The following is a 136,269-nucleotide window of genomic DNA, read 5'->3' as shown; positions in this document are numbered from 1 at the left end:
CAGATTGGTGGGTTCCTTTGGCAAGAACTAAATCACCGACATTTGTACATGAGGTAATTGAGATATATTGACAGAATACATTTTTGCTTCCGACATTAACGTTTGTATATATGTATGTCGTACGTTATGTTACCTTTTTTCTGGAAACATAATTTACATTTTTAGGAAAACCAAACCTTACCATGAATAATATGCATGTTTCGCAGTCGTAATAAATACAACAAATTATTTGAAATATTTCACATGGATTAAAACCACCATGTGGGTGGTCTGCGTGATTGTTGTTGACCGTGCACAGGGCTTGCTCTCCGTTACTGCTCTACAAGCACATGTGTCATGTGTGTTTAGTTGAGTCAATTCTCATTCCTCGCATTAAGTGCAATGCAGCGTGGTGTAAATATATGTGATAAGGATTAAATCCCTTGAGTGACATTAGCTTTTTTCAATATCTCTGACAACGAATGTTACGCCGTGAGTCACAAAGTGAATAGTGACTCCTTTGTACCCTATATGGTTGAGTGAAGGTATTAAAAAACTAGAAAGATATATTTAAAATATTTAACAGTCAATCAAGCTTTATTACCAAAATACTGACAGGCCATACGCCTACAGTACATATCCTTGTGGATAATGGGTGGACATATTGATTTCCACTTGCTTAGGTCACTCCTCTTATCATTTCTAAAATTCATTACATGGAATATATACGCAGTCAAAGGCTTCAGCACATTAATATTTATAGAAGACATTAATTCCTTAACTTTAATATATTTGGAAATTGATACATTGATGGGTGTAGGTACCAGTTCATAAATTCTCATAAAATGGACAAATGAGAAGAAAATGGTTCTCATTCTCTATCAGCTGTAAATTACAATTCTACATGATCAAGTTTTCTTTCAGATTTTGGAATATCTTCCCGTTTCAATATTTAATTCACGTGAAGAGCATCTGAATCTAGAACATGCGATTCTATATTTGTACAAGATTCGTTTCAAAAGACATTCTGGAGTTATACAATGTGTTTTAAGCAAAGTAAAGTGCTGACAATTTGACGATGAAGGCAACAAACAATTCTTTATCAAGGTTGTTTCGATGAATCAATTAATCATTCATTAACTCTAGCTTACAAAACATGACATTAAAATGAAATACTATCCACTTCATAAAAATGGACTAGCATCTTCGTGCTGAGAAAGATCCTCCAAAATGGATGTGACAAAGGTAGGCTATGATCACTGAGTGAATATTCCATTCGTGTTCAAAGAATAATCCGCTTAGCTGTACCACGCACAGTAAAACATACCAGACAACACCGTCCACAAATACCGAGCAAGTTGACCATCCGCAATGTAAAAGAGGACCCCGAGAACCATTCATCTATTCATACGTGTTAGTACCATGTATTTATTTTGTCGCTTACAGATTGGTGGGTTCCTATGGCAAGAACTAAATCACCGACATTTGTACATGAGGTAATTGAGATATATTAACAGAATACTTTTTGCTTCCGACATTAACGTTTGTATATATGTATGTCGTACGTTACGTTCCTTTTTTTCTGGAAACATAATTTACATTTTTAGTAAAACAAAACCTTACCATGAATGACATGTATGTTTCGCAGTCGTAATAACTACAACAAATTATTTGAAATATTTCTATAGGTGTTAAAAAATCGCAAAAAGTCGTCTGTTTAAAAACGTAAGTGTTTTGTAATTTTAGACTTGATTAAATGATAACACTGAATCTTGTTTCCTTGTTTTCGAGAGTCTCCGATGGTAACTTTCTCCATGACCCTGTGCGATGTCGCGAAGAGCACAATTTATCACCGATGCAGAATTCAGAATCTTTGAAAATTGGCAATTTCCGAAGTTGGATTGAGATAGTTTTGAATGGAGAAATTTCATTACTTCGTTAAACGCAATCTCATGTCCCTTCGATTTCCAGGGAGCGTTTTGCAGCATCCGGACACTTATCCTCATGCATGAACGTTCCGCTAAGATCAACCGTCCATTCATCCTGTGTACGGCATTAAAGATAACAGCGTTTCGATATATATGAATATGTCTTTATGTCATAAACCGTTAAATTCGTCTGTCAGCGGATCTAAAACAATAAATATTCAAAGTCCGTTTCTCTTCAGGTTTAAAGTTTGACAGTCGACTATCGATTTTAGGTGAACGAGTTGGGCCTTGGCGCCATGGCAATAGCGTAGCTACATCGTTATTGACCTGTCTGGGTATACACCCCCACTTCCGGTCTAAAACATCTGCCCCCATATCCGGTCCTTGCATCTTCACCGAGAAAATTAACAAGCCTAGGCAGCTTGACTTCATTATCATCACTTCTAACTATAGACCTTTAAATCATATTGGGATATTCCTGTTATTGTAAGATGCATTTCTAAATTGGGTTAAACTTGCACGCACGTCCAACAATACAGGAGTGTCATTGAAACAACATTGAGCTTTGGGTAACGAGGTATGAAATGTAATATCATTTTGACGATCGTATATGTAAATTTAAAACGTCAACGCAAGAGAATAATATCATCAGTCTTGAATTTCTGCCGGAACAGATTCCCCTTGGCGTAAAAGGCACAATAGAGGTGAAGATTTTGTGAATACAAGGGCTGGTCAAAGTCAAAAAGTTTTACGCCTGACTAGCTTTCAACTATGGGCCATAACAAAGTGGACTAGTCAGTGTGGCACATTATTTGAGTAGTTCGTTGCAAGTATATTTGGTCTTTTGAGGCCGTTTCTATATTAGTCAGAGTCGGTCGAACGTGATAGGGGTCCAAATGGACACAGACATTGAAAAGAACGAGCAGTCATCAAGTTTTTGACTTTAGAGAATAGTACTTCCCCAGAAATTCATGACCGCATGTCGCAAGTGTATGGGGATAAGTGCCCTAGCTTCTCAACTGTGAAATGTTGGCCGCTATGTTTTAGGATGGCACCATTCCACTTCTCCGGCAACAAAGAAATTCAACACGTCTGGAGTCAAAAGACGATTACCGGTGCCTACAATGCTGATATGCTTCAACGCCCGAGAGATTCTATCAAAGAAAACCGGCGATTAATGCTGACTGCTGGAGTTCTACATTTTCATGTCAATGACTCTTCTCACACCTCTCTACTTGCAAAGGCTGCTGTGCGACAATGTGGCTTCGAATAGCTTCCCCACCCTCCATACTCGCTAGACCTGGCACAAGTGATTTCCCCCTGATTCCTAAACTGAAAGAACACCTTCGTGGAAAGCACCATATCGACAAGGATGACCTCAAAGCTGTCCTGAATGGGTATTTGAGGGTGACCTCAGAAAACTTCTTCCTGACCGAAATTGAAAAACCTCACTACTGATATGAGAAGTGAATTGAAAAAATGGAGATTATGTTGAAAATACAATCAAAACCACTTTCACAATTGTTGGTGTTTTTTTACCAGCCCTCGTAGAAAGCTGAAAAATTTTTTAGTCTAAAACAGATCACACTGTTACAGATTACAACATGATCGAGGTAACGTTGGTATTTCTGTTACTCCTAAATAGCTCATATTGTTACAGATTAGAACATAATCGCCATAACGTTGGTATGTCTGTTAATCTTGTTACTCCTAAATAGATCACCCTGTTACAGATTAGAACATGATCGCCATAACGTTGGTATGTCTATTACTCCTGTTACTCCTAAATAAATCACCCTGTTACAGATTAGAACATGATCGCCATAATGTTGGTATGTCTGTTACTCCTGTTACTCCTAAATACATCACCCTGTAACAGATTAGAACATGATCGCGGTAATGTTGGTATGTCTGTTACTCCTGTAACTCCTAAATACATCACCCTGTAACAGATTAGAACATGATCGCGGTAACGTTGGTATGTCTGTTACTCCTGTAACTCCTAAATAGATCATCCTGTTACAGATTAGAACATGATCGCGGTAACGTTGGTATGTCTGTTACTCCTGTTACTCCTAAATACATCACCCTGTAACAGATTAGAACATGATCGCGGTAATGTTGGTATGTCTGTTACTCCTGTAACTCTCTAAATAGATCATCCTGTTACAGATTAAAACATGATCGCGGTAACGTTGGTATGTCTGTTACTCCTGTAACTCCTAAATAGATCATCCTGTTACAGATTAGAACATGATCGAGGTAACGTTGGTATGTCTCTTACTCCTGTAACTCCTAAATAGATCAACCTGTTACAGATTAGAACATGATCGCGGTAACGTTGGTATGTCTGTTACTCCTGTAACTCCTAAATAGATCATCCTGTTACAGATTAGAACATGATCGAGGTAACGTTGGTATGTCTCTTACTCCTGTAACTCCTAAATAGATCAACCTGTTACAGATTAGAACATGATCGCGGTAACGTTGGTATGTCTGTTACTCCTGTTACTCCTAAATAGATCACCCTGTAACAGATTAGAACATGATCGCGGTAACGTTGGTATTTCTCTTACTCCTGTAACTCCTAAATAGATCAACCTGTTACAGATTAGAACATGATAGCGGTAACGTTGGTTTCTCTCCCTCGTGTCATATTTTCATACACCTACTACGCACGATAATATGAAAGGGAGGTCCTGACAGATCTCCCACAACTCCTTGCCCAGTACAGATGCACGCGAAGCCGCCTACACATTACACCCGTGTGCCGACCAAATATTCCACCCCCACATAATGACAGAAAAAATACTTCTACAATAGGTAGTTTACCCCTAGGTATTTAACCTTATTAAAAGTACTCCGACCAAGGCATAATACAGGCTAGTGACATCGATTTTTTGTCATCATGTTGATTGCTGTCGAATCTGTAATGGCCGCCCCTTCGTTCGTAAAGGGCAGCGCGTTTCAATGCGCCTTAATCCAATTTAATATTATACATTTTCGCTCAATTTGACCAAATTACTTGTCCGTCCCCTCCAAGTCCTCCAGATCTTAACTTGAATAAAGGGTTCTAGATTACAGTCATGTGATCTGTTTGATTCGACCGTGCTGATTGGACACAGGCAAGTTTCTCCTTTACGGTATCTGGTATCGAGGCTACGTGGAATGCACACATTGTGCAACACGCACACCAGAAATCAAATCAGGATGTGGGGCTCCGCACAACGACCACTGTCGTCGGCACACATTCGACAGGATTTCACATGCATACAAAAATAGAAGGTTTTGAAATAAGAACTTTATATGGCGGGACGAATCCCTGCGTGATTCACCCACCTCCCACTCACATCAAGTCACGTGACGTGAATGTTAAATACTCTCCGTCTCCGATGCTATGCGGTCAATATGTTTAAGCAATAAAATATTCTAGAGAAACTAAGCTTACTTAAAATTTTACATTTTTTGCTAGTTATGGCCAGCGGCAATACCAAGTGATTTTATCTAGACTTAGGCTAGGTTGTAGTGATTTAAAATCACATTTATTTGACAGATTTCTGATTGATAATCCCATTTGTCCATGTGGCCTAAACAGAGAAGATGCTTTCCACTTTTTTTCTATCTTGTCCACGCTATGCCAAGTTTAGAATTATTAAATACTTTTTTGTTAACCAGCTCAGCATACATACTACACTCCACGGCAATGAAGATTCATTTCCCTCAGACAATGAACACATTATAAAATCAGTTCACAATTACATCATTGAAACAAACCGCTTTACGTAAGTTATGTGTCAACTTAAGAATATAAAATGCATTTGGTATCTTGCTATCCATTTTATTTCATTTTGTGTTACTCATTAATGTCTGCTCTATAGACTTCATTACAATCTACATGTATGATGTACAATATTAGGAGAAGCATTAATATAGGCCTTTTTGGCCTGTTTGCTAATCCTTTTTCCATTTTGTAACGTTATGTAATGTAAAATCTGAACATTAATGGAAATAAAATACTGTTTAAATCATTGGTTTTATAGACGTTCCTGTTCAGTTTTAAACGCACGTCTTTCAACAAATCAATGTTTCCATCCTCTGTAAGTTATTTGCTGCGCGCATGCTATCTGTTTGACTATGTTCCTTATTGTCGCGTGTTGTAGATCTACAGGAAATGTAACAAATAACATAACTTACTATCTCTTAAACTATGAGTGCCGTGCTACTCATTTCGTTGTACTGGGTTGCATCCCTTATCCGCATCAGGATCCGATTTTCATGAGTGCGAAACATTGCAAATTTATCCGAAAATGATATGCGATATAAACTTGAACCTCCCTACGACTGGATCCGTGAAGATCCGGGGTAGAATAGGTCATCAGCAGCCCATGCTTGCCGTAAAAGTTGACTATGCTTGTCGTAAAAGGCGACTAACGGGATCGGGTGGTCAGGCTTACTGACTTGGTTGATGCATGTCATCGATCATCATATAGCTGGAATATTGCTGAGTGCGGCGTTAAACAACAAACCAACAACCAACAACAACCCTACGACTGACATGCTTCGAAACAATGAAATACTGTTCAAGGCTGCGTTAAACGAAACAAACCTCTACAATGAAGTATCGAACAAACAGTTGCGACATGATGTCTACATGACCCCATGTGGATATCGGGTAGAATGTGTCATGGTCGTAAGAGGCGAATAAATGGATCGGGTGGTCAGGCTCGGTGACTTGGTTGATGGATGGTAACGGATCCAGATGGCGTGGATCTTTTCTCACACTATCAATCACCGGATAGTCTGGTCCGTCGTATACACTGCTGAGTGTGTTACCCCCACACAGCTACCCCCCCCCCCCCCCCCCCCCCCCACGTCAACAGTGGTGTGTGAATTACGTTAACAATGATGCCTGCATTACGTCTACAAAGATGACGTCAACATATGTCAAACCATGTGGATACCTTTGCCCATTTTTATATAATTACCCCCATCTCTATAAAATACATGTAAATGGGTGAGTGAGTATGGTTTCACGCCACTTTTAGCAATATTTCAGCAATATCACGGCGAGGGACACCAGAGACGGGCTTCACACATTGTACCCATGTCGGGAATCAAATCCGGGTCTTCGGCGTGACGAGCTAACGCTTTTACCACTAGGCTACCCGACCGCCCCTACCTTGGGCTGACACACCCCTGTGTACCCTTGTCGGTATTCATCATCGCCCCATAAATACGGCCATATATTTTAAGGTTATCCGATGCTATAAAATATCCCATACAATACAAAGCTGATGATTTTCATTTTTTCTGGTCGCTGGTCTATTCCCTGTTACGCTTAACAACCGTGCAGAATCAACATTATTCATATCTGAGTGTTCCTTGCACAGCAGGCAAATAGGCATTATGGGTGAAATATTGTGTCTCGCCGAAACAGTAATTTGCCCTAATTTTGTACTTAACCCTCTCGCTAAGAAATTTAGTTTATAGTACATCGTGGTTTGGTAAAAGGCATCAAGTAGCCGAATCGACGTACTGAAATGTGAATAACATTAAGTTACTTAAATGTAGACACAGACAAGTCTGGTGCAAGAGCTAGCGGGATAAAGGGCACAGCACTACTAACAACGCCTAATCCATGAAACCAGAAGACTCAGAAACAACAGCACCAGCAGCATCAGATAGACAACCCAACACAAGCACCAGAAGCATCACCAGCACAAGCAACATCAGATAGACACCCTAACACCACAAGCAGCAACATAACCAGCAGCAGCAACATCAGATAGACACCCCAACACCAGCAGCAGCAACATCACATAGAAACCCGGACACCAGCAGCAGCACCATCACCAGCAGCAGCAACATCAGATAGACACCCCAACACCAGCTGCAGCACCATCACCAGCAGCAGCAACATCACATAGAAACCCGGACACCATCAGCAGCAACATCACCAGCACCAGCAACATCAGATAGAAACCTCAACACAAGCAGCAGCAACATCAGATAGACACCCAAAACCAGCAGCAGCAACATCAGCAGCAGCAGCAACATCAGATAGACATCCCAACACCAGCAGCAACATCAGATAGACACCCCAACACCAGTACCAGAAGCATCAGCAGCAGCAACATCACATAGACACATCAACACCAGCACCAGAGGCATCACCAGCAGCAGCAACATCAGATAGACACCCAACACCAGCAGCAGCAGCAACATCAGCAGCAGCAGCAACATCAGATAGACACCCCAACACCAGCATCAGAAGCATCACCAGCAGCAGCAACATCAGATAGACACCCCAACACCAGCAGCAGCAACATCAGATAGACACCCCAACACCAGCAGCAACATCAGCAGCAGCAGCAACATCAGATAGACACCCCAACACCAGCAGCAGCAACATCACATAGACACCCAAACACCAGCACCAGAAGCATCATCAGCACCAGCAACATCAGATAGACACCCCAGCACCTGCAGCAGCAACATCATCAGCAGCAGCAGCATCGCATAGACACCCGGACACCATCAGCAGCAACATCACAAGCAGCAGCGACATCAGATAGACACCCCAACACCAGCACCAAAAGCATCACCAGCAGCAGCAGCACCGGCATTGGCACCAGAACCAGAACCAGAAACCACTAAATACTGACAACGACAACGACAACGACATCGACACCAACAACACCAACACCGACTCCAAACACTTAGTCTACCAAGACCAACACCACTAACGCTGACACCGACACCGACTCCAAACACTACCAACAACATCAACGCCGACACCGATATCAACACCAACACCAACACCGACCATCAACATCAACATCATCATCATCATCATCATCATCATCATCATCATCATCATCATCATCATCATCATCAACACCAACACAAACGTCAAGACCAATGCCAACACCATCCGACGCTCTATCAGACAGACACTCCGACACCAACATCATCATCAGCAGCAGCACCGGCATCAACACGACAATCCATGCACTTTAAAAGTCAATCACCGCATAAGGTTCATCGACCTTCCACGCAATAAAGAAGCAAACGACTTTATATCGGCTGTGCGATAATAGCTATACATATTTCCCCCTCGAAATTGGGGAATGAAAAGTGCCTACAATACCGACTCAACGCAGCGCAGCTGCCGGTGTAGTGGGGGTTGGGGGGTGTTGGCGTGATGAGGCGAGCATCAATAACAGGCTTTTAAGTCTTATTCCTCCGAAAGAAAATACTTTGACCTTTAAGACATCAACGATTCGCAAAATGTCAATAGTTTGGGTCCACTTAATAATGTGACAACGTATCGGGATCAATCAAATGCTGAACGAAGGCATCTATTTCCCGTCATCTCACACTCCATTATAAATCAAATGCACCTTTCTGTTATATTGTTGATATCAGACTGGATGTTTTGGCAGTGTTTAGGGTGCTACCATGTTTAGTTCTTGGTGGCCCAGTCGTCTAAGGCGCCGCGATACGCTGTGCAGAGTTGCGTACCTTGGGCACGCCACAAACCTATGATTGTGGGTTCGAATCCCGGTTCGACCCAATTATGTTTCTAGGTTTGTCAGCACCATACCCGTTCTCGTGGGTTTCACCGAAGTGGTAAACGTCTGAGACCTGCATCACTTCGGGCTTTCCTCCCACATTAAGCTGACACGCCGTGATGTAACTGGAATACTGTTAAAAGTGGCGTTAAACCCAACTCACTCACTCACTCATTTAGACGAGAATTGGATTTTGTTTATTTCAACACTTGCATGTTTTGGATGTAAGAAACAAAAAAGTATATTTATGAGTCATTTTTCTGATTGTTCTCATTACCTTTTTTTCAAATGTATCCGTGAATTTCCTTGTTTAACAATTCTAGTGAGCCAACTAGGCCAGGCAACTATTCCAACTTATCTTCTTGCACATCAATCGATGGAAAATACTTTTCAAATCCGGCTAATATCAGTGAACGGACTATAAACCAAGTTAGCAATCAAATGCATCGACCGCGCAATCACACTATATTTGAAAGGTCAGTAGTTAACTGTGGTTTGACCCGTGAAGATCTGATGTAGAAAAGTTCTTCAGCAACTCATGCTTGCCATAACACGCGACTTTTCTAACAGTAAGAGGCGACTAACGGGATCGGACTTGGTTGATGCATGTCGTAATCCAATTGTGTGGATCGATGCTTATGGTGTCACTCACTGGATTGTCTGGTCCAGACTCGATTATTTACAGACCGCTGTTATATAGCTGGAATATTGCTGACTGCGGCGTTAAACAACAAACAAATAAACAAACGATGTAATTTATCAATACCAAGTCAAAGAGATCATCCCTTCCTCCTCAGAATGCTTCCTTACAACTACGAGGCCCGTGATTGACATCATGAGCATCGATCATACTTCATTGTAGAGGTTTGTTTCGTTTAACGAAGCCTTGAACAGTATGTCATTGTTTCGAAGCATGTCAGTCGTAGGGTTGTTGTTGGTTGTTGGTTTGTTGTTTAACGCCGCACTCAGCAATATTCCAGCTATATGATGATCGATGACATGCATCAACCAAATCAGCGAGTCTGATCACCCGATCCCATTATTCGCCTCTTACAGCAAGCATGGGTTGCTGAGATCGAGTCTAACCCGAATCTTCGCAAGGTCCTACATAGACTGCTTACATGTATGTGTTGGGATATGTGTTCTGGACAGCGATGTGAAGGGTTGACGAGTAACTGTTTTGTATCTGCAAAGGTTCAAACCCGCACCATATGTGAACATGGTAACCATTGTCATGAGTCATCTTCTTTGAAGGATTATTCACACGAACAGTGACCAGTTATACCAATGTAGTGTTTATTATGTAATAATTATGTAATGTTATATATCAGTTAAGTCTCTGTTCTATGTCAGTTATGTCTCTGTTATATCTCAATATACATCAGATATGTATCAGTTATATGTCAGTTATATATCTGATCGCCTATATTTCACTGCATTCCGACTCCATGACCATGTGGCAGTCATATCTCAATATACATCAGATATGTATCAGTTATATGTCAGTTATATCTCTGATCGCCTATATTTCACTGCATTCCGACTCCATGACCATGTCGCAGTCATATCTCAATATACATCAGATATGTATCAGTTATATGTCAGTTATATCTCTGATCGCCTATATTTCACTGCATTCCGACTCCATGACCATGTCGCTGTGATATCTCAATATACATCAGATATGTATCAGTTATATGTCAGTTATATCTCTGATCGCCTATATTTCACTGCATTCCGGCTCCATGACCATGTCGCTGTGATATCTCAATATGTAGCTTATTCTGTTTAGTTCAGGTCTTGGGTATACTTGTGTCTACCAAGATGTTGGATGTATAACTATGTTTTAGCCAATATAAATTTTATGTACAGCCAATAATGGACCAGCATATTATCATCTAGTACTAAATATGAATATTATACACTTTTTAAGATAACCCGAGAAGCAGAGAAATGTTGAATAGATTCGACTTTGTGTACATTTGTTACCGAATTTGCTCGTGTTCCAGTGGGATGTACATGGCGTAATATTGATATCGGAGATACCATAAAATTCAAAATTCTGAAAGATTATGAACGTATTGTAATCTAAACAATATCAAAGATCTGTATCATTTCATCTGAACATGTCCATCCATTAAAATATATTCGAAAGCAATACATACCAATTAAATATGTAATTCGACCATCAATCCAAACATTTATTCGACCCGTGAAGATCCGGGGTAGGATAGGTCTTCAGCAACCCATGCTTGCCGTAAAAGGCGACTATGCTTGTCGTAAAAGGCGACTAACGGGATCGGGTGGTCAGGCTCGCTGACCTGGTTGATGCACGGTCATCGATTGTAAATGCGTGGATCGATGCTCATGATGTCAATCACTGGACTGTCTGGTCCAGACTCGATTATTTACAGACCGCCGTCATATAGCTGGATAATATTGCTATAAGTGTGGCGTTAAACAACAAACAAACAAACAAACAAACAAACATTTATTCGCCTTATGGCAACCTCAAATTATAAATATTTAAAATTTGTTGACTTATAAAATTTTATTTCAAATATAAGATATAAATATAAGATAACAAAATGTACAGAAATGAAACATGTGATTCCCTTGTTAAGTTATCCTATACTGTATCCACTACATGTATTGGGGCCTTTGGCCTATCATAAATAAACATTTGATTTGCAATATACATCTTAGCCATATCAAAGATAAATGTTAGTTATGTATCTCAGAGACTCAGATAAGACTCTGTTATCTCTCCATTAAGAAATGGTGATGGTGACTTAGTCTCACTGGCTCTTTTGGCTATCTGACCTTGCGCATACTGTTTCTTCTTTGTGAAAATGTGTCTTCGACAGCAAGAAATAAATTTTCAGATTGGTATAGTGTCATCTAATGTAAATCAGAGAAGCTCTTGTATTAGTAGTGGAAGATCCACTGGTCATGGGTTCGAATCCAAGTTACCCCCTTTTAGGATCATTTTTCTGTCATCACAACATTTTGGTACTTTGGTCTTACGTCTAATACATTCTTGTCTTTCATTCATTCTACATTGAGCTGCCACATCGTGACATAAAACAGCCGCTGTTAAAAGGTGTGAAACCTCTCACATTGCGGCGTATCCACTACCTCTGCCCTGGTTACAGTAACATAACAAACTCTGAATAGTAAACTACATAACACACCCCCACACAGGAAGAACGATATCGACCTCTCGTCACCTTCACATGGACAGCAGCATGGCCATGTGATTCTTTTCGAATACGAATATTTTATAGCGATGCCTCATTCAAAAACCTCGTGTGGGAAAATATCGTGATGAATTGGAATCTGGAGTTTGTTGGAGGAATGCGTGGGAGTGTGGCCAAGTGGGGCGACATGGAGCTGCCCTCCGCTCCAGAATCCCTTTGGTTACTTTGACGACTCTCAAAGGGATATCCTCAGGGTTTACGTTTGGTAGGTTTTTGCAACATGGACAGAGATATCACAATATTAAAAAATATTTTTGTAGATGAAATTCTATGATTGGGGATAACTATTTGCTTTTAACATGAATTACCCTTCTTGTTTCTAGTGATATCTTTGCATGTGGTGTTAAACCTAACATCTGTTGTTGGTGATTACTCACAGCACTGCATCAATATCCTAATTATGTTCATATTTACGTGTTTACTCTGACAAAACACATGTAATCTGCTTGCGAATCAACATCTACAATTCCACATGTCTTCAACCCCGGAATATGATACCTTGACGTAAATTCAATACAACCAACACAATCAACCTTGTTTAAAGGATTATTCATACGAACAGAGACCATTTATACCAATGTACGTGTTATATGTCGATAATGTAATGTTATATATCAGTTCTATGTAAGTTAAGTATCTGTTATATCTCAATATATATATATAAGATATATATCAGTAATATGCAGTCGTATCTCGTATCCCCTATATTTCACTGAGGGGGCGCGGGTGGCCCAGTCGTCAGAGGCGCCGCGATTCGCTGTGCAGAGAAATCTTGAGATTGTGGGTTCGAATCCCGGTTCGCCCCGATTATGTTTCTAGGTTTGTCAGCACCCTACTCGTGCTCGTGGGTTTCACCGAAGTGGTAAATGTCTTAGACCTGTATCACTTCGGGCTTTCAACTCCAGAATATTATACAACTGACATACATTCAACCCCAGAATATGATACCTTGATATACATTCAACTCCAGAATAGTATACCACTGCTAAACATTCAACCCCAGAATACTTAGCCACTGACATACATTCAACCCCAGAATATGATACCTGGATATACCTTCAACTCCATGAATATTATACCCCTGACATACATTCAACCCCAGAATATGATACCTTGATAAACCTTCAATTCCATGAATAGTATACCACTGACATACATTCAACTCCAGAATATGATACCACTGATAAACATTCAACCCCAGAATACTAAGCCACTGACACACCCTCAACCCCAGAATATGATACCTTGACACACATTCAACCCAAGAATATGATACCTTGACATGCATTCAACCATAGAATAGTATACCTTGACATACCTTCAACAACAGAATATTATACCTTGATATACATTCAACTCCAGAATCCTGGAACATGATACCATGACATTCCTACAAAAAAATCGGATTTGATATTATAGAATCCTTATAACCGCAGACGCTTACGTCATGGCAAACCTGTTCCTTCAGAATATGATCCATCATCTCCCACAGTTGCTGAAGATTCGTCTTAATATGCAACTATGTTCAACAAACATTTGGCCGCTTCTTGCAAAACCATCACAAGCCTACTTCAGAATCCGTTATCAGCCTGAACAGTTTCATTCGGATAATAGGGCTAATTCAACAATCAACTTAATTTCCATTTTCATTTAAATGCTACGTAAGAAACCAATTCTGAAATGTTGAAAACGTATTTTATAAATTAGGATTTATGCAAAAACAGAAGTTTGCATTAACTTTGTCTTTCCTTTTTGTCGAAGAGAACCTGCAACGAAACCACGTTTCAAAGGGTTTAAAACGTTTGAATTTTAAAAAAAAAGTAGCATCTCTGTATGCTCCTAAGTAATTGGCTATGGGCACGCAAAGTCCAACTGAACATTTTATTCAAAGCCGTAAATAATGAAGGAATACACTATGGCGGTTACGAGGCTAAGCTGATATTGTCTGAATAGAGACGTGGTTGATCGCTCTGGCGCCATGCACGGCGATGGCTTACAGCTCATCGTGGCTCGGGAACCTAAGTGCTATCGGGTCCCTCATCGAGGATTTCTCAACGTCTGTTTTTTTTATGAATGGATTCGGCAAAATGGGAGCAGCATTCATCCAGTAGATCGATTGACCGGGCAGTGTATGGTAATTGGTAACCTCAAAGGAAACATATTGTATTGTAACGGATAAAACGGATAAAAAGAACCTATTGTTTTACCCTTTCATATAGATGTTTTAACATATGGTGTCCTCAAGCAATATAAAGAAACATGTTCAACATACACTGTAAGCAAAAAGAACGCTGTATCGAACATAATTTTAGATATATGTATAACTGCACGATATGGGAGGAGCTCTTATGGGTCTAGTTCTTAGCAATATTCTCTACATATAATCCTAGGAAAACCAGAAATTGGTTACATAGAGTCGGGAATCGAACTCGCGTTTTCGACATCAATGGCTACCACTTTTACCTCTAGCCTTTCCATTGTCCCTCGGGGGATTAGTGAAATCAGAACTCTTTTTAATGTGTTTATGCACTTGAGACAGTGAGTGAGTGAATATAGGTTTCGCCGCTTTTAGCAATATGGCAGCAATATCACGTCGGGGGACACCAGAAATAGGCTTCACACATTGTACCCATATGGGGAATCGAACCCAGGTCTTCGGTCTTAACCACGAAGCTACCCTTGAGACAGATTGTCTGTCAGGATTGTTAATTCATATACGACAACTAACATGCACTTGCATTTAACGGCTTATTCAAATGTTGAGCTGAGTTGATGTAGGCTTACCCGGCTGATGAAGAAGAAAAATATTTCACGAAGGCTTATTTATGTAGATGGGTTGGATTATGAATGTTCTGTCTCAAGAAAAAACGTACGTCCTCTTTATCACCAGCCATATATGTTATGATCAATAAAAGCGACAAAACCATAAATCTACATAAATCACAAGATGTCACCGCTGAACGCAGAGTCAATTCTTCAATTCCAACTATAATCAGAATGTGTTTCTGAAACATTGTCAAACAGTGATAATACCATCATTACCAACATTTCCAACATTACCAACATTACCAACGTTATCAACATTACCAATTCCACCTACACCCCCAACATTACCAAAATCACCAACAATACCAACATTACTAACACCACCAACATCACCAAGCGCATCAACATTACCAACGTTACCAACATCATCAACATTACCTACACCCCCAACATTACCAACATTACCAACACCACCGTCATTATCAGCACTACCAACGTTACCAACACCATCAACATCACCAACACCACCAATACCACCAACATTACCAACGTTACCAACATCATCAACATTACCAACACCACCAACATTACCAACATTACCTACACCACAAACATCTCCAACACAACCAACACCACCAACATCTCCAACATTACCAACACCCCCAACACCTCCAACATTACCAACACCACCAACATTACCAACACCACCAACATTACTAACACCACCAACATTACCAACACCACCAACATTACCAACGTTACCAACAACCCTAACATTACCAACATTATCTACACCACAAACATCTCCAACACCACCAACATTACCAACACCACCAACACCCCAAACATTACCAACACCACCAACATCTCCAACACCACCAACAACATAACCAACACCACCAACACCACCAACTTCTCCAACACCACCAACATTACCAACCTTACCTACACCTTCAACATTACCAACACCACCAACACCACCAACTTCTCCAACACCACCAACATTACCAACATTACCAACGTTACCTACTACCCCAACATTACCTACACCCCCAACATTACCAACATTACCTACACCACCAACATTACCAACATTACCTACACCCCCAACATCTCCAACACCACAAACATTACCAACATTAACTACACCCCCAACATTACCAACATCAGCAACACCACCAACATTACCAACACCACCAACAACACCAACATTACTAACACTCCCAACATTACCAACACCAGCAACACCACCAACATCCCCAACATTACCAACATTACCAACACCACCAACATTACCAACACCACCAACACCAGCAACACCACCAACATCCCCAACACCACCAAAACCACCAACATTACCAACACCACCAACACCAGAAACACCACCAACATTACCAACATTACCAACATTACCAACACCACCAACACCACCAACATCCCCAACACCACCAACATTACCAACACCACCAACACCACCAACATTACCAACATTACCAACACCACCAACATTACCAACACCACCAACACCACCAACATTATCAACATTACCAACACCACCAACACCACCAACGTTACCAACATTACCAACACCACCAACACCACCAAAACCACCAACATTGCCAACACCATCTACACCACCAACGTTACCAACATTACCAACACCACCAACATTACACCAACATTACCAACATCATCAGCATTACCAACACATCCAACAGCAATTACATACCAACACCACCAACATTACCAACATTACCAATACCAACAACACCAAGAACATTACCAACACCACCAACACCACCAACATTACCAACATTACCAACAAACCAACATTACCAATACCATCACCAACACAATTACCAACACAACCAACACCACTTACATACCAACACCACCAACACAACCAACACAACCAATACCAACAACAACACCAGTACCAACAACACCAAGAGCATCACCAGCACCACCCACATTACCAACATTACCAACTCCACCATCACTACGCACACCATCAACACCACCAACACAACCAACACCATCAACACAACCAACACCACCAATACCAACAACACCACCAATACCACCAACACCACCAATACCACCAACATTACCAACACCATCAAGACCATCAAGACCACAAACACAACCAACACCACCAACACCTCCAACACAACCAACACAACCATCACCAACGCTACCACCGAGCTTGGCTTCAGAACAGTACTAATAATTTACATGTGTTTGTTTGTGTGTTGTTTAACGCCACACTCAGCAATATTCTAACCACATGGCGGCGGCCTGTATACAGTCCAGTCTGGACCCCATATCCAGTGAGTAATATTGGGAACAACGATCCACTCCGTCGGGGTATGGTGTCAGTATAAACATTATCTGCTGTTTTATTATTCCACATAGGTGACTCATGGAGATCTAGGTGAGAATTCATCTTAAACAAGCAATGCTTGTCGTTAGGTACTACAATGCTTATCGTAAGTTGTTTTTTTTCTTTGTTTTCTTTGTTGCTCAATGTCGCACTCAGCAATATTCCATCTTTATGACGGCGCTCTGTACATAGTCGAGTCTGGACCAGACAATCCAGTGATTGACATCATGACCATCGATCTCCGCAATTGGGATACGGTGACCAAGTCAGGAAGCCTGACCACCCTATCCTGTTAGTCACAAGGATCAAAAAGGATCAACGTTAGTCGACAATTCTGAACCCGGATTTTTACGAGTTCCGCGTGGAGCCGGATAAAACGCTAAATGAATCTACATAAACACTCTCAACAGTCCCCCCCCAGGACTGTAGATCAGCTTAACGGGCTTGACTGCACTCTCAACCGTCACACACAGCGACGCATAGCCAATGGCGTCATTCCGACACAAGCCGAATGCACACGGAAAGGGACGAGTGGTGACGAATGTAGCGTCCCGATTCCAGGACAGATCCTGGCGTGTGGGCGGAAGGCGGTCGAGCGAACACATCGTATAGATCACTATTTATATCTTCAAAGTATGAATCAAAGCTTAAGATCACTGACATTCAATGCCTTATGGCTATATAGTTCCCTGACAGTAATGTTAATTGTCCAATCGTGTATGCACAGACGCAGTAACAGTGCCCTTCATCTTATGGAGCAATCCTTTGACATTTTACAAAATCACAGAGATAAATACGCCCGTCGTAAGATAAGAAGTTCTTAAGTCATGCAGGTGCGTGGACGTTTGTGCTTAATATTCTAACGATACACATAACTTAATTATAGTCTGAGTTCACAAATAAAACATATTGAGGCACGGAGACTAATTATTATTTTTTTAACCGGGAAAAGTATTATTTCCCACTTGCCTGGAAACACTGATTCAAATATTTTAATAATTGGTTTTCAGATGGTTCAATATGCCATTGACATGATGTGTTCTCTTGCTGTTATAAAATGGCAAATTCCTGTGTAGTATATAGAATTGGAACATGGCGGGGATATTTGTGTTAGTTGGTAACGGTTTGGCAACATTGCATTTTATCAGTTTTTCGTCGAAAGTTTTATTGAACAGCGAACGTTTCAAAGAAATCATTAAACGCGTTGACGTGTTGCTGGATTTGCGGGTCCACTAAACCTGGATTACCTGGCCAAGACTTAGTTTACAGGCCGCCGTGGTATATGGCAGGAGTACTTGCGACGTTCAGCAAGAAACAATCCCATCTTATGAATGGCAGTGCTACGGGCATCTTCCCTAGGAAAGGGAGTTACCTGACTATTAAAATCCAGTTTCCACCCTTTCCGAACTAGGCTAGAATTTCGTGGCTCCATCGGAGCGACAAGTGGTGCTCACGAGTTATGTCCCTTCTATGTCCCTCATATTGACCAATCAGATTCCATCTATCATATTACTTGCATTTGCTTCAAACAAAATGGCGGTGCCCTGTCAAGACGACCTGATTGATATTCAAGACTTATATTGTGATAGAATGGGTTTGACACCGCTAGGTGCATCAAATCATTTGAACACCTTGATTAAAAACATGGAACAATTTGGAAAATATCTGTCAACGCCGAGTTGACGATACTCATGTTTTGCAAATCCTGCAATCGACCGAAATCTGCACGGCAGTTTACGAACTATATGTCGAGGTCATACCGCGATTGTGATTCGACTATGCATAGACTCGTTAGTCCAGGCAAAATATAACTCCAAAATTCCAGCCTAGTTCAGTAAAGGTGAAAAATGGACCATTAACGTCTCCCTTGCCTCGAGAAGAATTCACTGTTGAGTTTATTTAGTTTTAATTAGATGTTCTCTACAGTCTACCCAAACACTGTTATCTGTAACAATCACAATCAAGCACTGTAACCAAAACCAATCACAATCAAGCACTGGTATCTATAACAATCACAATCAAGCACTGATATATATAACAATCACAAGCAAACACTGTAACCAAAACCAATCACAATCAAGCACTGTAACCTAGGCCAATAACAATCAAACACTGGTATCTATAACAATCACAATCAAGTACTGATATCTATAACAATCACAATCAAACACTGTAACCAAAACCAATCACAATCAAGCACTGTAACCTATACCAATAACAATCAAGCACTGATATTTATAACAATCACAATCAAGCACTGTTACCAAAACCAATCACAATCAAGCACTGGTATCTATAACAATCACAATCAAGCACTGTTACCAAACCCAATCACAATCAAGCACTGTAACCTATACCAATAACAATCAAGCACTGAGATCTATAACAATCACAATCAAAGCACTGTTATCGATTGCAATAAGAATCAAGATCTGTTATCGATATCAATCACAATCAAGAACTGTAACCTATACCAATAACAATCAAGCACTGTTATCTATATCCATCACAATCAGGGACAGTCATCTGTAACCATCACAATTAACGACTGTTATCTATAACAATCACATTCAAGCACTGTTATCTATAACAATCACAATCAAGCATTATTATCTATAACAATCACAGTGAAGCACTATTATCTTTAACAATCACAATTCAAGGCATATTATGTTTAACACGTTGAATTACGTCGTTCAAAAAAAATATCTTTGTCTGAGAAATATCGGCAAAACATATATACCCCTCCAGGCATACGTGTACGAGTGATGACCCGTTAACCAGTTAAAAAAAGAAAGAAAGAAAGAAACGAACAAACAAAAAACACATCAAAACCTGTTACCGGACAAAGGTGTCTTTATGATTTACACGTGGACAACCAGCAGATATCGTAGGTAACAATATATACGGTAGATGTAGTACTACAGTAAACTACGGTTATAACGAACACGCTTATAACGAACTGGCGGATACAACGAACTTACTTTTTGGTCCCGACTACTTGCTGTAGTCATGCTGTATATGTACTTATAACGAACTACGGTTATAACGAACTAAAATTAGTAGTCCCTTTGAGTTCTCTATAACCGTAGTTTACTGAGTCGTCGACGGACCCGCACTCTCCAATTCAGAGTAGAGTATCCCGTGCGTGCCAAAGTCCTGTGATTGCGGGTTCGACTTTCAGGTTCGCCCCAGTCCGCCTCCGTGGTCTAGTAGTAGAGTGTCCGCCCGGAGAACGGAAGGTCCGGGGTTCGATCCCCGGCCGCGTCATACCAAAAGACGTTAAAAGATGGTACTTGTTGTTACCCTGTCTGGCACTCGGCATTAAGGGGCTAAAACAAGGACTGGTCGGCTCGGAGTCAGTATACTGTGTCTGAGTGGGGTATTCATGTTAAACTGCGGCATGGTATCTCAGTGAGCTAGCACTATAAATCGGCACCAGTCCGGACTAGTACAAGCAGCCACACAAACACACACCCGTACATGCACATCGCTATATAAGTGCAATAATCTTGGACGCGACGTTCAACCCCATTTCACCTCACCTCACCTCAGATTTGCCCCAACAATGATATTTGATTTTTCTGCACCATACATGTGCTCGTGAGCTTCTATGACCTGAAACACATCGGAGGTCTCTAAATAAATTACTCAGTCTGTAATACAATCAAAACCCGTGAATAAAGCGACAAAACCCTTTCCATATCCAACAGAAATCTCTGTATAAAGTAGAGTCGACTGAACGATTCCGACTACATCACGAGCATGTGTTTATGAATCACTATCAGGTAGTGATGATACCAGGTGTTCGCAAAAAAGGGCGGGCCTAACCTTCCCCAAGGGTGGCACCCATCACAAACACATGCAAGGGCAAGTCTCACTCACTCATTGTCCAAAACAAGAAGCTGACTGAGTTATAATTCTGTAGAAAATCGTGAAAATCTTCAGACGGCACTTGTTACATCACAAATTTCAAAATTGTCAGAGTAAAGGGGACAGTTGAACACACGTGTGTGTGATACTGCTGTATCAATCACACTTCACTCTATCTCCGGCCCTCTTGAAATATATATAATACAACAATCCCTTTATATGATGGAAACTAGATATTGATGCCCTCGTGGATACATTGTGGGTTGTCCTAACCTTTCATCCTTTTCGTTAAAATATAACGTCATCGCCAGGGATTAACAGGTTTCACTGCAAATGAAAAATAGCGGTGAAAATGATATGACTTCATTGCTGAATATCAGTGATATTTCAGAGATGATATTACAAGCCTATATCCCTAAGGACAGGTTTCCTTTAAACAAGTTGTTGATAGCAAAGGTCAGGTTCACAGCGGAGTTTCGCCAGAGTGCTAAAACCATCCTTGATCGTCCAGGGTATTATATCTCCCTTCTACCCTGGACACATTCGCCACCATAGCTGTGTTTAGTGTTCAATCCAAAATAGGCGATGCTAAAGATAGCAGTTCACTTAAACTTCATAGGAACGAGAGAAAGAAATGTGGAGTTGGGGACGTCGCTTCCTTGACGAAACTATAGTGAGTGAGTTGGGTTTAACGCCGCTTTTAAAAGTATTCCAGTTATATAACGGCATGTCAGCTTAATATGGGAGGAAAGCCCGAAGTGATGCAGGTCTCAGACGTTTACCACTTCGACGAAACCCACGAGCACGGGTATAGTGCTGACAAACCTAGAAACATAATCGGGGCGAACCGGGATTCGAGCCCACAATCATAGGTTTCTGGCGTGCCCAAGGGACGCAACTCTGCACAACGAATCGCGGCGCTTTAGACGACTGGGCCACCCGTGCCCCCTAACGAAACTATAGTGATGAACGGTTCGGCGGCCTTAAAAGATAATACATTGGGTAGAAATGGGTGAGTAGTGTGGTTGTTTGTTTGTTTAACGCCGCACGCAGCAATATTCCAGCTATATGACGGCGGTCTGTAAAATAATTGAGTCTGGACCAGACAATCCAGTGATTGACATCAGGAGCATCGATCAGGATCATTGTGTCAGGTTTGGCACACGATGACATGCGTCAACCAAATCAGCGCGCCTGACCACCCGATCCCGTTATCTTCGCCCAGAAATGGGTGTGACAGAAACAGATCATCTTCACGAGATACGCCACTTTTACAGGCCTAACCATTTGTCTGGCTCGACTCGCTCGCTCGCTGCAGTATATAAACGTATTGAATTCTCAACTACATATATATATATAAAACATAGACTGAGATCTGAACGTAATTTCTGTCTTTCCGGCGAGATCGGTTTGTTCCAAATGTGCTTAGTATTGAAAGTGCATTAGTGCATTTACATCTAGTCCTTGACTGGTATTGAAAGTGCATTAGTGCATTTACATCTAGTCCTTGACTAATAGAATATCATTACTGGAAGTAACCGGCCCAATGCCAAGGTCAAAACCTTTCAGTCATGCTTAAATTTGATTCTGGCCTGCACAGGTTAAAGGTTAATCCCAAGCTCGTGATCCCTCCGCCTGAACCGGCTATCTTGCGTCAGAGAACGTCCGTCTCCGTGAGGAGAGAAGTTGATATAGGCCTGCCTGGCTCCCCCCCGGCGATGCTCTCATAGATGACCTTTATTCACTAAACAGATCAATCGTGTTTTACGTCACCGTGTGAATTGTGACGTCATTAAGAAAAGAAAACTCCCTGTAGAGGGTGGGCCAAAAATCCCCGTATCCGCATTTTCCCTGTGGCGGTTAAGGTCATCTTGTAAGCTGGATTAGAGGATAGCTCTGTTTTCTTTGCAACTTATTGTAGGGTTTTTAGAATAGTAAGTTGGCGGTCCCGCCCGCTGCTTCTGCCATTGTCCATTCCGGAAGCAGTTCTCAGGTGTCGCTGTCAATGAGTTACGCAGTGAATGCTAAAGGTCACAGGTCAAACACAACAAAGTACCGTCACACCAAATTAACACGGATAAAAGGCTTTGCTTGTTTACAGTGGAAACAATATCGTTATGTATATAGCGAGGTGTACATGTACGTTACGGACCTCGAGGCCTTAATGTTTATCATCTCATATTTTCGTTCGTGTGTCTTGAGAATTCTGACGAGCCAAACGTTAGTGGGGTGTGAAATCCCGATGTTCAATATTGAACCAGAATAAAAAGATGAGTCAGTAAGCGAAACTTGCTTTATGCCCATGATCAGAGACCATACATCATTATGATATTATTGCATCTGTCAAAACTAAAATCTAAAAATCATAAAAATAAATATTTGGAATAATTTGTTAGGTTTTATAAGGAAGTAGAGTATACACGTAATGCCAAGATCAGACAAAATAGTTCAATAGATATTTTTCAAAATTATTTTAAAACGTTTAATTAAACGATCTAATATTTAACGAGAAATAATTGTTTTTTAAAGAAACAAATAATACATTGACAAGTATAACAATGCATTAAATGGAAACGAGTCGCGCATGATACACGGTCGTCAATGTCGTATCCGTCCATGAATGACATTAAAGACGTTAGAAATTTGGTGAAAGCAACAAGAACGAGTATATTGCAGACACGCCTCAAAACATATGCATAGCGAACTTGGATTCGAACCCTCAACATAGGTTTCTGGGACGCGTACATGACGCAACTATGCACAGCGAACTCCAGCCCCCGAACAGCCACGTACACACACGCTCTCATGAACTACGTGGCCAGTGATATTAATCATATGGTGACACAGTACTTTGAAACATAAGCTATCGTCTTCTGTTCCGCCTAGTGATGGTGAGGTCGACAACCTCGCGACTACCACGTACATGTCCCCGTGTCAACTCATCGTTCACGACGTTATTGCATGGAAATTCTTTGAATACCTCCCATTAAGTCCTGTACAGTTTTCAGCCCCATGAACTAATGCTATTGTTGTTGTTGGGCGTGGTCCGGCACGGTGTTTGACACGGGGACACCCCAGTAATTATCAGGGGTGGAGATGCTATACCTGCGTGTGTGGTATACTTGCCGGTGACCCGTGTTGTCAAATTTCAAAGAACCTCTTACAGTTTATGAAACATAGTGTAAATATTTTGATAACAATGGTGCACACAAAGCCCATATCCAAACCGAACGAACATGAAATGTCTTAAGTGGTTTGAAAACGTGAAGTGACTTTAAAGCAATTGCAGTTCATGTATCTCAGAGGATTTTGGTACAAAATTCGCAAAAAAAAACCCACCAATACGTTTGAAATCAGCGTTGTATGTTAACCGTACACGAAGATCTGGAATGCTCGGTTATTGTATTTCCAGTTTCTATTAATACTTTGATGGCATCATGCAAACCATTGTCCCATCCATTATCACTTAGTGTGTGTGTGTGTGTGTGTGTGTGTGTGTGTGTGTGTGTGTGTGTGTTTGTGTGTGTGTGTGTGTGTGTGTGTGTGTGTGTGTGTGTGTGTGTGTGTGTGTGTGTGTGTGTGTGTGTGTGTGTGTGTGTGTGTGATATTTCTTGTACTAGTCCGGACTAATGTCGTTTTTTTACTGCTAGCCCACTGAAATATCGTGACGTAGTTTACCATGGTTACCCCTTTCAGACAGAGCATACAGTCTATAACCCGACCAGGGGGCACGGGTGGCCCACTCGTCTAAGGCGCCGCGATTCGCTGTGCAGAGTTGCGTCCCTTGGGAACGCCAGAAACCTATGATTGTGGGTTCGAATCCCGGTTCGCCCCGATTATGTTTCTAGGTTTGTCAGCACCATACCCGTGCTCGTGGGTTTCACCGAAGTGGTAAACGTCTGAGCCCTACATCATTTCGGGCTTTTCTCCCATATTAAGCTGACACGCCGTGATATAACTTGAATACTGTTAAAAGCGGCGTTAAACCCAACTCACTCACTATAACCCAACCAGCCCTTGTTTTATATCCATAATGCCAAGCGTCAGGCAGGGTAATAACAAGTACCATCTTTTAACGTATGTTGGTATGACGCGACGGGGGTTCGAACCCCGGATCTTCCGCTCTCCAGGCGGACGCTCTGCTACTGGACCACGGAGCGGATCCAATAATAAAGGGCAAGTCGTGGTATTGAACTCATATATATTTTATAGTCAATTTATTTGCTCAACGGAAACCCTTCGATTTTCTTGATCTTTTCTGCGTTAATCAGAAATGTGTGCAGTAAACGTCTTCCATCGTTGGAAAACGTCACAGAATTCTAAACATTTCTTTTTGAATGATCTGATTAAGAAACCAAAACGAAGGTATGTCATTGATAAATAAATATACTTAGAAAACACAATTTCCAGTGAAATGAAAGTGCATGTTTTAAATTTAATTTCGCAACATTTAATTTTGTTAATGATTTTATTAAACTTGTACGTGTACAAGTGTCTTAAATTTAAAACGTCAAATCCAGAGAATAATCAGTCTCAAATATCTCAAAAAGATCCCATCGGACGTAAAAAGGCAAACTAGCGGTGACGGTTATATGAATGTGTTATTCAAGTTCAGCAAGGACGCCAGGTGTTCGCGAAAAGGTTAATCTTATGTAAAATATCCAGCTGTAAAACCATCATAACAAATTGCTACCAGTGTACCATTCCGACTCTATGAATCACAATCAAAAAGTGATGACACCAGGTGTAAACGAATATTTGGCCTCAGCCCGATACATCATGCTTTATTGTGAGGTCGATATTTGTGAGGTGAGGTGAAATGGGGTTTAACGTCGCGGTCAAGATTATTGCACATATATAGCGATGAGCATGTACGTGTGTGTGTTTGTGTGGCTGCTTGTACTAGTCCGGACTGATGCCGATTTATAGTGCTAGCTCACTGAGATACCATGCCGCAGTTTAACATGAATATCCCACCCAGACACAGTATACTAACTCCGAGCCGACCAGTCCTTGTTTTAGCCCCTTAATGCCGAGCGCCGGACAGGGTAACAAAAAGTACCATCTTTTAACGTCTTTTGGTATGACACGGCCGGGGTTTGAACCCCGGACCTTCTGCTCTCCAGGCGGACGCTCTACCACTAGACCACGGAGGCGGTCCAGCTCGATATCTGTACTTTAGTAAACGCTACCGTTGCCCCTTCTTCGAATGCTTCTATCATGTAAAGATATGCAATGAAACGTAATGGAGTAATTGAAAGCGCTCCATGCGGGGGTGTTGTCTGTACATTAATTTCCAGACACAAACGTTATATTGCCTCGTACGATATTAAAGGTTTCCATTTGCAAGATTTATAATTTTGGATATCGAATGCCATGAATTTCCATGGTAAGATCAAAGTCTGAAACTAATAAAATTTAGTTGTTTCTTTGATTTCAAATTGACCAATTCTGAAGAATAATTCATGGATATGGAATGCGCCATCTGTATACATATGGTGGGAGGTGAAAATATTTTTTTTTTCCGAGATAAGGTCTCTTTGATAATTTGTCGACTGTGGTTGATTTCTGACTATGCACAAACGAAAAGACAGGCACCACATGGCTTACATCTGACCCATGGTGTCTTGTCGAAATATTTGATATTTTGTCCCGACCTTCGTTTAAAAGTGTGCACTATCATCAGGCTTCAGTAACAGTGGATTTCATCTTTCACTTTCAACCTTTCTCCCACATAAAGCCGAAGCGCCGAGCTCGGTTCGACATAAAACTGATCCGCCGTGTTGGTTCGACATAACTCTGACCCGCCGTACTTGGTTCGACATGAAACTTACACGACGTGTTGGTTTGCCATAAAGCTTACACGAGGTGTTGTTTCGCCATAAAATAGATACGTCGTGCTTGGTTCGACATAAAGCTGACACGCTGTGTTGGTTCGCCATAAAACAGACAAGTCGTGCTTGGTTCGACATAAATCTGACCCGCCGGGATAGTTCGACATAAAGCTGACATGCTGTGCTGGTTCGCCATAAAACAGACACGCCGTGTTGGTTCGCCATAAAACAGACACGCCGTGTTGGTTCGCCATAAAACAGACACGCCGTGATTGGTTCGCTCTAAAACAGACACGCTGTGTTGGTTCGCCATAAAACATACACGCCGTGTTGGTTCGCCATAAAACAGACACGCCGTGATTGGTTCGACATAAATCTGACCCGCCGGGATAGTTCGACATAAAGCTAACACGCTGTGTTGGTTCGCCATAAAACAGACACGCCGTGTTGGTTCACCAGAAAACAGACACGCCGTGATTGGTTCGACATAAAGCTGATACGCTGTGTGTGGTTGTTTGTTGGTTATCGAGGTACTCATCATTATCCCAACTACATGACGCTGTGCATATATAATCGAGTCTGGAGACCAGACATACATATCGGTAATTGTCACAATTAACAGTGCCCGAAGCCGTCGGGTGTGATGACACGCCGGAAAGTCAACGAGCCTGATCATGCGACGTCCGACATCCATATTGTCGACCCTCACGACCTGCATTGGTTACCGGGAACCTGTTAAAACTCTGAAATACTTATCAAAGCGGTGTAAAACTCAACTCTTTCAGCATTTGAGTTTGAATAGAGAAACTGCTCAGCCTCTGAATTGTTATTCTTCAGCTTAACACAAGGCGTAAAAAAGTCGTGCAGGAAATAGAAATAATTGTGTTTCTCAAATTGACGATGGCATCCTCGTAACAGCTTTGTACATTAATCACAACTTGCATAAACATATGAGTATGTGTGCGTGCGTGCGTGCGTGCGTGCGTGCGTGCGTGCGTGCGTGTATTGTTATGTGGACGTGTAATATATTGATAAACAATTATTGTAACTGTATTCCATTGTTTCTGTTGAGATTCAGGAGAATTTCATTGCATTGTATTTGGACAATGATTAGTTGTTAGGAATATAATACTATTTAATGTAAGCAGTTTTGAGGAAGTTATCATATCTAGATGCTCGAATTATCTGTAAACCTGCAAATTATGGAAATATGTAAGTATTCTGTCATGTTCAAGTGACACTGGATTGGTTTTGCACTGTGTAGAAAGTGCTTGAAGCTGGTCAGACATTTCATCCGTCATTACATCAAGGCCAGGTTTCATGTGAGGATCATCTTCAACCAGGTGTTAACTCTAGGCCTATCTCGGAAGCCTGACCCCTGTTGTTAATTTTGTAATACAATTGTTGAATGTGTACCATTTGTTGGTTATTTGTTGGATTTTACATACACATTCCTGGGCTAATGCATTGTTTCAATTTGGGAATAGACACGTGACAGGATTAACTCAGTACGTGTACTCAGTATGTTCACTGCTAGTGAGGGGAAAGCAGGTGTCCTCAAATGTCATTTCAAAGAAAAAAGAAGTATGTTTTCATGTTCTTGCAACCTCTAAATGCCTATCAAGGATATGGTTGTGGTAAATCATACTCCTCCGCATATGTTTTCTTCCACATACTTCTCAATCATATTTCAACTATCTGCAGCCGGAAGACTTCAAATCCGAGTGTTTCGTCTCAACCCCTCAAAGCGGTGGAGCGATATTATATGCGTAATATATATTATTATGTGTCAGCTTAATGTGGGAGGAAAGCCCGAAGTGATGTAGGTCTGGGTAGGGTGCAGGCCACGGCAACACACGGTTCCGTACTATTCGGGCTGTATGGGATCTGGAGTCTGGAGTTGTCATGCTGATAAAGGATACCACGTGGTAGATGTTGAAGTAATGGTAGGACAAACGGACGAAGAATGTCATCTATGTAACGCTGAGCTGCCAGATTTCCGTTTTTCGATGACCGGTGGTGTTCTTTCCTGCCCACAAACTCCTTCTCACACCAGAAGACCCCCTCGGTAAGACCCCGTAAAACGCGATATGCCGTCGTTTGTTCTCCCTTTCGGTGGTAAACACGCTGTCTTCCATCATACTCTGAACAGACAGAACCGGCTTTTATCAATGAAGACGACCCTCTGCCAGTCACATCGCTGCCTATGACGTACAGCCCGGGCTCAGTCCTCTGCAAGGCCTGTTAGCCCTAATTCCCTGAGCCCTGAGGCGCCTGACCACTGTGTGTCGACTAACCATATGCCCTTAGGCATTTGTCGCTGATGATGTCACAGTCAGGAATCGATTCCGAAGATGCAAAGTACGCAAATACCGGTCTTCATTGGGCGTAGTTACCCTTGGCGAGCCTGTCCTTGTCCTGGCTGATGTCTGCCCGGTTTGTCTGTAACTTTGCATCAGGATAGTTTCAGCAAATCATAGCAACCAAAAGTTCAAGCAATGTGGGTATGGGTGGCTCCAATCTGTTTCATACCCAGGTCCTGCTCGCGTTATTCGGGTGTGAGTTGTGGCATTTCTGTGGTTGTTTGTTATCAGTGTGAGTGTCTGACAAGCCGTCCGTATTATTTGTATACCCTTTTCGCAAAACAAAACATGCCGTAGACGTGTATCACTTTCTGCAGAGAGCATTGTTGTGTTTGGACGATGCTTTTTGTATTGATTTAGTTTGAACTTTTGTTTTTAATATTTTTGGCAAATTCATTTTGTTGTACAGTTTCTTTTGGTCGTCAGTTTATATTTAAAATTAACACTAATTATAGACAGAGTGATGAATATGTTTGTATTGGCTTCCAAAGATCCAAACACCAAATCTCTGTCTCAAAGATGAACCATATTTCTTAATACGATCAAGGACGGACGTTCATATTCGCAGAAAGTATTTAAGACTAGCGGAATTACCGTGTACATTCTCAAAATCTCAAATGATTTGCTTGAATGTTTGCAATTTCATAAAAAAAACTAAATCAAATATGTCAAAACAATTAAGTTTTCAGCACATATATTTCACCTGAAGGAACAATTCTTTGATCCATGAGGCAATAAGCACCAAACGTAGTGGCAATATGAATATTTACAGTTATAATTCGCTTTGCCGAAGACCCGGGGTCTATTTCCCACACTGGTACAAAGTCTGAAGCTCATTTCTGGTTTCTGGTGCCCCCGACGTGATATATGCCGGAATATTGCTAAAGGCGGCGTAAAACCACTCACTCACTCACTCACTCACTCACTCACTCACTCTATCATCAAATGTTCAGGACAATAATGAAAGCAAACGTCATCTGAGAGGTTAACTGGGACAAGAATATTTAAAATGCTGGACATTCTCTTTGATAACACCTGTTATGAACATAGGGCAGTATTCTTCCAACTTGTTAGACAGTAGTGCACATATTCGCCGCCTGGGTTATATTACTTTAATGCCACACTATGTCGAATAATGTGGAATGATAAGAAAACCTTTTTCATTTTCGTTTGAATCATATTAGCCAAGGCTGACTTGTTCCTTGTACGACAAATTGATATTATATGTGCGCTTCATTGAACCCTCATTCCTTGGGATTTTAAGCAAAATGTATAAATATATTATATCACGAAAAAATGTACGGAGAAGGGTGAATAACAATGTTTGTTTCGCCATCCATGAAAACACCATTTTGAAACATCCCTTGCTTCTCAACTGAAAAAGAGGAGTGATACGTAGGGTGTTGGCCGTTCATTGTGTAACCGGACGACGTACAAGAAGGATGTTTTTTCATCCACACTAAAAAAGAAACACTGATTGTCCCATTCAGGAGATAAATATACTGTGTTTTTAATGTAGAGCTAGGTAACCTGTAGATTAAACCGCGTTAACCTGATTTTGGTGACAGAACGCTCAACGTGAGGTTTCAAATGTTAAATCTAGCGCGGTTACAGATAACAGTATCTTTATCTCAATTCTACCATGGCTAAATAAAACGCGAACTCTTTGGTGTCAGCAAGTATATTGAATGAGTGAGTGAGTGAGTGAGTGAGTGAGTTGAGTTTAACGCCGCTTTTAACATTATTCCAGTTATATCGCGGCGTGTCAGCTTAATGTTGGGAGGAAAGCCCGAAGTGATGTAGGTCTCAGACGTTTACCACTTCGGTGAAACCCAAGAACACGGGTATGGTGCTGACAAATCTAGAAACATAATCGGGGCGAACCGGGATTCGAACCCACAATCATAGGTTTCTGGCGTGCCCAAGGGACGCAATTTTGCACAGCGAATCGCGGCGCCTTAAACGAATGGGCCACCCGTGCCCCCTTATATTGAATGAAGCGGCATGGGTTGAGTCCAGTGTTTTGAAAGGGTTGTCGATTAGAATTTATGGAAACACCGACAATAGCCTTTAACAAAATATGGCGCTCTATATGGCCAGCTGTTTGTGTACACCGTAATCCTTCACACGTACTTATGACAGGCACTGAAAGCATGTAGCACGGAAACTTCTTTAGCTGACTTGAGGTGGGCACCCCTAAAGAAAAATAAGCACGCCTTGCAAAGGTTTCGTTCTGCACCGCGCGTGACTATTATGACGTCATATCGCTCAAAGTGACACAAGAAATGACGTCACAGTCGAATATAAAAAAAATCACCAAAATGTCCTCAAAACTTGAATATATTCACTTTGTAGATTTTTATCGTATTTTCTGAAGGAAATATATTGCCTCACATACTTTGAATATTGTAGTGACCGCAACTTTGTAATTATACATACAATTATTTAAAAAAAGCCTACCGACAATGATTGTACAAGAAGTACTATTTAAAAAAATTTATTAGTTATATTAGCAATGCCGCCGTCAAACGGGCTGTTTTAGTCATTGGGGTTTTATTGTGATTTGATACCTCTGATTGGCCAATCAAAATCGAGCATTCATGTTTGAATTAATGATAACTGAAAACTGAAAACTGTGATGTCCACGAATAGCATATGTTGATGGTCTGTTCTTGAAATGTAAGTTATTATTTTTTAGACAACTCATTCAGATAAACAGGTCTTCCTTTCCGACGAGGGCGAAACATGTTTGATAAAAAATGTAGTGTGAAATGGAAGATGTATGAAGATATGAAATGTCAACGTCAGAGAATAATCAGTCTCGATTATCTGTCGAAACAGATTGCATTGGACGTAAACAGCAATTATATGAATGGATCACTCAAAATCAGTGATGACATCAGGTGTTATCAAAATGTGTAAACTAAACAGAGCCACTGAAGGAAATGATCATTTGAACAAACAAAATAGAACAAACAATGAATCAATTTAATTAAATTTAAGTTTATGTCATTTGAAAACCATCATAATCCACTTTAAAATGAAACCACAAAAACCCTAGTTGATTTAAGGACAGAGGTGTGTTGTCTTAAATACATAACATTCAAGGGATATGAACGATGCACCTTTAGGTGCAAGGGAGGTAACCCTGAAGGGCATAATGAACATTTCCGAAATAGCCATTTCTTCCGCTTGACATTATGAGGAGAATTCAGGCGAAATACATGTTCGATTCTCGCATGGTACTTGTAGATTGACATGGTTTCAGGCAACGTTTAAGAATACAAATGAAATGCCTGATGCAGATGGATTGTTTAAATAGTGAAGTAAAAAGGATTAAATATTGCATTTAGGGTTATGATAATTTTATAAACATTTTTTCAAAACGTGTGTTTCCTCAATATACATATAATAACTAAAATTCATATGCTAGTAATTAAAAGATCAGGTCCTACAGGAAATATCATCATCCCCTAAAATGTGTTAGTTCATTCCGTATTGCTGGTTGTGGCGTACTAGTCATAAGTGAGTGAGTGAGTGGGTGAGTGGGTGAGTGAGTGAGTGAGTGGGTGAGTGAGTGAGTGAGTGAGTGAGTGAGTGAGTGTGTTGGTTGGTAAGTGATTAAGAGGATGGGTGGGTGGTTGAGTCTGATAATTGCAGTTTAATTATATTTTATTCATATTTCGACCAACGACCAAAGGTTTTGAGAAAACAACTATGTCAACCAACTGTTTATGTCAACCAACAGAATGTTCTGCACCACGTTGACAAATCTAATATTGAGAAGTAAGAAATCAAATTAAGAGGATTCACAGTCAATGTGAAGAAGATCTCGCCTAAATGGGTTTCTCTAAACTATCATTTCTCAGGAGATGTATCTTGTGTTGTGATTCCAATCATGGCGAGATAATGATGCTCTTATCTAACGCCTCATCTCCTTGACATGGTTTAGACGTATTTAGGAGGCAATAAGAATCATTTGCGGTCTTGCTGCCAATTTCCAGTTCCTTTGCCCTTTTTAATTGGTTTCGGTGGATAATCTAGACTGGCTATTCTCTTGCATTGACAATTTATATTTAACCGCATCAGACGCTAAAAGATGGAACTTGTTGTTACCCGTCCTGGAGCTCGGCATTAAGGGGCTTAAACAAGGATTGGTCGGTTCGGATTCAGTATGCTGTGTCTAAGTAGGGTATTCATGTTAGACGACGGCATGGTATCTCAGAGGACTGGCACTATAAAAACGACATCAGTCTGGACTAGTACAAGCAGCCACACACACACACACACACACACACACACACACACACACACACACACACACACACACGTGCTTGCACGTCTACATGTAATTGCAAATTTTTTTGACACGACGTTAAACCCCATTTCACCTCATTTCACTGGATCTGGAGTGATACGCACATGCTTCGACGCTTATCGGCAAATACACATCTTACACCATGGGGCAACTAAAGGGTGCAGGCAGTGTAACAACAAGTATCATGCTTATCGCCAATACACAGCTTACACCATGGGGCAACGAAAGGGCGCAGGAATGGTAACAACAAGTATCACGCCTATCGACCAATACACAGCTTACACCATGGGGCAACTAAAGGCCGCAGGCAGGGTAACAACAAGTATGACGCATATAGGCCAATACACAGCTTACACCATGGGGCACCTAAAGGGCGCAGGCATGGTAACAACAAGTATCACACTTATCGGCCAATACACAGCTTACACCATGGGGCAACTAAAGGCCGCAGGCAGGGTAACAACAAGTATGACGCATATAGGCCAATACACAGCTTACACCATGGGGCACCTAAAGGGCGCAGGCATGGTAACAACAAGTATCACGCTTATCTGCCAATACACAGCTTACACCATGGGGCAACGAAAGGGCGCAGGCAGGATAACAACAAGTATCACGCGTATCGGGCAATACACAGCTTACAGCATGGGGTAACTAAAGGGCGCAGGCAGGATAACAACAAGTATCACACTTATCGGCCAATACACAGCTTACAGCATGGGGTAACTAAAGGGCGCAGGCAGGATAACAACAAGTATCACACTTATCGGCCAATACACAGCTTACAGCATGGGGTAACTAAAGGGCGCAGGCAGGATAACAACAAGTATCACGCGTATCAGGCAATACACAGCTTACACCATGGGGTAACTAAAGGGCGCAGGCAGGATAACAACAAGTATCACACTTATCGGCCAATACACAGCTTACAGCATGGGGTAACTAAAGGGCGCAGGCAGGATAACAACAAGTATCACGCGTATCGACCAATACACAGCTTACATCATGGGGCAACGAAAGGGCGCAGGCAGGATAACAACAAGTATCACGCTTATCGGCCAATACACACCATGGGGCAACTAAAGACCATTTCTGTTGTCCCCCGCCGTGATATTGCTGGAATATTGCTAAAAGCGGCGTAAAACCATCTTCACTCACTCACTCACTCGTTTATGTCCCACAGTACATTCTTATGGCGTTTTTTTTTTTAAATTATCATTGAAAAAATCGAGAGTACTTTGTTACTGAAAGTCGATATTTATAATAATATGCACATGATAACATGTTTACCTTTCCCTTGTTTAAAAGAAGGCCTAACACAACCAGTGTCCTGTTTGGTGACTTTAAAGGGGTTGAATAGCTCGTATTCACCCAAGTATAACGATGGGTTCTCTGTCTGCCTTTAGTGTCACAGTTGTAATACAGCACGTACCGTATGTGTATCCATTAACTTTTAAGCAACCTCCACTATGTCGGAAACAGTTTCTGGTTCTAACAAGTTCAGGTAAGATGTTTGACATATGAAAAGGATATATTTGACCATAGTTCGCAGGTTTTACTTCATTACTGGCCTGACATTTAGCAGCAAAGGAAATGCGGAGCTGGAAACCCAATATATCACATACGAGCTACTACCCGTCTAGAACATAACGCCGACATTCATAGTTTAAATGTACCTACACCATCATCATCATTATCATCATCATCATAGTCATCATCATAGTCATAACAATAATCATCATCATACGCAAAAAACATCATCATCATCATAAACATCAGCAGCATAATCATCGCTACCTTCTTAATTTCATCACACCAAATTTCAGTTTATCTCATTTGAAAACCATCATAATCCACTTTAAAATGAAAAAAACAAAACCCTAGTTGATTTAAGGTCAGAGGTGTGTTGTCTTAAATGCATAACATTCAAGGGATAGGAACGATGTACAATGTACCTTTAGGTGCAAGGGAGGTAACCCTGAAGGGCATAATGAACATTTCCGAAATAGCCATTTTTTCCGCTTGACATTAGGAGGAGAATTCAGGCGAAATACATGTTCGATTCTCGCATGGTACTTGTAGATCGGCATGGTTTCAGGCAACGTTTAAGAATACAAATGAAATTGTTGATGCTGATGGATTGTTTATTGAGTATATTAACTGCATTACCAATACGCATAAATAGTGAAGTAAAAAGGTTTAAATATTGCATTTAGGGTTATGATAGTTTTATATACATTACATTACAGTGAGTGAGTGAGTGGGTGGGTGGGTGGGTCGGTTGGTGAGTGAGTGAGTGTCTGTATATGGGTGCTGGGTGAGTGAGTGAGTGAGCGAGTGAGTGAGTATGGGTGGCTGGGTTGGTAGGTGAGTGGCGCAGTGAGTGAGTGAGTGAGTGAGTGAGTAAGTGAGTGAGTGAGTGAGTGTCTGTGTATGGGTGGCTGGGTTGGTAGGTGAGTGGGGCGGTGAGTGGGTGAGTGAGTGAGTGAGTGTCTGTGTATGGGTGCTGGGTGAGTGAGTGAGTGAGTGAGAGAGTGAGTGAGTATGGGTGGCTGGGTTGGTAGGTGAGTGGCGCAGTGAGTGAGTGAGTGAGTGAGTGAGTAAGTGAGTGAGTGAGTGAGTGAGTGTCTGTGTATGGGTGGCTTGGTTGGTAGGTGAGTTGGGCGGTGAATGAGTGAGTGAGTGAGTGAGTGTCTTATCGGCCAATACACAGCTTACAGCATGGGGCAATTAAAGGGCGCAGGCAGGATAACAACAAGTATCACGCTTATCGGCCAATACACACCATGGGGCAACTAAAGACCATTTCTGTTGTCCCCCGCCGTGATATTGCTGGAATATTGCTAAAAGCGGCGTAAAACCATCTTCACTCACTCACTCACTCGTTTATGTCCCACAGTACATTCTTATGGCGTTTTTTTTTTTAAATTATCATTGAAAAAATCGAGAGTACTTTGTTACTGAAAGTCGATATTTATAATAATATGCACATGATAACATGTTTGCCTTTCCCTTGTTTAAAAGAAGGCCTAACACAACCAGTGTCCTGTTTGGTGACTTTAAAGGGGTTGAATAGCTCGTATTCACCCAAGTATAACGATGGGTTCTCTGTCTGCCTTTAGTGTCACAGTTGTAATACAGCACGTACCGTATGTGTATCCATTAACTTTTAAGCAACCTCCACTATATCGGAAACAGTTTCTGGTTCTAACAAGTTCAGGTGAGATGTTTGACATATGAAAAGGATATATTTGACCATAGTTCGCAGGTTTTACTTCATTACCGGCCTGACATTTAGCAGCAAAGGAAATGCGGAGCTGGAAACCCAATATATCACATACGAGCTACTACCCCTCTAGAACATAACGCAGACATTCATAGTTTAAATGTACCTACATCATCATCATCATCATCATCACCATCATCGTCGTCGTCGTCGTCGTCGTCGGTGTCGTCATCATCATCTACATCATCATCATCAGAAACATCAGTAGCAGCAAGAGCAGCAGCAGAATTTGCCCATTGTTACAATTACCGGCGTCTTCGTCAACATCATCATCACAATAAGCATCAAAATGAAAAGCACCGGCGTCACTAGCAGCATAATCATCGCTACCTACTTAATCATCAAGAATTCTACTTAATTAGCATTATCATTACCGTCGTCGCGGTCGTCATTTTCACTTTCACTATCATCATCATCATTATTATCACGTTCCCATCCTCCATCAGCAGCAGTAGCATCAATGTTGGTTTTGGTTCAAAAGCATCTTGAAGTATAACTTTACTATCAGTCTCCGTCAGTTCATTTCGACTTTCTACCAATTCTGTGACTTTTCAGTTCTCTTCCTCAGAAGGACAGACAAATAAAGAAATTTTGCATAAATTGACATCCGAGAGTCTAATGTCATATATGCAGCATCTAGGAAGCCGCCCTGCTCCCTCCATGTCGATCTAGACCACCGAGGATATGACTCAGGCATCGACCACCGAACGACCTTCACCTTTCACGGTAGACATCTTTGATTAGCTTCTCCGCTGCTATGCATATATGTAAGCAAGCTCTGTGACCTGCGGGAGACTACATTTGATGGATTACAAACTCACAACGATTGGCGAAACCTTTACGGGCAACGACAAGAAGAACGGGATGTGAGAAGAGCTTCAATCACAAACAACAAACAATGAGGCTCTCTACGCGAGTGTGTGTGTCAGTTTTGACAATTTGATAATCAGGATATTTTGATCCCGGTACTTTGATCGTGGTTTGATCCTGATAATTTGGTACGGTGACCGTGGAACTTTAGCCTAAAACTTTGCGTGTGATGATTTAAGAATGAAGTGATCATAATGTTATAACGAGTGAATGAGTTTGGGCTCAAAAAAGCTTTGAACGTTATGTAAATGATATCAGGGCGTGTCAGGTTGATGTGGGAGGAACCCCGAAGTGATGCGGGTCTGAGATGGTTACCACTTTGGTGAGTGAGTGAGTGAGTGAGTTGGGTTTAACGCCACTTTTAACAGTATTCCAGTTACATCACGGCGTGTCAGCTCAATGTGGGAGGAAAGCCCAAAGTGATGCAGGTCTCAGACGTTTACCACTTCGGTGAAACCCACGAGCACGGGTATGGTGCTGACAAACCTAGAAATATAATTGGGGTGAACCGGCATTCGAACCCACAATCATAGGTTTCTGGCGTGCCCAAGGGACGCAACTCTGCACAGCAAATTGCGGCGCCTTAGACGACTGGGCCACCCGTGCCCCCCTACTTTGGTGAAACCAACGAGCATGTGTACGGTACTGAAAAACATGATCACAATCTAGGAATCAAACCCAATTGCTATTTTAATTTTAATTTTCACTACTAGTTTGCCTTTCAATGGAATGTGTATGGGCGGATAATCGAGACTGATTATACATCAACGGTACAATGAAAACTCTCAGGGCTGGACCCAGTCCCTCCAAACACCGTGCTAGTTTGGCGGTTACTGTTAGAACGTACATATCTGAATACAAGGGCATGAGTAGAAAGATAGAAATTCCCACAAATCTATAAATCCGGACATTGTAACTAAAAAACGGCGACGTCATAATTCTCGAGATTTCATTCCGACGAATATTAATTATTGAAATAAAGTTTTAACATGAACACACAATACCATTTAGAAAGTGATCAAATGTAACAAGTGTTATATTTGGGATAACACTTTCTTTGTAAAGTACAGGTTCCGTACTTTTGTGGGTTAAGTCACAAAAGATTCGAACCGACACTGTCACAGTGAGGCACCTAATCGCCAGCACACAAAGTCAGCGATCTAACCCACTCACCCACCGAGGCTTCCATAAAATGAAAGTCCGACAACTGGTAGTCTAGATCACGTTCTTTGAGTACCCCTCTGACAATATTAAATAGGCACGGCTCCCATGGCCGAAAGCTATGAACACACAATGTGTGTGCTGGCGATTAGGTGCCTCGCTCTGGCAGTGCGGGTTCGAATCCCGGACGGGACTCAACCCCCCAAAAGTACGAGAATCTGTACTTTACAAAGAAAGTGTTATCCCAAATATAACACTTGTCATAAGTTTGCACATGTCTATTACTTTCACACTCTCTTGCCAATACAAGGCGACACTAACAACGACCTAAGCACATTCATTCAATGGCGTCAAGAGGGGTAGCCTTATGGTTAACCGTTCGTTCGTCGCCCCAAAGTCACGTGTTCGTTTCCCCACATGGGTCGATGTGTGAAGCCAATTGCTGGTGTCTTCCGTCGTGATAGTGTTGGAAAATTGCTAAAAGCGGCGTAAAAACATATTCACTCACTGAATGAAAGTCCTGTATGTTTGACGTCACAGAAGCACTAGACTGAGAGAAAGCGTGTTCACGACGTGTTCACAACGTGTTCACGACGTGTTCACGACGTCTCCCATGAGATCAGATGACGCTGTAGGATTGATTATGGAACGCTTCTTCTAAATCATTCTTAACGAGTTGTTGCGAAAAGACAAAGGTGAATACACATGTACACTATTACAGTGTTTTGTTTCTCCTGTTGGACCACGATACCTGTCTGGTAACTTCTCTCTCAATAATGGCTTTCCTAAATTAAAAATAAACAAACTTTCAGTTTGCTTTTGAAAATTCTTCGGAGTCGGGTGATTATAGAAGCATTTGAAGAAGATAAAGACGATACTTAACGATGCTTTGAAAATGTATTTCAGTTTTATCACGAATCGGGGTCCTTGTCCCCTCAACACTCAGCCCGGACAGTGAATGGGAATTCTCCCTGGAAGCGCTGCCAAGTCAAACCCACTGAAAACTTTTCGGACTCTCCAACACTGCAGCCTTCTGTATTCCTGGTACCAAACTCGGGTACTCTCCCAATGTCATTAAACAGTTCGGATTTACCAAACCTAAGGCACCGAGAACAATGGGGAGTCTAACAACTCGGTACCTGGGATGCAAGCGTGACATTTCGAAAACGAGGTCCGCATATTTGTCATGTTTATTTCTGAATTTTAGTGTCAAAAGGGACAGAAAATTCAATGATGTAAACGCTTTCATTGGAATTATCAAAAAGGACAAGATCAGGTTTGTTGGCCTGGATAGATCTGAGACTGTGCTACGGGCCTATTCCAAAGAAGAATGTATGTCAGTCAACAGATTGGGAGGTACGAAACCTAAGGCACCGAGAACAATGGGGAGTCGGACAACTTGGTACTTGGGATGCAAGCGTAACATTTCGAAAGCGAGATCCGCATATTTGCAATGTTTTTTCCTGAATCTTGTCAATGACATTGGTGTCAAAAGGGACAAAAAATATTATTATAACTATTATTATCATTTCTAAATTTGTTTAAACGGCTGGAAGCTCTGTCACTTGTGTTATACATCTATATGTAGCGTAATATGGTGCATACATTGGATGAATGTCATATGCTTTTGAAATATTAAAACATTGAATATTACATAACATTTCATTATTGGCATCTAACTTATTACTGACCGTTTCGCTTTGTTCTTATCAAATGTTGAAACAATTCGTGTTACAATCAGCATTGAGATCACGGCGTGCCGCGGCAAAAATGTTGTGACACTTTGCACTTGGAATATTCACGTTCATTTTAACTTTATAGACTTAGAGATATAAGTCAGAAATGCTTCTCGTCCATTTGAACCTGATAACCCCTGAACAAGACCTATCTCGAAATCAAAGCACTCATCCTAATTTCCTCTTCCGCCTTCATGTTATGCTATACACTGTATATTCAGGCGCAATTAAACACTTGATGATTCCTTGCACGTAAAATAACATTTATACCATTTAAACCGTGTTGAGCCCCATATGATTGCAAGGTATAGCTTCATGTCTGAATGTCCAAAAGCCGACTATATATGATAGATAAAGTTGTAACCAGAGTGGTGGCTGACTCACCGCAGGGCCCTGAGGCCAGTCCACTGGCGGGACAAACGTAAATCGAAAGTAGAGTGAGACGGAGAGGCCGCCACGTCACGCTGCAAAGAGGCAATATATTAACTATTCTGCTGAGATTGACTTTTCAAGGCCGATTGAGTCTAGTGCCAGAGCTCGCATTATCACAGAAGCAGAAACGATTTTAGTGCGTCTCTCAGGGCTCACCACGTGCAGTTTTGATGATTTAGCTTGTAATATCCGTGTACAAGGCGATTGCTTCAGACTTTTTAGATGTGTCTCAGGAAATATCTATCGAGTGTAATCATATTTACAACGATAGGATTTGGCTGCGGAACCTCACAAGAGGTTCGATATGACGATTCCCTAGGTACACCACACGTAGTCTTTAATGGGACTTTCCTTTGGGGTAAACCGCCGTGGTCTAGAGGTAGAGCGTCCGCCCGGAGAGCGGAAGGTCCGGGGTTCGATCCTCGGCCGCGTCATACCAAAAGACGTTAAAAGATGGTACTTGTTGCTACCCTGTCTGGCGCTCGGCATTAAGGGGCTAAAACAAGGACTGGTCGGCTTGGAGTCAGTATACTGTGTCTGAGTGGGGTATTCATGTTAAACTGCAGCATGGTATCTCAGTGTGCTAGCACTATATATCGGCATCAGTCCGGACTAGTACAAGCAGCCACACACACACGTGCATGCACGTCGCTATATGAGTGCAATAATCTTGGACGCGACGTTAAACCCAATTTAACCTCACCTCCTTTGGGGTATTTGTTGTTTTTTCCATTACCCAATGGAGGGTTGGTGGGTAAGGTGTAAGATTGTATGGGTCGACTTACAAAATGTTATTGTGTGAGTGATGATGCGAGTGATGGTTGGGGTGAAGAGGCGAGTGACATTGTCCATTCATAGTGAGTGAGTGAGTTGGGTTTAACGCCGCTTTTAACAGTATTCCAGTAATATCGCGGCGTGTCAGCTTAATGTGGGAGGAAAGCCCGAAGTGATGCACGTCTCAGACGTTTACCACTTCGGTGAAACCCACGAGCACGGGTATGGTGCTGACATACCTAGAAACATAATCGGGGCGAACCGGGATTCGAACCCACAATCATAGGTTTCTGGCGTGCCCAAGGGACGCAACTCTGCAGAGCGAATCGCGGCGCCTTAGACGACTGGGCCACCCGTGCCCCCGTCCATTCATAGATAAGGCGAACTCTTAACAAGAGGCCCATGCGGATCCAGGGTAAAACATGTCTTCAGCAAACCATGCTTGGGATGAAAGGCGACTATGCTTGTCGTAAGAGGCGGGATAGGACGGTCAGACTTGCTGACTTAGTATCCCAATTGCGTGGATCGATGCTCATGATATCAATGACTGGGTTGTCTGGTCCTGCCTCGATTATTTACAGACCGCCGTCATACAGCTGGGATATTGCTGAGTGCGGCGTTAAACAACAAAGAAAGAAAGAAATCAAAACAACAGGGTTACCATGACGACATTACACATCATTAGTGCCTCCAAATTGAAGTAGAATGCGTAACTAGTGGACGACAGATACGAGGGTTGATTGTGACGCTCGGAACCTCACATTGCGAATCTGCTTGTCGTAAGAGGCGACTAACGGTATCGGGTGGTCAGGCTTGCTGACCTGGTTGATGCATGCCATCGTATCCCAGTTGCGTGGATCGATGCTCATGATATCAATGACTGGATTGTCTGGTTCTGCCTCGATCATTTACAGAACGCCGTCATACAGCTGGAATATTTCTGAGTGCGGCGTTAAACAACAAACAAACAAACAAACAAACAAATAAATCACCTACATGAAGAAGGAATGTGTGTTACTGTAATAGCGGGATCTCTTGTTGCGGACATTGCATGATAAGAAAGAAGTATAACCACAAACGCTTGAGTCAACTGAGCAAACGGTTTCGCCGTAATAGGTCGGCGAAACAAACAGGAGAGTGTGACCTTTTGAGTGAGCTTTTAGAAATACTCCAGCAATATCACGGCGGGGGACATCAGAAATGGGCTTCACACATTGTACCCATGTCGGGAATCGAACCCGGGGTTTCGGCGAGACAAACGAACGCTTTAACCACTAGACTACCCGACCGCCCCGAATGATAATGACTGAGTGAGTGAGTTGAGTTTTACGCCGTTTTTAACAATATTCCAATTATATCACGGCGCTCTTTGGAAAATGGATGCCCCTGAGAATGGTAGAGTGAACAAAGGACTTGTAGAAAAAAAGGTTAAAAACAAAAGACTTCCATGAAGATAACAGTACATAACTGGGGACGAATGCCTTTTCCTCAGTCACCCGTAAAGAGGTAAGCTGCAGAGTTTAGGCGTGGCAGGGAGAGTTTTGAAGACGACCCCCATCCTAGAAGGCCTGTGACGTCATCAACACCAGAAATGATCCAGAGACTCCTCGATAGGGTGATGACCGGCCGACGAATGATTGACCGCCATATTTCGAGTTCAGTAGGCACTTTCCCAGGATAGAACCCTAGCCGGAACTGGTTTCGATTCGAACGATGACGTCATAGCCTCTGTGGGGAACTATTTGGAAAGCCAAAAGTAAGACTTAGGAAACTGGGATAAATACCTTCGTATATTATATCACGGCGTTAGATTATTGTGAGACGAAAGACAAGGGTTCCCCAGTTCGTGGACGTTTGCCGCTTTAGTGAAACACGGGCGCGGTTATGTCGGAGACAGACTATTATAATAAACCCACAATCCTGCCACGACTAAGGGACGCAACTCTTGACCACTGGGGTAAAGATTAAACATTCCGATATGGAGTAATATTATAAGTTGTACCCTCTGTGTTAGTTTATGTTCCCCGAGCCTGAACGACTGATATGTGAACCAGCCCATCATTCGACCCCCCTACACCCCCCCCCCCCGCCCCCCCTTCCCCAAAAAAAGAGAAAAAAAATGCGCCCCCTCCCCTATCCCTCCGCAACGATCCCGGGTAATCACTAACTTACGTGCGTCTAACCACATTACGGTGACAGCCGAAAGTGTCGATTACACGTATCCACGAGTGGACAAATGCCTTGCATCATAAATGTGTAACCGATCCAGTAGGAATGGTGTTGTTTGAACGATTTTCCTGAAATACTGTATTATAATCTTAAGTTTCAGATTAAACCTATATTCGCCAAAGCCTTTGGGTGTAATTTGTAACCAGCTTTTACTTGTTGCAATATGCACTATAATCCTCGTTATTTGTATGCTACACAGGCCTAGGGCCATAATACGTATGACCGTACAAACGACACATAAAGACGTGAACTCTTTGAATTTCATTGGTCTATCAACATCACGGGATGAAACAAAAATTCCAATGCTGACCTCACAATAGAATACTGACCCGAAAAGGTTTAGTTGAGTCACGTGACTGACAGACAATGACCTCGAATTTATTCGTCACATGATCGCTGTTGACCTGTCACGTGATCAATATTGACCTCGTTCTAGAAATCAACATGGCGCCCATGAGTGGAAGTACTACGTTCGCCGATCTTTCTGAAGAATATTCTTCTTTAAATGCTACATACCAAGGACAGTGAAGGACATCAAACAGTGAAAATAAACACTTCATAACTTAACTTCGACATGAAAACAATTATTTACTCTTGGCGATGTTATTATCGGTGGTCTGACCCATCTTTCCTGTGGACATATTAGACACAATTAGAATATATTGGCCCATTACGATTGCAAAAAACTTAAGTATAACATGGACATACAGGAATCATCGCAATTCCCAAGCTATCTGGTAATCTGAAACCAGAGATAGGAAAAAGTGTGATTTGATTCATCAAGAAACATTACCTAGCTTACCCTTTTCCAGCAGATTCTTGTCCCGATCCATGGTCTGTTACCTGTACGTCAAGGTTCTCGACTATTAAACTGACCGACATTTAGTCTTTAAGAGTGTCATTTCTCTCACAACAGACACTGAGCAATTATAATGAAACCTTTTTACGTGAAATGAAATCCCATGTAACACTTGTTACTGTAAGTGTGTTCAATGTCATTCTGCGCTAGTCCAGATTAACCCTCTGGATATGTTTTGGCTCGTTTGACTGGACATAATTTAGCACTGTATGTCTGTGTCAGGTTGTTGTGTATCGTGTTGTGTACTTCTGTTTAAGCCAGTCAGATGGCTCCACGGTATCTTGAGACTATGTATCTGTGACTTGACCTTGACTGATGAAGTTATCATAGCATCTACTGGCTCAAGACGCACTCTTATAAAGGTTACGTCGTCTAGCCTGCTGACCTTGACCGATTATACAAGGTTATAGAGTTGGTACTTCCTGTTTTGGCTAATGAGTGAGTGAGTGAACTTAGATTACTTATAAGCAGCATAATCATTTCATCGTTATCAGTTTCGACAAAATCAGTAAATGCGCTGTCGTGTCACTGGATTGTCTGGTCCTCCACTTGATTGTCTGGTCAAAACTCAATTGTGTACAATACGCCGTCGCATGGCACGAGTACTGCTGTATGGCGCCAGGCAAACAAGAAACAATTACCAACAAATTGTTGAGTGGCGGATGCTTCCGGTAGAGCAGGACAAATGTAGAATATTCGCAAACACCTGGGCCATCACCGATTTTCAGTGATCAAGTCATATTATTTTCACCACTGTTTTGCCTTTAACCCCCCCAAAAAAATATGGTTCTGGGGATAATCGAGACTGAATATTCTCCGGCGAAAATATTTAAAGTAGTCTTGATCAGATTTCTTTTAACGCGGCATGCCAGCTTCATGATGGTAGGAGCAAAGTGAGGCAGATCTTATCATGTTACAATAAATGTTGAAAAGACAAAAGAGAATGGAAAGGGATTTGTGGCCTATATTTACATGAACCAAGTCGATTTGTCTGCTAGAGGTCATTGTGACACAGAGACACAATGTCATACAAAACCTTTTACATTTGATTTTGAACAGAAATGCTTCTATCGGTTCTATTTAACAAGACACTTACCACATTGAGGAAACTCATGATCACGAAAATGGTGCTGACAAAACATGAAACAAGAATCTGGGACTCGAACCAACGACAGAATAATGGACGCAACTGTGCACAGCGGATTGCGGCGTCTGACAAACGACAGGAATGAGTTCCACTCGCACACAATGCCTGTGTTGTAAAACATAGGGGACGATCGGGTAGCCTAGTGGTTAAGGTGTTCGCTCGTCACGCCGAAGACCCGGGTTCGATGCCCAACATGGGTCATGTGGCCCCCGCCGTTATATTGCGGGAATATTGCTAAAAGCGGCGTAAACCCACACTCACTCACTCACTCACTCACTCACCCAATCACCCACTCACTCACTCACTCACTGTAAAACACAAACTATTTTGCATTTTGTGTGCTCTGTTTACGCACACAATAAAGTGACAAGAGAGAGATCATGTAGTGATACTGAGTATCAGTACTATACATAGGAGAAAACATGAAATTTACATTTCAAATCAGGATTCGGACTACATCACGAGCATGTGTGTATGAATCACTTAAATAAGTGATGATACCAGGTGTTCGCGAAAAGGTGAGCATGTCCTCCCCCACCGATGGCACCGTCACAAACATATTTATTATTTGCCTAATACAACACGGGAATATACGGTGCAAGACCCTGTTCAAGTAACTTTGAAAATCTTCGCAGAAACACCCTGCTCGACTGTAACGTAAAATATGTGAAATGAAGACAGACAGTCAAGACAGGAGCTACTGGAGTATTGCTCGACATAAAGGGAGCGTTGGACTATTGCAAAGTTGAAGTCATCCCTCTTGTCATACAGTCTTGTGGAGAGTGTTTTGTCCCTCTGAATCTTTATGCAATTTAAAATGATCCCTTTTAATTGTTAGTTTGTTTTTTCTTGTTCACATTTAAAACCTAACCTCACATTTTGATCATTTACAACACATGTACCTTCCTGTATGAATATATCAGGAAAACACGGGCATGACATTTGTCTTAAACATTGTTGCATATCAGCATAGATTATCCATAAAATCTGTACTCCACAATAGGATAACCATCAACATCTGTAATCCACAATAGGATAACCATCAACATCTGTACTCCACAATAGGATAACCATCAACATCTGTACTCCACAATAGGACAACCATCAACATCTGTACTCCACAATAGGACAACCATCAACATCTGTACTTCACAATAGGACAACCATCAACATCTGTACTCTACAATAGGACAACCATCAACATCTGTACTCCACAATGCAGGATAACCATCAACATCTGTACTCCACAATAGGACAATCATCAACATCTGTACACCACAATAGGACAACCATCAACATCTGTACTCTACAATGCAGGATAACCATCAACATCCGTACTCCACAATAGGACAACCATCAACCTCTGTACTCCACAATAGGACAACCATCAACATCTGTACTCCACAATAGGACAACCATCAACATATGTATTCCACAATAGGACAACCATCAACATCTGTACTCCACAATAGGACAACCATCAACATCTGTACTCCACAATAGGATAACCATCAACATCTGTACTCCACATCAGGACAGCCATCAACATCTGTACTCCACATCAGGACAACCATCAACACCTGTACTCCACAATAGGACAACCATCAACATCTGTACTCCACAATAGGACAACCATCAACATCTGTACTCCACAATAGGACAACCATCAACATCTGTACTCCACATCAGGACAGCCATCAACATCTGTACTCCACAATAGGACAACCATCAACATCTGTACTCTACAATAGGATAACCACCAACACCTGTACTCCACAATAGGATTATCATCAACATCTGTACCGAACAATAATATTATCATCAACATCTGTACCCCACAATATAAGTATCATCAACATCTGTTCCGCACAATAAGATTATCATCAAAGTATGTACTCCATAATAAAATTATCATCAACATCTGTATCATCTTAACGGTGATGAATTGTCATTTATTCTTTTTAGCATCAGATTACTTTTGCATTAATAATCAACTATGCTATCTGGGTACTGTGTTCCTCTATCAAATAAAACCACAATACATAGAAATGATATGCAGTTTACATAACCCTTGTAAATACATTACCGCAACTTATCCGTTACCGCAAGCTTATAAAGATATAAATGATCAGTATGTAGCAGTACCCCAGCAACGGCCGTGCGATGTGATTTAGTGACGTATACGTAAAGTAGCACTTCATGTTTGCAGATGTGTTATCGATGAATTCTGCTTTAAGCAGAGCTTTCTTATGTGTCAGTTGCATTTACTGGCTTACCTCAAAACACAGTAAGATATTAGAACCTATTGAATGTTGAAATAACTAATCCTTTCATATTTACACGTATAAACTGGGATGTCATGGGAAATGAAACACTTCTTTCTTTGTAGTTTTTACTCGCTTGACTGGTATTTCCTCAGTATTTCCTGTAGTAATTGCCCTGGGCCCGACCCTTAACATTGTACTTCTCCGATTGTCATTAACATGCATACCTCAGTAAGACTGACATGTGCAGTTGTACCTCTCAATATGATATTCACCATCACTAGTGTTTTGTCAGTATGATATTCACCAACACTTGGACCTCACTGTATGATATTCACCAACACTTCGAGCTCTCAATATGATAGTCACCATCACTAGTGTTTCACAGTATGATATTCACCAACACTTGTACCTCTCAATATGATATTCACCAACACTTCGAGCTCTCAATATGATATTCACCAACACTTGGACCTCACAATATGATATTCACCATCACTAGTGTTTCACAATATGATATTCACCAACACTTGTACCTCTCAGTTTGATATTCACCAACACTTGTACCTCTGAATATGATATTCACCAACACTTGTACCTCTCAGTATGATATTCACCAACACTTGTACCTCTCAATATGATATTCGCCAACATTTGTACCTCTCAATATGATATTCACCAACACTTGTACCTCTCAGTATGATATTCACCAACACTTGTACCTCTCAATATGATATTCAGCAACACTTGTACCTCTCAGTATGATATTCAGCAACACTTGTACCTCTCAATATGATATTCACCAACACTTGGACCTCACAGTATGATATTCACCAACACGTCGACTTCTCAGTATGATATTCACCAACACTTGTACCTCTCAAAAGGATATTCAGCAACATTTGTACCTCTCAGTATGATATTCACCAACACTTGTATGATAAGCATCTGTACCCCAGAGTACCAGTATCACTGATACCGAACACACATGGGAGCGATTGGGTAGTCTTAGGATTAAACCGTTTGCTCGTAACGCCGAGTTCTATTCCAAACAGGGCTGCCATGTATGAAGCCCATTTCTGTTGTCCCTTTTCTTCTATATTAATGAGGCGTGGGGTAGGCTGATGGTTAAGGCGTTCGCTTGTCACGCCGAAGTCCACGGTTCGCTCTTCACTCACTCCTTCACTCACTTATTAATGACCCAGGCTCTGTTCCCAACATGGTGGCACTGTTTGAAGCCCTTGTGGTGCCGCCGTGCAGTAAATTTAGGAAATACGGCATATACCGTGTGACCGAGATCATTCACGTTCAATGAGACTACACCATGGGAGATTACCAAGCCGTTTCTGGCGATTAGTCATTTACAATGGTGGGACACGGCTGGTAGGACTTCAGTATCAGCTACTCGGCGGTACGTCTGTCAGTGTGTAGCAAGGTTCGTTAGCGCTGTGAAGAGCACTCCTCACTAACATATCGTTAACAAGGATATCTGACATCCCTGTTGTAATGACGAATCATGTATCTCTGAGACAATTCACGGGAATGACCTGCTGCATGATCTGATATTGTAAGGTCATCACATAGGGTGTATGTCTGGAAGATATTGCGTGACCTCCAGACCCCCGCTGTCTATATGTACATACGTATAGATATACAACAACACGTGGAGCTCTGATATAAAACAAAGTAGCAATATCTTAAGAAGTAGGCTTACGAAGTATCATGCAAAGAGAGACTATGGGTTCCGGTCTGAATCAATGTTACTAAGGATTTATTGTTGGAATATTTGTATTTATTTCACATTAGACTTTGTGGTAAAATATTTATTTCTCCTTTGGGCTTAGCAACAATTTTTTTTTCTAAAGAAGTAATTAATTCATACCTCAAACTTGCAGGTGTGAAGTAAATGTTTCGCTTTCAGAAAGGATAATACATTTTTCTTGTAAGAAATATAATATCAGTTATTTAAATGCCGACCAGTCAAAACCATACTTGTGACGTGTGCTCACATAAAATACATATAACAAGTAAGTGAGTGTGGTTTTACGACGCTTTGAGCAATAATCCGGCAATATCACGACCGGGGATACATGAAATGGGCTTCACACATTGGACCCAAGTGGAGAATCGAACCCGGGACGAGCGAACGCTTTAACCACTAGGCTAATGGCCCGACCCCAATCAGCAGGATGCGGGAGAACAGCACATCTCTGACGTTTACGACATTGGTGAAATGACGATACTCTGCACAGAAAATTGCAGCACCACAAACGGCTGGGTCACTCGTGTCCATGCAATACAATGAAATGGATAACAATATTTAGTGTGAAAACCCTGTAGCTACTCATATGCCATGTTAGTACAGTAAACTACGGTTATAACGAACTCAGCGGGACCATTAATTTTAGTTCGTTATAACCGTAGTTCGTTATAAGCATATATACAACATAACCACAGCAAATGGTCGGGATACAAAGGTAAGTTCGTTATGTCCGTCAGTTCGTTATAAGCTTGTTCGTTATAAACGTAGTTTACGGTAATATTATAGTCTTATCTTGCAACCTAGTACAGACTGTCTATATGTTAATTTCCACACTTTAATGTATTCAAAGCTACCGTCGTGAATCCTTCAAGGACACGTTTTCACGAAAATATAAAGAGAGTAAACAAAAATGAGATCAGCAATTGTGCTCTGTTCTATGCATGCTAACATCAATCGTGTTGCGGCGATGTTGATATGTACCCGAAGAAAACTATATGCTAACGCATAATGTATACTACGTTTATAACTGAATCAAAGGGACTTATAATTTAAGTTCGTTATAACCGAAATTCGTTATAAGGATGTATACAACATATATACAGCAAATGGCCGGGACATAATATACAGTTCGTTATATCCGTCAGTTTGTTATAAGTGTGTTCGTTTTAAGCGTAGTTATATGCTCTCGGAGAGAGACTAAAACACTACTTCGATTTAAAGGTTTTAAGGTGTCCGTTGTATCCCCGGGCTCTCTGTTTCTTTTAGGTTAGGCTTTCAGATTACAACTACTATATATAGTAGTAAATTAATGTCGAGCAACTGACACAACACAACATACATTAAACAACGTTTATAACGAACACGCTTATAACGAACTGACGGATATAACGAACTGTCCATTTTCTGCATGTATGTTGCACATATCCTTATAACGAACTACGGTTATATAAATTTAAAATTTGTGGTCCCTTTTGAGGTCGTTTTAAACGTAGTTTACTGTATATATAATATAAATTACCAAGTGAAGATTAAGGGACGTATTTCGGAGTCATCAAGTTAACACGTCAACACTTATCTGAAATATCAACAGACATATGACCTACATTATTGTCTGACCTCATTTGGCTATGCTCGTATCAAGGCGTACAACATTATCGCTGAAGCACCTGTCAGCCTAAACAGTGTAGTGTTACCTAAACATTCAAACATGTAAATCCGGATACTGGTGAATGTCGTTGCCAGCAGCAGGACCAAGAGTGTCTTATAACGACTGAAGTAGGCGGTGAAGTGAGGTGAAATGGTGTTTTAATGTCGCGTCCAAGATTATTGCACTTGTATAGCCAAGTGCATGCACGTGTGTGCGTGGCTGCTTGTACAAGTCCGGAGTGATGCTGATTTTATAGTGCTAGCACACTGAGATACAATGTCGCAGTTTAACATGAATACCCCACTCAGACACAGTGTACTGACCCGAGCCAAAGAGTCCTTGTTTTAGCCCCTTAATGCCAGACAGGGTAACAACAAGTACCATATTTTAACGTCTCTTGGTATGACGCGTCCGGGGATCGAACCACGGACCGCCCGCTCTCCGGGCGACGCTCTACCACAAGACAACAGAAGCCGTCACTAATTTGGGATAAAGATGCAGAGATGTAAGTATGCAAAACAACATATTTGTGTACTGAGGTTGTTAACAGCATCAATGCCCTCAGTCACTGACATCGCTCATCATTTGTTTACGTTTTGCTTTTTGTTTAACGCGGCACTGAAAATAATCGAGTCTGGACCAGACCATCCTCTGATTGACATCATGAGAATCTGATAGCACCACATGCTATCCATAGTGCACTTACACGTCTATAAACATATATATATACAGAGCACCTTCACCTCTATAAACTATAGATACAGTGCACTTACACCTCTATAAACTATATATTCAGTGTGCTTACACGTCTATAAACTCGAGATACAGTGCCCTTATACGTCTATAAACTAAACATACAGTGCGCTTATACGTCTATAAACTATATATTCAGTGTACTTACACGTCTATAAACTATATATTGAGTGCGCTTACACGTCTATAAACTCTAGATACATTGTACTTACACATCTATAAACTATATATTCAGTTTGCTTACACGTCTATAAACTCGAGATACAGTGCCCTTATACGTCTATAAACTAAACATACAGTGCGCTTACACGTCTATAAACTATATATTCAGTGTACTTACACGTCTATAAACTATATATTGAGTGCGCTTACACGTCTATAAACTCTAGATACATTGTACTTACACATCTATAAACTATATATTCAGTGTGCTTACACGTCTATAAACTCGAGATACAGTGCCCTTATACGTCTATAAACTCTAGATACTGTGCACTTACACGTCTATAAACTATATATTCAGTGCGCTTACACGTCTATAAACTCAAGATACATTGCACTTATACGTAAATAAACTCTGGATACAGTGCACTTAGACGTCTGCAAACTCTAGATACAGTGCACTAACACATCTTAAAACTATACATTCAACGCACGTATATGTCCATAAACTTTATGTACATTGCATGTACATGTCTATAAACTATACCTTGCAACATTGTTCAAAAACTAAATGCATTGTGTTTCTATCTTCACATCTTTCCTGTTCTTCAAAACATTACCCGGTTGTTTTGAATAGGAGATCCATGTACGATATTTCTATTTTCATTCCGGCGTTCATGTGTAACACTATGTAAATCTACATGAGCTGCTGCATAATTGGTGATGGCGACCAAAGCTGGACCAACATCCCGCCACTTTAAGGTCGTGTTTAACGACGTCACCAGCAACTTTTCCAAAGAAGTTTGATACGATCTCATCGTTTTCCCTCCAAATCCTGCATATCCCTACTACCTTAACACAGTCTACCACCGATACACAAGTTAAACACAGAGATCAAGCATTATCCGTAAACTCGGGATGTTATAAGGAGAAAAAGTCGTATCATTTTCTTTGCGAGACTAATATTCAGATGCTAATGACTTATATTCACAACCTCGTATCCTGTTTTGCAGTTGCTGTCTTGATATGAACATAAATCACCACACCAGAATAAAGGGAAGCCCTGGTTTATAGCGATGATGTCCCCTGTTTCCTTTAGATAGAAAAAAAAGTGGCAATTTAAGCGACTGATGGTCAAAGGTCAATGGGAAAGAAGGCATGTTTATTGAAAGTCGCGTCAAGTTTATAATGTTTTAATAACCATTGCATAACGGCGATAACATTCACTGAGTTCACTCACGCTGAAAGCATGGAGAAAGAGGCATTTTTTCTTTAAGCGTAATTGTGCACCGTGCACCCTCAACCAACAGAGAATAGTGACCTGTCTTACAATCCGGAGACCTCCTCACTTGTATAAAGCTGGGGGAGCTATATCACAGTAGCGTCATGCGAGCGGCCCTTATCGTTTCATCTTTTAAACTTTAACCTTCTATAAAAAGCAGGGGTATTCAAAACATTTTCATTATTCTTTAAAGCTCTTTTTATTTCTATCAAACTGTGCGAGGGGTATAATGACTGCAAAAACACGCCCTCAAGATGAAGAAATGGCCACATAAAGACTTGTTTTCGTTTCACTGCCAATACAAAGTGCTTGTTGTAAACGCCTAGGTCTGTGTCTATAAAAGCATGCTTCCAAACCGCTTCTTGTTCCTGTGCAGTGCAGGGAAACCTGGTTTGCTATAAAACCCGAACTTCATTTACTCGATATACAACGCTAATGACGCCACGATCACCCATGGAGGCTATGTAGTCTGATGTCGATCTTATGGCTGCTTCGAAGCACGGATAAGCCGAGGTCCCAGGGTTCATGTTACTGATTGCAGTAGTAACGGAGTGAAACCTACAGGCAAAGTGGAACAACCATACCGACAAGGACATGAGTAGATAGAGCTGTTACGAGAAAGTATATATATATATATATATATATATATATATATATATATATATATATATATATATATATATATAAGATAGATAGAAAGTTGATAGACAGAGCGGGAAGATAAGTAGAAAGAGAAGATAGATGGGGAGGGCAGATAGGTTGAGAAAGAAAAGATAGATGGGGAGGGAAGATAGGTAGAGAAAGAGAAGATAGATGGGGAGGGAAGATAGGTAGAGAAAGAGAACATAGACGGGGAGGGCAGATAGGTTGAGAAAGAGAACATAGACGGGGAGGGCAGATAGGTTGAGAAAGAGAAGATAGATAGGGAGGGAAGATAGGTAGATAGAGAAGATAGATGGGGAGGCAGATAGGTAGAGAAAGAGAAGATAGATGGGGAGGCAGATAGGTAGATAGAGAGACGATAGATGGGGAGGGGCAGATAGGTAGAGAAAGAGAAGGTAGATGAGGAGGGAAGATAGCTAGAGAAAGAGAAGGTAGACGGGGAGGGCAGATAGGTAGATAGAGAGACGATAGATGGGGAGGGGCAGATAGGTTGAGAAAGAGAAGATAGACGGGGAGGGCAGATAGGTAGAGAAAGAGAAGATAGATGGAGAGGGGCAGATAGCTAGAGAACGAGAAGATAGATGGGGAGGGAAGATAGGTAGAGAAAGAGAAGATAGACGGGGAGGGCAGATAGGTAGAGAAAGAGAAGGTAGATGAGGAGGGAAGATAGGTAGAGAAAGAGAAGGTAGACGGGGAGGGCAGATAGGTAGATAGAGAGACGATAGATGGGGAGGGGCAGATAGCTAGAGAAAGAGAAGGTAGATGAGGAGGGAAGATAGGTAGAGAAAGAGAAGATAGACGGGGAGGGCAGATAGGTAGAGAAAGAGAAGATAGACGGGGAGGGAAGATAGGTAGAGAAAGAGAAGATAGATGGGGAGGGCAGATAGGTAGAGAAAGAGAAGATAGACGGGGAGGGCAGATAGGTAGAGAAAGAGAAGATAGATGGGGAGGGAAGATAGGTAGAGAAAGAGAAGATAGACGGGGAGGGCAGATAGGTAGAGAAAGAGAAGATAGATGGGGAGGGAAGATAGGTAGAGAAAGAGAAGATAGACGGGGAGGGCAGATAGGTATAGAAAGAGAAGGTAGATGAGGAGGGAAGATAGGTAGAGAAAGAGAAGATAGACGGGGAAGGCAGAAAGGTAGAGAAAGAGAAGGTAGATGAGGAGGGGATACGTAGAGAAAGAGAAGATAGACGGGGAGGGGCAGATAGGTAGAGAAAGAGAAGGTAGATGAGGAGGGAAGATAGGTAGAGAAAGAGAAGATAGACGGGGAGGGAAGATAGGTAGAGAAAGAGAAGATAGATGAGGAGGGAAGATAGGTAGAGAAAGAGAAGGTAGATGAGGAGGGAAGATAGGTAGAGAAAGAGAAGATAGACGGGGAGGGAAGATAGGTAGAGAAAGAGAAGATAGACGGAGAGGGCAGAAAGGTAGAGAAAGAGAAGGTAGATGAGGAGGGGATAGGTAGAGAAAGAGAAGATAGACGGGGAGGGGCAGATAGGTAGAGAAAGAGAAGATAGATGGGGAGGGAAGATAGGTAGAGAAAGAGAAGATAGACGGAGAGGGAAGATAGGTAGATAGAGAAGATAGACGGGGAGGGAAGATAGGTAGAGAAAGAGAAGATAGATGGGGAGGGAAGATAGGTAGAGAAAGAGAAGATAGATAGGGAGGGAAGATAGGTAGATAGAGAAGATAGATGGGGAGGCAGATAGGTAGAGAAAGAGAAGATAGATGGGGAGGCAGATAGGTAGATAGAGAGACGATAGATGGGGAGGGGCAGATAGGTAGAGAAAGAGAAGGTAGATGAGGAGGGAAGATAGCTAGAGAAAGAGAAGGTAGACGGGGAGGGCAGATAGGTAGATAGAGAGACGATAGATGGGGAGGGGCAGATAGGTTGAGAAAGAGAAGATAGACGGGGAGGGCAGATAGGTAGAGAAAGAGAAGATAGATGGAGAGGGGCAGATAGCTAGAGAACGAGAAGATAGATGGGGAGGGAAGATAGGTAGAGAAAGAGAAGATAGACGGGGAGGGCAGATAGGTAGAGAAAGAGAAGATAGATGAGGAGGGAAGATAGGTAGAGAAAGAGAAGGTAGACGGGGAGGGCAGATAGGTAGATAGAGAGACGATAGATGGGGAGGGGCAGATAGCTAGAGAAAGAGAAGGTAGATGAGGAGGGAAGATAGGTAGAGAAAGAGAAGATAGACGGGGAGGGCAGATAGGTAGAGAAAGAGAAGATAGACGGGGAGGGAAGATAGGTAGAGAAAGAGAAGATAGATGGGGAGGGCAGATAGGTAGAGAAAGAGAAGATAGACGGGGAGGGAAGATAGGTAGAGAAAGAGAAGATAGATGGGGAGGGAAGATAGGTAGAGAAAGAGAAGATAGACGGGGAGGGCAGATAGGTAGAGAAAGAGAAGATAGATGGGGAGGGAAGATAGGTAGAGAAAGAGAAGATAGACGGGGAGGGCAGATAGGTATAGAAAGAGAAGGTAGATGAGGAGGGAAGATAGGTAGAGAAAGAGAAGATAGACGGGGAAGGCAGAAAGGTAGAGAAAGAGAAGGTAGATGAGGAGGGGATACGTAGAGAAAGAGAAGATAGACGGGGAGGGGCAGATAGGTAGAGAAAGAGAAGGTAGATGAGGAGGGAAGATAGGTAGAGAAAGAGAAGATAGACGGGGAGGGAAGATAGGTAGAGAAAGAGAAGATAGATGAGGAGGGAAGATAGGTAGAGAAAGAGAAGGTAGATGAGGAGGGAAGATAGGTAGAGAAAGAGAAGATAGACGGGGAGGGAAGATAGGTAGAGAAAGAGAAGATAGACGGAGAGGGCAGAAAGGTAGAGAAAGAGAAGGTAGATGAGGAGGGGATAGGTAGAGAAAGAGAAGATAGACGGGGAGGGGCAGATAGGTAGAGAAAGAGAAGATAGATGGGGAGGGAAGATAGGTAGAGAAAGAGAAGATAGACGGAGAGGGAAGATAGGTAGATAGAGAAGATAGACGGGGAGGGAAGATAGGTAGAGAAAGAGAAGATAGATGGGGAGGGAAGATAGGTAGAGAAAGAGAAGATAGATGGGAGGGAAGATAGGTAGATAGAGAAGATAGATGGGGAGGGAAGATAGGTAGATAGAGAAGATAGATGGGGAGGGAAGATAGGTAGAGAAAGAAAAGATAGATGGGGAGGGAAGATAGGTAGATAGAGAAGATAGACGGGGAGGCAGACAGGTAGAGAAAGAGAAGATAGATGGGGAAGGCAGATAGGAAGTCAGAGATACGGACGGATACACAGACAGACAGATAAACAGACAGACAGACAACAGAGTGAGAGAGGCAGTATGTAGGTACACACAGTGACAATACATAGTGAATATATGTATAGTCTATAAAGGCACACTATCCACCTATTAAACTGTGTAATGCATTTCTCAAACATCGTTGACTATATGACTGTGTGTCACATCATGCAGATCTCGCAAAGCGGAGGTAAGCAACTGATCAACATGTGTGTACACACGGATTCTAACAGCATACACGGAAGCCTACATGGGCCCAGGCCACAACTCTATAAAGTCGACGGAGCGAACATGGGTAACAATCGACTTATCATTTGACTGTCGAATACTTCATAAACACGCCCAAAAACACGCTGTCAATGTCTTATATGCACAAAAAGTGTCAACACCATTTAGAGGCAAATAGAGCGTGTTCAGGACACATTCTACAAGTCTGTAGATCAATACTGTATTTGTATTCATATCATCTGAAAAAGACGATAATTTAATTAACGCCTGCACGCTCATTGACCTGCTGCGAGATGCGAGTGCCATAAACGCCGGCTACGTTTATAGTTTATATAGGTATTTGATTTGTTCAATAAGCCACTTACCTTATAGTCAGTATTGGAGTGTGGAGCCAAGTAGTTCAATACAGGGTGGCTCGCGAGGCTGTGATAGACGCCCGGACACACGAGTTGGAACTCTGATCGGAACGCTGTTAGCTACGCTCTCGACTGTATCCCTTGCCTTCTCTCTACCAATCACTAGAGATCCTGTGGGCTGCAACCACTTTAACATGTTTCTGGACAATTTACATACTCTATATGAATATGAATAAAAAACACTTGTTCAACCATAGTTAATGATGCTATACATGCACTGGTCCTAATGATTTATACGTCTGTGGGAGAAGGAACCTAACCTATCTACCTTGTAATAACGCGCCGATGTGAATCTATCTTTATGGAATGGTCCTGCGCTTTGTTTAAGGTATTGTGAGCTTGCATGGTCTACTGATGACGCTTGTCACCCTCATATTAAGTATACAGTTAGCAACTTTTTTTTTTGCTAGAAAAACACACGATACAGCCTAGGGTTTCAGAAGCACATTTTTTGTGTCCTCTTCTTAACCTCAAGACGATTTCTGCACTACGTGGGCCTGTCACGTTTTTTTGCAGCTTTTGAAACATTTTTAGAATGCGTAATGCAGGGGTGATTCAACTTTGTTTTTTTCCAAAATAATGACGCATTTAGCAACCCGAGAAGTGATTCTTTACTATCCTTCTTTTTACAAGTACCCGTGATAAATTTATTCAGTAGGATATATATCTTGGGCCGTGATAATAATCTCGACATTTTTTCGTGTGATTTTCAAAGATATGAGAGTGCAAAAACATCGTAGACCTGTATATGTCTCATAATGTACTTGATTGAATATTTTGAAGTGTAAACATTTGTAGCTTAAGAGTATTTACAATGCCTACATATATCAATTTCATAAAAAAGTCCAGATGACTTTCTGATAAACGCCATTCATTGTCATACGCATTTAATCATTCGCAGCAGCAACATTTTGTAACGAAAGGTGTCCAGATTGTCCAGAATGTCCAGAGTGTGCAATTGGCAATGAAGTCAGGATAACAAGAGCGTTTAATCGCCCATGACGCAATCAGTATAGAAAAGGAAGGCTAGTCCTGCGGTAGAGGCCGCCTCACAAAGAGCAATGTATGTCTACAGAACTTAAGAGGCTGGTACACCAAAGGAAAAAAATCACATGCTTTGTCATGTGGAAAATCTTGGAGTGAGACATGATTATTTCCTGTTAACACAAACAACAATTTATCTACTCGACCCTCTGTCGTGTCTACAGCCAGAACAGTTTCCAGTTACATGGTGGCACCAAAGGTCACGTCTTAATTCATATTTCAAAGGCAGTTATCCGCCCTTGGCTAATTCACAGTCGCCATTTTGGATAAACGTGTTAAATGTATGGCTGTTGTACGCTCAGACGACCTATAAGCCAACGTAGGACAAAGGGGGGGATTAGTGTCGCCAGTAAAAGGGGGAACCAGACCCCAGTCTTAGGGGGATTTGTCCCAAAGACTGGGTCTAGTGAACGTTATAAAAGGCGCGAAGGGTGAAATGCATACAATTACTAAAGCGAAACTGTCTTCATTATATAGATGTGGTGTAAACGTAGCACATCACAGGGTGTACAACAGAGAACTCCGCAAGCCTGCGAAGGTATAAGTTTTCCGGGGTGGCGACTTCAATGGAAATTTTCGAAAACAAGACAACTCAAAGGAATACGAGATAAATCCTACCTTACACTGGAATGCAAAGCTCCCGACAAGACGTCATACACTTAGCCTCTGAAGGAACAGGCGATGCCTCGTTGTAGGTGATCTCGTTTATACTCACTGCAACTTTTATAGCTTCAGATTTCCAATTATGTTCGAGCAGAGCCGAACCCCGTGGTCCCGAACGTCTTGGGACCAGAGAAAAGATACATTTTGACCTTGTCGTCAGACAATGGAGAGTAAACGTACCACGTGCATGTTATGTAAATTACTTTTATAAAGTGATATTTTTTAAAAGTGAAGTTTACACGATAAACGGCCTTTCCGTTGGAAGAGAGGCTGGTCACAAGACCGCAAATGACGTTCCTAAGCGTATGAACGACACAATTTGATGATTTGATGATGACACAATCACGAAAATGTGTCTTGAAATGACGTAAACACTGACCGACTACTGACACATTCCTGAGGAAGCTCTGGAAATCCCCAAGCACGAATACATACAAAGTGCTTTCTAATCATTTAGACCCATTTATCTTGAACTCAGCGTTTTGGCAAACATTGAGAAACGTCTAGACCTACATCCTCATAGGTAAAAGAATAGGGCTATAAAAAAATATAAGAATTGACTTTTACTTTGTTTGAGGCCATTGGAGTAAGAACCATCGTAAGGTAAATATAAGGGCCGAGAATTGTATGAGCGTCGTCGCAACTTCCGACGTTTATACAGTTTGGCCCCTCATACTATGAAGGCCCATGCTCCAATGAACTCACACAAAGTGAAAATCAATTCTGAAATTCTGAAATCTACATTTATGCATTTATTTATGGATCTAATTCAGGATGAATGAGTTTGTAAATGGCACGAGGTGTAAACAAGGCTCTGAAATTCGTTGTACAGTGTTACTTCCCTTTAATCTGCATGGATCTGCTGATCCCCGGTTCACCACAGTTATGAACCTGGTTCTGTTTGGGTTTTTTAGAAGATCCATGAAAGAAACTGTCCATTTTGAACTCAGCTGACACGCCTGGTTGTAATTAACATAGTGTTCAAATTATTTAGCAGTTGTTGCATTGCATATTCCGTAATGAGTCCACAGGCCAATTAAGCAGGTATACCTATATCTGACAGAGAGCACCGAAATACACTGACGTCAAAAGAAACTTTACCATAGTTTTAATTCACTCCAGATTAAAAACCGCAAGCGACGGATGCATGAAGTTAAATGTACCAAAATCTCTTTGAAATCAACATTTGATATAACAGTTATACAGCATCCGATATTGGCATGACAGTTGCCCGAATTGAGTCGGAGTAGCAAAACCAAGCTTCACCGTAATGGACTAAGGGCACATATCTAATATCGCTCAAGTTGGATGACACGTCACGTTATTAGCGTGTATGACCACCCCTTGCTACAAGGCACGGAAAAAGTCTCCGCGCACGGAAAAAGTCAATCGTCTGATGACGTCAAGTGGGGTACGTCGCCATTCTTCTTGGGGGGCGTGGATCAGTTCTTGTCGGTTGGCTGGAGGATGTAGTGGCTGTTGTAACTGCATTTTAGGGTTAACTGAACCCTTCTACAGTTACCTTATTTATTGTCGTTCCATGTCGTCATAGACAAGGTAAGCCATGACTTAGCAACTCGCTGGGTCAGAATCGGGTCATCTTAGTCAAGGAGTGATTGGTCTATCGACGCTTACTCGATCTGAACTGTCTCTATCAACATTCATGTACCGGCCCTTGCAGTGACCAGGAGTAAACACAAGACAGAGGTTATACTCACATACTTTTAATAACGCTCCAGTCCATCTTCAAATACAACTTCTACAGAAGACAGGCTAGATTCATCATAGACTGGACAAACAGTGATATCGATCAGTCACTGCCAGAACCACACACCACTGCTAGTGCTGAACGTATCTTTTAAAAGGGGTCGAGTCTGACCTTTCTACGTCACATGTAACGATGCCTCAGTTTGATTCGTTAAAAGTTAGATCTGACCATGAATTCATGTGTGTCGTAATCGGAAAACTATCGAAACCCACGTGACCAATTAACCATTTTTCTATTGATTTTGTGACTCACTCCGGATTCTACAAATGAAAAGTATCTTATCTCTCTGCTGATTCGTTAACTAATCGACGATAATGTGGATACAATCCTACGATAGATACTAAATGTCCGGAAACATTCTAATGATAAATGTGATATGTCAATTCTCAATTAATTCTATCCTAGCTAATAGTTCTGTCACGAACTTTGTATACCTAAAGCAACTCATCATTGCAGTTATGAACAGTTGAATTTGTTACAATTTTGTTACCATTTTGTAATGTTTTTGAGACGCATGTTAACCTTATAACACTGTCGAACATGGCGATCCATGATATCTCAGAGGTATTCTATGGGGGACATGTCAGGGGAGCTCTCTCTCTCTCTCTCTCTCTCTCTCTCTCTCTCTCTCTCTCTCTCTCTCTCTCTCTCTCTCTCTCTCTCTCTCTCTCTCTCTCTCCAAACACACATCACCATCCTTTACTCCACACCACTCACGTCACTCAATGTCCCGATACAGTACTTGCCGATACGTCACTGTCCATTACTTACATCACCTAGCTAATGTTATGTTTCGATACACTTCATTATCATTAGGGGCGGTCGGGTAGCATAGTGGTTAAAGCGTTAGCTCGTCACGTCGAAGACCCGGGTTCGATTCCCGTCATGGGTACAATGTGTGAAGCCCATTTCTAGTGTCCCCCGCCGTGATATTGCTGGAATATTTCTAAAAGCGGCGTAAAACCATACTCACTCACTCATTATCATTCGGGGCGGTCGGCTAGCCTACTGGTTAAATCATTCCTTTGTCACGCCGAAAACCCGGGTTCGATTCCCGACATGGGTACAATGTGTGAAGCCCATTCCTGATGTCCCCCGCCGTGATATTTCTGGAATATTTCTAAAAGCGGTGTAAAACCACACTCACTCACTCACTCAACGCCTCATTATTATTAAAGGGATGAGTATTGTGTCAAACACGACTATATGCCAACACGTACCAAAAACGTCTGAGTATGTTGTCCATGTGATTCACAATTTAAGTACAAGTTGTGTGTGTCACACGGATTGGAAGCTTCAGTGGGAAGGTGTACAAAGACGAAAACCCTCAGTTGAAAAGTGCAAAAAATAAAACCTTCGTAGCTGAGTTGGATAGATCGCAAACTTTGTGTGCTAGCGATTAAGTGCCTCACACTGGCAGTGTGGGTTCGAATCCCGGACCGGAATCAACCCAAAAAAGTACTGAACTGTATTTTACAAAGAAAGTGTTATCCCAAATATTGCATTTGTTACTTTTTACCAATTTCTAAATTTAATTGTGTATTATGCAAGAATGAATGAAATAATCTACCTCAAAGGCAGGCCTAAACGCAACCAGTGATTTAGTACATGCATATGCAATACATGACATAATGAATGACAGTAAATGATGGTATAAAATGATTCATTCCCAAAGCAAATGAACTGCACACTTAGAAGTTGAAATTACGACGTTTTAATTCTTATTGTATGCGTGATCCTAAATAACGACGCTAAGTATACACCTCATAAAATCATCCTGAATGATATGCCTTTTATGTATTTTGATTCATAACGCTCGCAAGAAAAAGATGAAAAGTGGAAGTATGACGCTTTCGAAATTGATACTAAGCAGGAACTTAAGAACTACGGTAAAACAGCATTACTCTGAAACAACATCAACGGGAATCAATAAAACCACAAAGAGATATAGTAGGTATAACATGCACTTTAATACGAATGCCATATCTGTCCCATATTCATACATGCATATTGGGACAACGGCTGCACTACACCTACTGCATATGCACACTTACACTCATACATGAACATTGTTGGAACGCTTGCAAAGTCGACAGTTACAATTGCCGCTTGATGTTTTCCCCCAAATTATCGCTCATGAATACAAAGTTAGGAACCAACCCGATTAAGTTGGATAACGAAAAGAGTTTACAGTTTTGTTATATCCACAAAAGTTTGAAATATCGACATGAGATGAGATTTATTGCATGTAAGATGTCTAGATAAACTGACATTATGACTTAACTCTTGTATTTCTCATCTCGGCAAGAATACTATGGCGTCTTACATAAACAACGCTGCGTGCCATGCTCTTGAAATGTATGATGACGTCAGCGATATCGGCGGAGATGCCGACGAAAAGGTCAGGGGGCCAGTGGGTCAGGGAAACAATAGCGTTAGACAAGACGTCAAACAGAGATATGATGGGCCAAAAGCTTCAAATTCATTTACTATCAACATAACTACGTGAGATTGGCGAGATATTGAACATGGGCCGTCTGAATTACTTCCCTTGGGAAATATGATTAAGGACGAAACTACCCAAGAACCTGATTTTATTGGAGAGAAGCAAAGGTTGTAACGCGGCAGACAACAGTGTATACACAAGTAGGCCAGTGTGTCAGTCGGGTGAAGACGATGAGTAAGAAAAACAAATGGTAACCGCAGAGAAGTACGACTTGTGGCCATGTTAATGTCATGTACTTGTTAGGATCAGGAGGGGATTGGGGGAGATTTCGTCGCACAGCAATGGGTCATCATTTGCAGTAAGCAGACTTTGGAACGGCATTGCGTGCTGTGTTCGGACTTTAACAACATGAAACAGCGTGACGGATAACAAGACAATTAGCCGTGGTCCCAAACTGCAGAATATTGACTGTTGGATGTCTTTGCATGTTAGGTAATACCAGCGTGGCAGAGTTGCTCGCAGATATGCCGATGCATTGCGTGTTGTGCTGTCACTACACGTTGTTCTTTTCCGTTTCCAAAATGAAAATAGATATGCTTTATTCCCTCCAAGGTCATGTTTACAACATACGTTCTGTGAATACAGTGGCCAGATTGGCAGGATTACATGTTTTCCCCTCTTGATAAAGTGACGGGGTAAGATAGCTCCCTTCCTGTGTAAAGTAAGTACGTGGGCAAGATCTTGAAGTCCATTGTCTAATTGAAGGGAATACGCATATATTTGCAAAAAGAAATTGTTGTCTGAAATTATGCGTCGCCTGGTGTTTGTCTCCAGGGTCAACTCGGGGGTGGGGTGTGTGTGTGTGTGGGGGGGGGGGGGGGGGGGGGGGGCGGTGGCGTGGGGGGAAGGTATGATACGGAGGGTGGTAGGGTTGGGGGAGGGAGGTGTGTGTTTGGTGGGAGGATGGGGGTGAGGGTGTGGGTATCATATCAGTGATCGGTGATCTAATTCAATATTTAGCAATATTCCAGCAATATCACGGCGGGGGACACCAGAAATGGGCTTCACACATTGTACCCATGTCGGTAATCGAACCCGGGTCTTCGGCGTGACGAGCGAACGCTTTAACCACTAGGTTACCCGACCGCCCCTAATTCAATATTAGAAGCACATGCTTAATTATGTACAGTCGGACTCGTTGAAAGGAACGTTTTGATTATAAAAGTAGTTTTGCCTATTATGGTCCATGTGAAGCTCAGACTGGCGCTGTACATATACATGCTGTCCAAACAATCATCATAGTTTTGGAACTCAAACCCTGACCAGCGGATCCTGGCACGGCGAGGGAAGTAACTTGCGGAGCTTGAGTACCTTGTAGAACAATCGCTAACAGACCCTTAATCACTGTTATCTAAATCGGCGTCACCTCAGTGGTATTTCTTCAATCTCTGTTACTTAAATCTCTGTTATATCAATCTGTTACTTCAACCTCTTATCACTTCAATCTCTGTTACTTCAATCATTATTACTTCAATCTCTTTTACTTCAATATCTATTACTTCAATCATTATTACGTCAATCTCTGTTACTTTAATATCTATTAATTCAATCTCTGTTACTCCAATCTTTGTTACTTCAATATCAATGACTTCAATATCAATGACTTCAATCTCTGTTAATTCAATCAATATTACTCAATCTCTGTTACTTCCATATCTATTACTTCAATCTCTGTTACTTCAATCACTATTGCTGCAATCTCTGTTACTTCAATCTCTGTTACTTCAATATCTGCTACTTCAATCTCTGTTATTGTAACCTCTGTTACTTCAATCTCTATTACTTCAATATCTTTTACTTCAATCTCTGTTACTTCAATCACTATTACTTTAATATCTGCTTCTTCAACCTCTATTACTTCAATATATATTTCTTCAATCTCTGTCCTTTAAACCACTCTTACTTCAATCTCTGTTACTTCAACATCTGCTTTTTCAATCTGTTACTTCAACCCCTATTACTGCAATCTCTGTTACTTCATTCTATGTTACTCCAACTCTGTTACTTCAATCTATGTTACTCCAACTCTGTTAATTCAATCTCTGATACTTCAATCTATGTTACTTCAATACCTACTTATTCAATCTCTGTTACTTCAATATCTACTTATTCCATCTCTGTTACTGAAATCTATGTTACTCCAACTCTGTTACTTCAATCTATGTTACCCCAACTCTGTTACTTCAATCTATGTTACTTCAATCTCTGTTACTTCAATCTCTGTTACTTCATTCTATATTATTCCAACTCTTTAACTTCAATCTATGTTACGCCAACTCTTTTACTTCAATCTCTGTTAATTCAATCTATGTTACTTCAATTGCTGTTACTTCACTATCTATTTCTTCAATCTATGTTACTTCAACTCTGTTACTTCAATCTATGTTACTTCAATCTCTGTTACTTTTTTCTATGTTACTCCAACTCTGTTACTTCAATCTATGTTACTCAAACTCTGTTACTTAAATCTTCTTTACTTCAATCTCTGTTACTTCAATCTCTGTTACTTCATTCTATGTTACTCCAACTCTGTTACTTCAATCTCTGTTACTTCAATCGCTGTTACTATAATATCTATTTCTTCAATCTATGTTACGTCAACTCTGTTACTTCAACCTCTGTTTCGTCAATCACTATTATCTTTCAACATGTACGAAGATGTTTTCACCTGTTGGTTTGTATGTTCAAATTATCACTTTTATAACAGTAACCAACAATCTGATCTGATGACCGATGAAACACAAACAGGGAAGATCATTCTATTCACGTATATTGATTTTTGTACAGAGAAAACTAACTTAAAACTCAAATCTCCATAATCTCATCAATCCCTCTTAATTTCGGCATACGGGGAACTGTTTCAGATTCGTATCGCGTTTGGATTTGTGTATTGATTTTTATTATGCATAAAAAAATCAAATAAGTTCCATATATGTAAATAAATTTGTTTCTTTGGGATTTGTGTTTGTTGCTCAACGCAGCACTCAGCAATATTCCAGCTATTAGACAGCGTTCTGTTAATAATCGTCTGGATCAGACAGTCCAATGTCTGGCATCATGAGCATCGATCCACGCAATTGGGAAACGATGATATACATCAACCAAGTCAGCGAGCCTGACCATCCGATCCCGTTAGTCGCCTCTTACGACAAGCATAGTCGCCTTTTACGGCAAGCATGGGTTGCTGAAGGCGAACCCTTACCCGACATGTACGTTCCTCGCCGGCGTCAGTGTTGTCATGGAACACATGAACGTGGTTGAACAATCGAGGACAATTCCATTATCATATCACCAGGGGAGATGTTGAAATATGTGGAACAACGTCTATGGACGATTGGAAACACGGAATGGAGAATAGACGCGGTATTAAATATTTTTCCCTGAGCGCCATCTCGTGCCTTTGACATCAGTACCAACAGTACCGTACGTCACGTCAATGACTCTGTGTTTTAACGCCTGTTTCGGAGACTGTTGACTGTTTTTGAAAACGTTTGTAATTTTGAGATTAAATCCAATTTTCAGGTATGTACTTTCTTTGACTCGGTGGTTTGCATGACCGTGGCCTGTAAATAATCCTGTTCGTAACAGACAATCCGGTGATTGACAATGTGAACAATCATCCGAGGAAACGATGACACGTCATCAACCAAGTCACCGAGCCTGATTACCCGAACTGTTTGGTGGCCTCTTACGACCGGGAAAGGTTGCTGGGGATCAATTCTAACCCATAATCCACACAGGGTAATGGAGACGGTGCTTTCATCACCGCTTGTCAATAATCCATTCATAGAATATTCATCGCTATTTTTTACGACCAAAATTTGTTTCGGTCGATAATCGAGACGGGTTGCACTCTGGCGTTTACGTTTTATATTTCCTCCACGTGGATGAAAGATTTTTCATGACAGCGTTATCATGGGTGACCTGCACGTGTACTTCATGCTTGAGGATCTCATGACATAGTTTCATCCTGTCCCGGGGCGGTCGGGCAGCCTAGTGGTTTAAGCGTTAGGTCGTCACGCCGAAGACCCGGGTTCGATTCCGGACAATGGGCACAATGTGTGAAGCCCATACCTGGTGTCCCCCGCCGTGATATTGCTGGAATATTGCTAAAAGTGGCATAAAACCATACTCACTCACTCACTCATCCTGTCCCCATGGCGCTTGTCGGGGGGCCTTTATGACCGATTGGTCAGAAGCTGTGCTATTGCTGTAGTATTTCTAACTCACTAAAACAGCATTCACTCACGAGTATATATGTGGGAACACACGTTATTCAAGTGAATAGTGGTCCAGTAATAAGGGATGTTGGCAGTCACGTTTTCAGAACGCTCCAACCTCTCCAAGATGGAGTATGGAGTCTATGGGTAAAGATATAGACGTGTCTTGAAGAACGGAAGAGAATGATATAAAAAAACAACACTTTATCACGCTCTTAGTGAAGATACAGGTGGTAAGATACTAAATCTGACGTCATACGTGTGTCGTACAAGGTTGTCCTCGTTTGATTCGTTTTGATTGGATAACCGTGGCCTCTGTCACACCGGAACTACTTTTTTCATTCATAAACATATCACGAGACGTCATTCACGTTTACAACTACAAGGCCGAACTGAAGGAATCTCATGAAAGCGAGAGACATTTACGCTCATTTTATTAAACCAAACAAGATCGTCACACGCATCAAAATCGCTTTGCATTATATATTTATTATACATAGAGCTACTACAGAAATCATATAATCGTACTATATCCATATGCAATGTACAACTACTGATAGATCTTCTATCGAGTAAGGGCGGTCGGGTAGACTAGCGGTTAAAGCGTTCGCTCGTCACGCCGAAGACCCGGGTTCGATTCCCGACATGGGTACAATGTGTGAAGCCCATTTTTGGTGTCCCTCGCCGTCATATTGCTGGAATATTGCTAAAAGCGGCGTAAAATCAAACTCACTCACACACACACTATCGAGGGTTTCTATGAGCGTGACGCACTCAAGGTGACCAGTTCCGATATAAGTCATTCGAAAACATAAAAAAGTGTGCTGAATTCTGTTTTTGTGGCCCAAAACATCCCAAATGTGAACAATTAGATTCCTTATTGATCTCTAGCGTAAAACGCTGTGAGTGGATCACGGTTGTCTCTTCTTATTCCGAGGGTGACCTTGCCCTTCGTTCGAAGCTGCTACTGTGTCATTTAAGCAGACTTGAGTTTGTCTTCACGTCTTCAGTATGGGGTCGTACAGTTAACATAAACGTCTTTGGCGTGCACTCTGATTTCCCTCTTCCAAAATGATACGGACAGGATATATATTCAGCTGATAGATCAAGGAAACCGAACCATTTTGATTGCACAGTCGGGACCCCGTCGGACTGCGTGTTGGCCCGAGATTCAAAGCGCGGCGATAATTGTCTTTTTAAGTTTTCTTACAGTTGTCCTGCGTACCAGCAACAATGCGCTTGAATTACCATAAGTTGAAGAAATTCTTTCAAAAGAATCATGGGCTTTAGTGCTATCAAGTATGCACACTCAACAGCAGGAACATGTTGTTAATGAGAATGCACAGAAATGTCAACAATGCCCATATTTGGGCATATATCAATATTAAATCGCAACCAGATTTGCAACCGGTTTCAGTTTGGTCTTTTAACGATGGAAATTTGTTATGTATTTACAGAAATACATATTTAACGTGGTGATAAAAGATACCACACTCATTCTCGTTTGATACCATTTTTACGAAACTAGTACGCTTTCTATGGTATTTGCTACGCTTTCGCTCAGTCAGAGAAAGTTCACTCGCTTCGTAAAAATGGTATCTAACGAGAATGAGTGTAGAATTTTCTATATATATTGTGCATCATCTGCGTCACACCTGCAGGTCTAACCGACGACGTTGGACAGGATCACGTTGGCCCCAAACACCTGCGTCACACCTGTCACACCTGCAGGTCTAACCGCCGAGGAAGGGGAGGATCACATTGGCCCTAAGCAACTGTGACAGTCTCCATCGACCTTCACGTTGGGTGGTGTTGCACACAACTTCCTATTGGTCACGTCGCTTACATTTATAGATGCATGTGACTGATACAATTCAAAAAAGGTTTCAATAGCATTTGCTCCCACGTCAAGGGCACACGCAGTTACAGATCTCATGTACTGCTGACGGCTCTAAAAAACTTCATCACTTACATCCAGTGATTGCGGGTATCTTTAATTTGAAAATGCAAAAATAATCTCACATTTTCATTGAATACAAATTAAAACCAAATACAATGTCTCATACACAATGGTATGAAAAGCATCATCTTCGATGATCCAGGGAATCATATCTCCGTTCTATTATGAGAAATACCATGGTCTTATTTGCAAGTTCGTTTTGTAAGTGACGTTACTATCACCATCTCTGATTAAATCGTTTTGTAAGTGACGTTACCATCACCATCTACGATTAAATCGTTTTGTAAGTGACGTTACCATCACTATCTCCGAATAAATCGTTTTGTAAGTGACGTTACCATCACCATCTCCGATTAAATCCTTTGTAAGTGACGTTACCATCACCATCTCCGATTAAATCGTTTTGTAAGTGGCGGTACCATCACCATCTCCGATTAAATCGTTTTGTAAGTGGCGTTACCATCACCATCTCCGATTAAATCGTTTTGTAAGTGACGTTACCATCACCATCTCTGATTAAATCGTTTTGTAAGTGACGTTACCATCACCATCTCTAATTAAATCTATAGCAGGATCTAACTTGCTCACATGTTTAATTTGAATGGACGCTTATCCGGTTTCCGAATAAGTCTGAAAACGAAGCTATGGTAGCGAGTGATCCTTGGTAGTGGTTATCATAAAATTTAAATATACAGTAAACAACGGTTATAACGAACTCAAGGGGATTACTAATTTTAGTTCGTTATAACCGCAGTTCGTTATAAGTATATATACAGCATAACTACAGCAAATAGTCGGGGCCAAAAAAGTAAGTTCGTTATATCCGTCAGTTCGTTATAAGCGTGTTCGTTATAAGCGTAGTTTACTGTAATACATTGTATTATCGCGCATTTGTGATTCGGGTCACGGAATGTATCGACACAAGCGGAGTGCATCGAAATATCCAAATCTTACATGACCACACATGACACTAGCTGTATGGTATGTTCTCATATCTTCCAGAATGAAGCATCTTTTACCAGAAAATAATCATAATTATAAAAAAAGAAACGCAACGGTGGTATGGAAAGAGGCAATTTCGACATTTTTTCTCTAATTGCGCGGTCTCCAGTTCCTTTTTTCAGAAACTGTGCTACATTGTAACAGTTAAATAAACTTCACAATGAGACTATCAGTTGTCGGGGTAATAACATCGTCAGTAGTGTTTCAAAAGATTGTCATGACATATCATTACCGTCATACCACAAATGCATATTCTGTTACACCTGTACCAAACTAAGTCATTAGGTTCCCAACCGCAGTAGGTGTCAGAATGAATGGAATGAGATCTGTTTCAGCAGCCATTATACAGTGGGACCACTTGGATGCAAGGTGACATCACATCACAGAGAGATGCCACCCATCGCTCCAGCCTGGGCTGCCCGGGTTGTGGATGCAGGTGATACCTTCAAACAGACTCCAACGACTGGGTTGCTGCGGGCATATCATTATAGGCTTAGTGGGCTTAACGCGCTCATCTGGAGTCACTTGGTTGCGTATATCAATAACAAATGTAATCTCTTGCGGCCCTGGGGTGATGCCTATTGTAGGAATTACTGGATGTACGTGCGTCTTGTCAGCGTGATGCCTCAAAGTGAGTGACTGAGTGAGTGAGTGGATTATTGGGTGAGTGAGTGAGTGAGTGAGTGGATTATTGGGTGAGTGAGTGAGTGAGTGAGTGGATTATTGAGTGAGTGAGTGAGTGAGTGGATTATTGGGTGAGTGAGTGAGTGGATTATTGGGTGAGTGAGTGAGTGAGTGAGTGGGTGAGTGAGTGAGTGAGTGGGTGGGTGAGTGAGGAGTGAGTGAGTGAGTGAGTGAGTGAGTGAGTGAGTGGGTCTTGGTGAGTGAGTGAGTGAGTGAGTGAGTAAGCTTTAACTTCATTTAAAGTCGCCTGACGTGGAGGAAAGTCCGAAGTCAAAATGATCTTAACGCAGGAGAATCGTAACTGTCATTGTTCGTGCAACATACATGTAGTTACGGCTAAGGTCGCTTTGTGAAACCCGACCTAGGTTCTAGATATGTATCGCTTTGGTTAAATCTCCACGGTATAGCGGTGAAGTATTATAAAAGTATTATAAAACTTGGATTCGAACCGAAGGTCAGTGGATCATGTGACGCATAAGTGACACAAGTCTGCAAAGCAAATTCGGTGCCTCAGAAGACAGGGCCTCCACACACAGTCAAAATAAATATTCAATCTTATTGCTTATGTACATGCCACTTATTTAACATGCGTCGGAAAATGTTTTTCTTGTGATACATGTACATTGTAGGTTTGCTTGTTTTATTCACAACAATGAATGATTTGATGTCCTTATTCAGTCTTGTCTTCGAGTAACGGTAAATCCAATACGAGGGCTTGAGCTGGATTAACGTCTGTTTGAACAGTACTTCACTTATATCAAGGTAGGTCTGCTTCTATGTGGGAGGAAAGCCCCAAGTCTTTCAGATTTTAGCTACTTTGGTGAAACCCACGAGCACGGGTATGTTGCTGAAATGTCCAAACAAATAATCACATCGAACCAGGATTCGAATCCATTCATCGTCATCGTCGTCGTAATAATACTCATCATCGTCATCATCATGGGGGCACGGCAGGCCCAGTCGTCTAAGGCGCCGCGATTCGCTGTGCAGGGATGCGTCCCTTGGGCGTGTCAGAAACCTATGATTGTGGGTTCGAATCCCGGTTCGCCCCGATTATGTTTCTAGGTTTGTCAGCACCATACCCGTGTTCTTGGGTTTCACCGAAGTGGTAAACGACTGAGACGTGCATCACTTCGGGCTTTCCTCCCACATTAAGCTGTCACGCCGTGACATGACTGGAATAATGTTAAAAGCGGCGTTAAACCCGACTCACTCACACACTCATCATCATCAATATAATCATCATCATTATCATTATCATCAACAATAAAAATCACGACAAGCATGTAGCAAGTTTCACAGATCGTGAATTCATAAGTAGAAGCTAATCTAGTGATTGACATCATGAGCATCGATCCACACAATTGGGATTCGATGACATGCATCAACCAAGTCAGCGAGCCTGACCACCCGATCCCGTTAGTCGCCTCTTACGACAAACAAAGTCGCCTCTTACGACAAGCATAGTCGGCTTTTACGGCAAGTATGGGTTGCTGAAGACCTATTCTACCCCATTGTTTTGCTTGTGCTCTCATTTACTGTTGAATCCAAGGAATTAAACGTTGTCGGGAAAAACACAAATCAGAGTGCTCTCAGGCCAGATCTCATATCACCCCGCCCCAGCCAGCCCACCCCGCCCCAACACGCTCCACCACATGTACATCTCGTATAACCTCGTGGGACGTAACACCAGGGCAAAACAAACATGGTACATGTTAGATTTTACGTACGCACCTCATATCACCGATTCTACTTCTGACGCTGACGGCAAATCGATCTTTGAGCACGCCGATTCGACATATATCGCGGTGGCCGTATATTGACCTGAGCTAGTCTGAGGATTGAGGAGTTCAGCTGTGGCCGATGTAGTGTAATATCTGACCCACACAACGTGGATCAGTTGATCGCCTGGCCTGTGCCATATTTCCTACGGTGAGTGAGTGAGTGAGTGAGTGAGTGAGTGACTTGCGTTTCAGTCAGTGTCCTTGGAAATTGGAAACAGGAACCAGTGTTATTTGCCAATATGAATAAAAAAACAGAGCCATTGGACAATATGAAAGAAGAACAACTATCTTTGGACAATATGGAATAGGAACAAGTGTCCTTTGACAATATGAAATAGGAACCAGTGAACTTTGACAATATGAAAAAAACCAGTGTCCTAGGAAAATAAGAAAGAAGAACCAGTGTCCTTGAACAATATGAAATAGGAACCAGTGTCATAGGAAAATATGAAATAGGAACCACTGTCTTTGGACAATATAAAACACTAATCACTGTCCTTAGACAATATGACATTGGGCCAATTGTCCTTGAACAATAATGAAATAGGAGCCAGGGTGATTGGACAATATAAAACACTAACCACTGTCCTTAGACAATATGACATTGGGCCCATTGTCCTTAAACAATAATGAACTAGGAACCAGTGTCCTTGGACAATATAAAACAATAACCGCTGAGTTTAGACAATATGACATGGAACCCATTGTCCTTGAACAATAAGGAAATAGGGACCACTGTCCTTGGACAATATAAAACAATAACCACTGTCCTTAAACAATATGACATGGGACCCATTGTCCTTGAAAAATAAGGAAACAGGAACCAGTGTCCATTGACAAATATGAAATGAAAACAGTGTACTGGAACAATATGAAATAGGAACAAGTGTCCAAGAAAAAACATAAAATAAGAAGAAGTGTCCTTGGAAAGTTTAAAATAGACACCAGTGCTTGGACAATATGAAATAGAAACCACTGTCCTTGGACAATATGAAAAAAGAAACCCATGATTTTGGACAATTATGAAATAGGAACAAGTGTCCTTGGACCATTTGAAATAGGAACCAGTGTCCTTGGACAATACGAAACAAAAACCGGTGTCCTTGGACAATACGAAACAAAAACCGGTGTCCTTGGACAATATGCAATTATAGGAACAAGTGTGCTCGGACAATATGAAATAGGTACCAGTGTCTTCGGACAATATGAAATTGGAACCAGTGTCCTTGGACAATACGAAACAAAAAAACAGCTGCAGTGTCCTTGGACAATATGACATAGAAACCAGTCCTCTTGGACAATTTGAAATAAAAACCAGTGTCCTCTAATAAGTCGAACTAGATACCTGTGTTCTTGGACGGTGCTCCCTCCTCATCCACTCTTTCCTCACTCATTCACCCATTGTCACAGATTTCAATGCTGGGCGTGAAGCATACCTAAAATCTCCTATCATGTCTTAACAGTGAAATAATGCGTTCTCCCTATTTGTCAAAGTAGGAATGCACGCTACAGGCCCAACATATGGAATTACAAAGACATGATATATCTGTATTCCAATGAAGATACGTCATTACTTAAGTACAATACATAATATGGATTCGAAGGATTTCTCGACCATCCTGCTGCAACAAGCCTTTAACTCTGAGAGTTTCCTTTGTATCAATACAACCCAGATCAAGACGGCAAACCAGTCCCATGGCCACTGGCTGCCCAGGCAAGAATTGCCAGCACTTTAATACTTGTCGTATGAAGCGACTAACTAAGACCGACTGGGCAGGCTCTGTGCCTTCATTGCGTGCTAGCGTACCCCTCAGTATGGATGTTGTCAACACAATAAAACACTGGTTTGTCTTGTCTCTTGCACGACAATTTTCAGTCTGCTGCTACAGTTAGGATATCACTGACTGCAGTTATGAAACAACAATCATACTGTAAACCGCGCCGTTTTGTGTTAGCCCTTTCTCAACGTCATCCAGACCCATCCCACGATCACACAGACCCATCTCACGATCACACAGACCCATCTCATTATAACCCAGTTCACCCTATCACCAAGCACAGATTCACTTTCACACAGCCCAACTCATTATCCTCCAACCTCACCAGCCGCATCTATCAACCAACCAACCAACCAACCAACCAACCAACCAACCAACCAATCAATCAATCAATCAATCAATCAATCAATCAGGAGACCCCGGGACTATAGTACATGTGACATGTTGCACACAATTTTAACTGTTATTTAGAAATTTGGTTCTATATAACAGTGCGTGCAATATATACAAGGCTAAGTTTTGTATTATTAATTTATGTTTAACAATTTCGGAATTTCACAATATTTGGATCATTAAAGTAGCATACAGGAATATATTTTTTTTTCTCACAGTGGAGTACAATGGACATACAAGTAAAAAAAGATATTCATCCTCTATATGTTGCCTATTATACATTCTACATAATCTTTCTGACCTTGGAGTTTTTGTCTATCTACAAGTATTCATCACTCCTATCAGGTGGTCTGTCTCACAACCTTACATCCTTACCTCACTGTAACCTAGCCATATCTCACATCACCTTAGCCATGACTTACCTTATCACACCACCACATAGTCCTATGTCAACATTACCCAGTCCTATCTCCCTACCCCTTAACCCAATCACGCCATCACCCAGTCCTGTCTCGACCGCCTCCGTGGTCTAGTGGTAGAGCGTCCGCCCTGAGAGCAGGAGGTCCGGGGTTCGATCCCCGACCGCGTCAAGCCAAAAGCCGTTAAAGGATGGTACTTGTTGTTACCCTGGATGGCTGACCATAAGGGGCTAAAACAAGGACTGGTCGGCTCGGAGTCAGTATACTGTGTCTGAGTGGGGTATTCATGTGAAACTGCGGCGTGGTATCTCAGTGTGCTAGCGCTATAAATCGGCATAACATGTGCATGCACGTCGCTATATACTCGTATAAGTGCAATAATCTTGGACGCGACGTTAAACTCCAGTTCACATCACCATCACCCTGTCCTGTCTCACCAACACCCATCCCCAGCACATTGTCAGCAAGGCCTATATCATCATCACCTAGCCATACCTCACCCGCACCCGGCTCTATGTCAACATCACCTTAGCCAATTTTAACTTCACGTAGCCCTACCTGTCTGTCACCCAGTTCAAGCTCACTATCACCCAGCTTCTTCTCACTATCACCCAGCCATATCTCACGTTCACCAACGCCCTGTCTCACTGTCAACGAGCCCCACCTCACTGTCACCCAGGCCTATTCTACTACCACTAATCACGATCCTACCGTCGCCACTCCCAATCTCACTATCACCAAGGCACTTCCCACTGCCACCCATCCCATCTAGTGGACCCATTTCTGGAAAATTTGTGCACTTTGTGATAAAACCATGAAACCTTGCACAGTTGTAAGTAATCACATTCCCTTTTTTTCAGACATTCGGCAACCTAAAAAAATCCAACATATGCATAATGCATCAAATCCAATATGCATATGCATATAAATATCACACTTTTGATTACCTAAATCAACATAAATAGTCTATTGTGATAAAATTACTTTTTTTCAAAGATGAAGTGTTGGGTACGTTTATTCTAAAATGTTCATCTGTCTTTATATATTTAGGTTGTGGGTCATATTCACATTAGATATACTAGAATTTCATTCCATGGCGGCCATATTGGATTTGGCGGCCATATTGGATTTTGTAGGTGGCCCCCATATCTGAAAATATTTGGAGTGTCATTACTTACAACTGTGCCAAGTTTCATGCTTTTATCACAAAGTACACAATTGACCCTATATCTGTCACGAAACGGCCCCAGTAATCTCAACACCAGCCACGCTCACCACGTTCCACGTGTCACTTGTACGTGTTTGGTAACCCGTGGGACCCGAAAACGTGTCCCGAAACGAAATCCTAACATGAAACGAAGAAGCCCTTTTCACCTGCTTATCATTATGAACATACACATAATATAAAAAATGTGGAATATGGACTTGTTACGCAAAACACGTCTTTTTAAGTCAGTTACGTTTTGTAAATATCTTCAATTTTCGTGTTTTATTTCGTTCTTGTAATCTTGGCTGTCTGAAAGCTCTCAAAAACCAATTTTGAAGTTGTGTCGTTGAAACAACTTTCTCATTTTCAGTTTTTATGCCGCCCATTCCCCTCAAAGTTACAGGATATTAGAGATTTTGTGTGAAACGTCTAGACGTTCCTTCATAATGTTATATTGCAGGAATACTGAACCGAGAACTCAAATACGTCTGTTTTCCTTCATAAGATTATATTATGCCTGTGATATTTCGTCAAAATCCAACTTCCACTCTGATTAGCAGGCTGAATATCAATGGCAGCAAAACGTTGTCTATTTTAACGTTTTTTTAGTCTGCCAATAACGTTCCAACCAGGTCGTCTACATTTCAATAAGGGAGAGAGCACAGATTAAACCCACAAGAACCAACCACTGATGTATCGACTTCTTAGATGAGTTTGAAAGAACGGAGATTGTAATTGTGAGTTGTGGTTGACGGTGTAACGCTGGGTGTTGGTAAGATGTGGTTGGGTGACAGTGGCAGTGAGATGTGGTAGGGTGACAGTGACAGTGAGATGTGGTAGGGTGACAGTGGCAGTGAGATGTGGTTGGTTGACAGTGGCGGTGAGATGTGGTTGGATGACAGTGGCAGTGACAGTGAGATGTGGTTGGGTGACAGTGACAGTGAGATGTGGTTGGGTGACAGTGACAGTGAGATGTGGTTGGGTGACAGTGACAGTGAGATGTGGTTGGGCGACAGTGAGATGTGGTTGGGTGACAGTGACAGTGAGATGTGGTTGGGTGACAGTGACAGTGAGATAGGGTTGGGTGACAGTGACAGTGAGATGTGGTTGGGTGACAGTGAGATAGGGTTGGGTGACAGTGACAGTGAGATGTGGTTGGGTGACAGTGACAGTGAGATAGGATTGGGTGACAGTGACAGTGAGATAGGGTTGGGTGACAGTGACAGTGAGATGTGGTAGGGTGACAGTGACAGTGAGATGTGGTTGGGTGACAGTGACAGTGAGATGTGGTTTGGTGACAGTGACAGTAAGATGTGGTTGGGTGACAGTGACACTGAGATACGGTTGGGTGACAGTGACAGTGAGATAGGGTTGGGTGACAGTGACAGTGAGATGTGGTAGGGTGACAGTGACAGTGAGATGTGGTAGGGTGACAGTGACAGTAAGATGTGGTTGGGTGACAGTGACAGTGAGATGTGGTTTGGTGACAGTGACAGTAAGATGTGGTTGGGTGACAGTGACAGTGAGATACGGTTGGGTGACAGTGACAGTGAGATAGGGTTGGGTGACAGTGACAGTGAGATGTGGTAGGGTGACAGTGACAGTGAGATGTGGTTGGGTGGCAGTGACAGTGAGATGTGGTTGGGTGACAGTGACAGTGAGATAGGGTTGGGTGACAGTGACAGTGAGATGTGGTAGGGTGACAGTGACAGTGAGATAGGGTTGGGTGACAGTGACAGTGAGATAGGGTTGGGTGACAGTGACAGTGAGATGTGGTTGGGTGACAGTGACAGTGAGATGTGGTTGGGTGACAGTGACAGTGAGATGTGGTAGGGTGACAGTCACACTGAGATACGGTTGGGTGACAGTGACAGTGAGATGTGGTTGGGTGACAGTGACAGTGAGATACGGTTGGGTGACAGTGACAGTGAGATGTGGTAGGGTGACAGTGACAGTGAGATGTGGTAGGGTGACAGTGACAGTGAGATGTGGTTGGGTGACAGTGACAGTGAGATAGGGTTGGGTGACAGTGACAGTGAGATGTGGTTGGGTGACAGTGAGATGTGGTTGGGTGACAGTGACAGTGAGATACGGTTGGGTGACAGTGACAGTGAGATAGGGTAGGGTGACAGTGACAGTGAGGTGTGGTTGGGTGACAGTGACAGTGAGATAGGGTTGGGTGACAGTGACAGTGAGATAGGGTTGGGTGACAGTGAGATAGGGTTGGGTGACAGTGACAGTGAGATGTGGTAGGGTGACAGTGACAGTGAGATGTGGTTGGGTGACAGTGACAGTGAGATTTGGTTGGGTGACAGTGACAGTGAGATGTGGTTGGGTGACAGTGACAGTGAGATAGGGTTGGGTGACAGTGACAGTGAGATGTGGTTGGGTGACAGTGAGATGTGGTTGGGTGACAGTGACAGTGAGATAGGGTTGGGTGACAGTGACAGTGAGATAGGGTTGGGTGACAGTGACAGTGAGATACGGTTGGGTGACAGTGAGATAGGGTTGGGTGACAGTGACAGTGAGATGTGGTTGGGTGACAGTGACAGTGAGATGTGGTTGGGTGACAGTGACAGTGAGATAGGGTTGGGTGACAGTGACAGTGAGATAGGGTTGGGTGACAGTGACAGTGAGATGTGGTAGGGTGACAGTGACAGTGAGATGTGGTAGGGTGACAGTGACGGTGAGATGTGGTTGGGTGACAGTGAGATGTGGTAGGGTGACAGTGAGATAGGGTTGGGTGACAGTGACAGTAAGATGTGGTTGGGTGACAGTGACAGTGAGATGTGGTAGGGTGACAGTGACAGTAAGATGTGGTAGGGTGACAGTGACAGTGAGATGTGGTTGGGTGACAGTGACAGTGAGATAGGGTTGGGTGACAGTGACAGTGAGATGTGGTAGGGTGACAGTGAGATGTGGTAGGGTGACAATGACAGTGAGATGTGGTAGGGTGACAGTGACAGTGAGATGTGGTAGGGTGACAGTAAGATGTGGTAGGGTGACAGTGACAGTGAGATGTGGTTGGGTGACAGTGACAGTGAGATAGGGTTGGGTGACAGTGACAGTGAGATGTGGTTGGGTGACAGTGACAGTGAGATAGGGTTGGGTGACAGTGACAGTGAGATGTGGTTGGGTGACAGTGACAGTGAGATGTGGTAGGGTGACAGTGACAGTAAGATGTGGTAGGGTGACAGTGACGGTGAGATGTGGTTGGGTGACAGTGAGATGTGGTTGGGTGACAGTGAGATAGGGTTGGGTGACAGTGACAGTGAGATGTGGTAGGGTGACAGTGACAGTAAGATGTGGTAGGGTGACAGTGACAGTGAGATGTGGTTGGGTGACAGTGACAGTGAGATAGGGTTGGGTGACAGTGACAGTGAGATGTGGTAGGGTGACAGTGAGATGTGGTAGGGTGACAATGACAGTGAGGTGTGGTAGGGTGACAGTGAGGTGTGGTAGGGTGACAGTGACAGTGAGATGTGGTTGGGTGACAGTGACAGTGAGATGTGGTTGGGTGACAGTGACACGATTGTTTTTTAGGAAGTACACTACTCAATGCTAAAAAGCGGTGTCATTTGCTGTGTTTTGATAACTTGACCTGGGGGCGGGTGATCCCATAAAACTCCTAAATAGGGCCATAGATCAATCAATTACTTTTTACGCAGAAATCCGTTTTTTGTTTTAAAATCACCTACGTCTGTACAGTTCAATTATGTTTAAGTAGATAGTGAGAAAATTTCAACATACGAGTTCCCTCCATATATATAATGTGAAATGTGAAAAATCTCAGCTTTCTTTTATTATTAAAACCCACCTCAGCCTCCCCCACTGAGGTCAGGTTTAATGTTGTTTCTCGTATATATTTTTTATCGTATAGAAACATAATACATGCGTCCACTATAGTGGCCGAGATGGAATATTGCTATACAGCAGGAAAGATATGGAGCAAAAAAGCGATAAAGCGATGGAGCGATAAAGCGATAAAGCGATAAAGCAATAGAGCAGTTGAGCGATAGAGCGAGAAAGCGATGTCACCTCTCGGCCACCATAGCTTCCTGGGAGAAGTCCCATTCGCTGTCTGGGCTGTGTGTAGAATGGTCAAGGGCCTTGAGTTGATGATGAGCCTAACCAGCCTGACTGTGCCAGGATTGGTTTGTTTGTCTGATGGTTGTTAACGCCGCACTCAGCAATATTCCAGCTATATGACGGCGGTCTGTAAAATAAATATAGTCTGGACCAGACAATCCAGTGATTGATATCATGAGCATCGATCCACGCAATTGGGATCGATGACATGCATCAACCAAGTCAGCGAGCCTGACCACGTGCCAGGATCACCCAAAACCTCTTTGCTGCATTTTATATTTCATTCTGTAAATAATAATAATATAGGGTCATGGATCGAGGGTCATGACGTCAATCACTGGATTGTCAGGTCCAGACTCGATTATTTACAGACGGCCGTCATATAGCTGTAATATTGCTGAGTGCGGCGTTTAAACAACAAACCTATCATGTTATCAATCACTTGATTGTCTGGTCCAGACTCGATTATTCGGCGTTAAACGGCGTTAAACAACAAACAAAACCGCAGCCAAGTCACGTTCCCTACGGTATCCAACCAAACTGTAGATGGCACATGCCCAAGAGGGAGGCACAGAACTCATCTAAGAAGATCTTGGACGTACCAACTAAAGTCAACACGAAAGTGTGCGAAAGTAACAGGGTAGCCAGAAATTGCACGAATAAATGGTATATTACTGAAGCAGCATCGGGACAAAGCCATGCCAATGTGTGCATACCTGACAACATGACCCGTGAAGATTCCGGTGTAGAATAGGTCTTCAGCAACCCATGCTTGCCGTAAAAGGTGACTATGCTTGTCGTAAGAGGCGACTAACGGGATCGGGTGGTCAGGCTCGCTGACTTGGTTGATGCATGTCATCGATCCCAATTGCGTGGATCGATGTTCATGATATTATTCACTGGATTGTCCGTCATGTAGCTGGAATATTGCTGAGTGCGGCGTTAAACAAAAAACCAAACCAAACCAAACCAAGACAGAGCACAATGTACGTCACCAGCTCCGGCGACTAAAGCAGTACAGGCGCCGTGAACCTGGTGAGCTAAAGGCCAACACTCGTCAGGCGCCTTTGCATGAACCCTCAGTTCCAATAGTAGCAGACCCAAAATTGCAAATGAACGTTCGCATTAATCATTCTCCCTAAATTACCTGATGCAGATGACCCACACTTGGGCTCACAAAATGAAACTATTGATGGTGGCGTCGACGATTTTGACTCCCCCTCCCCCCCCATCCTGATTCCGACCCCTTTTCTGTCAATGATCTTTCTGATGATCCCTTGTATATTTTATCTTTGTCATTCTATGATCAAATCTGTGAGATACCGATTGACAAACGGAGGCCAATAAACCAATTTAACCAATCATTTCTACAGAATCAACATGATAAATTAAATGAATCTTTGACTCTTAATGCGGACTGTTCTTTGCATGCAATAACATGTATGCTGCTGCTCGAACACTGGAGGAACTCCAAACAGTTTCCAGAGACAATGAACCACAAAAGGGTAATAAACAAAATCATCAAAATAAAAAGTCGGTTCCACATAAAACTAAATGGAACAAGGAAAGATATATCCTGGATAGAACTTTGCTTGAAATTACGTTCCTCAGGGCAATCAATGTCAAAACGCCTAAAATCAATAGGAAAACAAAATAAAAACAAAATACAAGAAAACAACAGGGAAAATTCTAAATCAATTTCTTGATTCTCTAAAGGCAAAGTTAACAGTTTTGACAGAGAGAAAAAGAAAGTGGTAAAGAAAAATATTTTCATCAAACAAAACGAACTGTTCAAATCTAATAAAAACATTCCACAGAGCAACTAAATTCAGCCAATGGCAATGATGTGGAAAGATCCAGAATGGATTCCAGTGAAACGTTTTGGAAATAGTTATGGTCTCTACCCGGCAACTGCAATCTCGAGGAACCATGGGTAGAGGATTACAAAGATAACGACATGAAGTCACCATTGTGTTTCATTACACCCGATTGCCTTAAAAATGTGATAAAAAAAAGTCAAAATCTAATACGGCGCCAGGGCAAGATGGTAATCGAAGTCGGTATTGGAAATTGTTCTCTTGTGTCCAAACGCCATTACTTCACTATTAAAATTCTGTTGTTGAGTCAGGGGATATTCCGCCTTGGTTGTGCAAAGGTCGAACAATACTTTCCCCCCAAAAAGTGATTTGACTGACCTTAAACAATTCCATCCTATTACTGAATACATAGTAAAAAGTATTGACAGGGTGTATCATAGATCTTGTGTACCATACTGCTCTTCCAATGACATTTTTTACATGGATCACAGGGGGCCAGAAAGGGAGGATGGGGTTGTAAGGATCAATTGCTGGTTCAGAAAATGATCCTTGAAGAGGCTAAATCTTACCACCGTAACCTCTCAATATGTTGGATGGACTACAGAAAAGCTTATGATTCTGTACCTCACGAATGGATTTTGAAGTCACTGGAATGTATAGGCCTCCCCGAGCGACTTCTTGTTTTACTTTTACTTAAGTGAATTGCTTGACAACTCAACCTGAGATGTAGTCACAGGTGGTCACAGGTGGTGACTTCGGAACCCATTTCTGTTAAAAGAGGAATATCAGTCCATTCTTTTGGTCTCTTGCTTTTGTTTGTCACTAAATCCTTTAAGCTGCTTGCTCAGCAAAGAGAAATGTTATCATCCTGGGCCTCCTCAGCACAGACCCCCAACACCCCTTACTCACCTCCTTAACATGGACTACCTTGAACTTATTGCCAATGGAGAATCCACACTAAAAAACATATTCTCATTGTGGAGTCCTTTTCTGTCTAAACGACCACTCCATCAAGTGGACCCGTGAAGATTCCGGGGTAGAATAGGTCTTCAGCAACCCATGCTTGTCGTAAAAGGCGACTATGCTTGTCGTAAGAGGCGACTAACGGGATCGGTGCTGAGTGCGGCGTTAAACAACAAACCAACCAACCAACCATCGAGTGAATGTGTGTTGAGAACAAAGAAACCCCACAGAGCCCCTCGCTTGGATGAAGTCATTTCCCACTCCAAACCGTCAATGTGTGAGTTTGTATCAAAATTCAAATATGAAATGTTGATTATCCAACACATTGTCAGTGGATCCAAAACTTCGGCACAAAGACGTTTCTTAAGCGACATAATGGAGTGTCTCGATTGTTTTATAACCGTCATCCTTGTGGGTTTGCTGCTGCCAGGAATACAGCCCTTCTGATAATCTGGGTAATGCAGAATAATGATAATTTGTTTTAAGTTGCTTTGAGTCTTGACTGCATATGAACATCTTTCCAGTTATTCATTATTTTACTAAAGCCCATTCGGACCAAATTGGTATTTTTTTCTCTTTTAAAAGTCGTACTTACGCGAAAAATGTCATAATTACGACTTTTCAAAACTCGTAGGTACGACTTTTCTAAACTCGTAATTATGATTTTTCAAAACCCGAATAAAGTCGTAATTACGACTTTACAAAACTCGTAATGACGAGAAAAAATAAACTGACGGGCAAAAGAAACTATACCAAAGTATTTTTTATTTATTTCAGCACTGAACTGGAGTTTTCATTGTCAAACAAACAGCAGGAACGCAGCTTCATCATTACTGAGTTTAAAAAATCCTGCTTCTTCCCGAATATGGACTTTATCGAACTTTTTTCAAAATGGGATGCACGTGCATCACGACAAAATAGCTCGAAACGGTATAAAATCCGCCAATCTGTATGTTTTACACCACAATCGTACCGACCACAACAGCTGACATGCCGAGACTGACCGCACAAGAGCGAGAGAGAGCAATTGTGATGTTGCAGTTGGGAGCTCACCATGCCCATGTTGCTCGCATCTTCAACTGCACCAGGACAACGATAACGAGGTTGCAGATACGACTCACACAAACAGGTCGTACAGATGACAGGCCAAGAAGTGGAAAAACCCAGGGTCACAACCGCCAATGAAGATCGGTACCTCCGCATCTTACATCTACGCAATCGTTTCGTCACTGTGACGTCATCGGCAGCCACAGCCTTAAATCATGTAGTCGGCAGTAGGGCAGTTGCCAGGCGTCTTCGACAACACGTTATCCGGGCCTACCGGCCCTTTCGCGGGATGACCTTGAGCCGTCGTGACCGACGTAACCGCCTCCATTGGGCAAGAATGGTACAGCGGTGGCAAAACAGGAACTGGCAACGAATTCTATTCTCTGATGAGAGCAGGTTCCAGTTGTATCGAGCTGATGGTCGTGTGCGTGTGTATCGTCGGAGAGGAGAGAGAACAGCCCAATGCTGTGTTCAGGAGACCGTGCCATTCGGTGGTGGAAGCGTCATGGTCTGGGGTGGGATTTGCAGGAACCGAACAACAGACCTGGTTGTCTTTGACCGTAATTTAAATGCTCAAGTCTACATCGACCATGTATTGCGTCCTGTGGTGCTTCCCTTCCTCCGGAGGAATCCCAGAGTAATCTTCCAATAGGACAACGCTCGCCCCCACACCGCCAGGATCACCAGAGACTTCCTAACTGCAAATAATGTAAACCTTTTGCCAGTAAGATCGCCTGACTTAACACCCATTGAGCACTTGTGGGACTATCTGGACAGACAAATAAGGGAAAGAAATCCCCCTCCGTCAAGTCGTCAAACGTTGATTCAGGCACTGTTGGAAGAATGGCGAGCCATCCCCAATGACGTCATCAAGCATCTTGTAAACTCCGTCCAAGCCTGTATTCAGAGCAATGGAGGCCATACAAGATACTGACAGTAATGCATTTGTGAAAAAAATGCGTTTTCTGTTTTCGTTCAGATGATTTATTTATTTTGCAAATTGACATTTACCCCCTGTGTCATTCCTTACCTGATATTGAAGTTCCTGTAAATGCCACCTTTGTGGAATTTGAATCAGAACATTGTCAGATAAATTTTCTTTTCAACTCGCAACACTATATTTTTGTGATATATTTGATAATGTTGTCAACACCAAATCAATGTTGGTATAGTTTTGCCCGTCAGTTTAGTTTATAATAAGATTCTATCTATTGCTTTGTCATTATATCACGGTGATTTTCATCATCACTGTAAAAGTCGTAATAAAAAAAACCCGAATTAGCAAAGGTTGTTCTCATTCACTAGTGTAAATGTAAAAAGGAGGCAGTAAACCGTAAAATAAATCTTGTTTATCAACTGCGTCCCTGAAATTATGGTGCTAAAACGTCTTCTGCCTGCTGTGAGTGAACTGGGTGTAACGCCGCTTTCAACAGCATTCCTGTTATATCACGACGTGTCAGCTTAATGTGGAAGGAAGTTGTGCCTTTCTATAATGACTAAATTAGCTGTATAAGTGAGTTGTGGATTATTATATTTCAGTTATATTTGTCGTAAGAGGCGAATAACCGGTTTAGGTGGTCAGGTTCGCCGACTCAGTTGATGCATGTCATCGTATCCCAATTGCGTGGATCGATGCTCATGATTCCAATCACTGGATTGTCTGGTCCAGACTCGATTATTGACAGACCGCCGCCATATACCTGGAATATTGCTGAGTGCGGCGTTAAACAACAAACAAACAAACAAGCGAACAATATTTCAGTTATATCATGGCAGGTCAGCTTGATGAGTATATTTTTTGTAATCTAATATGATTGGTGCACATTTGTACAGGGTTGCACATGTGCTTTTTGTGTTTTGGGGAATCCCACGGTATGGTGATGGCAGTCAAAGGACCTCCTCGGGAGTTTCAAACCCTCGACCAGGAGGACATTGCCGGATGCAATTCCACAAAGTGAGTCCACTGGACCACCTGAACATTTAATGTTTCAGTAATACTGTAAATATGTACATTCACTTGAGGTGACATACTTCGTACGGTCGTACTTAACAAATCAACTGTATGCTTTGTTTGTTTGTTTTAACGCCGCACTCAATATTCCAGCTATATGGCGGCGGTCTGTAAATAATCGAGTCTGGACCAGGCAAATCCAGTTATTGACATCATGAGCATCGAGCCACGCAATTGGGATCAATGACATGCATCAACGAAGTCAGCGAGCCTGACCACCCGATCCCGTTAGTGGCCTCTTACGACAAGCACAGTCGCCTTTTACGGCAAGCATGGGTTGCTGAAGACCTATTCTTACCCGGGTCCTATGTATGCGTGAGCAATGACTTTCAAGTGGGACTGCGGGGAATATACTGTCCAATATTTTTCTTTCGTCTTCTTTGATGAGGATCGGGGGTTTAAAAACAATAACACTCTCATTAATTGAATCATGAGAAAGGCGAATGTATTTATTTCAAAGCACCTTTGTTTTCCTGCTTGGCATCTGTGTAATCTAGAATTGATTGAGACATATCACAACGCAGGAAACCCAAGCATTTGTTTTTCGTCTATTACGACAGTAAAGAGGGGCGTTTAATCACGGCTGCGCTACGTGCATGTATAGAAATCGATGTAAATTAGATACACCGAGAATGTTGGACACTTGCCAGACTTAAAGAAAATGGTGCTGGCTCATCACCATAGTAATACAATAAATCAAGAACAGATTCTTTTTATATTAGTACAATTAATCTTCTTTCTATTACTTTATATTCTTATTTTTTTGTTATTATCAGCAGGTGGTTTTCATTAGTTTTAGCACTAACCGACGTTGGTTTAGTGGCTGAATCTTCATTTTTCTCGTATTAGTATAATATAATTAATCCAAGAAACAAAATGTTTGTTGGATTCAGTTCGACAGTGATTGCGTTGGGTTTACACATCGTTTGAGAGGTATAATCATAGTCTCGATGTGTCCTTATAATTTGGGAAGCGAGCCCAAAGTTTCTGAACGAGTTTTGGATTGAAACCCACAAGCATAGGATCCTGACACGGCAACGCGACTCATCAGAGCGATTTACATCGCCTTTAACCAACGTGTGTGAGGGTATTCATGAGGGCCAGTGTCAAAGAATTATCCTTATTCTTATCAATATATCCATATTTATAGTACATAACGTTGAATCTAGCTATCACGACAGGGTGCCGATATTCTTATCTGAATCCGACGTTAACAGACAACTCTCACTCGTCTGTGAAGCGCAGGTGGCTCTGTTGTCTGAAGTGCCACAATTCACTGTGGAGTTGCGTCCCTTGGGCGTACCAGGCACCTGTGATCGTGGCTTCCAATAATAGTTTCGCCCTGCGTATATTTCGTGGTTTGTCAGCATCAACACGTCTTCGTCTGAGACCCGCATCACTTCAGACTTTCCTCCCACACCAAGCTGACACGTCGCGGTGTAACGGCAATACTGTTCAACCCAGAGTTATACCAAACTCACTCACTCACTCATCCATTCACTTACCTGCACCTACACGCGTGTGGTGGTACATGGTCCTGTGTATAGTGTATAGTGCTCATGTTACAAATCACGTGTAGCACTGGCGGTGGAGAGTAGTTGGATGGGTGACCGATGTGGGCAGCTTGACTCCTGAATGTTTCTGTGTCTTCGGATTTGCCCCGCAGAGAAAAGCCGTATTGAAAACGCAGAATTAGATTTTAAATCTATTCAAAGCATTCAGATGTCATCGGTGGCAGCAAGCATGTGAATTTCAGCGTCATTGATTTCAGTGGTTTCTGAGTGCTTGCCGTAATAGGCGACTGCGCTTGTCGAAAGAGGCGACTAACGGGATCGGGTGGTCAGGCTCGCTGACTTGGTTGATGCATGTCATCGATCCCAATTGCGTGGATCGATGCTCATGATATCAATCACTGGATTGTCTTGTCCAGACTCGATTATTTACAGACCGCCGTCATACAGCTGGCATATTGCTGAGTGCGGCGTTAAACAAAAAACCAACCAACCAACCAAGGGAAGTATGTTACGGTTACCACATCTAAGGGTCAAACTTTTGTACAAAAATTAAGAGCATGGCCAAAACGTCGAGGTCGAACCAAGGCCATAATTTTAAATAGCGCTATAAATTATGATACATGTAGCACTACTAACTAAATAAATGTACATACCAAATTTCATTTAATTTCAAACGGAAGGTTTCAGGATCAAATATTTTTGTACCATCGTGTGTGTGAAGAACCACGTTTAACTTCATTCGAGGCCCATGAAGTTCCAGGACAGAACAGGTCTTCAACAACCTATGCTTGCCGTAAAAGGTGACTGTGCTTGTCGTAAGAGGCGACTAACGGGATCGGGTGGCCAGGCTCGCTGACTTGGTTAATGCATGTCACCGTATCCCAATTGCGTGGATTGATGCTCATAACGTCAACCACTGGATTGTCTGGTCCAGACTCGATTATTTACAGATCGCCGTCATATAGCTGGAATATTGCTGAGTGCGGCGTTAAACAACAAACAAACAAAACAAATAACTTCATTGGTGTATTGGTTTCGGAGAAGAATGGTGTTAACGACGGGTGACATACCACAGAGCACGACTTGAGGTAACTTGACTTTAAGTCAGGTGAGAGCGTGATCTAGGTTTCATGGTAGACATAGTGAGAATATTTCCAGATTTGACGCATCACTGAGAAAAAGTATGTCCTGTGCAATTCCCTATTCTGACTTGTATCGTGTGTTCCCGGTTTTAGGTGAACAATTCACTTGCCTTTGCATGTGTTTGTGACGGGAGCAACCGATGGGACAGGATACGCTCAATTTTGGTACCATCACTATTTTCGTTATGATTCATAAACACATGCTTATGATGTCCTAGGAATCGTACAATGGACTCTGTTTTAGGAGCCATTTCCTGTGATAATGGACATCATTTAGTCGCTTTTATTTTTTAAAATTTTATTTTATACAGTTCTTATATTTATATCACAGCGTGTTAACTGGATGTGGTAGTAAAACCTGACCTGCTACAGGTCTCAGTCGTTCACCACTTTTCCTGAAACCAACAAGCACGGGTATGGTGCTGACAAGTATTAGATAAGGCGATCCGGGATTCGAACCCAGGATCTACGGTTTCTGACTCGGCAATTTCAATCAGGTGCTTTAAAACGCTCTCTATAGTCATCCCGACGCTTGATCGCCCACTCACACATTCACTGAAACTAACAACGAAGACAGTGAAATGATAAAAGGTTTTATTCCTCTTATTGCAGTTGTCCGGAATTACAATTAAGTCTTTATCCAGTTAAAACTTCGAAATTGTACTGAACCTACATGTATCACTGTATACAATGAATGGTGGGTTTGAGTGATATCAGTAGTGTTGATTTAGGATCCAAGATAGACACAAACTACGTCCCAATGTTAAAGGAAGGTCCGATGCATCTTCAGCACGGGTAACGTAACGTGTTCACTGAATAACAACAATAAAACAGTTGATAACATGGCTTGATCGGTGATTGGTGGGACTGAGTGGAGGTAGCCAATCGCAACGCTTGTTACACCGGGAAATCAGTATCTCCCGCTTCGCCCTCTTCCTCGGAGAAGCTGAAAAGTTAGGAAAACATCATTATAAGTAAATACAGAATGTGTCTACCTACCCATATTTATATCCAATCTTATTGTTTGTTTGTTTGTTTGTTGTTTAACGCCGCACTCGGCAATATTACAGCTATATGACCCCGGTCTGTAATTAATCGAGTCTGGACCAGACAATCCAGTGATTGACGCCACGGGCATCGATCCATGCAATTGGGATACGATGACATGCATCAACCATGTCAGCGAGCCTGACCACCCGATCCCGTTTGTAGCCTTTTACGACAAGCATGGGTTGCTGTAAACTCATTCTACCCCGGATCTTCACGGGTCTCAAATCTTAACAGAGACGGAAACACTATGGTACATAAAGTAGTTTTTATTTGTATTGACTTGGTGTGTGCATGCATGCGTATGTCAAAACATTGTTTATAATTCAGTCTACTGAGATAGAAACGGATCTTTTATTGTTTTTCTCATGTCTCATAATAAAACGGGCCGCGGGGTAGCCCTGTGGTTAAAGCGTTCGCTTGTCACGCCGAAGACCCGGGTTCGATTCCTCTCAAGGCTACAAATTGTGTCCCTGCCGTGGTATCGCTGGAATATTGCTAAAAGCGACTTAAAAAACATAATCTCTCACCATCTCATAATATATGACCAAAAATGCCGAGGATCGAATAATCAACGTGCAGCATTGTCCAAACGTTTGAAGTGTGTCCCCCACGCATTTGTTATGTGGATATATATCAACATTATAAAGGCCATGTTCAATTAGACCGAATCAGTGTCTCGCTTAGCCTTCCCTCAACTAATATATGTGGATGGTTTCAGAGGAAGGTAGGACCTGCTTCTTTGTTTCAGTATATCAATATATAAGATATAAGATAGTAAGGCGACAAATCGCAAAGAGCAAGGAAGAACGAAGCGTGGTTTTTTTCACGATAAAACATTGTTCTATCATGACGTCATGACATCATTTCTGGAGATTCGAAACTGCGCTCGACGTACAAGAGTGCATTTATATCGATATAAGAGAGAGAGAGAGAGAGAGAGAGAGAGAGAGAACAGAGAGAAAGAGAAAAAATAGAGAGAAACATATAGAGACAGAACACAGAGAGAGAACAAAAACAGAGACGTAACTTGATGACGTCATTTATTGGATTTATTTGCATTTATATCGATATAAGAGAGAGAGAGAGAGAGAGAGAGAGAGAGAGAGAGAGAGAGAGAGAGCGCTAAGAAGGTAGCGGTCAAGTATGTGCCATGTCGATGTCCTGAAGAATGTGAACTTTGAGAATCGTGTATCACATATGGCTGCCAAAGTATGTGTCTTATGCTAGCCTAATCGAACCACACAATGTGTCTGCATGCTGCTAAAACGTCATGAGTTTGACAGCTCTTGGAGGAACTGTAGAGGGACAATAGGGCAAGACTATCGGACAACTGTTTTTTGAGTTACAGGTGGTACAAAAATGGCGTCCTCGGGGTACTTGGTACATTGAGTACTCTGTTCATGAGAACCCAATCCGAGTTGGTATCGATCCCTCGATTATCAGGGTCAGAGGACATGTTCGTTGTGCATATTACATGTTCCGAATCACAGAACAAGGGAGATATAAGCGATCGGGTGGCATGGAACACACATTATGGTGGCTCAGTGGTCTAATGGCCACGACTCGCTGTGCAGAATAATGTACGTTGCTGGTGCCAGGATCCGCAGATCGTGTGTTCGAATCCCGATTATGTTCCTTGGTTGTCACCATCATACCCTTGCCCGTAGGTTTCACGAATATTGTAAATGTCTACAGCCAGGGTGAGAGGATGCTGCATAATGAATACTGTCTACCCTTGGGTTCAACCCAACTCACTCTCACTCACATAAAGGGGCGGTCGGGTAACCTAGTGGTTAAAGCGTTCGCTCGTCACGCAATAGACCCTGGTTCCATTCCCGACATGGGTACAATGTGTGAAGCCCATTTCTGGTGTCCCCCGCCGTGATATTGCTGGGATATTGCTAAAAGCGGCGTAAAACCATACTCACTCAATAACTCACATAACAAGGGCACGGGTGGCCAAGTCGTGTAAGGCGCCGCGATTCGCTGTGCAGAGTTGCGTCCCTTGGGCACGTCAGAAACCTATGAATGTGGGTTCGAATCCCGGTTCGCACCGATTATGTTTCTATGTTTGTCAATGGTAAACGTCTAAAACCTGCATCACTTCGGGCTTTCCTCCGACATTCAGCTGACACGCCGTGATATAACTGGAATACTGTTAAAAGCGGCGTTAAACCCAACTCTCTCACTTACTCACATTTCAAAGACTTCTCTAACGACGCCAATAACCAACCAAGAACAATCATATTGGTAATAGTGGAAATAAAGTTCTAATTTTGAGATTATGAAAATATATAATACCACGTCCAGTCCTTGAACAGGCCTTGCCTTTAAATAGGACACACGTTGTAATTTAGTTTATCTTAAACGGTAAACGTGAGAAATATAAAAAGTCTTTGAATGAATACACGTGGGAAATTAAAAAGTCTTTCAAAGGATACACGTGAGTAAAAAATTAAAAAGATTTCAAATACTATATGTGTGAAAAAATAAAACGTTTCCACAAAGACAACATTGAAAACGTCAATGCCTTCAGGGTGTCATTTTTCTTTTCTAAAAACGAATAAGAAATAATTAGGAAAAGTGTCTCCAAAGTGTCGACACGTCTACCAAAAACAGTTAACTTCTATGTCACGTGCAAAGGGTGATGAACTACAGATGGTCTTTTTAATATTTTAAACTGACCTTAACCATGATCGTCCCCGAGACTCCGATGTAGTTATTGGAAATTACAATTTTCTAAAATTTAAGTTTGAAAAATACAGCACTCAGCATATACTCCTTAGTTTTGTCACTTTTAAACCATGACATAATGTTTTATACAATCATTATTTTCAAAGGCTTTGATAGAGTTGCTGCTTGAAATATCGATTTCTTATTCATTCCAGTAATGGGCCCTGACGTTATAATGTCTGACATTACCCCGGAGAACGTCAGTAAGGGTAAACGTGGGCAGTTGATTGCCATCGTTGCGCTGCGTCAAACTTAAGTGTATGAAGAGGAATAGCGGATGATATTATTAAGGTGCATCCAAACCTAGACTTGAGTAAACACAGCATCAATGTCGACAATCATCCGACGTCATTTCCGTAATTTCCAGAAATGTAGTCACTGTTTAAGTTTAGTTCCCCTAATGATGAGTGAAACCCGTATTATCGCCAAGTCACAATCAATATTAAGGCGATCTTGTAATAATTTCTCCAGACTCGAAATATTGCTTTTGTTTTAAATTTCCGTGCACTCGAAAAACCATAGAGACAATTCCTAACTTCAACAAGTGTTACTGACGCACATTAACACACAAACTAAAACGGTATTTAATGAACCGTTGTTCGTGACGTCTAAAGTGGAGAAAAAGACGTCGAGCCATAAAGTTGCAGAGGCAGATAGTTTGCTGAAAAATGTCGAGATTTCAACCTCAGTTTCAACTATACACGATATGGTAATGTTTTAGGATTGATTGGAATTACTTTATAAATACGTTTGAGGCAGTACAGTGTTTCTCGTGAACGTATACAACTACGTTCTGGCGTACTATAGCATCCAAAAGGTGATCCACGCTGTATCGGGCATTGACTTGAATCTGATTTCAATCAATCTTTATTCAGGCACTTAAGCCCAGACAGAAATGTTGCACACAATTTTAACTATTATTTACAAATTTAGTTCTATATAACAGTCTAAAGAATATATACATGGCTAAGTTTTGTATTATTATAATAATTTATCTAAACTGTTTAACAATTGTCGGAATATTCGCAATATTTGGATCATTAAAGTAGTACACAGGAATATATTTTTTCTCACATTGGAGTACAATGGACATACAAGTAAAAAGTGATATTCATCCTCTATTTCATGGCTATTAAACATTTTACATAATCGTTCTGACCTTGGAATTTTTGTGTATCTCCCAGTTTCGATGCATACATCATGGAATCGACATCTTGCAATTGAATTAGGGTATTTCTTTATATTTACATAAAACAGATATACTGTTCAGTGTAAATATGAGTTTTCAACATTCTATGATATAAAAAAGTATTCGATAATGTCAACGAAAATGACCACGATTGCAGATAAATGTCTGTTAGCCTCTGTAGAAAAGAATTGGTACAAATTGACCATACCAAACATTTGATATTGAATAACATTTTTTTCACACCAGTTACCCAGTTAGTCTTTCCATTCGTATCGTATAACATCATCACGTTGTAACATTTCTCAGAGTATCTCGATGAATTCATTCGAAGGAGTTTCAGTTAGTACTTGATGACTCTCAGCTGTGAATATATACACCGAGGACTTGTACCACATTCTTCATCAACCATTGCGCTAGATGTGTTGGGTTTTACAGCAAGAATATTTTTACATGCAAAGAAGTGGACATTTTCGATATCATTAATTTGAATCCCCATATTTCGTCAGTAAAATTGGGTTGATTTTAACATCAAAGATCTTAAAGAATGACTTGTAACTTGTCTCACCAAGGATATGTATATTCTTTAATATACCAAATAAAACCTTTTTGGCCTGAACTGATGCTTCTCCTTCATAAATAGACCAATTTAGGCTGTTGCTGAAATACACACCTCAATATTTATAGTGTGTAGCCACATTCAAACTGATTTGTTTGATAACAAGTATCGAATCAGTATCAAATCACAGCGCTATACTACTGTACCGGTTTCATTTAAAACACAGAATGTGCTTGTTTGCTTGGTAACTTTCTTTGATGACGCTCTTAACAAATAGATTAACAGCAAGACATCAGTGATTTTCAGTGATTCATTTATATAATTGTCAGCGTGATTTGCCTTAAACGCCCAGGAGAGACCGTTTCGTCGGATATTCTCTGGGGTAGACACTTTATACTATACTGACAATGTGATACACGACAAGCAAGGACAGTGGGCTAATAAAATTATTTTTAATAGTCTCTGAATGCTTCTGCAGAATCTTACATGGCGTGAGTGACTGAGTGAGTATGTTTTCCCGCCGCTTTTAGCAATAATCCAGCAATATACGGCGCGGGCAGAAATGTGTTTCACACATTGTATCCATGTGGGGAATCAAACCCGGGTCTTCGGCGTGACGAGCGAACGCTTTAACCACTAGGCTACCCGACCGTCCTTTTACATGGGTTATAGCATGTTACAATGTAGAGATTGTAATTTATATATAATCATAATTCCTTCACCATCCAAAACCCCGTTATGTTTTCTGTCTCATGTAAGGCTTACGTAAGGCTATCTTTCGATTCAACCGATGGTTAATACTTAATTGTATCAAATACAGAATAGCATACAGTAAACTACGGTTATAACGAACACGCTTATAACGAACTGACGGATATAACGAACTTACTTTTTTGGTCCCAACTCTTTGCTGTAGTTATGCTGTATATTTAAGAATTGACCTTAACTTTGTGTGAGGTCATTGGAGTATGATCAAATTATATGCTTATAACGAACTACGGTTATAACGAACTAAAATTAGCAGTCCCTTTAAATTCGTTATATCCGTAGTTAATAATAGTCAAGACGCAAACCGAATTGATCTTGAGAGAGACAACATGGCGAAAGGGGCCTTAGATTCTCCACAACTTCCGGTTTAAGGACAACAGAAACCGGAAGCAGTGCGAGAAGAATGCTTTTTACTTACTCCGAGAGAGGCCCTGCATCCGCCGTATACGGGGTTGTACGTGAAACCTGACCGGCAGAGCTGACGTTTTGTTGGCGGCGCGAGCAGCTTCTGAAGCAGCATCATATCTTGCTGGGAGAGACCGGGATCCTGTAGGTCGTCGTAACCCCCTAAATCCCTTCGTGACCTTAGCGGTGAGGGGAGAGCACTCACACACACTGGAACAGAGAAATACGAAACACACAGTTAAATACAAATTGTTCACTCCTTGCGAAATAGGATCCACTGGATATCGACATCGACAACAAAGTTAGTCATATTCCGAAAGCGATTTTTGCAAAGAGCGTGGCAACAGTTCGGAATAAAAATCCGTATGACGGATCTGTCGACACCCTACCTCGGGGGCTTCCCTCATCTGTCGACACCCTACCTCGGGGGCTCCCCTCATCTGTCGACACCCTACCTCGGGGGCTTCCCTTATCTATCTACACCCTACCTCGGGGGCTTCCCTCATCTGTCGCCACCCTACCTCGGGGGCTTCCCTCATCTGTCAACACCCTACCTCGGGGGCTTCCTTCATCTGTCAACACCCTACCTCGGGGGCTTCCCTCATCTGTCGACACCCTGCCACGGGGCCTTCCCTCATCTGTCGACACCCTACATCGGGGCCTTCCCTCATCTGTCGACACCCTACATCGGGGGCTTCCCTCATATGTCGACACCCTACATCGGGGGCTTCCCTCATCTGTCGACACCCTACCTCGGGGGCTTCCCTCATCTGTCTATATCCTTCCTGTGCTATGACATAATGTTTTATAGAAAAAAAAGTCATTCTTTTCAAAGGCTTTGATAGAGTTGCTGCTTGAAATATCGATTTCTTCTTCATTCCAGTAATGGACCCTGACGTTATAATGTCTGACATTACCTCGGAGAACGTCAGTAAGAGTAAACGTGGGCAGTTGATTGCCATCGCTGTGCTGCGTCAAACTTAAGTGTATGAAGAGGAATAGCGGATGATATTATTAAGGTGCATCCAAACCTAGACTTGAGTAAACACAGCATCAATGTCGACAATCATCCGACGTCGTTTCCGTAATTTCCAGAAATATAGTCACTGTTTAAGTTTAATTCCCCTAATAATGAGTGAAAGTCGTATTATCGCCAATTCACAATCAATATTAAGGCGATCTTGTAATAATTTCTCCAGATTCGAAATATTGCTTTTGTTTTGAATTTCCGTGCACTCGAAAAACCATAGAGATAATTCCTAACTTCAACAAGTGTTACTGACGCACATGAACAAACTAAAACGGTATTTAATGAACCGTTGTTCGTGACGTCCAAAGTGGCGTAAAAGACGTCGAGCCATAAAGTTGCAGAGGCAGATAGTTTGCTAAAAAATGTCGAGATTTCAACCTCAGTTTCAACTATACACGATATGGTAATGTTTTAGGATATATTGGAATAACTTTATAAATACGTTTGAGGCAGTGCAGTGTTCTTCGTGAACGTATACAACTACGTACAGGCGTACTCTAGCATCCAAAAGGTGATCCACGCTGTATCGGGGGCTTACCTCATCTGTCGACACCCTACATCGGGGGCTCTCCTCATCTGTCGACACCCTACCTCGGGGTCTTCCCTCATCTGTCGACACCTTACCACGTGGGCTTCCCTCGTCTGTCGACACCCTACCTCGGGGGCTTCCCTCATCTGTCGACACCTTCCTAGGGGGCTTACCTCACCTGCCGACATCCTACCTCGGGAGGTTCATCGACGTTGTAAACCACTGAGATTACACTACTTCGGGATTTAACGCAGCCAAGTCGTTAGTCGGCCTCCTACTCCCCATACGATAGGGCTATGTTAATAAACATAAGAATGCAGCTTAAAACGAGGTGTTCTTGTTTTTTCTTGCATGTTTCTTCATCTAGATCTTTAATCAGAGTGTTACCACTGTCGCAATATCTCATTAAACACACAGTGATTACTTTGACGCTGTTTCCCCGCGTAAGGCGTTTATTTAAAGCAACGTCTATTTACAGTTATTTCAAAACTTAACATAATTGACGAACATGACAAATGGAAATGTATCTTATCGCCCAATAGCGTTACTTCGAGACAAAACATTTGCACTAATTACAGGCTTTTACTAGCTTTTACGGTACATGTTTGAATGTGTGTCTGTTTATCAGCGTTAATGCGACTCATTTTACCATTGTTAGATTACAACACATTTTCTGCAGCATTTGACGGCTCCCATCAAACATCATCACCACCATCTGAATCTTTTTAACCACGAAAACATCAGTATTTTTACGTTGATCAAATAACGCTCACCAATGGTGGTCTTCCAAGGTTGTGTATTTACTCGAAAATACATCTGATTGCCTTATATGTAGGAGGGACATATTTCCGATTGTTTAATGACTTCCGTCACTAAATGACACTATATAATCATATTTACAGGATCGGAGGTAACAGAGCATGTGATGTCCTCTTAGCAAGTGAGTTTTATGACTTTACATTTCCTAAACACGTTAATGTTATTTTGTTTTTTTTGAGTGCTGTCAATGCATTTCATAATGATTCGAAAAACGGATTCACATTTTTTTTCCATTAGCCTTCTCAAATTAGATTTACGTTGGCGAATAAATTTCATTATGATTCACACATCGTACATGTATTCGCGTTTGATTCTGACAAATGCATTTCACAGCGATTCTCACATTATGCGTCCAGCATAACATCGAGTCGAGTCCAGTTTTAAATACAAAATTGATTATCGACAAAACTTGTTTCCAATAATTATAAGACATCCATTGTCAATTTAACGACTCCAACTATATCATGAGTATGTTTATGAATCACTAACAAATAGTGATGATACCAGGTGTTCAAGAAAAGGTGAGCGTTTACTCCCCCACGGGCGTCACTGTCACAAATACATGCAAAGGCAAATCAATTATCCACCATGAAAACACGTGGACATACATTTTATAATGTTATCAATCAAAATAAGGAATTGCCTCGGACATCAATTTTGCCACTGATGAGTCAAATTTGGAAACAGATGTCAATTTCAACGCTTAGTCTCCAGATTAGGAACCGAATTATTGATGATGAAATATATTTTGAATAATTTCGGCTTTTGAAGTCCTTTTATACCTGGTCTGGCACATCGCTCTCGTCGACGTTTCGGCGCTGTTGAAATTCCGCAACGAAATCACACCGACTGTGTTGTGCCGTCTTCGTCATAAATAATTCACATTTTGTCAAAGATATTGCTATGTGCTGAATCCACCCTAAGGAATATGTTGCGTGTCTGATTGAAATAATCAACGAATATTTTAGATATACGAATAAAATATAAAAATTCCAACTGATTGATCACTATAGGAGTCTATTCTAATTACTCATGGGATACATTTGCTGCCGTAATGTCATCATTTCAAAAACAGTACTGCCTTCCTAACAAAGTTTGGTACATATACAGCAGAAAGTTATCAAAGAAAATGAACCCTTGCTGAATTCATCAATTCAACTTCCAACCGATCGCGATGAATGTGCCTTCTTCTCAGAGTGAATGCGTTTTCAGTTTCATCGCATAACCTGTTTCATAGTTTCGTGAGCAAGCGCTTTCTATGAAGATTACAAGAAACGTCTTTCGACTTTTTCTCACAAGTTGTTTTATCATGGTTATAACTATCAAGGCCAGGGTAAGGTTCTCCAAAGAAATGTGACAAAAATGATGTGCTATGCAATTCCTATTTTGTTTCCGTATTTGTACAAGCGAACAATTGACTTGGTTTTGCATGTGTTTGTACGGGTGCCAGCGGCCGGTGGGAAGGATATGCTCACCTTTTCGCAAACAACACTATTTGATAATGATTCATGTCACGAGGAACAACAAACAGCAAGTACATTTACATCTTACAGACTGAGCGTTCATACAACCATTCACATCTAGAATATTCTATATTGGCGCTGTAAAGATGTACGTTTACTTGCTGTTTTTTCATCCTCCTGACATGACTGTCAACGTCCTTCTTGGTCTGCGCATGTCTAGTTTGGAAGCGTGCGGTCTGTGTGTTTTAGTGCTGCCGTTTCCATGTTTGCGACAGCGTGTTCCCTTGGTTTTTGGTTACGTTTTCATTGTTATATTTTACCGATGCCTTGTGTATTGTAGTCATATGACAGTTTTCTGTTGCAGTCTGTAAGTTTTCATTGATAGGTCTGAAGTAGTCGATGACTCAGGCACATGTGAGTTGATTAAGACACATGTGAGTTGACTAAGTCACATGATACATGTGAGTTGACTAAGACAATGTGAGTTTACTAAGACACGTGTGAGTTGCCTTAGACACTGGTGAGTTGACAAAGACACATGTGAGTTCACTGAGACAATGTGAGTTTACTAAGTCACTTGTGAGTTCACTGAGACACATGTGAGTTGTTTGAGACACATGTGAGTTGACTGAGAAAATGTGAGTTTACTAAGTCTCTTTTGAGTTGACTAAGACATACGTGAGTTGACTGAGACACATGTGAGTTGACTGAGACACATGTGAGTTGACTAAGACACATGTGAGTTGACTGACTACGGCACATGTGAGTTGACTGAGACACATGTGAGTTGACAAAGACACATGTGGAATGGTTAAGACACATGTGAGTTGACTAAGACACAAGTGAAATGGTTAATACACATGTGAGTCGACTAAGATACAAGTGAAATGGTAAATACACATGTGAGTCGACTAAGACACATGTGAAATGGTTAAGACACACTTTGGATGACTATGATGACAGATGTGACTGTTACGAGTGAAGACAATGACACTTGAATGGTGACCACGACATAGACTTGATGCCCGCGCGAGAAACACTAAAACAGTTGATGATTTTAAAAGTTGTTTCTGTTTTACCTTATATTGATTTTAATAACATTCTGACAGAAAACAAACTGTACAAGAGGATGCTTTTAATTTGAAAAAAACCCAATGATGTACTTTTGCGCCATCTAAATGGAAATATTAATTACCTTAAAATGAAACCATAAAAACAATGTGTATTTCATTTATTTAGTCCATTTAACAAATCTGAATTCTTCACACTGCTAACTTGAATTACTTTGATAAATATTGACATACCTTCTAAACATTTTAACGCTTATGATTCGTTAATGTGCATCTGGCGCTTCGGGATTCACTCGCACAAAGAGATCTTAGCGCCACGACGATTGCAGCGGCCATAGTATAACATCGATGGTCGTTGCGCTTAGGGCGCTTTGGGGGCTGTGGTCAACGATATATCACCCACGCGACCATTTAAGTTATTACCCTATTTCGAAATTAGTACAAAGCGTTCACTTTGACATGCCACAAGGCAACATCCCAATCCATCCACCACACCGCCCATCCTCATCTGATCCCAATGGAGATGATGGACACACGACGTGTCGAATCTCTTCATGGGATTTCTGGTGTGCCCACAAATCCCTCTTATTGAAATATTAATAAACAAAATTGGCTGTCACTCGTGCATAGTTTGCCTCCCCTGTGTCCGCGATATCCACTGGACATAATGATCAATTGCAATACACTTATCGACAATTACGGTATCAATCAATGGTTCGTTACTAGTCAAATAAACAAGGGCTACTAATCCATTACTAGCTAGTGACACGATCATTAATTATACACGCCCGATGCCTCCCACAAACCCCATAACGGGCATGTAGCAGTGGTTGTTGTGGTGGGCATATAACGAAGCACAATGCAAGGAAAATTCGCACATGTAACACAAGTAGTCGTGTTGTTGTACGGACACATATGGTACTAATGGTAGTAGTAGCAGTAGTAGAAGAAATGGCAGTAGTAGTAGTAGTAGTAGTAGAAGAAATGGCAGTAGTAGTAGTAGTAGTAGCAGCAGCAGCAATAGTAGTAGTAGTAACAGCAGCAGCAGTAGTAGTAGTAGTAGCAGCAGCAGCAGTAGTATTAGTAGCAGCAGCAGCAGCAGTAGTAGTAGTAATAGTAGTAGTAGTAGTAGTAGTGGTAGTAGTAGTAGTAGTAGCAGCAGAAGAAGCAGTAGTAGTAGTAATAGTAGTAGTAGTAATAGTAGTAGTAGTAGTAGTAATAGTAGTAGTAGTAGTAGTAGTGGTAGTAGTAGTAGTAGTAGCAGCAGAAGAAGCAGTAGTAGTAGTAGTAGTAGTAGTTGTAGTAGTAATAGTAGTAGTAGTAGTAGTAGTAAATATATATTTACGAATGATATTTTTTCTACACAGTGGTCGCTTGGAATCATTTTATCTACACATAAACATGACTATTTTCACTCTGTCGACGCTTTGACATTGTAACTAGGTCAGAGTCCGCCCACCTTCCGCTTGTGTGTTCATTAGTCACGTACCAACCTACCCGCCGACTCAGAGGCTCGTGATAATTATATTACAAATTTAAGCATCTTTAGTAAAATATATGTATCTAATCTGAATAGACGGTTGACATTTTGGACTAATGCCTATGATATACTTGTGGAACCACAGGCCGGATTTCGTCCGGGGTACTCCAACATTGACAATATATTCATTTTACAGTCAGTGATTCAACGGTATTTATCAAAGAAAAGAGGGAAAGTTTATGCTCTATTTGTAGATTTTTCAAAACTACGGACGATTTTAAAAAGGAGACGGGACTCTCCAAAAATGTTAAATGAAGTACAATCTATTTATAATCCAGTACGTTCATGTGTTAAGTTTAATAATATGTATTCGGGTACGTTTGATTGTGATTTGGGTGTACGACAGGGTTGTGTCCTTAGTCCATATCTATAACAAAAGAATGATATACAAAAAAGTGTTATAATGTGCTTTTACAAGCAGCAGATAATGGCAAAAATAATTGGGTTTCACAATTGAAGTATGTGTTGCTTCGATTTGGATTTGGCCATGTATGGAAATCAGAAACAGTAATTAGTAAAGAAACCTTTATCGGGGAACTAATGGCAGATTAAGATATTCGTTTGAACAGGATCGGCACGCCCTTATTTTCAACAATACTAAAACTAGAAATTATGCTTTCTTTAAAGGTACTTTTAGAACGGAATTATACCTTAAACATGTTACAAATTGCAAAATTCCGCGTAGCCATGGCACAAGTTCGTTTAAGTTCCCATGGTCTCAAAAAAGAGGTATTTCAATATTCCCAGAGATAAAAGGTTGTGCACTCTTTGTAATGAAGGTTACGTCGAAGATGAATACCATTTTTTGATGGTTTGTGTCCGGTGTTAAACACTGCATGAGAAGTACATACCTAATAAATTTATATCATACAAACACGTAACAAATACTAAATGCTTTTGGCATCAACGGATTCGAATGAAATTCGACACCTAGCTGTGTATATTCATCATGTAAATTGCTTCCGAAAGATGCATGTTAACTGCTTATATATATTGTTACATATATTATATGCTGACTGTATGAACATGGGCCGGAGGCCTACACTCTTAATGAAGAGAGATAAATACTCAGATTAATCTTAACATTATGTAACCTAAATGTATGTGGACGTTTGGCCTTTATTGTTCACAGTATTGAATTAAAGTAGTTTTGGTAGTGGTATATATGTATCTTTCATGCAGATGGAAGTATTATCGCGTGGTACATGTAGGTGTGGGTAGTTGTTAAGGTTGTAGTAGCCATGGTTATCCAAATGGTAGTTGGAGCATAATCAGTTGAATTAATATCAGCAGTAATAGTAGCAGTACTTGTGGAGTCTTCGGTTGTCACATGTTGGACCCCAGCTGTGTTGGGAATATAATCTGCGCCTTCGGTCTGACTAGCGAACGCTTTAACCCCAGGATAATCCAATCATTTGGTTTTTATGAGGTGAGGTGAAATGGGGTTTAACGTCGCGTCCAAGATTATTGCACTTATATAGGGACGTGCTATACGTGTGTGTGTTTGTGTGATTGCTTGTACTGATACCGAATTATAGTGCTATCTCACTGAGATACCAGACCGCAGTTTTAAAATGAATACCCCACTCAGACACAGTATACTGACTCCGAGTCGACCAGTCCTAGTTTTAACCCCTTTATGCCAAGCGCCAGACAGGGTAACGACAAGTACCATATTTTAACGTCTTTTGGTATGACGCGGCCGAACCCCGAACCTTCCGCTCTCCGGGCGGACGCTCTACCACTAGACCACGGAGGCGGTCTGGTTCTTATGAAATACCACCTGCACTAATTAATGATTCTGTATCAGGCTTTAAGATATGTAAAGTTTTGCATCATTAATCATTTACTTCGAATCATTTCAGTGTTCCAATACCTTTACAACGCAATGTCCACATTTTATTTTACCAACTAAATCTGGTGACAGTTCTCACCAAAACCGCCCCCGACCAAAGGGTTGTGATCGATACTTAGCAATACATTTAGCAGACAAACCAGTGTGGGTAACGGAATGGACACTGACATACCGTTTGTGTGTGTGTTGGTCTCGGGTGTCGAAAAAAGCCGCTTTCAACAATTCGATTTTATTTGTTAAATATATCAACCTTTATGGCGATTGGATAAAAGACATGCGGTATGTTATTGATAAAGGTGCGATGAATTATATTACAAAAACAGACAGCCTTTATTGGACTTGAAAGGCAATGTTGGCAGAGTGCCTACTTCAGCGTAACGTGACACTGTACGTTTCGCCGTTGGTGATGTCGGCGATCTGATAACGTCACATCTCACATTCAGAAAACAGGTGACGTACACGGCGATCCAATTTTTGAAATATAACAGAGTCGGGGCGAACCGGGATTCGAACCCAGGATCATAGGTTTCTGGCCTGCCAAGCAACGCAACTCTGAACAGCGAATTGTGGCGCTTCAGAGGGCTGGCCCCGTTCCCCACGCTGTAAATGGAAAAGCCGAACAAGTTGTTCAAAACAGAACAACACCTCATTTGTAGGGGCGGTGGGGTAGCCTAGTGGTTAAAGCGTTTGCTCGTCACGCTGAATACCCGGGTTCGATTCCCGACATGGGTACAATGTGTGAAGCCCATTTCTGGTGTCCCCCGCCGTAATATTGCTGGAATGTTGCTAAAAGCGGCGTAAAACCAAATTCACTCACTCAAGCCGAGTACTTCGGTATATGAAGTACAACAGACACTTACATGACAGCGGACAAAGGTTCATCAGGAGTTTCTTTTACAATTTCATTGTAATGTTGACAAATTTATAAAGTTGCTTGCGAGTAGATATCTTATGGCAGTTAGATAGTTTCTGGAATCGTAACATAACCGCTAAATCTAACATTTGTAACCTCACGTTGTGCGTTCGGTTCCAAATTCAATTTAGCGCCTTAAAATGTACAGGTAGGCTAACACTACAACGAAAACAAAGTGAGTTTGTCTGCTAATTAAACCGAGTTTTATTTCATCTTCCAGTTTGTATTGGCTAGGGGTGACAAGATGTTCCAAAGAAAAGCAGTTTAAGGGATATAGGGTTACAAATTACAGTAAACTAAGGTTATAACGAACTTAAAGGGACCACCCATTTTAGTTCGTAATAACCGTAGTTCGTTATAAGCATATATACAGCATATATGCAACACATGGCCAGGGCTAACAAGTAGGTTCGTTATATCGGTCAGTTCGTTATAAACGTGTTCGTTATTTACTGTATTGAATTTACTAGAGTTTGAAATATCTGCAACACATCTTCAGGTAATCTAGAATGTCCAACACACAATTTATTTGGGGGGATGTAACCAAAGGGTAAATAAGTGTCTTTTCGTATATATTGCATCAATTTAAGAATAAACACAAAAAAGCACAGCGCCACATATACCTTCTCTTCTAACACTATCCAATTGTTCTTCTCAAAATTACATGGACACATATGTGGTATTTTCTCCTCAACATATTGCCCAATTGTTTTCTATGTTTGTTGTTTAACGCCGCCCTATATTCCAGCTATATGACGGCGGTCTGTAACTGATCGAGCCTGGACCAGGCAATCCAATGATTGACACCATGATCATTGATCTACGCAATTGAGATCCGATGACATGCATCAACCAAGTCAGCGAGCCTGACCACCCTATCCCGTTAATCGCCTCTTTCAACAAGCATAGGTTGCCGAAGACCTATTCTCTACCCGGATCTTCACGGGTCTCATGCCCGGTGTATACTGGCGAGTACTACTATCGCAGCACTATAATTGAAATAATAATAATCATCTGCCCTGAGGAAATTCAAATCCGAACAACTCAAGGGAATACAAACCTTTTACGTAAAGGCCATTTAATCCAAAGGCCATGAGTGATTTCTCAGCATTATAATGTTCGTACACCGACACACATGTGTTTATGTGACTGACAATCTGTTTATTAGACATTAATGAGTTGTTCCATCGTGTCACTGATGACAAATGTTCATCAATATTAAATCAGTACTTTGACAGGGGGTATAATCAAATGTGACACATAGAGACGCTCTCTGCACACGGGGAACTGATTAATTCAACTAAGCTGGGCTACATCAGATTAATGACTTGGTGGAGATCCACGTCCACAAACTTTAAGGTAGAGATTATTTTCATGCTCAAATACCTCATGAACAAAATAGTCATTGGGAGTAAAAAATATATACAACAATATAAACAGCAACAGGATTATGACTGATTGGGGTCTTTGATGAGTTGGTGGTACGCCATATTACATAATTACTGTCTTCACCCTTCTGTTTATATTACAGGCTTCACCGGCCAATATGTTTTACACATCTGTGTACATAACAGGCTTCCACTCCAGAAGAACAGAACAGAAATTTATTACGATCAGGCCGAGATCCTCGGCATATGAGGTACAAAATGACAGCAAAATACGCATTATAATAGCGGATATGTGGTTAGCCGGAAGAGTTTACAATTTGCATTACATATTTACAGAATTTACTAAGGTTTTTTTAATACAGATATCTCTTTACAAGTGAAAAGTCCTTGAAATTTAATCATATTTGGTCTTTTAGAATATGTAGGTGGGATATACAAAATTCTTTCTTTAGTAAAAAATGGACATTTAAAAATATAGTGAAATTCATCTCCAATATCATCAATAAAACACAGTTTACATTTTTATTCACAAATAGCTATAGGTATCCCATTCCATCTTCCTTTTTCAATTGGTAAGTGGTGTCATGAAGTGCGAAATAAAAGTAGATGGATAGCTTTATTTAGGGGGACGTAGGGTAGAGTAACTGCATCTTAAACCTACTCAACTGTATAAACACTGCCTCCTATCCTGTATATATACTTGTCAACCACACTCTGTACATCACTTGCTTGATAACGGTGTTAGAACCAACACCGAAACGTCGCTCCTAGTTGTAATAAAGAAGTTGTTCATCCATATATCTTATCCTGACTTACATCACAGCGTCTGATTAAAATCTAAACTGAACCAGGTCCCGTAGGCTCACACGTGGTGATGACTTACTGAAGATGGTGACAGGTTTAAACAAAAGTGTGGAAATAGATTGGTAAACAAGCGTAGCGCTTATGTTAATACCGCTCCATCGCACATAAGACATGTTAAATAAATGTTAGGAGTAACAATGAAGGTTAGATGTAACAAATGAATTATACATGCCAAGGTAGATGTGTATATATAATAGATACATTTGCAGTTTATATTAAACAATTCATTTAACTGAAAATCTGCCAGTTTTTAATATGAAGTTTTGAATGGAATCCAATCTTAGGATTTGCTCTACCTTACTCAAATACGACTTTTCGCATAACACCGTTTGTAAAGAATTACAATGTTGGTAAAAACACATTTCATTTCGAAGAACATCGTAATTTGTACACACAAAAAAGAAGTGTAGAGCATCTTCGGTATGAGATCAACAGGAACAAGTTTTTGTATCCCAGATATATCTATCATACTGATCTGCGTTAAGATCGCTGCGGCGACTGTGAATAATTTGACATAATCTGCTTCCATAATTTAAATCCCAGTGTATACCATTATCTCACCTTACGTGAAGCAAATTCTTAATTTGTGTAACGGTCTCTGTAACGGTAAGTTTTCTGGTAACATTCCAAAGTCGTGTTGCAGCTGGTACAAACGAATCTGCATTGGCTTTTGTTTTGCCCTTCACTGTTTGAATATTTGTTTTATGCCTTAAGTTATAATTTGTGTTTTCCTAAACTGTTTTAGGAATAAACCTACAAAGATATTCCGGGGATAAATGGTTATTCATTTTGTAAAACATTACCAGTTTTGAATTGTATCTTCTGTCTTCAAATGACCTACAATTTGTTTCATTGTAAATCTTCTGATGACTCGTACCCCGGACAACCCTTCCCGTGGTTCAAAGAGCATCTGAGTGTAATTTTTCCAATTAGTTAGCTTGTTCATTAGTACAGTTGTCCCAAATATGACAACAAGAATAAAAAATTGGTAAAATAAATTATTTGTACATATTATTTAGTTCGGAATAGACGATATTTTATAAGTTCTTAAACAATTTTCAAGAGAACAACCTTTCCTTACAATATCATAGAAGCAATACCAAGGTGCTTATGACTTTGTACATCTTTGATTTCTGTACCATTCATAGGTAAGTTAGGTTTGCGACTAGGGTTTACTTTACGGTTAATTGAATAGATTCATTTTTTTCGGGACTACTTTTAACTTGCCATCAAGTCATTATTGAGATTACGAGCATCTATATCAGGATCTTCTATTACCACATACAAAGATGTGTCATCAGCAAAAAGTCTTATATTTCTATTTTTTCCTTCAACAATGTCATTTATATAGATAATAAACAATAATGGTCCCATAACCGAGCCCTGTGGCACACCTGCCAAGACAGATTTTGGATCTGAGCTATATCCATTTATAACTACCCTTTGTTATCGATTCTCTAACTACCAAACCATCTCAATAAATGTCCACAGTGCCATAATGTTGTAGCTTATAAATTATTCCTTTGTGCCAAACATTACCAAAAGCTTGACTTACGTCACAAAATACAGCTCTAACTTCCTCACCTTCATCTAAAGCCTCACTGAAGATCAAAGTGGATGGGAATCCAGCATGCGACACTACGACTTACGGATCCTGGAACGATTAAGGGATGCAACTCTTGATCTTACATGTATATCTGCACTGATCATACATGTACAAATGCACTGATTGTACAAGCCTTCAAATCGAATCAAGTACTTCGTTGTTAAAGTGTCTATCGCTGCATCGGTATGGTCGTCAGGAAAGCAAGTTATCCCTCAAACGCGGCCCCTTAAGCAGTATTTCACGGCGTGTCAGCGCTAGCTCCATGTGGGGAGGGGGGCTTGATTTAATACCCACCCATGACGCTTACTAATGTGATGCTGCCCACGAGCAGTGGTATGGTGCCAACAAACCTAGAAACATAATCATAATCAAATCTGGGAGTCGAACCCACTGGGAGATTAACAATCGTGTACATGGCATATGCGACTAAGAATCGCAGAAGTTACCATTGAAGTCATTACCAGAACTCATTAAGGGTTCGCAGCAATGAACATAATTCTGTTCCCACGTGGACTGACAAGCGCATACCATTTTGATGACATGTCTCAAGGGATACTCTTTAAGAGATTTGACAGAGACGTCCTTAAATTAAAGTTGAAATTTGACACCGCTAGTATTGTTGACTTTCTAATATCAAAATTAATCATATACGTTATGCTTTAATCATATCCACATTCAACTATAGACTTTCCTTATTCATCAGTTTTGGTAATGATTTTGGAAAAAGACACCCAAAATGTTTCCTAATGACAATTTGACTTCCACAAGACAAATAGCAACGGTAAACGGACAATCTCATATAAATGTAAATAAGAAAACGCATTTCAATTTGAAACTAATCATTTCTAAAAATATGCTCGCGTTATTTAAAACCACCGGTTTCAAATATCAACGATAAGTTGCAATAAATTATGTCAACTTTGATATGCACGTACTTGTGAAGATGGTACTTGTTGTTACCCTGCCTGGCGCTCGGCATTAAGAGGCTAAAACAAGTGAGTGAGTGAGGGTTTTCGCCGCTTTTAGCGATATTCCAGCAATGTCTCGGCAGGGGAGACCAGAATGGGCTTCACACATTGTACCCAGGTGAGGAATCGAACCCGGACCTTCGGCGTGACGAGCGAACGCTTTTACCACTAGGCTACCCGACCGCCCCGGCTAAAATAAGGACTGGTCGGCTCACCTCACCTCACCTCACCTCACGTGTGTGACTGTTACAATTACTTACCATAGCGACAACATGTCACTCTGTATATTGCAGACTTCACGTTATCACTAAGCTAAACAGGACTATATGGAAACTAACCCTCATATCTATCAAGGATTTTTAGATTCTACGAATTACTCATGCAGTATGACACATAATGGGGGCGCAGACTCAGGAAGCTCATGGTACCCTACCTGCGCTCCCTGTATCTGGTATTGGTTTGAAATATGTCGCAAAGCTTTCGCACTAATCAACTTATTAATACTTAGACATAGGTGCAGGCTTTTCGAACTGTCCAGGCTGGTGCGCAAATGTTCGACGTTTAGGAGAATTGTACCGTTTAATTACACTAAATAATATATATCTTGTAGAGCAATACACTATCAGCTGCAGTTTGTACACTTTTCAATGGCTTTCAATTACTTTAGAGCATTATATTCTATTAACATTTCACGAAAAAGACACATTTTGCTTATGTAGGCTTTTCAATCAGGGTTTTACCATTATAGGCCAGGCTCCTGTTCCTCAAAGCAATCTTAGCGCTATGACTGTTGTAAGCCCATGTTAATGTATCGGAGTTACGATCACCTTAGTGCTAAGATAGCTTTGTGGAACAGGGTCCTGGTTAAGTCATTACAGAAATGTTCCAGAGGGAACATTGATATAATTCATCGCTTGTCAACACGGGGCGTGATGCTATCCGACAATGTACCGTTTGCAAGGCGTTTTCAGACATTTTGCCTTTTAAATAAAACATCACCACCCGTAACACCGCAGATGATTATTTGACCATGTTCGAATTCTCTGTTGCCGTCCAGATGATTCGAGTAAAAAGTTCAAACAATTACAACCCCCAATTTATGAATCGTCCTCGACAAAATTTGTATTCACGTCATTAACCTTTTTAAGCATATCACACATATTTTTTCAGCTTTCGTACATGGTATATTCGCGGTTTAAAAAAGGATGAAAATCGATAGATATCACGGACCTTCCATCAAAAACATTGTCGTGGCTCTAGATTTGTGACGCTGTGAAAGGGTTGCTGACTTTAATATACTTTCGAACACAATTGAAGTATAAGCCAGCTGATCCATTGAAGCCAGCCATTACAGACTAATCACCTCTTTGATATGTGACCTACAGATGTTAGACAAACGTAATCTGTTCAGATTATTACAAGAGTTCCTCCCGGCTTTAAACCTATTTTGTTATGTCAGGTAGTTAGTCCATCAACGTCTTTGATCTAGGTATCGGTGATGCAAAGAATAGGCCTTAGGAAGTGATTCAGATCATGTAATTCTCAGTCGTGTTCACCCTCTCACATACAAACTGTCTGAACAAGCCTGTCAACACCAGTAGTCATCAAACAATATTGTATATAGTGATGAATCTTCATTCCAGTGAACGTAACTGCATGAAATGTCATTTCTGTTGGCCCTTGCGGTTTCCTCGACAGAATAGTTCCCCAACCTCAATGCTTGTCAAAGTTTTTTTTATAAGTTTAGGTTTAATCAAAGAATAAGTATTTTCACCCGGGTTACCTCACGCATAACCCTTAACCATGACTGTGGAATATATTCTTCATGACAACAATATAAAAAAGCAAGTCTAGCCAGCTCTAGCCATCAAATCAGAATCAGGAAAAATATTTGTTTTAGTTTTGGAGGAGACAAATTATGAAATAAAAGATTTCATTGACAATATGTTAGTCTACCACATGCGCAACGTGGTTCTTCATTTACGTAACGTTTAAACATACAGTAAACTACGGTTGTAACGAACTCGAGGGGACCACTATTTTTAGTTCGTAATAACCGTAGTTCGTTATAAGCATACATACAACATATTTACAACAAATGGTCGGGACTAAAAAGTTCGTTATATCGGTCAGTTCGCTATAAGCGTGTTCGTTATAAACGTAGTTTACTGTAGCTTAATAATTATTAGATTGCCGAGCATTGCATACGTCCATAGTTAAATCATTCCCTGCAATCCACTTTCTCTATAGCTCTTGTAATCCTTTGTGTTTCTTACTGTGTGTGAATACGTTTGTTGGATGAAGACTGGCAATATTTTTGTTATCACATAGGCGTTTACATGAGGGCCAAACATTGCATAAACATCATCGCAAGCTCCGACGTTACTACAGTTTGGCCGTGAAGGTTATTACGCCAGTAAATTCCTAATTGGACACATAGATTGCCGTGTTGGGGTATCTGATGACCGTTCAGTTCCGGTCAGTTTTAAATGAATTAACAAAAACATCTGCCCTGTTTCATGGCAACAATGGATATGGTGTTATTCGTCCATCTGCTCCGGACAACACGTGGTTCTTAATCATCTTCTGATTAAATCTGGCGCTGTGTGTTCATACCTTTGTACAAAGTGGCACGACCAACATCAGCTGCTCTGGAGGCGTGATTCGTGTTGGCTGACACTTAGGCTTTTGTCACATAGGTAAGACAAGTGACACTCCGTTTCTCGTTGCCTTCTGACTTCTCCGGCAGGCAATAATATGGTCGACGTCGATGCATCGACTTCAATTACAGCCGCGATAAATCGATAAAGCGAAAGCACGAGACGAGAAAGCGATATGCCAAATCGCTTTCTCGTCTCTGTTATCGCTTTCTCGTCTCGCGCTATCGCCGCCTCGTCTCGTGTTACCGCTTTATCGTTTGACCCATTCGTTATAATATATGTAGCTGCATTTTGATTGGGGTGGTCGGGTAGCCCAGTGGTTTAAGTGTTCACGCGTAATGCCGAAGGCCCGGGTTCGATTCCCCACATGGGTACAATGTGTGAAGCCCATTTCTGGGGTCCCCCGCCGAGACATTGCTGGAATATCGCGGAAAGCGGCGTAAAACCATACTCACGCACTTGTTTTAGCGCCTTAATGCCGAGCGCCAGGCAGGATAGCAACAATCTTTACACGTACGTTCATATCAAAGTTGACATAATTTATTGCAACTTATCATTGATATTTGAAATCGATGGTTGAAAACAACGCAAGCATATGCATTTTTATAGAAATGATTAGTTTCAAATTGAAATGCATAAAACTATACTCACTCATTTGGACTGAAATTCCATGATGTTAAGCATAGCCGTCGCATCAACATAATAAAAGCGATATAACACTTTCCATAATCATAAGAAAAATCTCTCCACAGCCTAATGTACGATTTCTGACCTCCCCCGTGGTCTAGTGATAGAGCGTCCGCCCGGAGAGCGGAAGGTCCGGGGTTCGATCCCCGGACACGTCATACCAAAAGACGTTAAAAGATGGTACTTGTTGTTACCCTGTCTGGCGCTCGGCATTCAGGGGCTAAAACAAGGACTGGTCGGCTCGGAGTCAGTATACTGTGTCTGAGTGGGGTATTCATGTTAAACTGCGGCATGGTATTTCAGTGTGCTAGCACTATAAATCGGCATCAGTCCGGACTAGTACAAGCAGCCTCCCCCCCCCCCCCCCCCCCCACACACACACACGTGCATGTACATCGCTATATAAGTGCAATAATCAATAATCTTGGACGCGACGTTAAACCCCATTTCACCTCACCTATTGTACGATTTCTACTATATTCTACTATAAACATGTGCTTATGAAACAGTATCAAATTTGAATGATACCAAGTTTTCGCAAAAAAGTTGAGCGTAACTCTCCTGCCCCAAACACATGCAAAAGGAAGTCAATTGCTCACAATAAAAACATATTGTACCGGACATCATCTTTGTCACGTATACGTCAAATTTTTAAATGTCCTTCACATGTCTACCACAAAACGTTCTGAATCCTGTTCGGAGGCAGTACCCGTTTCAAATTTGTCAAAGTCAAGTGATTTTTTTCACCTCAAAACACAGGAACGTATGGTACAAGTCATATTAGGGAATTTGCAATGTATCATTTTTCAAACCCACGCGCACCACCGTGGTTCAGACAAACCAGCTACATAATCGGTGCGAATCTTGGTTTCAGCCCCATGTACCTAGGTTCCTGTCACGTGTAAGGGGCAGAACTCTGCAAAGGGAATTACCGTTATTCAATGAGTTAAACATGTTATACGTCAAGAAAATACAAATATGCATTTATTGGTGTGATAATAATAAAATGCACCTCGACTTCTGCATGCCCTTGTGTATTGCATATTTAGTAATGCATTCTTAAACTTATTCGAGTAAATCAACGATACATGATACATGGTTCCACACATTGATGAAACTATTGTCAGCAGCAAGAATATTTTTTGTTAAAGTTGATTTTGTATATAATCATATCTTACTGTAACATAAAGAATTTTCGTGACCCCAAATATTTACTTTGGTTTATATTTTTATGACTTTGCAAACCCGAAACTACTTTTTTTAAGTCGCAAATACAAGGGGTGGTAAACCGTCCTTGTGCGTTAGGTAGGGAGAATTTACGTTTCAATGTTTTACATGTGTAATGAAATAATTTAATTTTCCGGTAGACAACTACACAAAGAGTATAAAATAAATAAGATATCCCATGTGTCGAGTGAAATATCATTTTCCTCTCATCGCGTGACGGTGAAAGGAGATATTTTCACTCGTGGCTACTGGGGGAAGGAGATATTTTCGTGAAAATATCTCCTTTCCTCCCGTCACGCGATGAGAGAAGCATGATATTTCACTCGACACATGAAATATCATCTTTATAATTATGACCTTTAAGGAATGTAAATTGCTGGGATGAAGAAAGCATACACCCATGTTTAAAGGTGGCTAAAAAAGGTAATTCGATGTATTTGGTTTCACAGTTGTGCTTTGGACCTCATGTTTTAAGTGTTTCGGCGATTGTTTTCAGCCTGGTAATGTAATGAAAACGTTTGGATTGCTTGGTCAAATCCAATTTTCAAGTTTATACTTAATTTGTATTTCGAGGGGCTTACCTACATAATAATGATCCGCGAAGTAGACATAAGCGGTAAATTTGAGGTTTTCATACGTGTACATAGGATTGTGTGTGGCCAATGGCCAGTTGTCAGGAATGTAGTACTATCTTATGTGAGCACTGGTGTACAAGTTACTATATTTATTTTATATTATATTATTTATTGTTGGAGTCAGGTTTAAGCTGGACTCATTGGACTCGTCATTGTTCATGGTGCCCTAGGTTTGGTACCGCCCAAACTGTTGATTGACATTGGGAGAGTGCCCGGGTTTGCTAGGAATACAGCCCCTCTAACAACCTTGGTAATGCAGAAGGCTGCAGTGTTGGGGAGTCTTCACATTCTCCGAAAAGTTCTGGGTGGGTTCGACTAGGCAGCGCTTCCTGGGAGAAGTCCCATTCGCTGTCTGGGCGGCGTGTAGAGGGGGCAAGGGCCTGAGCTGATGATGAGCCTTAAAAGCCTGATTGTGCCAGGATCACCCAAACCCTCTTTGTGTATGTATTTATTTTAAATAATAATAGGCCATTTATTTTGTGCATATTTCCACACCACACAGGGGCTTGCTCAAAGTGCTATTATTACCCCTGTCACTTGATCATTGTGCTCTCAACAAACATTCTCATCTCCCTGGGGAGTATACAACCCAAGCTTACTGTTAGGCGCTAGTAGGTTATCAACCACATTGTCATCTCATCCTACCGGGTACCCATTCACTGGTCAATGAATAGAGGCACATTTCAAACTGGCAAATTAGACACCACATGTGTTACATGTGCTTCAGAACGGGACAGGGCCGAAGCCCTAGAAACTCTCAGGAGCCAATCTGTCGAAAGCTGGTCACCCAAACAAGGACTCTCCGCGAGCGACGTTGCTTAACCTCGCCTAATTTGTGACCTGTACGCTGTGCATACTACGTGCCACCACTAGACTAATATAGAGTACTCAGGCATTGTATGGATCCTTTTATAAGGAACTTAGACTATGCACTGGTGGAGCTCTCTCATCTCACATTACATCAAGACCAGCGGTTGTGTGAAGCCACTGTTGCTGATTGGTTAATATTATTATCACAGACTTTTTGCTTTTACCACTGCTATCATATTTTATACTGACTTTGAATTTTGCACTGGTTCGTTATTATGTATTGCCATTGTAATTACTTTGCAGTAATATGTATTGATTTATAAACCTAGCTTGTTATATAAAACAGTTGTTATTTGTATAACATTACTTTGTTGTTTGAATTCTTTTACTTTAACTTATTGTTTCAACACGAAAAAATATGGTAGTTTTTATTACCCATTAAACACACACAAACAGAGTTTAAGTGTTGATTGGTGTGGATTGGGGTGAGTTCTGCTGTAGTTCACCTATAGTTCTCCTTGCAAATCGACAGTTTCATTTGCTTAAATTTGAATTCTGAAACGTATTGTCTTCATGTCTTTTCGAATTATGCAGATGCTTTCGCAATATTAGTGACACAAGTATATGACGAGAGTAAAACCATTCTCTCACGTCTACTTACCCGCCATCTTTAGCCATCTCCATTGTCACTCGTAACAATTGAGTTGCATCATAAATGAGCAACAGGCGTAAGTAATAAATGGGACAATAATTATCTGTTTTTATATCTACAGATACATAGATCAGGGTATATACGTCACTGCTGTTTTTAAGAGGGCTAAAAGCAAACATTTCAGTTTTACGGACCCGGGCTAATTTCGCAAAGTAGTTGGCTGTATGGTCCCCGGGAGACCAGATGAAGAATTACTATACATATAATTCAAGAACTATGACATCTACACGCACATATACTTTATCAAATGCGATATTATTACGTCCCATGGTGTGATTATGTGCATATGTTCAGAACTCGATTGTATAAAAGCATTGTCATATATACCAGACAATGCTGCTGAATGAGTGAGTGAGTGAGTATGGTTTTACGCCGCTTTTAGCAATATTCCAGCAATATCACGGGGGGGGGACACCAGAAATTGGCTTCACACATTGTACCCATGTCGGGAATCGAACCCAGGTCTTCGGCGTGACGAGCGAATGCTTTAACCACTAGGCTACCCGACCGCCCCTCTGCTGAATGAAAGTACTGACATTGCACATACTATCGTCTGTTAGAGGATCTGTTTTTGTCAGCATTGTATCACCCCTATAAGATAACCACGCGATTTATCCTTCCATTCTTGAAGAAGTGATACATGTTTACGTGAGGTTCCGACAGCAAGAGGTGGGAGGTGCCATGAGTTTTAACATCGCGTTCAAGATTATTGCACTATAGAGCGACGTGCTTGATTGCAGGCGTGTGTGTGTTTGTGTTAGTAAGCGTCTGTTAGTGTGTATTAGTGCATGCGTGCGTGCGCGTATGTGTGTGTGTATGTGTGGGGTCCGATGTTAGCTCATACTATGTAACTGACTCCGAGCCGTGACGAGCCGAGCCGAGCCGAGCCGAACCGAACCGAACCGAACCGAGCCGAACCGAGCCGAGCCGAGCCGAGCCGAACCGAACCGAACCGAACCGAACCGACACGATTGGAATTTGGCAAAATCTTAACAAAGGAATTTGGCCAAGAAGTTCAACTTAAACTTTAGGTATATCGATGATCTGTTATCGTTCAGTAACCATCAAATGGCCTATTTCCTTCCCCTGATTTACCCACATGAAGTAGAAATAAAGGAGACCAGTGAGACCGCCTCGTCTCTTTCTTATCTATGCACAAAACACTCCCCACAAGACTGTATGACAAAAAGGATCACTTGAACTTTCCAATAGTCAACTTTCCCTTTATGTGGAGCAATATTCCGTCAGCTACTGCCTTGCTGTGTACATTTCACAACTTTTGAGATCCAATTAATCAACCTTTCAAAGATTTCAAGGAGCGTCATATGACTCTGGCTCAAAGATTGTTTGGACAAGGTTACATTCAAGGCCTCATTAAAGCTTTCCAATGTTTTTTGGGTGGCATGTGGAAGACATTTCCAAATAATGTCCGATGCAATTCCCTATTCTGACTCTTACCATATGATTTTCAGGTGAACAATAGAATTGCCCTTGCATGTGTTTGTGACGGGTGTGGGGCAGGATACGCTCACATTTTCGCGAAGACCTGGTATCATCACTAACTGATAGTGATTCACAAACACATGCGTGTAAGATCTTATAATGGACCCTGCTTCGGATCTGTTATAAACATATAAGGCAACACGAATATATATTCGACGACTATTTGTTTTATATGGAAATAAATGTAAATTTTCAACCAATCACTTTTTCTATAGGACAGAACGTTAAACTTTCCTCCATTGTTACGTCAAACATCCGTACATTGTAACATTGTTCTTCCATATCTTAATGCATTATATTGTTATGATAAACCTGTATTTTTATGTTCTGAAGACTGCTACATTATAATCCTATATTATCAGTACATCAGCCCCTGCTTCATGACGTAGTCCCCGCGGTCTGCATCCAACGAGTGACAGCTGGTCCTTCCAACAACCACAAAAATATCAAATTGTCATCCGCTTCGAAATTGAGCAAGAGCAATCATCGTCCAACTGTCATAGGATATTGGTAAAAAGCCGTTTGCAGTTACAAGTTTTTACAATAGTACGCCACTTAGGACTGCGATTCACTGCAAGTAGTGGTTCTCGTGAACGATCGATTGAATACAGTTCTGGCCATACGTGTCCGTGTGATATTCATTCTGTGAAAGCTTTTTTCAAAGGAGCGATCAGGTCAGAAGCTTAATCACAATGGTGACGTGTCACTAAAACTTCGGGATGCCATGAGGCAAAAAGAGTGTTGAAGAAGATGGCATCTTTCCACAGATCTGGGACGGTGATTGAATTTTTAAAGATATTCACAAAACACAAATACAAATTTTAATCGTTTCCTCAGTAGCAGCGTAAACTGGGTTTTAAACATTTCACTTGTACCTGACACAGATCGAACTCGTAGTCAATTGATCATTGGTAGGTTGTGAGTGAGTTGGGTTTAACGCCGCTTTTAACAGTATTACAGTTATATCACGGCGTGTCAGCTCAATGTGGAAGGAAAGCCCGAAGTGATGCAGGTCTCAGACGTTTACCACTTCGGTGAAATCCACGAGCAAGGGTAAGGTGCTGACAAACATAGGGACATAATCGGAGCGAACCGGGATTCGAACCAACAATCATAGGTTCCTGGCGTGCCCAAGGGACGCAAATCAGCACAGCGAATCGCGGCGCCCTAGACGACTGGGCCACCCGTGCCCGGGTAGCTTGTGAACACATCTTCACATTTGTTGTTATTGTTCATATAACGCCGAGTCTGGTTCTCGTTTATCAGTTCAAGCGACTTACGACTTACTCTTTATAATTATAAAAAAAAAACCAGAAAACATTAATTAACTGATATAATTTTAAATCCTGTTATCTGATTGGCTGAATGAAACAATTGTTTTTTCATTACTTTCTCACGTAAAACAATAAGCCACGCCCTCTGAAACGGACTACTTTCACGACATTGGGTTGTCGGGGAAACCTTGTGAAAGTTGGCGAATTCCCTTGCCGTCTTCTACCTGGGCTCACATGGACAAAACGGTCTTAGTGCGACAATTATTGTAAATCGTCCTCAACTTTGTCCACTTTCCAAAGGTGATAGACTCCTGCTGACTTTATGACTTGTCATAACGAAACAAGATGCTCAATGTTTGTTGGAAAACCTCTATGACACCATGTGGTGTCCGGAACAAAGGATTTCACATTTAGGCAATTCCTTTCGATGAGGCTAAGAACTGATCAGTCACAACTTGAAGTTTTCCTTCTCAACTTCTTGAGACCGCCTCTGTGATCTAGTGGTAGAACGTCGGTTCGATTCCCGGCCGGGTCATACCAAAAGACGTTAAAAGATGGTACTTGTTGTTACCCTGTCTGGCGCTAGGCATTAAGGGCTAAAACAAGGACTGGTCGGCTCGGAGTCAGTATACTGTGTCTGAGCGGGGTATTCATGTTAAACTGCGGACCCGAATCATGTATCGACACACAATGTATTGCGACGCATAATGTACCGCGATCTAACCGGTGAAGATTCCGGGGTAGAATAGGTCTTCAGCAACCCATGCTTGCCGTAAAAGGCGACTTTGCTTGTCGTAAGAGGCGACTAACGGGATCGGGTGGTCAGGTTCGCTGACTTGGTTGAAGCATGTCATCGATCCCAATTGCGTGGATCGATGCTCATGATATCAATCACTGGATTGTCTGGTCCAGACACGATTATTTACAGACCACCGTGATATAGCTGGAATATTGCTGAGTGCGGTGTAAAACAACCAACCAATCATATATATAATTATATATATATATATATATATATATATATATATATATATATATATATATATATATATATATATATATATATATATATATATATATATATACATACACATATATATATACATCAGTGTAGTCTTCAAGATACTAATTTACATATAGGATTCTTTAGACAGTACACAGCATTATTCATTTTACGGATATAGGTTGTAGTAATCGATAAAACATCATAAACCACAAAGTAAGCTTTGAGCGAAATTAACCCACACGAGTGCCTTCCGTTAACAGTTCATATGTCTGTATGGCGGGGACGTACACGGGCGCGTTCCCCACCAGGAACACAGATAACTTGTCCGAATACCGATATTTTCCCGATTATGACACGTGCGCCGAGCGTCACGTGTGGCACCTGCAGGTGTTAGGGTCTCGGCAGGCCATATCACACCCACACACGCAACACACACGTGTTGGTTGGCGTTTTGAGCACCCTTGATTTTGTGACTTCTCACGTGTGAGTGATGTGACTTTTAATATCTTCTTGGGGTTGGTGTTTGAATGGGAATGTGGTGTGGGAATCTCATATCACAAAAATGCTTTTACCACCTGTATTTAAAGCATTCAGAGAGATGAGACATTGACACAGAATTAGTAGTCACGACGCGTATCCAACCCACGGCGATTCCTCCCTGATTGAACGGAAATTTCTGACATGATCAAATTACTGCCAAATCCGTGTTAAACCTAAGCGTTCATCGCCGTTATCGTAAGAGTGTGAATGGCATGGATTTAGCGCCGCTTTGAACAGTATTCCAGCTATATCTCGGCGTGAGATGAGGTGAGGTGAAACTGGTTTTAACGTGGCGTCCAAGAATATTGCACTTATTTTGCGACGTTCATGCACGGGTGTGAGTGTGTTAGTGTGTGTGCGTGGCTGCTTGTATTAGTCCGGACTGATGCCGATTTATAGTGCTAGCTCACTGAGATACAATGCCGCAGTTTAACATGAATACCCCACTCAGACACAAAATACTGACTCCGAGCCGACCAGTCCTTGTTTTAGCCCCTTAATGCCGAGCGCCAGACAGGGTAACAACAAGTACCATCTTTTAACGTCTTTTGGTATGAAGCAGCCGGGAATCGAACCCCGCATCTTCCGCTCTCCGGGCGCACGTTCTACCACTAGACCACGGAGGAGGTCTATCACGGCGTAATCGCAAAAAGGGTAAGCATGAACTGACCTATTGATATCACTGGCACTCACAAAATTTTCATCAAGAAAGTGCCAGTGATTAAGGTGTGAAAATGTAACATTCGTTGCATGGAACAGCATCGCGTACCAAGTTTACGCGCTCCCTTTTCTTGTGTTCCCAACGCGATGATATCACGCCATCTGTCACGCGTACGTGATCATTGTGAGTGAGTGAGTTGGGTTTAACGCTGCTTTTAACAGTATTCCAGTTATATCGCGGCGTGTCAGCTTAATGGGGGAGGAAAGCCCGAAGCAGTGCAGGTCTCAGACGTTTATCACTTCAGCGGTAAGGCGGCAATACGTGTTGCATTTGTGCTCAATCCCCAAAAATATAACTTGAGGGACAACAGAAAGTACGCCGAGTTCGTTTTTCGTTAAACTGAAAATTGAAAGAGCTGTTGTTAAATTTGATTTATGTCCATTAACCATCCCGCATTGTTGTGAACAGTAAATCGAGGGTGGGTAAATTTGTGAAAAAAAAATGGGTTCAATGAATACTGGGGTAAAGAAATAAATTTGCAACCACATCACACCTACCTTGCTTGAAATGTGCCGCATTTTTTTATTTTGAAAGATACGATACCAACAGCAGTTGTGTATTATGAGAAATATTTTTTTACATATATTTTTTTAAATTTTTAAATCAAATTAGATCTTTTAACCACTTAGAAATATTCTTTGAGTGCTGACTAAGCGCCAGTACAGTTCTTTCTTTTTATAATATCGCTAACTTAAGATATTTTCAATTGCTAATCAAACACATGATAAAATCAACTGCGAGGTATAGTTTCTTTTGCCCCTCAGTTTATGAATATTCTAAATTCTGAAATAACAACTCTGTAATACCGCTCGGCAGTGGTTTCAGATCAAAGGATCACAAAGGACTAATGATTTCCAATAAAGCAGAATCAATCGCCGAATGAAATATTTGTTATAAAATATAGAATTTATTTACAACGGTACCTTAATTATATACCATCAGTATATGCTGGGTTTTTTAAAGTGCATTCTATTAATATTTATAAAACTATGTGTGAAATAGAGGGTACTGGGCCCCATTTCACAAAGCAATAATTAAATTGTCCTTGTGTTCATCGAAATTCCAGCATTCTGATTAGCTGAATTCGTCACGTGTTATTGCTTTCATTTCCCAGTGAATGTAGAGAAGTAAGCCACTCCCACCGAAGCGGACTACTTTTATTACGACGGAATGTCTGGGAATCCCAATATTACAGTTGTGGGAATTCTCTTTCTGCTCACTTGTATCGTCATGCACAGGGCATTCAGCGAAATGCATGCATATTCATTGTCCAAACCCTTTGAGACCGAAGGCCTTGAAGGAATGAAACAGCAAATATGCATTCTGTTTTTTCCCGCTCGCCTTGGTTCCACAACTTTCATATCTTCGGGTTTCATTTCTAACTAGCAATTTTCTAACTGGGTCTTCCCATTCTTAGGGAAGTAATGTTTGAATCTGGCGGTAACTGACCATGTCATTTGAAACAGCCGCCTTCTCCCGGACATATTTTTCAGGCTTGTTACAGTCTTACTATTACAGTTCTTCTCACCTCTTGCCTTGATTGACAGTCTTATGAACTTTGTTTTGATCCTACTCTCCGTTGATTGGCTACTGACTTTGTGGGCGTATCAAGTTATGTGCTTAAATTAAACAATCACCTGATTCATGTCACGCAACAGTATTGTTTCACACCTGCAATGTTTATCAATCTCGTCATTTATGTCTGCTTTGATACAGACAACTGTTTTTGGTTAAACTATTGTAGATAAAACATGTTTTCGTTGTCGAATTCAATTATAAGCGTTGACTGTGTATTTTGTTCGGTTCATTGAGGTACGCGGATTCATACAGTTTGCACATTGGTTTTTCGAATCAGTGAACCGACAAAATACACAGTCAGTGCTTAAATATCAGCGTCATGACTATCGTAAGTACACAGAGAGATCGCTTTGTGAAATGGTTTCCGAGAGACTTGTGGTGTAGTGTGACGGGCAAATAGCCTTGCTGGCGGCAGTAATGATAGTCTCGTAACGCTGTTCGCTGATAGTGCCGATATTATAAGTAATAGCCAGACTGTTAGTGAATAACAAATATCGTTGTCTTGGAGGTATACTTACTCCTGTGTCTGTCATATGAGAATAAATCAGACCGAATATTTCATTAAAGCCTACATTTAAGAATCACTGTGAAATAAAAGGTGTACCAAGAAAAAAGTCTGCATTTATTAATGGTGTCTCTCTGTTAAGATGGAGATTGGGATGGAAAGCCTGAGCGAGTTGATAACACCAATGTACAATTTAAGACAGACAGGCAAGAAGCAGGCATCGCCATGGGAACCAATTGTGCTCCCTTTCTTGCTGTGTTTCCTTTCGCATATGAATCGGACTTTGGTAATTCCAGCGCCATAAGAAAGTTCTGCTGAGATCAGAGTCCCTTGTACAAGTCCGACTGTATCATGAGCATGTGTTTATGAATCACTATCAAATACTGATGTTACCAGGTATTCGCGGAAAGATGAACGTACTCTGCTCCACCGGTGGCAACCGGAACGACACTACAAAGGCAAGTGGATTGGTCGACTAAAAATGATGGGAACGTATGGTAAAACTAAAAATAGGGAAATGCAACGGGCAGCATTAATGTCACTTATGCTTCAAATTTGAAATGCCCTATACAATGCCATATAGAAATCTTTACTGAGGCCTTACATGTTGTAACCTTGATCAAAGAATGTTTAAACAAGAGTCACCTGACGCTCTTTGTTGCACGGAATCCCCACGGCGATCAAGGGATAATGATGCAATGCTGGATCCAGTAAAGGAGAATATTAAACACACCAAAGATGAACAAGAGCTCGCTGCCAACCCGAGCACTCTTATTAAACAATCAGAGACAGATTTATACTTCGATCAGCCATTCACATTGACACGGAGATGCTCGACTGTGGGACGGATCTGTGACCCTGATGAGAAGAGGAATGATCATCATCCTCATCTCACTCAATCAAACACCTTTCAAATTAACTGAATGTACTTTTAATGTGGCGCCGGTGATTATATCTCAGAGGGGAATCCCTTAACCAACTTTATACTGATCGCCTTCAGTGCCAAGGGATGCCATTCGCTAGACGACTCTTGAGCATTGAAATGTAGAACATGAGTAATGACAGGATGCCGAGCCAGAAAATTTAATTGACCCAATTCCAGTTATCGTGTCAATTGAACATGATGGTATTCGCGCGTTTAAGAACATACAATATGTTAAAGAAACCTACTGAAATGTAACCCAAGATCCTGCATTTTTAAAGATTTGAATCAATACGTGCAGATAGAAAGGTTACACGCAGGATCTTGTTAAGTGAGTGAGTGAGTTTGGTTTTACGCCGCTTTTAGCAATATTCCAGCAATATCACTGCGGGGGACACCAGAAATGGTCTTCACACATTGTACCAAATAGGATCTTGTTAAACAGCTGCACGTCAGATTATACTTTTTTTTACATAAACACGACAACAGATGAATTGATGCTCTAGAGACGTTTAAACTTTGTCCAAGAGAACTGTAGTACGTGTCATGGGCTTCGTATCTAATGTTCAGCCTTAGAACGGTGTCGTTCCGTTTCCATAGCTTGGACTAATTAGGACATTTGCGATGAAATTTAATTACCTCATTCCCTGGTTAAGTTTTCTCAGTGTAAATTTTAAGATTTGCAGTTATGTGGATGACATACTTTTAAAAATGACCTACTTAATTGTGTTCGGTTAAGGGAGAAATTCGAATTATATTCCTTGACAAGGTCCTCATTTGCTGTACTCGATGTCGTAAATTGCTCGTTCAGTTTCAGCCCCGGCCCGTCTTGTGCTTGTCTTAAGAGGCGACTAACGGGATCAGGTGGTCAGGCTCGCTGACTTGATTGATGCATTTGATAGTATCCCAATTGTGTAGATCGATGCTTATGATGTCAATCACTGGTTAGTCTAGCCCAGACTCGATTATTTACAGACCGCCGTCATACAGTTGGAATATTGCTGAGTGCGGCGTTGAACAACAAACAAAAAAGCAAACAGTTTCAGCGTCAAAAGATAAAAGTCTAAAAACAACCTCCCATCCATCACCGAACGGCACACAAATCTGATAAGGTTCCAAGTGCCAACAACTGACACATGCACAGTTACCCTAAACCTTTGCAATGCCTGTGTTTTGTTTTTACGCTTGACCTTAGCATGATACAGTCAACACGTTGGACGGGCATCTGACACAGTATTTGCTGGTGACACACACACACTGCCCTGAGGGAAGACGCGCTGCTGAAACTGCGATACGTCCTGGAAGCACAACTTATGACCTCCACCGTCAGCTGCCGACATCCTGCATCTGTTTTTTGGTTTCTGCTGCTTAAAGCTGCTTGATCGGATATGAGCCCCGGGGATGTGTTTTTCTTTTATATTGCATTATCTGTTTATTCTGATAAGGATATATGCCTTCTACTGCTCACCTTTTATATGTATTTTAAATTCTAAAATCCTTCGCTAAAAGGTCAAAGGCGCTTACAGTACTTTTATCTACTATCTGACGTATCCTTAGTAACATAATTCTATCCTTCATCTCTATCCAGATGACGCATACATAACAATTATTCGGTGATTTTGCTACATACACACGTCATAGGCCATATTTTATATTTTGCCTTAAACTCTATACACATACAGAGTGAATGAGTATGGTTTTACGCCGCTTTTAGCAATATTCCAGCAATATCACGGCGGGGGACACCAGAAATGGGCTTCACGCATTGTACCCATGTCGGGAATCGAACCCGGGTCTTCGTCGTGACGAGCGAACGCTGTAACCGCTAGGCTACCCGACCGCCCCTACACAAACACAAAGATGCTTGTCATACGATGTCTGTCCGCTACCAAAGTGTCATGGTAAATTAAAATAATGTCCCTCACGATGTATTCACCATCAATCTATTTTTGGAGATAACTGTGTTGGGATTGCCCCTTGAGGTAAAAGTGTTGATATTTTAGAATGTGCTTGTCCGTAAAGAGCAGGGTGGGAGTATATGTTTGAACTGGTAATGTCCATCTTTAGTTACCTGAAGCTGTTTTATGTTATAGTACATCGTACTCCCGTGTTGTCTATTTTAAATGTAATGTAAATTTTCATTCTGTATTTATTTTCTAATATGGGGTTATGGGATAGCATAGTGGTTAAAGCGTTCACTCGTCACACCAAAGACCCGGGTTCGATTCCCAACATGGGTACAATGTGTGAAGCCCATTTCTGGTGTCCCCCGCCTTAATATTGCTGGAATAAGTGGAATTATTATTAAAAGAAGCGTAAAACCATACTCAAACACTCTTTTCTTATATAAATGGACACTGGAAACAACATATGAAGTTTCTGGTAAGAAATAGCTTTTAAGTAAGCATTCAGTCATTCTGATGTTGAAATCTCGTCGTTGCCATCAATCATGTTTCATTAATGTCTGAGGCGAACAATTGTATAGAAAATCAGGTTGGATCTTTACCATTATGTCTCCAGAGCAGTTATATAAACGGTCGCACTTTGAGAACTCAACAAAAGAGGTCCTTTTTGTACTTGGAAAAAATCCTTTGATCTCAGCGCAGATAATTACTCTCTTGAAAAACAGTTTCTATATTTTTGCACGATTAATAGACTATGCAAAGGTTAATAAATCATGGTCTGGTTCTAAACAATTTCTCTTTTTACAAGCTGATACTTTTTTCCCTCTCATATGTCTGTGTATTTTCACTCTTCCGTGCAAAAGAGAGCACACATTGAAAATGATGTGACCAACAAATTACCATCGTTACCAAAGCGTTGCTAGGCTGAAAACAGTCGCCGAAACACTGCAAACCTAAGCTCCAAAACATAACTATGGTACCTGTATCAGTGAGTGAGTGAGTTGGGTTTAACGCCGCTTTTAACAGTATTCCAGTCATATCACGGCGTGTCAGCTTAATGTGGGAGGAAAGCCCGAAGTGATGCAGGTGTCAGACGTTTACCACTTCGGTGAAACCCACGAGCACGGGTATGGTGCTGACCAACCTAGAAACATAATCGGGGCGAACCGGGATTCGAACCCACAATCATAGATTTCTGGTGTACCAAAGGGAAGCAACTCTGATGACTGGGCCACCCGTGCCCCCTGATATAGAAAGAATATGAGATATATGAATATAAGTATCGAAAAGTACGACAATATCAATGTTGAAAAACCATAAACCTACACCCAAGAAAATATGAAGAATGATTGACAGTACAAATACGTGTTTAGATCATCTTATATTATATGACTTAATTGTTTGTTTACTTGTCAAAACGCCTTTGATCTAAAAACAAACTTTGGAAGTCAGCAATATATTTAGCGGCGTTGTTTGTGTACAGTTTAATATATCAAACGAAGTAATAATCTTGCATTGGTAACGAAACGTTTTAGTAATACCTGACATTTTAAAGACCAGTACTAATAGATCTATTAGGAAAAAAAGAGACTGGTTAGTTTATGATAGACCCTTTTCGCGAACACCTAATACCATCATTGACTTTTAGCAATCCAATCATATAATTTTCATTTACTTTTTTTTACTTTTACACGCTGTGGAATCTGTTTCGGCAGATACTCGAGACTTATAATTCTCTGGCTTAGATCCGGCCGCGTCATACCAAAATAAGTTAAAAGATGGTACTTGTTGTTACCCTGCCTGGGGCTCGGCATTAAGGGGCTAAAACAAGGACTGGTCGGCTCGGAGTCAGTATACTGTGTCTGAGTGAGGTATTCTTGTTAAACTGCGGTATGGTACCTCAGTGAGCTAGCACTATAAATCGGCATCAGTCCGGACTTGTACAAGCAGCCACAGTCTTGTCATTGAGCTGTGTGGCAAGAATTGATAGTTCCCGAATGGTGGGGCGGTGCCACAATCAGGCACGCAACCATTTTTATAACTACCGTTAAATGTATATTTCTTCTAATTCAAGCGGGGCGGTCGGGTAGCCTAGTTGTTAAAGCGTTCTCTCGTCACGCCGAAGACCCGGGTTCGAATCCCGACATGGATACAATGTGTGAAGCCCATTTCTGGTGTCCCCCGCCGTGATATTGCTGGAATATTGCTAAAAGCGGCGTAAAACCATACTCACTCACTCACTCACTCACTCACTCACTCTAAATCAAGCCGTCTCTGTTGTACACGTACCGAAACCCGTTGGGCACCAAACCACCTTATCCAGGTCTGTGATATGAGATAGCCAATATTCAGTATTAAGGGAAACTGGAAAACATATGAAAAGTCTGGTACAGCCAACTGACCCCATCATTGTGAACGTGAAGGGTTGATATATAATTCAGATAACTATCTTACAAAATACGAGGATGATAACCTTCAACGAGTGTTATAAATAAAGAAGAAACACAACAGCTCATAACGTTGACAGAAAACGTCTGGGGATACAGAAACAGGTCACTAATAAAGTTCCCAGTGCTTTAATCAACGTCAAGGAGTCCCAGCAAGCCTTGGTGTGTCAGAAATGCATCAGCGATTCTGACCTTGAGACTTGACTTTGCCCATAATTGACACACAAAGTCATGATTGATCTTCTCCGTTAAAGTAGCGCCTACTGCGGCGTTAAGCAATACTCACCCATGACGTTTTTACACTGGATTAGAGACTTGAATCACTTGCCTGTTAACGGTTCCAACGTCGCTCCAGTAGTAATAGTTTAAAAGTGTCAAAGTTTATTATTCATACCATATTGTCATCGGTTCGACGCGTTAATGTTGCATACAAATCAAATGGATGAATAACCGTTAGATTTTAATACAAATTTTACTGTTACCCGTGGGGATACGGGGTAAGAAAAAAGGTCCCCGGCGTTAAACAACATACAAACAACGCTTTGGCCACCAGGCTAATTCTGCCATTCCGTCATCCAAGAAACCCCGTTATACCAGAAACCTCCCTCCCCCCACCCCCCTTCCCCACCCCCTCCATCACTAACACCCCTTTTCAACGACTGGGAGCATATTCACATACTCAAAGTTCAATTACTCCATGTCACTGATTCGTAAATCCAGTCTGGTGTTTGAACGTCCGCCCGGAGAGCGGAAGGTCCAGGATTTCGATCCCCGGTCGCGTCATACCAAAAAGACGTTAAAAGATGGTACTTGTTGTAACCCTGTCTGGCGCTTGGCATTAAGGGGCTAAAATGAGGACTTGTGGGATATGCATGTTAAACTCCGGCATGGTATCTCAGTGAGCAAGCACTATAAATCGGCATCAGTCGATACAAGCAGCCACACACACACACACACACACACACACATGCACGCACGCACGCACGCACGCACGCACGCACGCACGCACGCACGCACGCACGCACACACACACGTGTATGCACGTCGCTATAGAAATGCAAATTATCTTCGACGCGACGTTAAACCCAATTTCACCTCACCTCGTAAATCCGGACATCTGCTCATCCGAACGAATTCCCTCTGATAAGTTTCGTTCGGATTAACGAGGCTGCACGTGAAATATTTCTTTCTCAAAACACGCACAGGATTTTACTTGATATGGTCAACTGTTTGCTATATGCATTAACACCGGTCCATCGTCTAAATTAGATTTGAAAACCGTCACTGCAACCGTCTCATGTAACATAATAGTGAAAATTATACAGACTAATGTTTCAAAAGAAACACTAAATGGTCTGGAATCTTCTGCTAACTATTGTACGCTCGACGTCTTTCAAATCGATAATGTTTCCCTTTGTGAGCACATTTGCATGTCGACTTTAAAAGTTTTCTGTATCTGTTTACCGATGTGTATTAAATGCAGGAATTAATATACTTATTTAGTTAGTGTCAGTTTCAATCGCAGATAATGGTCTGCTTATGTGCTACCACTTTTGAGAATGATCACGTTTTGTGGTAGCAGTTTGAACATGAAGCTGGTTTCCTATTAACAATCATGGGTCTCTACATATTACAGTGGGTGAGTATGGTTTTATTCGGTTTTATTCTAGCAATATCACGTCGGGGGACGAAGACAATGTGCTTCACAATTTATGCTTATGTGTGGAATCGAACCCAGTCCTTTGCATATCAGTTACTTGTGATTTAACTTCTTTTCTATTTCAAATCAGTTTACCCAAGAGCCCATTCATACGTCTTGATCACGTGTCGTTAAAGACTACTGGCAAAATTTCAAGCGCAAAAACAGAAGGAATCTTAATTTCTGGGTCAGTTTCACAGTTTGGTGAATTGGATCACTCCCCATAATCAGAAGTTGAAACCAGATGGAAGTTGGTAGCAGATGGTTACAGGTATCAGTCATACATGGATATAAATACGGAAGGCCATTAGATGGAGCTGGCTGAACTAGATGCAGGCTACCTGGAGCTGGCTGAACTAGATGCAGGCTACCTAGAGCTGGATGAACTAAATGCAGGCTACCTAGAGCTGGATGAACTAAATGCAGGCTACCTAGAACTTGGTGAGCTAGATGCAGTTTACCCAGAGCTGGGTGAGCTAGATGCAGGCTACCTAGAGCTTGGTGAACCAGATTCAGGCTACCTAGAGCTGGGTGAACCAGATGCAGGCTACCTAGAGCTTGGTGAACCAGATGCAGGCTACCTGGAGCTGGATGAACTAGATGCCGGCTACCTAGAGCTTGGTGAACCAGATGCAGGCCACCTAGAGCTTGGTGAACCAGATGCAGGCTACCTAGAGCTGGATGAACTAGATGCTGATTACCTAGAGCTGGGTGAACTAGATGCAGGCTACCTAGAGCTTGGTGAACCAGATGCAGGCCACCTAGAGCTTGGTGAACCAGATGCAGGCTACCTAGAGCTGGATGAACTAGATGCTGATTACCTAGAGCTGGGTGAACTAGATGCAGGCTACCTAGAGCTTGGTGAACCAGATGCAGGCCACCTAGAGCTTGGTGAACCAGATGCAGGCTACCTAGAGCTTGGTGAACCAGATGCAGGCTACCTAGAGCTTGATGAACTAGATGCTGATTACCTAGAGCTGGGTGAACTAGTTGCAGGCTACCTAGAGCTTGGTGAACCAGATGCAGGCTACCTGGAGCTGGATGATCTAGATGCTGCTTACCTAGAGCTTTGTGAACCAGATGCAGGCTACCTAGACCTTGGTGAACCAGATGCAGGCTACCTGGAGCTGGATGATCTAGATGCTGCTTACCTAGAGCTTGGTGAACCAGATGCAGGCTACCTGGAGCTGGATGAACTAGATGCTGATTACCTAGAGCTGGGTGAACTAGGTGCAGGCTACCTAGAGCTTGGTGAACCAGATGCAGGTTACCTAGAGCTGGGTGAACTAGATGCAGGCTACCTAGAGCTTGGTGAACTAGATGCAGGCTACCTAGAGCTGGGTGAACTAGATGCAGGCTACCTAGACCTGGATGAACTATATGTAGGTTATCAAGAGCTGTGTTAGCTGGGTGCAGTGTCCATCATACATCCGGGCACTACCACGTAAATGTACCCTATATGTTCAGAGACGTGCAACACCTTCAGATATTTCCAATGCTCCATTTACAGGATGTGGGTATTAAGCGTTTGCATACACCTTCGGGCCAAAAGAGAATACGCTTGGCAATTGGATTTAACCACAATATTGCAAAATCTATCAAAACGTCACAAGGCTGAAAACAGTCGCCGAAACAGTACACATCTTAGAACCATTTCTAGCCACCATCAAACATGGGTGTATACTTTCGTTTGCCCGGCTGTTTATAACAAACTTTGTTAACATTATTGATGACATTCTAGCGAGTGTCTGAGTTGACCAAGTTCTGTATTATTGACAGAGGTGTGACCTATGGTAATAATCTCATATATGTCTTCGTGAAACAGGAGGCATGCATGGCCCAGTGGTCAATTGCGCCGCATTTCGTTGAGCAGAGTAGTGTCCTAGAGGCGTGTGGGGATAGCCCTGATTATGTTTCTAGGTTTGTCAGCATCATACTCGTGCCCTTGGCATTACCAAAGTGGTAAACATCTGACACATGCATCACACACAAGGTTCACCAAGTGCATGTATGTATCAAAATACTGGCTAAAGTAGCGTTAAACTCACTCACTTTATTAATTGAAACAATTTGATAGTATGAACGGTATCTCGTCAATTTGGCATAGGGGGCACGGGTGGCCCAGTTGTCTAATGCGCCGCGATTCGCTGTGCAGAGTTGCGTCCCTTGGGCACGACAGGAACCTATGATTGTGGGTTCGAATCACGGTTCGCCCTGATTATGTTTCTAGTTTTGTCAGAACCATACCCGTGCTCGTGGTTTTCACCGAAGCGGAAAACGTCTGAAGACCTGCATCACATTAACCTGACATACCGAGATATATCTGGAATGATGTTAAAAGCGGCGTTAAACCCAACTCAATCACTCACTCACTCACTCACTCAATTTGGAATATCTTCCTGCTGTACATGTCAAACCTGTTTCTTATATTCTAAAAATATATTACACATACGGAAGCCCATACGAGTGGGTGAGTGAGTGAGTGGGGTTTTACGCCGCTTTTAGCAATATTCCAGCAATATCACGGCGGGGCACACCCGAAATGGACTTCACCGTTGTACCCATGTCGGAAATCGAACGCGGGTCTTCGGCGTGACGAGCGAACGCTTTAATCACCAGGCTACCCGACCGCCCAAGCCTATACGAGATGACATTGACGTCAATAAAGTATAAACAAATCTGATTATTGTTCATAATCAAAATCATATGCCGCACTGCAAGGTCTTTTATGGTTTTATTTTCACATTTATTTGAAATCGACAGCGTCGATTGTGGTTTTTATGTCAGCATAGAATAGTGATAATGATATTACAATCTACATCGAAGTGTCCTTACTATTCATAACTTACCATCAGGTAGACAATGGGATACAGATTCTATCCAAAATACAATATCCATGCCCATTTTGGGGGAGGCCCCAGCGACTTCTGCTGGACGCATGGACGATTTAATCAATGAGAAAGTCAAGCGCGGAGACTTGGATGATGGCGTTTCATCATGCCCCGACATGTATTTGCCAAATGCAAACTGTAAGCGAAGCTAATTTCCAGTTTCCCCCGCCATGATATTACCGGAATATTACTGACGCAACATTAGTGAGTGAGTGAGTATGGTTTTACGCCGCTTTTAGCAATATTCCAGCAATATCACGGCGGGGGACACCAGAAATGGGCTTCACACATTGTACCCATGTCGGGAATCGAACCCGGGTCTTCGGCGTGACGAGCGAACGCTTTAACCACTAGGCTACCCGACCGCCCTGACGCAACATTAACCTCACTCACTCACTCACTCACTCCAACGGCGTGGACCGTTGCTCATCACAGTTGTCTGGCAATCATTCGAACATCAACTAGTTGGAATCTTGCTGAGTGGGGCCTTTAAGAAAGCTGAACAATATATTTCCCAAATGCAAACTGTAAGCGAAGCTAATTTCCAGTTTCCCCCGCCATG

General features: G+C 41.5%; 1 protein-coding gene across 1 annotated transcript; it reads left to right on the top strand.

Annotated features, from left to right (window-relative positions):
- The first annotated feature begins 14,729 nt into the window (after nt 1-14,729).
- On the top strand, nt 14,730-79,896 carry LOC139464686 (cysteine-rich, acidic integral membrane protein-like). The gene is made up of 4 exons (XM_071246204.1): nt 14,730-14,797; nt 15,766-17,224; nt 17,458-17,727; nt 79,498-79,896. Exons 1-4 carry the CDS (start codon nt 14,730-14,732, stop codon nt 79,894-79,896), a joined length of 2,196 nt encoding a protein of 731 aa, XP_071102305.1.
- Nucleotides 79,897-136,269: the final 56,373 nt, after the last annotated feature.

Source organism: Haliotis cracherodii, unplaced genomic scaffold (assembly GCF_022045235.1).
Source record: "Haliotis cracherodii isolate W230 unplaced genomic scaffold, xgHalCrac1.p SCAF_17, whole genome shotgun sequence".
Taxonomy (NCBI): Eukaryota; Metazoa; Mollusca; class Gastropoda; order Lepetellida; family Haliotidae; genus Haliotis; species Haliotis cracherodii.
Note: the sequence above shows the minus strand (reverse complement) of the source record. Positions and strands in the feature narration are given on the sequence as shown.

Coding starts and splice junctions, on each gene's coding strand:
- LOC139464686 (XM_071246204.1), top strand. CDS start 14,730: ATGGCTTACAGCTCATCGTGGCTCGGGAACCTAAGTGCTATCGGGTCC. Junction 14,798..15,765: donor CTCATCGAGGATTTCTCAAC/GTCTGTTTTTTT, acceptor ATTGTCAAACAG/TGATAATACCATCATTACCA. Junction 17,225..17,457: donor CATTACCAACACATCCAACA/GCAATTACATAC, acceptor AACAACACCAAG/AGCATCACCAGCACCACCCA.